This window comes from Urocampus carinirostris, chromosome 3 (genome assembly GCF_059441175.1).
Source record: "Urocampus carinirostris isolate Australia breed hairy pipefish chromosome 3, RoL_Ucar_1.0, whole genome shotgun sequence".
In the NCBI taxonomy this organism is placed as follows: Eukaryota; Metazoa; Chordata; class Actinopteri; order Syngnathiformes; family Syngnathidae; genus Urocampus; species Urocampus carinirostris.
The window spans coordinates 48892208-49036386 of record NC_142351.1 but is presented as its reverse complement, the minus strand read 5'-3'; the positions used below and the strand labels follow the sequence as shown (position 1 = coordinate 49036386).

The window sequence follows — 144179 nt, the reverse complement described above, 5'->3', positions numbered from 1 at the left end:
ATAAAAAGGCAATAGACAAATTTTGTTCCTTTATCATTTTACTTAAATACAATAAGAAGTAAATGCTTTTAACAAGTCAATTGTTTTATTTTGCAGTGTTTTACAAGCTATGTTGTATTTTTGCTTGTTAATTTTTTTTTCTTCTGCAGTTTGATGCTAATGGGTCTCTATAATGCCAGTATCAATGTAAAAGGGCTCAAGCACATGATTGAGAACCCAGCACTATTGCCTCTTATTCAGACTCTACTTGAAGGTAAGTAGTTTAATGAAGGAAATCTTAAGCTCAGCCTGATATACAAAATGAAAAACGGTCTAGTATTAGTTTGCAACATGCAGAGCTCTAATTAAATGTTTATACACTTTTCATGGGTTTTCCTCATTCAATACGTTTTTTAATCCTTGGATGCATGACCAACCAGAACATACATTCTTTCATGTGTGGGTTAATAATTAATTGGAAAAATAATAATAATACAAATGGCATCATGTCATAAACATGGTTTATGGGGAATACCTGGAATATGACAATATCATTACTTTTTAATCTTTAAAAATTTCAAAGAATAACAACATGGAGTAATTTTTGACCCCACTTATGCATCTAATGGTTAAAAGAAAATGTAAGCCGCTGGCTGGCACTGTCACCTTAACGCCAACTGAACAAGTTGCTTATCCATTCATCCTTACATCAATCTTTTATTCTGCTATAAAAATGTATGTGGAGCCTTGAATTTCAACGACAAACCATTTACATAGATTTCTCTATGGAATAGACAGATCGTGGGAAGTGTGCCTTCACTCCCTGCGCCTCCTGCAGTCAGTGCTACTGGAAGATGTAGCAGTGCAGCGCCTGAGTTCTGGTCTACAAGATTCAGACCTACAGGCCCGAATCAGTAAATTTACTTCCAGTGATAAGCCCAGCTTGAAAGTGTTAGCTCAGCAGACATTGGCAGACCTCAAGGTGAACATGCAGGTAACAAATTCAAAAGTGGTGTGATTGGGGGTGATTGATGGCAGAGGAGGTGATGATTGTGATCAAAGAAAGATTTGAAAAGTAAATGTTAAGAAAAAAAATAGTGCAAAATGGAATTTGGTAATTTAGCCATTGCAATGCAGGGCAAAATGGAATAAGGATAATGATCTAAGTCTACGTTTAATAATGTTGAAATCTGATAACCAGTGACAGCATTAAAGTAAATCCATGTAAAACAACTTATTTGTGTGTTTCCAGGTTCAAAGATGTAAACAGAGCCAACAGTGACATAACTTTCAGGGTTTTCTTTGTCCTGTTAACCTATTATCATCTGCATTTGGTTTCCCGTGTTGTTGTTGATTAGAACTGTGAATTGGTTATTGCAATACAGCTATTTTTGGATATTCACGCATTTATATTGCAGTTGTGTGAAAAGAAAATTAAAAAGTTGTTTTAATACAACAAGTGCACAGCAGTTAAATACTTGAAACAAATTCATGACTCATGAGTTGCAACTTGTGTTAATTTTGCAGCTTTATTATGGATACTTTTGCATGGACTTCTCAGTATAGAGTCATCCACTTAACAAGGCATAGACTTAAAGACGGGATATGGAAACAAAAGTGAAAGGTTCAAATGGTCTGAGCAGGACTGGAAGCAGTCTTGGTTTTAATAATTTTGGAGAGATATTTGACGCCAAACAAGGAGAAGGACCTCCATTTTGGCATCGTCAATGGGACATTTTTGTTAAAACCTTACGACGAATAATGCTCTAGGAGGATGTTAAGAATGAATTAGAGAAAGAAGAAATTAAGCAGGAAGCTCTAATGTGTCCTCTATAAGATAAAGAAAAGAAAAAGTGAGGCTCCTGTTCCATTTGGTCAATGCCCACCACTTGAGCCTTTAGGAAGAAGCAGCAGCATTGGGCTTGTCATCACGAGTGACCGGAATGTTACGTTCATTACGGCCAGATTCATTCCCTCCGCCAAGCTTTGGGCCGGTCAGTGTTAGCAGGCCGTCAGCAGAGAGGGTGCAGGTGATGGCGGATTGGTCCACGCTGGATGGGAGGCGGTAGCGGCGGTGAAACTCACGGGAAATGTAACCGTGGTCATCCTAAAATGTAGATGAGGAATTGGAACCAGGCGAGTTTGCAGAAAGATACTAAAACATGAATGGCTGTTTCCTACCTGTCGTTCTCCATGCTTGCCCTGAATCTCCACATAATCATTGGTGATCTTCACAGTCAGCTCATCAGGAGAAAAGTGTTTAACGTCCAGGTAGACTGTGAACTTTTCCCTGTCATACCTCACCTTGGGAATGTAGTAAAACAGATGTATAAGTGAATTGAGACAGATAATTGCATCATGCACTTCTAGCTAGATTTCTTACCTCTGAAGTTCCAGAGTTGGAAGAATCCAAAAAGCTACGGAATACTGATTGCCTGTAATAGGGGCTGATAGTTGAGGCAGTGTAGGGGTAGAGGTCATAATCGAACATGCCCTCGCCAAAGAACTGGTCAAAGAGTCGAGCTGGGTAAATGGAGCCCAGGGCGCGTCTGAACCAGGGGTGCTGGATTGCAATATCCATTTTGACTGCGGAGAGGTTGCAGACTGGTACAGCTTGGCTTGACTGAAGTGTTCAAATCTGTCCGCTCGGCTTAGGGTCCGGCAGGTAAAAAAACAATGTTGAACACAGCAACTCAACAGGAGTGACCGGGACGTTTTCTGCTCAACGGCTGGATCCTCTTTATATACCAAAGAAACAGAAAGAGGGGCTTTAGATGCGATCCCTCTGGTATGGCATTATGTCATGTTGAGTTTAGCACACTCAGCAGAATCCTAGTTGAGGACAGACTGGGTGGGGATAGGCGGTGTTTCAGGGCCCAGGGGCAGGGGTGTGTGTCTCTGTGCCACCTACAAACCAGACACCCGGGCCTGCCAATACAAACTGTTCTTGATGTGGAAGCCACAGCCAATACAATAAGACCAGGAAGCTCTTTGCTGTGCTGTTTTGTTCCACATGGGTGCCCGTGCCAAGAGTAGATTTAGAGACATAGTAGGGCAGAGTAAATAAAGGTACAATAAGGATGAGCTAGAAGAAATGAATGTAAATATTTTATCTACATGTAACATTATGATAAAAAAAAAATGCTAATCTTGTTTATGTCCATCAATTTATCTAAAATTACTTTGAATTAATCTATTTTTTCAATAAAGTTGCTTCAAATCCAGCTCATGTTAAATACAATTTGATCAAAAGAAGAGTGGGATATCTTAATTATTCATTTATGTTGTCTAATCATATTGAGTTTGAACCAACTTTTGAGTTAAAGTAATAAACCCAATACAGACATTCAAATCACATAAATTAACTTCCAAGATTTTTCATCATACTTGATAAGTTTGTAGTTTAGTAAATACTCAAAATAAGGAGAGATGAATTCAATGGATTTCTAACTTGCTCGGAGAACAGGAGAGGACCCAATTCTGCAAAAATGAATTCCAACCTGTTCTTAAAGCCATCCCCTTAGCCCATCCCCTTAGCACTTACTTATTATCATATCTTCTAAATTACAAAAAGCGTATCCACCCTCATGGGTTTAGGAATCAAAGCGTGGCAACAATTTTGGCCGACAATGACAATGATGCAAACAGTGCATGAAAGTCAAAATAAACAACAGAGAACAATAATAGTCAAACTAATGAACTGGCATCCTAGCAATCTCCTTTGAGGGTGATTTTTTTTTAAAACAGAGTAAACCTATCAATAGTGAAACTAGCACAAAATCCGAGGATTTTTTTTTTATTCCGATTTTGAATTTATCATTGGCATTAGCACACAATTATTACATCTTCATTCGAGCCAATCACATCTCTTAGAAGGTATTTCAGTGTCTTGGTAAAATCCATCACATCATAGACCACATATGTCAAAGTCAAGACCTGCAGGAACTAACCAGCCCCTAAGAAGGATTTCTTAGGGCCCTTGGATGATCTTGATTCATTATTGTATCAGACACCAGGAATAGTTGTGTATTTGTTTTCACTATATGTTCTGTATGTACTTTTCCTTGCACTTTATTTTATTGTAGTTAAGTGAGTGATAGAAAATTGCAATTATTTTTTCTTTTAAGTTATTTTAGTGAAGTTTTTCTAAAATATATGCTACAGATTGTGCCTAAATAATACTGGTATATTTTATTTAATGTTCTAGTAATACAGATTTTAGATCAAGGATTTTTTATTTAGATGGCATTTTAAAATTGAATGTTAATGACGCAGCCATTCGAAAATATTGCTTTATTTATCTGATCATATTGGAATATATTTGTTCGCTTCTCAGTTGGTTCAATTACGTTCACTAGACTATATATAGTCCGGCCCTCGTCTTTGAGCTTCATTCTATATTTGTCCCTTTCTTTCGTTTTTGACTTTGGGTCCCCTGTCATAGACTTAAAGTAGTAAAGGTTAAGAACTACCAAACATTCTAAAACTCGGCACGGCATCAAATAAGAGGGGTCTTCTCAAAGATTTTATCTCCATTTATAATCAATATCAAACTGAAAATTAAATATTGAATGCATGTCCACACCACCAGAACCAGCAAGGTTTCAAAGCCTATACAGCTCTTCTGAACACAAAGCCATTGTCTGTTCCATTGATTAAAATGTCAGAGTGCTGACTCTGGTGATCTGGGGTCAGTCTAATCAACGTCTGTGTCTGGTCGGTCGCAGCCAGCTGACCCCGAAATTTGGACAACCTCTACCGCCCTAACAAACCGATGCGACTCACCGGCTCAGTTGCCCTTGGCCCACGACTACATGGAAAGACTAAGCCCTCGTGTTAGCAGTCCAAAGCCTAGCAGGATTAGCCCAATATCACTGTTGGTGGAGCAAGCATGGGAAATAAATGTTTTTTTAAGGTGACACATTGTAGTGATATTGAAATAGCTTACTGCCCATACAGTGCTGTGAAAAAGTATTTGCCCCCTTCCAGATGTCTGTGTTTTTGCATACTTATCACTCACAAAGGTTTCAGATCCTCAAACCAATTTTAATATCACACAGAGACGACACAAGAAAATACAAAATACACTTTTGAATGTTGTTTCCATTTATTAAGGCACAAAAAAAAATCAAAACCTATCTGGCCCCTTGTGAAAAAGTATTTGCCCCCCACAATTATTAGCGAGTCCGGCCACCTTTGGCAGCAATAACATAAATCAAACGTTTATGATAATTAATAATGGGTGTTTACAATGCAGTGAAGGAAATTTGGCTATGTCTGTAAGGTCACACAATAAATCTGGACTTTAACTTGGCCAATCCAGAACCTTCATTTTTGTTTTTGAACAATTAGGAGGTGGACTTGCCGGTGCATTTTGGATCATTGTCCTGCTGCATCAGCGAGCGTCTGTCAATGGCGGTGCGCTTGACATCGGGGAACTTTTTTTTTTCCACAATAAAGTGCAATTGCACCTCCAGTACACTAGGGGAGCAGTGGTGTCTCTTGGCAGAGTGTTTTGTTTACATTTGGCCTCATTATGGCATATAGCACAGAGTAAAAGCATTGATCGAGACCGGGTGGGGACATGTGTTGGCCTAGGGAGGAATGGGCACCACCAGGCTGTACTTGCCCAAGACACACCCCAGGAAATGGTGCCCCTACAACCCTATAGTGGTTAAGGGATCCAACCAACCAAGAGGTGTTTACACAAAGACAAGTGATTTATTGAAAAAATATGTAACACGGACGAGAGACAAATGGAGAGAGATGGGTTGAAGAGACAAACAAAAGTTTTCTCCTGACGCCTTAAGCTAAGATAAGAAAGTTTGGCGAAGCGCACCACTGCGACCACAGAGGGAGACGAACAAAGACCGGCGTTCTTGCTATTTTAAAACTGTTGTCAACTCACAGAGCAAACCAAATCAATTATGCTGTTACTTCAAGACACCCCAATCAGGCTTGAATTTTTTTCAGCAAAGTGTACCGAAAGGAAGAGATTTGCCATGGACAGACGGAGTGTTCCCACCAATATCCAGCAATCATTGTTTTGTAGCCACCAATATTTGATTAATTTAAAAATGATCAATCAAAGCAGCTCAGAAAGGGTTAAATCACATTCCCTCATAAAGCGCTAACACATAGGACAAACATATTGGCGGAGCCTTCTCCCTCTTTCACATGAGACTTATGTTTTGTTATGATTTGGACCTCACTAATGCCAAGCATCATATAATTGAGCAGAAGCGGAAGTGCTTGTTTTTGCTTCAAAAAGCTGGATATTGCAAAACGTGCTGATTCATTTATATCGATTTAGATTATTTTTTTTGAATCTGCACAAATTATTTTATATATTTTTGTTTTGCAGGTTTTTTTAAAAAAAATATTGTGCTCTTGATTTAATCTTGCTGATCTGTTTGAATGCAATAATACTTATTTATTTTATGTCATTTATTTTTTAGTACATGGTTTGACGTGGTTAGATAGATAGATAGATACTTTATTCATCCCCGCAGGAAAATTCATTTCCAGCAGCATCCCTTCGCTGAGAACAATACAATAATAAGCAAAAGGAATACAATATACTAATACCCAATGTGACGTGCTAATACCCACTGTAGCGTGTTGTATAGAGTATTTAAATAGTGCTAAATAAAATACACACTGCAATAAAAGTACGGTAGTATGCAATGTAGGGGTTGTGGTTTAATGTGGGCCTTTACTCCGCAGGTTGGAGTTAAAGAGCCTCATGATATGAGGAAGAAAAGATTTATTCAGTCTGTCCGTGGTACAAGACAGTGACAGCAGTCTGTCGCTGAAGCTGCTTTTCTATCTGGATATAATGCTGTGTAGTGGATGTGATAAATTGTCCATGATTGACCGCAGCTTTTTCAGTGCCCTTCTCTCGGCTACTGTTGTCTGGCTGTTGTGGGCACAGAGCTCGCTTTCCTCGACAGTTTATTGAGACGAGAGGCATCCTTCTTCATGACGCTGCCTCCCCAACACGCTGCCGCATAGAAGAGGGCGCTTGCCACAACTGTCTCGTAGAATATTTTCAGGAGCTTCTTGCAGATGTTGAAGGAGGCCAGCCTTCTGAGGAAGTATAGTCGGCTTTGATCTTTCCTACATAGAGCTTCTGTGTTGGCAGTCCAGTCCAGTTTGTTGTTCAGCTGCACACCCAGGTATCTGTAGGTCTGGACAAATTCTACACCTTCTCCTTTGATGGTTACAGGAACCGGGTGAGTTTTAGTTCTCCTGAAGTCCACCACCATCTCTCTGGTCTTGGTGGTGTTCAGGTGCAGGTGGTTTGCATTGCTCCATTTGACAAAGTCCTGAATCAATTTCCTGTACTCCTCCTCCTGCCCACTTCTGATACATCCCACGATCGCAGTGTCATCAGCAAACTTCAGTTAGTCAGAAATGTTTATAGTTTAAGGATTTTTATTTTGTTTTTGAATTTCAAATTAACTTCAAATCTTCTCTGTTACAGTTAATAAAACAATGTTGTAAGTTGTTCCATATTTCTTACTTTTTAAATTCTCTTATGCGTGAATCAGGATACAGTATTATGCAATGCACACGTATAAAATTGTGTCCTATATAGTGGACTAAACCCTTCAGGCAGTCATTATTTTCTCGTCTTTGCGCGTGTGATTAGATCTGCACGAAATTTAGCAATAGATTCTTGCGCAAAATCCATTTTATCTCCGAGCCATATGTTCTTGTGAAAACAGCCATACATGGCTCGCAAGCCATAGGTTCCTGACCCCTGTGCTATACTGTATGCTCCAAATGCCTGACCTTTTGTAGCAAGAGGAATTCTTGCAGTATTCAGGCCAAACATCCTCCAGAAAGATACTCCTTTGGAAAATAGAAATTCTTTTTATTGTGCCACATCTAATCTCATTGTATACAATGCACACTATGTTGTTTTCAATGAAAATCAAGTCTATTTTATTCAATACTATTCTATCTAGTTTGAATGGAGGTGTATGCATGACTGCTTTGATATCAAACCAGAGCCTTATTCAGTTTATTTAACCGTTATCCACACTGTGTTCACTGAAATAATTGTATACTTGGACACACAAGGGCTGAATGAAAAAGGGCACCAGACGGTGAGGAAAAGACAAATATTTTTCTGGTGAGGTTTTGATAATGAAGACGGATGACTTTGACATTACTTAGACATGGTTCCTCGTGTCATAAATGTAATGACCCCTTGAAAAGGTCTTCCTTTGTGACCTTTTGGTTTGTTTTTCATCAATATGCAATGGAGCATCTCCAATTGAGAAGATCCAAGGGGTCAGAAAAGTACGAGTATGTGTTCAAGTTGGATAGATGAAATTAATCGGGGATGTATCACTTTCCAATTCACTTCTAATTTAAATTAATCCCTCCAAAAATGTGAACCATATAATTGCCAGACAGAATTTATTTTTGGCACAGTACTTGTTATTGTGTTTTTATGTGTGTGGATAAAAAGAGTTTTGCCGCCCTCTTCTGGACATACGATGGCTACACAATTTGCTCCATCGTAATTGTAACCCAAAGTTAAGAAATCAATCAGCTACTCCCTGTCCAAATAATGGTCACGGTGACGAGCTGTTCTGTATTACCTGTAGTTGGGATAACAAACAAACACACGAAATAGACAAAAACAAATCTGAATACCTCACACTAAACATCAGCTACTGTCTTTTCTTCAATCAATGTTTTTTCTATCAATTCTTTATTTCATAAAAATGTTGAGGTCTTGTTCACAATCTTCCACCACGGGGCGCCTAATGAGTTTGGAATTGGGACACCAAACACCTGTCCGTATATATATAAAACATATATAATATATTCTCTCTCTCTCTCTCTCTCTCTCTCTCTCTCTCTCTCTCTCTCTCTCTCTCTCTCTCTCTCTCTCTCTCTCTCTCTCTCTCTCTCTCTCTCTCTCTCTCTCTCTCTCTATCCATAAATATTGAAATAATTTTAAAATACCGGTAATTATTAAACATCCATCCATCCATTATCTGCACCGCTTATCCTAAGTAGGGTCGCGGGGGTGCTGGTGCCCATCCCAGCTATCTTCGGGCAGTGGGCAGGGGACACCCTGAACTAGTTGCCAACCAGTTGCTGGGCACACAGAGACAGACAATTCACTCGCTCACTCATACCTAGGAACAATTTGGACCGGCCAATTGACCTAACATGCATGTTTTTGGCATGTGGGAGGAAACCGGAGTGCCCGGAGGAAACCTACGCAAAAACCGGGAGAACATGCAAACTCCACACAGAAGGTTCGATCTCGTGACCTCAGAACTGTGCCGCACACGCGCTAACCACTGCACTGCCGTGCTGCCCATATATATATATATATATATATATATATATATATATATATATATATATATATATATATATATATATATATATATATATATATATATATATATATATATATATATATATATATATATATATATTATGTGTGTGTGTGTGTGTGTAACCGCTGTGTACCTGTCCCACCAAAGAACCACATTCACGCTGGACTGGATGATGAGGTTTTTATTACAGTTGCTGCAAATGAATGAGTCACACACAATAAGTGGTTAGCTCCTTCTGCTGGCTTTCAACACGTTAGCAGCGCGCTGTAGACTGCCCAAAGCGTTTTCTTTACAGTTTAGATAAAATACATTTTAGAATATCAACCATCACAATACATTTTTACATCCATTTTAACAAGATACTTTTAACAAGAGATCGTATAGTGGTTTTTGAACGTTTACAATGAATTCAACATATTTTTCTTTAAACTGAATTTTAACCAACGTCATCCTTTTTATATATATGAGGAAATAGAAATAATAACAATAACGGGTATTGAAACGGTTACAATTTACCTGCAAATGAGTCACACACGTGGTTAGCTCATCTGCTGGCTTTCAACACTATAAGGGGAATTAGCATTTTAGCAGAACATGCAAAGTCCGGCAAAACTAACATAAATGGTGACAGAACAAAACGAAAATAAATCCAAACAGCTTGACAACATTTGGCTGGCAACCAGTTCAGGGTGTCCCCTGCCCACTGCCTGGAGATGGCTGGGATGGGCTCCAGCCCCCCCGCGGCCCTAATGAGGATAAGCGGTACGGCTAATGAGATGAGATGAGATGAGAGATGAGCTTGACAACATCAATCACATTTCTGTGCATGTTGAGAGATTTGTCAGCTGTGGTTTTAATGTTTAAAATTAACTTTTTGCCCGTTAGCAGCGCCAACGGCATCCGCCTTCCGGTCACAAGATCAAAAGCCAAACCAAACCTTACCCCATACCAGCAGGTGGCACTGTTGGACTCATCATTGCAGGACACTTACACAAAAACTATACAACATATTTCAGCAGGAATTTCAACAAAACAAAAGTTATTATTACACCCGTTACATATATATATATATATATATATATATATATATATATATATATATATATATATATGTAACGGGTGTAATAATAACTTTTATTTTATTGAAATTCCTGCTAAAATATGTGTATAGTTTTTGGTAAATGTCCTGCAATGCTGAGTCCAACAGTGCCATCTGCTGGTATGGGGTGGGGTTTGGTTTTGGCTTCTAACATGTGACCAGGAGGCGGGGTTTTGTCAGTTTAACCAGAGTACTACAAAGGTAAGACATATCTTTTGGTGCTCCACAAAATAAGTTAATTTTAAACATTATAACCCCAGCTGACAAATCTCTCACCATGCACAGTAATGTGATTGATATTGTCAAGCTGTTTTGATTTATTTTCGTTTTGTTTCTGTTTTACTAAATATTAACTCCCCTTGTAGAGATCAAAGAGATCAAACCCAGCAGAAAAAGCTAATGTTGTGACTCATCCATTTGCAGGTAAATTGTACCCATTTTTATACTCATTATTGTTTTTATTCCTATTTTTTCATATACATTAAAAAAGGATGATGTTGGTTAAAATTCAGAGTAAAGAAAAACATGTTGAATTCATTGTAAACGTTAAAAATCCACTATACGATCTCTTGTTAAAAGTATCTTGTTAAAATGCAAAGATTTATAAATGTATTGTGATATTCTAAAATGTATTTTCTGTAAAGTGAAAAGACAGCTCTTTGATATGCTTTGTTGTCAGTTTAACCAGAGTACTACAAAGAGATCAAAGAGATCAAACCCAGCAGAAAAAGCTAATGTTGTGACTCATCCATTTGCAGAACTGTAATAATAAAAACCTCATCATCCAGTCCAGCGTGAATGTGGATCTTTGGTGGGACACGTACAACGCGGTTACATTGGTGCCGTGACCCGTGACTTCTATCAAACTCGCCGAACCGAGGACTGTCCTACCTGCCACATGAGCTCACAGTATTTGAAATTTTAGTTACATGAGCGATATTGTTTAGCTCATTACAGTGCAGTGTCACAGTGATACGAAGGCTGCTGATTTATTTTGTGATTTTGACTTATTTACATTTTTTTCTGTTAATCTTTGAAACATGTTTAATCAGAGCAATGTGTTAGCTCCACAATTTGACACACCTATTCACTTTGGCAGGGGCAGGGGCATGTTTACCCCCATCCCCTCTGATAATAGTTCTACCCCAGGTGGTGCGACACATAGAGTAGAGGCAAGTTCCAGTGTGAGCACCCATAATGCAGCTGACCAACATGCTAGCCTACCTTCACCTCAGGTCAGACCCACATCTACGCCAAATTCCGCGAGTGAAATTTCTGAGGGTTTAGCTGATCACATGACAAATATTATTCAGGAGATAGGACATAAATTGGCTGATAGCATATTCTCAAATATACAGTCACATAATATAGTAGCTCCTAACGCTGCTGCCACACAAGATGAAGCAAACAGATTGAGTCAGGTGGTAACGCAGAGAAAGGTTAAGGAACCGCCGTCATTTATTGGGGATGGCTCAGACTCAATAACAATACATGAGTGGGAAGATCTAATGAGGACATTTATAAAAAGGAGTGATGTGAAACTTGAAGAGCAAGCAGAGGAAATCCTTATACATTTGAGAGGAAAAGCTAAAGATGTAGTTAGGTTTAGCATTAGAAACAGTAATATAGACGTCTATACCCGCCCTGACATGATTTATAGTCTTCTCAGGAAATACTTTAGCTGTACCAAGTACTCTGCTGTCCCTTTAGCTGACTTTTATTCAACTTTGCCCAAAGACCAGGAAGACCCCTATGACTACTGGCTGAGACTAAACAGAGCAGCTGACCTTGCCTCTGAGTGCTTGAGAGAGCAGGGCAAAACATTTGACAACCCTGAAATAGAGGTTACTCGCATATTTATTAGGAACTGCCCATGCAAGGAACTAGCACTCACTTACAGATCAAAAACCATCGAAAAGTGGTCAGCATGTGAGGTACTAGAGGTGCTGAATGAATACCACGCTGAGAAGAGCTACAAAGCAGATTCCCTACAACAACCTGCGAATAGAGCGGAAATTGCCGTACACAAAGCTGAGGTGAACCATGGTCCAACCCTCGTGCACGAGCCACCTCAGACTTCGAGCCCACAGTATGTCTCTCTAACGGACGTTATTAGTATGTTGGAGAAAGTTCTGATACGTGTTACCTCGAACCAGTTTCAAGAGAGAGGGGGAGCTCCAACCAGGCGACCTGGAGCCAGAATAAATGGTTTCACTGCCAAGCCATGTATCATTTGCAAAGAAGTCGAACACAGTGCTCTCTCTCATTGCCGAGACAAAAACCTTTGCTTTCACTGCCATGCCCCAGGGCATTCTCGACGTGATTGTCCAGTGACGAAAGTTGTCCCGCTGCCTCAGGGAAACTAACTGATCTGCGCTTAGGGGAGAACAGTGCAGATCAACTGAGTATACCTCCCACCACTAATGTGAAGCCTGACATGCAAGACAATAAATCAATTTATGAGTTGTATAGCAACAAGATACCTCCATCGAAGAAGCTGATCTTTCAGGGGTTTCAGAGAATAGCGGAGACTGACGAACTGTTTTACACACCTGTACTTGTGCAAGAAGGCCCCACTTTCAGAGCGCTGTTGGACAGCGGGTCGATGGCTTGTACAGTAAGTGAGGACACAGCTAAGAACCTCCTGCAGCAATTCCCTGATATGATGAGTTACACGGCCGATGATTATGTCATTGTAGGCTGCGGTGGACACCAAGTTTCTCCCAGAGATATGTACGACATTCACGTCACAGTTTACGGGTGCCAAATGATAATACCAGTAATGGTGGTGCCAGGCCAGACAGAACAGATGATCCTTGGCAGCAATGCCATCAAATATATTTTGACTCAATTGAAAAGTACTGATGGCTATTGGAGATTAGTTTCCACTCCTGACAACGGTCTGTCCGATAACCACAGTCAATTCCTGTCAATGCTTTCCAACACAGAGAGATGGAGAGGTGATTGCATTCCAGACAAGGTAGGGACAGTAAAGATCAAGAGTTGCGTGACGCTGAATCCACGGACCGAGTACGTTATTTGGGGCAAGTTACCTGAGTTGGCCGGGGCATCAGCGGGCAGCACAGTGGTCGTTGAGCCAACCCAATCTAAGGCTGCGCCCAGACAAGTCCTTGTCGGACGAGTTGTTACTCCACTCTGGGGAGATGGATGGGTGCCTGTTAAAGTCTTTAATCCCACGGACAGAGTTGTGGTGCTGAGAAGAAACAGGAAAATTGCAGATGTGTCTCCTTGTATCGCAGCGGAAGACCTGCCCAATGCAGAGGAGGTCAAGTGCAACGTGCAGAGTGTACAGAGCAAAGAGGTCCGACCCAGGTCAGAAGAGGACATGATGCGTGCATTGGAAGCTCTGGGACTGCAAGACATTGACCTGAAGTCATGTGAGGTTTCGCTGCAGTGTAAAGACAAGCTCCTTCATATCATCGAACAATTCGAGTCAATCTTTTCTCGCCATAAGATGGACTGTGGAGAGGCCAAAGAGTTTGTACATCGTATCCACCTTGTTGATGATAAGCCGTTCCGTCTACCCTACAGACGTATACCACCAAGTCAGTATGAAAAACTGAGGACGACTCTGAACGAGATGGAAGAGAAAGGAATTATTCAGAAGTCGACTAGCGACTATGCATCTGCGCTTGTTCTCATATGGAAGCGGAATGGAGAACTAAGGGTATGTACTGATTTCAGAAGGCTTAATGCAAGAACCATAAAGGATGCCTACCCACTACCGCATCAAGCTGATGCTTTGGCCGCACTTGGGGGAAATGCCTTTTTCTCCACAATGGATCTGACGTCAGGCTACTACAATGTCCCCTTGCACCCTGACGACAAAAAGTACACGGCATTCTCCTCACCATTCGGCCTTCACGAGTACAACCGGCTCCCTCAGGGACTTTGCAACAGCCCAGCAACATTTATGAGGATGATGATGTCAATATTTGGTGATCAGAATTTCATGAGCCTATTATGTTACCTCGACGATCTGATGGTGTTTGCCCCCACAGAGGAAGTTGCACTCCAACGCCTGCAGATGGTGTTTACTCGCCTTAAGGAACACAACCTCAAGCTCGCACCCAAAAAGTGTTTTTTCCTCAGACGGACTGTGAAATTTCTTGGGCATGTCATCAGTGAGGATGGAATTCGGACTGACCCCGAGAAAGTGAGAGCGATAAATGACGTACAAGTCACTGATCTAATGGAGTCGGATGGCAAGACGCCATGCCCTAGTAAAATCAGATCTTTTCTAGGCATGGTGATGTATTTCCAAAGCTTCATTGAAGCATGTTCTGCGAAGGCAAAACCTATGTTCAGGCTCACATCTGAATCTGGTGACAAGCATAAGCGCAAGAGAGCCCGCAAGAAAGGTCAAGTGAAGCTGACGCCTGCAGATTGGTCCGATGCATGCCAGAACGCCTTTGAAACACTGAAGCACGACCTCGTGACAGGTGTCACTCTGGCCCACCCAGATTTTGATGCGCCGTTTATTCTGGCTGTCGACGCATCCTTTGATGGGATTGGAGCAGTCCTGTCACAGCTGCCACCTGGTGGAAAAGTAGCCAGACCAGTCGCCTTTGCAAGTAAGACGCTCTCTCGCTCCCAGCTCAACTACCCTGCACACAGGCTCGAATTTCTTGCCTTGAAATGGGCGGTATGTGATAAATTCAGCCATTGGTTGAAAGGAAGACACTTTACCACGTGGACCGACAATAACCCACTTACATACATTTTGACCAAACCAAGACTTGATGCGTGTGAACAGCGGTGGGTAGCGAAGCTAGCTGCATACAATTTTGACCTGAAGTACATTCCCGGACCAAAGAACATCGTAGCCGACGCTCTGAGCCGTGAGCCATTTGTACGGTCATGTGTGGGTCATCGCCTTGTTACCGAGCCCTATACTTCGCTCTTGGACCAAGTCAACAGGGTAAACAACAGTACTGTGCAAGAGGTGTTCAGAGTATCCAACAATTGTCACGCTGTTGTAGACGAGAGTGCTGGGACATCAGACGAGTCAGTAAAAAGGGCAATTCCATCAGGCTCCAATGGTTCTGTGACATCAGAAGAGGTTGCTGCTGTCTTCAGTGCTCAGTCCACTGGTGGCGTGGGTCAAGTGATGGGAACAGACGCCAACTTCAATCTTCTGCAGAAGGGAGATCAGTCAACGGCACTCCCACAGAGTCAGCTTGTTGGTTTACAAGAACAGGACAACACAATAAGCAGGACCATGTACTTTGTGCATAGACACAAGAGACCTACCAGGCGTGAGAGAGCTGTCGAGTCGCCTAGTGTGATGAAACTACTGAAGCATTGGAGCAGACTCACCATACAGAATGGCATGCTCTACAAAATAAGGAAAGATCCTCACATGGCCAAGAAAATCTTCCAGTTTGTGGTGCCTGATTCATTGAAACAGAAAGTCCTTCAAGGTTTACATGACTCAGCAGGTCACCAAGGCCAGAACCGTACTTTGTCTCTGGTGAGGCAACGATTCTTCTGGAATGGCATGGAACGTGATGTTGTGAATTATGTCAAATCCTGTCAGCGCTGTGTAGTAGGGAAAACACCGGAACCACACAACCGTGCACCACTCAAGAACATAGTCACCTCTGAGCCTATGGAGTTGGTCTGTATAGACTTTTGGACTGCTGAGCAAGAGAACAAGTCTGTAGATGTCCTGGTCGTAACTGATCATTTCTCCAAGATGGCGCACGCCTTCCCTTGCAGAAATCAAACCGCCAAACAAGTTGCTCGCCGTCTGTGGCAGGATTTCTTCCTTGTCTATGGTTTCCCACGGCGTATCCACTCTGATCAGGGAGCTAATTTTGAGAGCAAACTGATCAAAGAGCTTCTAGAGATGGCAGGGGTGCAGAAATCCCATACCACTCCGTACCACCCCATGGGAAATGGCATCGCAGAACGATTCAACCGAACATTGGGAGATATGATCAGAACCCTTCCCCCTCAGCCCAAAGCAAAGTGGCCACAAATGCTGCAGCAGCTCACATTCTGCTATAACTGCACAGAGCATGAGACAACAGGGTTTGCACCGTTTTACCTAGTGTTTGGTAGGATCCCTCGTCTCCCTGTCGATGTCATGTTTCAACATGCTAATACCAATGATGCTGTTGTCAGCTACTCTGACTTTGTACGCCATCTGAAGAAAGATCTACATGAAGCTGCTCAAATTGTACAGAGGAATACTCTCAGAGAACAGACTCGTCATGCCAAGCTGTACAACCGTAGCGCCAAAGGATCACCTCTCGTCGTGGGAGACCGGGTGTTGATCGCCAACAGAGGTGTCCCGGGGAAACGCAAAGTTGCAGATAAGTGGGAGTCAACCCCGTATGAAGTCATATCAGTCAAGCCTGATCTCAATGTCTACAGAGTCAAGGATTGTCTGACGGGCAAAGAGAAGGTAGTTCACAGGAATTTGCTGCTCTCTGTTAGCTTCTTGCCCTGTGAGGATGATCTGGCCAGCGAATCTGAACACTCAGAGTCTGACGCTGCTATGCATGGAAGTGATGTATGCCCTGATTTACCTGACGCGGTTGAAGACAGTGATGTCCGTACAGTAAACTGGGTGATACAGGCAGGTGAAGAGCAAGTTCATCCAGAGGTAGAGGATAACTCACTAGACAGCAGATCTGATGCCCAGTCCGACTCTCGCAGTGTTGATACATCCAGCCGAGGAAGTCAGCACATCCCCGAACAAGATGTTGACCATACTTCAAGTGACAATACGGAAAGCCCATCACAGTGCTCTGAAAACATGATCCCTTTGGGTATGGGTCTCCCAGACGAGACCCCATTGAACACTGACCATCTGGACGCAGACTCCCCTGATACTGACTGTTTAGACTTGACTGCCCCAGACCTTCAAGCTCAGGTTATTTGTGCTCAACCTAACCGTTATGGTCTTAGGGTCCGCCAGTCCATCAGGCCTCCTAGTCGTCTTATTTGTCAGATGAATGACCATGTGGTAGGTGACAATCATCTGTCCGCAATATCTGCAAGTTCCTAGTTTAAGTTCAGTAGAGATGCACTTTCAGTTTGAGTAACAAAGCTTGAGTAAGAAACAAGAATTGTGCCTATGTGAGCACTTACAACTACAGGAACAATGTTTGATATTTCAGAGATGTAACAGGCATCTTTGAGTCTGTGCTTAGTTAGGAGTTTGATCGCCTCCTTTCTTTTCACACTCCTTTTTGGGAGAGTTTTAGAACTGACATGCACTTCAGTTTGTTCCTTGTAATACTGTACCAGTTTTCGTGTCCTCTTTTTCATCAGTATTTGCCTTTTTGGCATGTGATTTTTTTTCTGTTTAGTGTAGCACACCCATATTTAGCAGAATTTCAGGGGGGTGTATGTAACGGGTGTAATAATAACTTTTATTTTATTGAAATTCCTGCTAAAATATGTGTATAGTTTTTGGTAAATGTCCTGCAATGCTGAGTCCAACAGTGCCATCTGCTGGTATGGGGTGGGGTTTGGTTTTGGCTTCTAACATGTGACCAGGAGGCGGGGTTTTGTCAGTTTAACCAGAGTACTACAAAGGTAAGACATATCTTTTGGTGCTCCACAAAATAAGTTAATTTTAAACATTATAACCCCAGCTGACAAATCTCTCACCATGCATAGTAATGTGATTGATATTGTCAAGCTGTTTTGATTTATTTTCGTTTTGTTTCTGTTTTACTAAATATTAACTCCCCTTGTAGAGATCAAAGAGATCAAACCCAGCAGAAAAAGCTAATGTTGTGACTCATCCATTTGCAGGTAAATTGTACCCATTTTTATACTCATTATTGTTTTTATTCCTATTTTTTCATATACATTAAAAAAGGATGATGTTGGTTAAAATTCAGAGTAAAGAAAAACATGTTGAATTCATTGTAAACGTTAAAAATCCACTATACGATCTCTTGTTAAAAGTATCTTGTTAAAATGCAAAGATTTATAAATGTATTGTGATATTCTAAAATGTATTTTCTGTAAAGTGAAAAGACAGCTCTTTGATATGCTTTGTTGTCAGTTTAACCAGAGTACTACAAAGAGATCAAAGAGATCAAACCCAGCAGAAAAAGCTAATGTTGTGACTCATCCATTTGCAGAACTGTAATAATAAAAACCTCATCATCCAGTCCAGCGTGAATGTGGATCTTTGGTGGGACACGTACAACGCGGTTACATATATATATATATATATATATATATATATATATATATATATATATGTAATATTTATATTATATCTTTATATATGTACTGTATATCCATCCATTATCTGCACCACTTATCCTCAGCAGTGGGGTCGCGGGGGTGCTGTCTTCGGGCAGCGGGCAGGGGACACCCTGAACTGGTTGCCAGCAGGGCACACTGAGACAGACAACTCGTTCGCTCATTCACACTTAGGGACAATTTGGAACGGCCAATTAACCTGACAAGCATGCTTTTGGAATGTGGGAGGAAACCGGAGTGCCTGGAGGAAACCTACGCAAGCACGGGGAGAACATGCAAACTCCACACAGGAAGGTTCGATCTCATGACCACGTGCTAACCAATGCGCCTCGTGGCATGTTTTATTTTATTGTCCTGTTGTTTAAATTTGTCTATTTTGGTAGTTTGGTTTGTTGTACAGTTTGAATGTACTGTTTACGCAACACTGTGGTAAACTGTTTGTTTGACAATGTATTTGCGAATGTTCAGTAAAGCAAAATGTAGAAAAAGATGTGCGATAGGACTTCCTGCAACATTACGCGTGACGTCATAGTATCAGACAGACGTAAGCGACAGCGCTGTGCTATGCCTTTCATTGAGCGCTTGTCGGTAGCTCGATAACAATGGCACAGTTTGCCCACACACGACAACAAACTCCTTTCCTTCGCCAACAAGTAAAAACACGAAATTGATAAAAAGAAGACCAGGAAGCGCCTGAGTGTTTAAGCGTGACTGTCTGGCATCATCGCAGAAGAGAGAAGAGCGATTTCCACCTTCGGCTCGGAAATGTTGAAGGTCTCTCCGAGGAACTCGAGGTCTTCTGTGCCTCCAGTGCTGGAGAGACCCGAAGTGGAAGACGCAGCGGGAGAAGAGGACGTTTTCGGCGAAGAGGAATGTGGGAGTCACCCCCGAGTGAGTTTGTGCGCGTGTGAGGGGGTCTCTCTCGCTTTCGTTCTGTTACACTTTATTGCCGTTTCAAATCAAACTATCATACATTTATTTTATCATTGACACAAATACTTCTCGGGTCATCTGGCTGCAACATGCTATTAACTTCTTGAAGCTGTTTGCAAGTGGGATGTTGAATATTACTCAAGGCTCCCAAAATAACAACAAAACCAATATTGTGTGCAATTGAACAATATATTTGTGTGATTGATCAAATCAAATTTATTTGTAAAGCACTTTTCTGGCAAAAATATGCCAATCAACGTGCTGTATAAAAAAGTGCTGTATAAAAAAACATGTGAGTAATTACAGCAGCATAATTATTTGTTTAAATACACTAATCCCTCGTTTTTTTTCGCAGGGTTTGCATTTAAAAAGGGTCCCGCGTTAGTCAAAACCTGCAAAGTAGAATTTGTCTGTCCGTCCGTCCGTCCGTCTGTCTGTCCACCCATCTATTAAATATTCTATTATACATTGAAATCAAAGAACAAACCCAATTCACAGGCTCAAGCTTTTGTTTGAAAACTAAAATAGAAAATAGATAGTTATTTTCATTAGGGGAAGCAAACCCAAACACCCCAAAAACAGCCTGAAGAGGAATGGGCGCCCCAGTCTGTATTTGCCCAAGGCACACCATAGGAGGTGGTGCCCCTACGACCTTAGCGGTTAAGGGATCGGTGAACCCTGAACTTTATAAATGTTTTTTTTTTTTAACTACAAATCATTTTTGTACTGTCTCAAATTATAACTTTAAAAATAATTTTACTCCACTAACGGGCAAAAATGATTCAGTTTTTTTACACTTTTTTAATTTCAGTGGCTATTTTCTCACTATCACTAGAACATTATGGAAAACTGCTTTTACCTACATTAAGTAGGGGTCAGCAACCCAAAATGTTAAAAAAGCTATATCGGACCATAAACACCCCACAAAAACCTGTCTGGAACGGCAAAAAATTAAAACCCTTGCATAAACCTTATAAGAGAGGAAACATATACTGTATCTTTCTATATTTATGGGAAACAATAAGAATGTTCGTGTCCTGTTGTCCTTCAGAAACCATATATTTTTCCTTGATCAACCATTTTAAAAAAAGTGCCAGGAAGCCATTAGGTAGTGCCAAAGAACAGCATATGGCTCCAGAGCAAGTTTAACTGGTGAAGGAGTCCCTCTTTGTTGGCCATAGAATCCATCTTCCTCTGCCTTTCGGGCCTAGCGGTGATTCTGTCGGTCCAGAGGGTTTTCTTAAGATGGCTTTTAGAGAAACTTGAAATTTAAAATGATTCGCATGTATGTATTGTTGGTTTATCCAGCTTTTTTACGTATGTTTCAGTGAGGTTTGTGTTTGGTAGGCACATATGGATTTACAAATAAATTAACCTATATCTTAGTCTCAAAATAAAATGATGATTAAGAAAGCAATATTTAAACTGTTACATAGTAATAAAATCATCAATGGATAGGTACATTATAAAAACGTGTCAATGCAATGAGAAAAATACAATTTTGGATGGTTTGACTTGCGATTCGTTTGCTAAAACTATCACTAATTCTATTGTTTGTGGCTGAGTTGTGCGCTAAATCATAATCATTAGTCTCATGATTGTATTCTGCTGTGAGACAAGAAAAAATGCGTGCCCCACTCGCATCTGCAGACTCTCAGCACAGTAATATGTTTTCTACTAATTGCATTAATTGTTATCATAAAATATTGTAAACAAATCTGAAATTTTGAAAAACAAAATCCAAAAAGTGTGAAGTGTGAAAGAACTTTAACACTGAATAAACCTAACCATTTAGTATATCTTTAATTATATATTCCCATGATGCCACGTAGGGAACAGCCTCACTTGCCTCCCCTGACTGCATGTCACTGCAGCAAATAAGGATGCTTAAAATCTGAGGCTTCTCAACTCACAGATATGAGGGAGGATCAAAATTTGAGTTGAAGCGCAGATGTTCCTAATGACGCAGAGTACTTATAACATAAAAACAGGATCTACATTATTATAACAGGAATTTTAACCCGCTTTGTTTGTTTAGATGGCAGGACTGAAGGAGGAGGTGGAGACAGAGGACACTGATTTAACTTCTCAAATAGAATCAGAATTTATGCAGCTGACGTTCAGGAAGCAGGTGTCTTACAGGTAAGAATGAGATTTTTTGTATTTTGTTTTTTCAACAAAGAGAAAAGGAAAGTGGTATGTGCTTCTTTGCTAACCTGTTCAACCTGAAAGTGATATGCGTATCCTTCCTTCTGGGCCGCTTGTGTGTTTGTTTAGGTTTACTACAAACCTCTGCTAATTATACCCTTTTAGTCATTCAGTATTCTAAAAATATACTATGACTTGACAGTTTTAAAACAACAGGAAAAGGATTACAAAAACACATATTAAATAAACGATTCAGCCCGAACTCGATTATTTAGCCTTTTCTTACTCGTTTTAGTACATTACTCAAATTTTTCCCAAACAGTAAGATATGATGTTCATCTTTCAAAAATAATAATGTCAGAGAATATCTGAATGACAAGCCTTTACATACTTTAAACAAAAGTATACATGAAGATAGAACATTGTCTTTTGGAAAAAAATATACATGCAGTATTGTTGAAATTACATGGCCCAATAATAGGAAAAAACTGTTTTTCCAACATAAACCTTTATTAACGTGACATTTGTTTAGAACAGTGAAACACGTTAGATCTATTTAAATGCACCAGTTGTTGACTTTTGTTAAAAAATAAAAAGCAAATTTCCATGGGGGGAGGCAATAAAAGAGTACAATATAAACTTGTGACGTGATCATTTTTTTAACCAATAAGCATGCAGAGTTATACAAAAGCAGCGTAAACTGTATATGCATGTTTTTGCAGTTATTTTTTTACCGCAGCACATGATACTCTTTATCAAACATTTATATACAACATTTGGTTATGTGGCATACATCTAACGCTTTTTATGTACGGTACTTATTTCATAATTTCGCTGGATTTGTTACAGTGTTAATGTTACTGTGTACCTGACTTGTTAACCTGACTGCCCATTTTGCGCATCTGGTTAGCTACTCTTCTTGCACTATCGGAACTATGGTAAAATACTATACGTAGCCAAAATACAATACAACATTATTTATATCTGTACATTCAAGGAAACTGTGGGGGTCAGATGCATCGACATTTCGTTCTGTATACACGTGTACTAGAATGACAATAAAGTAGATCTGAATCTGAATCTGGAATCTGAAAAACGTAAACATTAAGTAAGGTAACAGTACAAACTACAAATAATCCTGACCAATAATCTCCAGAGACAAGCCAACTACCCTGAAGTCATTTGACTAAATAGACCATGTGGTTAAGGAATCTAAACAATCAAAAAGCACCCGGATCGACAAACAGAGAAACCCTGGCAATAAAAGCAATATCCAAATTTTCAATATAGTTTTTTGTTTCTTCGTTTATAATGTCCACAAGTGTCCGTTCTTCTCTTTTCTTCGTGAAAAGTAATAACTGTTTTGGAACCCCTTTGTGACATTTTGCAACCATCTTCTGTCCTATTGTAACCGTGATTTAAATAAAAAGCCATTCAATCCAAAAACCTATAGACCTTTGCTGCAAAATCAGACACCGGCTTAATGGGGAGCTAGGTCATAGTATGTGCGAAGAGCAATGACAAGGGACACTTTGTGGGAGCATCTCTGAATCGTACGGATCGACAGAGCCATATTATGTAATGTTATAAGTCATAAACCACGAGCTGTTCAAATCACAACCCATCCTCCTGTCTTACTGAAGCTCCATAAATAAACATGAAGCTTAGTCTCATCATCATGTTGGAGAAATCAGTATTACAGGATACGTGTGAAGGAGAGGTGGGGCTGGGAGGGTGCAGGGTCATGGCCGGCTAGCTGCCTGCTGTTAATACTGACACGACTGAGTTATGTAAGTGTCAGTGTTTTTTTGGGGCATGTGCAGTGAAATCTCTCCCCGGTGGGAGATTTTGGATAATATATTTATTGCAACATTAGAGATCCCAGATTTGAAAAAAAAACATGTTTAAGGTCTTCTTTCCGTATTTGAAATCCTGCTCTCCTGTAACGATGGATCTTGACCACCTTTCATAATTCTTTTCTGTCATCTTTGTGTACACGGGTCTTAAATTTCAGGCAGTACTTCTTTGTGTGTCAATTCTTGTTTCAGCAAGGGAAGCGCATGTCATGTGTTGTTTTATTAAAGATAATAAACATCAACAAGAACCAGACATTAAGCTCCCCTTTCCTGGATATAATTCATTTATTCTCTGTAATTAGATCTGGAGTTCAAAGGATCTGTTGGTTTAAATGAGTCAGACCAGATGAATATCAAGCAACATGGTGGATTTGGTACATCTCACCAACAATTCTGAGGTTGGGCGCTCAGATCAGTATATATATATATATATATATATATATATATATATATATATATATATATATATATATATATATATATATAGATAGATAGATAGATAGATAGATAGATAGATAGATAGATAGATATAAACCAGGAACATAAGAGAAGAAATCAAGACTCAGGGGAATAATATAAACTAAAAAAAATGTGATTCAAAGTATTGTAACAAAAAATTAAAAGCAATTGCCTGGACACATACACACAAAGCGACTAACATTGTTTAGAAACCCAAGAACTTATCTGACTGAGACAGAAAACAAGCAAGGAATTAAATCCAAGTAAACTGACCAGATTATTAGAAACCTTAAGTACCTACAGAAGTGTCTCCCAAACTTTCAAAGTGTGTAATAATAGTTTAATAGCTTTATTTCTCAAAAAGCACAATGTTTTGTTCTGGGATGGGGATAATCAACATAATACTCATTATAAAGATTATTTGATCTGATTTATTAAATTATGAAGCTTCAGTTATATTTTTGACAGAAAACAATAAGAAATTTAGAAGACAAGACCGGAATTTTGTACGACCATTTCATTTGACCTCATTCGCATATAGTTTAGAATATCATAAATAATATTTATTGTCATTATATTATGTTTTCAACTTCTTTTGAGTTCAAACAGAGAATTTGGTGGGCAGTTATTTTCAAATTAGCTCATATTTATCTTATGTGAGTAAAAAAAGCATCCTAAAATGAGCAGAATGATCTGCTATATTAGGTAAAGCTGAGAATTAAAGTATTTTTTTTTCATCCTACCAGAAGAAAATGTTAAAATCACATCAAAATTACTCATTAAACCTTTAGGTAGATATTATATATTTATTTATTTTGACGAGCATCTATTGTAGTTCAAAGGTCGTTGTGAAAATTTGTCCTGAAAACATAAATTATAAACTTATTTTAAAATGAAAATTGTTGCGAAAATATAGCATTCATTTAACACTTTACATTTACATTTCTCAGACACTATTTAATAGTTGGCGGCACGGCGGATACGTGGTTAGCGTGCAGCCCCACGGTGCAGAGGTTCAGGGTTCAAGTCCAGCTTCACCGCAGTCTTCCCGTGTGGAGTTTGCATGCTCTTACCGTGGGTTTCCTCCGGGCAACTTCCAAAAACATGCATGTCAGGTTAATTGGCCGGTCCAAATTATCCCTAGGTGTGAATAAGGGAGTGAGTTGTCTATCTCTGTGTGCCCTGTGACTGGCTGGCAATCAGTTTAGGGTGTTCCTTGCCCACTGCCCAAGCATAGCTGTGATGGGCTCCAGCACCCCCACAACCCTACTGAGAATAAGCGGTGCAGATAATGGATGGATGGAGATTTAATAATTACGGGTATTTTAGAATGATTTCAATATTTATGCCTGATTTTTATAGTCATTTTACAATCTAATGGACTCCTTTGAGTTTCTTCACCTTCTAGGGAGTACGTGGTACCCAACCGCACAGTGTCCATGCATTCACAATTCGAGTATTTGTATTACCATTTTCATCATAGGTTACATTTGCCACCCACATACATAATCAAGTTCCAAAGGGAAAATAATTTTGGGGTGTGAACCAACACAAATTAACACATCACATGCTTTAACAGCATGGAGTCCATTAGACACACTTTAGGTTAAAATATCACAATCATGACAACAATCACACTGTCCATCACCAACAAGGGACCATGGACAACACAACATAGGGAGCCCTCCAAAGCTCCATGCATCTGAGGCACACATTAAGCTGAAGGAAGGGCATGCAAATGCCATAATGATAGAACTCATAAAATGCTCACCACTCGTGGCTCATGTCCAACAACAGCAATAATACACATGGCCCCTGACTGACCCTCTGGTAATATTGTCTCCTTAAGCTGTACGAAGTTCACTCGGAGTTCATTGATAATGTTGCCATGCAAACTCACAAGTACATTTGGTTATTTTGACTCACTCTGGCAGTCAGCACTGGTGAAATGGAAAAATACTATCTCTCAGAGTAGAAATAGGTGTACTTAACTTCTACAGTGCTTTCTACAACACATGGTGGTGTTCAAAGTGCTTGACAAAGTGTCACGTTCACTCATCCACACATAAATTCATTCACTGGTGTTTAGCTGCTGCCATGCCTTGCAAAACGCGGTCCCATTTTAGTAAATGAGAGCACAGTGTGTGTCACTAAGACACTTCTGTCATAGTCTCAATAGACAAAACACAGACACGAGAACAGATAGATACACAAAATGGAGAAAGACGACACAAAAAGAGACAAAGGGAAAACATGGCAGAAAAGAAGTTAAGAATTGGCCATGGAGGTATACTCTAGGTCAGGGGTCTCCAACCTTTTTCAAGCCAAGAGCAACTTTTTGTTACTAATTAGCACAGGGGGTTATGATATGCATTTCTAAAATAACAAATAATCATGTTTAGGGCTGCAACAACTAATCAATTAAACCGATTGGTAAAAGTGTTGGCAACTAATTAGATCATCGATTCGTTGTACCACCTGCTTTATGACCCACTAAGTACGTTAAATCAATGCAAATAAGAGTGCACACAATTACGTTGTGACACTGAGAGTTGTATTCCCACTTTAGTCTTTCAGAGGGTGCCAATTCAAAAGTTATCTTGTATTTCTTAAAATCTTTTTTTATTAAACATTGCAACATTCCAAACAAAATTTGCATTAAAGGTTCAACTTTGTAGTGTTTGAATGTTTCATCATAAAACAAAGTTAACAATTTTCAAGGGAACAGAAAGTGCTTCAAAGGGAAAGAGAAACAAATCTGAAAATAAGTAAATAAAATTAGTAAAGTAAAAAGAAAAATAATAATAATGACACAACGCAAAGGGCAGATCCCTGAGCACATTATATTTCATTTTCATATCGGGAAGATTTATCATATTCAAATATTTAACCCCCCAAAAATAAATTTGTTGACAAAAGGTTTACATTTTTGATATAATTTTTGAATATATATATATATATATATATATATATATATATATATATATATATATATATATATATATATATATATATATATATATATATATATATATATATATATATTTTTTTTTTTTTTTTTTTACTTTTTGCTACACATAAAATATAATGTATTGCTCTTACTTTTTTGCTTTGTGTGAAATGTGAATTTCCCTTCGGGGATGAACAAAGTATCTATCTATCTATCTATCTATCTATCTATCTATCTATCTAAATCCAAATATAATATGATCTTTTAAAGAGGTGGTAGGAAAAGAGTATCATTCATTTGCAGCCCTAATCCTTATTACTATGTTATTACCAGGTTAACTATTGTGAGTAAGGTTGAATAGACTCAGTCAACCACACACACACAAAAAAATAAAAAAAATAAAATCAAAAATACAATGACAGTGGTGAGCTATTTTCAGAATGGCTGCGCAGGCAGCTCAGCTTCCCTTAGGGGGCACCCTGGTGCCTGCAGGCACCACATTGGCGACCCCCTTTTACTAGGTTTAGGAGAATCTCCGAACATCCTATTTGTTTAAATCACTGAAATATTCTCCATACGGGTGGTTTTGAATGTTGCTTTTTTACAATTGCTTCCAAGAGATTTTTTAGTGCTTTTAAAAAAAGTGTGTTCGTAGATAATTTTTTAAAATTAAAACATGATTTATTGTCACAGTGACAAATTTAGGAACAAAGAAACAAACTAACTAACAAGAAACCAACACAATCATAAACCTATAACTTCTCTATTATAAGTCTGGTCGTTATGTGGTTGTTCATGGAAAGCTTAAAAACGTTCAAGGGAGATTCTTGGTGTAAAATTTAGTGACCGCTTTTCCGGAAGTGGTACAGAAATTAATTTGATGCAGGATAATGTTTCCCACATAACAAAATGGAATCATCTCCCTCAAACTTAGAATGTGGACAACATGCAGTATGATGGGCGGCAGTAGCTCAGGAGGTAGAGCCTTCGTCTTGGGATCAGGGGATCCCAGTTCGAATCCCGGCTTGCCCGTGTTACATGTTGAAGTGTCCTTGGGTAAGACACTGAACCCCCAATACCCCCAATAAGCACGTTAGCGCCTTACATGGCTGCAAGGCCGCTATTGGGAAATGTGGAGCACATTGTAAAGCGCTTTAGGAAGTCTCATCTCATCTCATTAGCCGTACCGCTTATCCTCATTAGGGTCGCGGGGGGCTGGAGCCCATCCCAGCCATCTCCGGGCAGTGGGCAGGGGACACCCTGAACTGGTTGCCAGCCAATCGCAGGGCACACGGGGACAGACAACTCATTCGCTCATTCACACCTATGGACAATTTGGACCGACCAATTCACCTGAAATGCATGTTTTTGGAACGTGGGAGGAAACCGGAGTGCCCGGAGGAAACCCACGCAAGCACGGGGAGAACATACAAACTCCGCACAGGAAGTCTGGAGCTGGATTTGAACCCACGACAGGTTCCCATGACATGAACTGTGCCGCACAAGCGCTAACCACTGCGCCGCCGTGCTGCCCGCTTTAGGAAGTCATTGACTTGAAAAGCGCTATATAAATGCAGATCATTTCATTTCATTTCATGACACACATCAAATCACAGAAATGCTTGATGGATTTATTTTACATAACATGCGCATGACACAATACAGCGACATCTAGAGGTCAAATAAAATACACGGTCCCTTTAAAAGCTCTGAAAATGACTGTGATTCAAAATTATATAAATTCAACACTCAGAAACAAATGAAGACATATACATATGAATATTAAGAAGCTGATCACCGTGTCCTTCATTTTTTATAAATGCACAATAATAATTGTCCTTTTTTTAAAAGTGTTTATTGTATGTACTATGTTGAAACATAATGGCAATTGTTATTTGCATATTTTTTTAACATAGTTTTTAATTGTACCACTCTTAAAATATGACTCCTAGTAACTGCTTTTCTTTGATTTTTGATTCAATATTTATTTAACTTTTTAATTGTTTAAACCTTGTTTAGCTGTATTCAAGCTCAGATTGCTCCCTCAAGCAAGATCAAACTGTACCGGTCCAATTAAACTTGTGATGATTATTGACAAGTGTTTATTTGTCAAGCAGTTGATGGAGTGGGAGATGAGAAATACAGAACTCCTTGCCTCGAGCCAGAAGCTTGTAAAAGATAACACCACAGCGTGTACTACAAGAATGGACAACAGCTCAGTAGACACAAAAAAGTAGCGGTGGCTCAGTCTGGTCTCCACTTCCGTCTTACAACCACTTTCTCTCACATTCTGTTATTTTCTTTTAATCATTCCCAAGTTTTCTAATATAGTATATGTATTTAAACTACAGTATACAACACTGAGATGAGTTCCAGTATAATGCATGCATTGCATACTTAAGCTTTTGACATAATAATATATTTATTATTATATGATCCATCCATCCATTTTCTTGCGCTCATCCGGGGTTGGGTTGCGGGAGCAGCAGCCTCAGCAGGGAAACCGAGACATCCATATCCCCAGCCACTTCATCCAGCTCATTCAATGGGATCCCGAGGCGTTCTCAGGCCAGCCTAGAGAAATAGTCTCTCCAGCGTGTCCTGGGTTGTCCCCGAGCCCGCCTGCCGCTGGGACATGCCCGGATCACCTCTCGAGGGAAGCGTCCAGGAGGCATCCTTATCAGATGCCCGAACCCCATCAACTGGCCCCTCTCAATGCGGAGGAGCAGCGGCTCACGGATAACCAAGCTTCTCATCTTATCTCTAAGGGATAACCCTGTGGAGGAAACTCATTTCAGCAGCTTGTTCGGGATCTTGTTCATTCAGTCATGACCCACAGTTCATGACCATAAGTGAGGGTAATAACGTAGATTGACTGCCAAATCCTCTTCACCACGACGGAACATTACAGGGTCTGCAGGACGACCGACACAGCACCGATCGGTAAATGGTAAATGGTCTGCATTTATATAGCGCTTTTCATGTCAATGAAGACCTCCCAAAGCGCTTTACAATGTGCTTCACACTTACCCATTCACACACACACTCACACCAAAAGCAGCCATGCAGCCATGGAAGGCGCCTACCTGCTTATTGGGGGCATTAGAGACTCAGTGTCTTGCCCAAGGACACTTAGACATATAACACGGAGGTGCCGGGAATCGAACCTGCCATCTCTTGATCCCAAGACGAGCGCTCTACCTCCTGATCTAATGCATCTGTTGATCTCCCGTTCCATCCTACCCTCACTCGTGAAGAAGACCCAGAGATACTTGAACTCCTCCACTTGGAGCAGGATCTTATCCCCAACCCAAAAATAGCATGCCCCCCTTTTCCGGCTGAGAACCATGACCTCAGACTTGGAGGTGCTGATCTTCATCCCGGCCGCTTCACACTCTGCTGCGAACCGCTCCAGTGAGAGCTGAAGATCATGGCTTCAGGAAGTCAATAGCATCATATCATCTGCAAAAAGCAGAGATGCAATGCTGAGGCTTACAAACCAGACCCCCTTCCCCACCAAGGCTGCGCCCAAAATTTCTGTCCATAAAAGTTATGAACAGAATCGGTGACAAAGAGCAGCCCTGGCGAAGTCCAACTCCCACTGGAAACAAATCCGACTTATTGCCGGCAATGCCGACCAAACTCTGGCATTGGGCATACAGAGACCGCACAGCCTGGATAAGACCTCGCGGTAACTCGTACTCCTGAAGAACCCCGAACAGGGCTTCCCAAGGAACACAGTCGAATGCCTTCTCTAAGTCCCCAAAACACATGTAGACCGGTTAGGCAAAGTCCCATGCATCTTCGAGGACCCTGCAGCGTGTGTAGAGCTGGTCCACTGTTCGACGGCCCGGACAAGAATCACATTGCTTCTCTTGAATCAGAGGTTTGACTTCCTGACAGACTGTCCTCTCCAGTACCTTTGAACAGACCTCATCAGGGAGGCTGAGAAGCGTGATACCCCCATAGTTGGAACACACTCTCCGGACCCCCTTCTTTAAAAGGGGTACCACCACCCCAGTCTGCCAGTCCAGCGGTACTGTCCCTGCTGTCCGCATGATGTTGCAAAGGCGTGTCAACCACAGGCATCCCTCACCGCCTGTGACTACTGACGGGTTTGGGGTTTGCCGGCCAGGCACCAACTACCTTATTGCCACAGCTCTGGTCAGCCGCCTCGACAATGTAGGCACATGGTCAACTGTGATCCGCCTCCCTCAGGACATGCGCAAAGTTCTGATCGAGATGTGAAGTGAGATTTTCTGACAGGAGACGTTCCCAACAGACCCTCACAAGACGCTTGGGTCTGACAGATTGGAGCCAACTTACCACCAGGTGGTGACAGTTGACAACTCCGCTCCTCTCTTGACTCGAGTATTCAAACCTTGCGGCTGCAGGTCTGATTAAATGAATAGAAAGTCGATCATCGAACTGATAAATGTTATCGCATTTCTTTTTATTGCACTATTGTTACGATGCACCATTTGTTTTGTGGAAATATTATTATAACTCAGGCCAGTCTCTAAGCACTTTTTTGTAAATATTTTTGCCTATTTATCTTGACAGACTTTTATCGTTTTTTATTTAAAGTCTTTATAACATGTTTACCCTGGATTGCCATTTCTAATCTCATTGCATCCAATGTTTCACAATGTCGATATCAATGACAGTAAAGAAAATTCAATTCAAATATTATGGAAACAAATCAATCAGTGATCAATTAGTTAATCATTGAAATGGGTAACACAATGAAAGCCCTCAAACTATCATCCAACTGATTGTAATTGGCCCGCACACCCGGAGTTGAAAAACTGTCTATTAAGATAACCTTTTTTTCTGTAGTATCTCTTTCTGTCTTTTGCTTTTTTGGTCTTTCTTTCTTGCATGGCATAGAAAACCCTTCATATTAACATACTTCAAATAAGTAAACCACCAATTGTGCTATGGACAGGTTTCCTTTTATGTTTACCTTTAAAAATTCACCATTATAACCCATTCTTAAATTACCGGTAATGTTTGAAATGTCGCAAAAAGGCTGGAGACCTACTTAGTAATGAAATACCAAGGGATTGTGTTCGGGGTTACTGATGACAAACTCGCAGTTATAGTCCTTTGCTGGAGAGAAACTGAGAAAGGGAGAAAATGGGTCAGTGGTGGGTGTTGAAAGGATCTCTTGGAAAATGGTGTCACGGTTCTTTCGCTGAGTGTCAGTTTATTTGTTATGGAAATGCAAAGTGGACTATGGACAAAACATGAAGTGAGCAGGTGTGTGGAATTGTGACTATCCGAGTGTGTGCTTCTGTGCCCTTGCGTGTTCATGTACATGTGTGTAAGCGGGTGAATGCATGTCTACATTGGTAGGAAATATATTATGGCCACTCCCAAATTCTTAAACATAAAAATGAGAAGAAATAGTTCTTGTTTTTTTGCATGAAATGCGTATCCATTTCATCCGTGTATTCCAATTATCAATTATTTACAGAGATAATGCATTTTGAAGGCAGCATGGCATGTCTTTGTCATCCTGAGCTGTGATGTCATCGGAAAAACACTAGCACCCAATCTTAGAAGTCAGTTGCCATAGTGTATTAGGTGTTAATTAATCAAAGGGTTTACTAGTGTTTTAAGTGAATATTTCGTTGTTATTGTGAAGAAGGCCTAGCCGTTCTGTCGCAACTGGATGCAGTCATGGTACAACAAAGAGAGAGCAGCCAAAAAGGGGCTAAACTGGCAACGATAACAAGGGTTCGGAAGATTACTGCATAAATATAATCCGATACAGTTACTAGTTGTTAGAACCCGTACAGACGGAGGACCCAGACACGTAACGTTTTCACACAAGCTTTATTTTACGGGAATGGGGCAGTCATGCGCGTGAACACAAGAGCCAGGGATGCAGCGATCGCTGTGCGGAAGAAGTGAGACAGAGGCCGGACAGAACAGATGGGATCGATACAGGACACACGGGCAGATACCGGACGGGATCGATACTGGATACTGGAGCAAGATACCGGACAGGATGAGACAAACGGGATCGATATCGGATACCGAAGACTGGAGCAAAATACCGGACAGGATGAGACCGACAGGATCGATACCGGATATTGGAGCAAGATACCGGACATGACGAGACAGGCGGGATTGATATTGGATACTGGAGACTGGTGCAAGATACTGGACAGGACAAGACAGTCGGAGTCGATATCGGATACTGGAGACTGGAGCAGAATACCGGGCAGGAGGAGACAGAGGAGATCGATATCGGATACTGGAGACTGGCGCAAGATACCGGACAGGAGGAGACAAACGGGACTGATACCGGATACTGGAGCAAGATACCGGACAGCACGAGACAGGCGGCATTGATATCGGATACTGGATACTGGCGCAAGATACCGGACAGCACGAGACAGGCGGGATTGATATTGGATACTGGAGACTGGTGCAAAATACTGGACAGGACAAGACAGGCGGAGTCGATATCGGATACTGGAGACTGGGGCAGGATATTGGGCAGGAGGAGACAGACGGGATTGATGCCGGATACTGGAGACAGGAGGAGGATCCCAGACAGGACGAGACAGACGGGGTCAAAACCGGACACTGGAGCAAGATATCGGACAGGACGAGACAGGCTGGATCGATATCAGATACTGGATACATGAGCAGGATACCGGACAGAGTCAAAAGACAAGTTTTGCAAGTGCAGAGGTTCGTTGACGGACTGGACTGACAAGGAGTGAATGAGAGCACTGAGTTAAATAGGAGGAAAGCCAATCAGGCAACGAGCAGCCAGCTGGCGTCAAACGGGCGGGGCCAAGTGAGGATAATGGGCAACCGTGACTACTATTTATCAGTAACGTAATCCAAATACTACGATATTGAAGTAATGTAACTGGATTACTTTCAACTACTTTTGTATTACTCCAATACCAAATATGCTAATAAAAGACAAAAAAGATATAAATTAAACTGTTGCTAACATAAAAGAATGACGTAACCTTAAAAAAGAATTGGAGGAAACCTAGGTTAGGCAGTTGCTTGTAGTCCTACAAGAATGCTTATATTTTAACCGTGTAGTAGTTTAGTAGGAAACAATAAATGATTCTCTTTCACATAGCAGTCAAGATCTGTTTTAAGTCATATTAAGAGGACATTTTTTCTAAGTCATTGATTGTTCATTTTCTAAATTTCCAATTCACTTTTTACTTTGAAATGGGGATGCCAAACCTCCTGGAAGTATGCAAATTTACTAGGCTAAGTTAATCATTCTCACTACATGACAATACGGTGATCAAATAGTGGATTTTGAACAACTATTAACTGCAAAATTCATATTTCAAATTTAGATTTCAAATTCACTAAATGTCCCTGAACGCATCACTAGAGAGTTACTTCGCTGTCTGATACCCAATACGTAAACGTTAGCGGCCTCTAGAAACTGCGAAACAGCTCACGCCAATTTAACAAAATGAGTGCTATATTGATGAAGAAATAAAATAAAGACAAAAAGAAAACTGCATTTACCTGCAACACACTCTGACAAGCATGCATTTGTGGGTAAGGTGCCCCTGCAAGTGCTCGTAGCCCCTACAAGTGTGTAAACCTAATTTCTCTCTGTCTCGTGTCAATGAATTAAATTATGACGTAACTTGTCAATCAGTGCATTATGTATACAAAATATAGTTTTAATATAGTTTCGCAGGGGCAGCAGCCTTAAAAGGGAAGCCCAGACGTCCCTATCCCCAGCCACCTCCTCCAGCTCATCCCACGGGATCCCGAGGCGTTCCCAAGCCAGGCGAGAGACATAGTCTCCCCAGCGTGTCCTGGGTCGCCCTCGGGGCCTCCTGCCTGTAGGACATGCCCGGAACACCTCCCGAGGGAGGCGTCCAGGAGGCATCCTTATCAGATGCCCGAGCCACCTCAACTGGCTCCTCTCAATGCGGAGGAGCAGTGGCTTTACACAGGTTTTTTTTTATTATTATTGTTATTGCCAGGTTAGTCGATCAAAAAACATGCAGTGAGTAGCCAGGCTTACCGGGAATCAACAAAAGAGTGGCTACGGCGAGGAAAGCGAAGCTGCCTTGGAATAAACCAAGGTAAACTGAAAAAAAAAAACTGCGCTAACGCTAGGCTAGCCGGCCAAACAACAAACATTGGGTAGTTAGCGAGCGCCAAGTGGGAGCAGACATAACTGAAAAGCCCTCGGCTAACGGACGCTATCAAGACAAAATAATACCAACCACGATGCACACGGCGAAAGACACAGACGAAAAGCGAGAATCGCCTACCTAAAAGGAGGCGAAGGCAAACAGGGAACGCAAGCCGTTATGGCGACAGGTAAACACACAGCCTTTGGAGGTTGAAGCACGTAACTTGGACAAAACAGTCACAGGGCCCCCAATGACAGGGAAAGCAAAAATCCAATTCCTCCAGGCAGAAATGAGCGGTACCTAATCGCTGTTCACTACAATCGCTGTTTTGGAGCTCGCCGCTTATGTTGTGTAAATGTGATCCTGTGAGTACGTTACGCTATTGGGTTCTCATTCCTGTTTCCTGCCCTGGTTCGTGACAGATCAACCATTTATAAGTTGTTGTGTTCTTTCAACCACGTCACAACTGTACCTCAACAAATCCGAATGGTCAACTTTAAGACTAAATTTCTCGAGTTCCCCGGCGCCCGGAATATTTTGCAAAACATTTGGCATAATTATGGGAAGGATCCTTACACGTTCTGCGTCTAATTTAAAAATTAAAATTATGTTAGGAAATACCTTTAAGCACAGCTATCATAGCACAGACAAAAAGTTACATTTGTTGAACGTTTAGAATATGAAGCCAAATTGATCTTAGCAGCAGTAGTATTGTTTTTCTGATGATTCAAAAAATTGAAGTATTTGAGTTTCAATCTTGGGCAGCACGGCGAAGATAGCTGGGATGTGCTCCAGCACCCCCGCGACCCTACCGAGGATAAGCGGTGCAGATAATGGATGGATGGAGTTTCGATCTCTTTTCATTTTTATTCAGACTTCTTTGACATTCGCTTTTTCCTGCTAGAAGTTGAAATGTTGCCTCATTCTAACAAAAAAAACAAAGAGCTTGAGGCGCTGTAGATTTTTAGATGACTTAGTTGAAATTGACACTGGTGCTATTTTTAGGAACTTGTTGTATTGTATTTCAGTATCAAAGCTCGACACTGGTATCCAATTAACTTAAGCGTGTAGAACGTATTACTGGAACCACTACATTGTGTTTGTATACATTTGATAATTTGGCACGGATTTGTTAGTTTTTTTCATTAACAATGTTATGATACTGGTACAATTGGATATTTAGATATGATAAAAAAGTTCTGACTGATAAAACCTGGAGGCTTTCAGTCTGGGACAAGGAGCAATGGACAAACTGGCACAAATATTTTCTTAAATTTGCAATGGTCAAATAAGGCAATGTTTTGAAAATATCAATCAATAAAGCTAATTTGCACTAAATAGATTTGTTTCAATCACTTTTTTTTGTATTGTCCCATCCTATGCAAAGGTTGAAAATAATAGTCTAAGTTAAAAAGTACGGACAACTGTTTAAGAATGCAGGGGAAGAAGTCTTAAATTTAAAAACAAAAATAAACACTATTCAGGACAAATATGGGAGGATAAGTAACCTCAGAAAATAACTTAACAAATAACAGCAATTACTTTTCTGTTTTTTTCCTCTCTCGTTTCTTTTCTTTCTCTCCTCTTTATCATTTCTCTCTCTTTCTCCTCTCTCCACTTCTCTCTCTAATTCTCTTCTCTTTTTTATTTCTCCTCTCTTGCTCTGTCTCCCTCTCCACACTTTTCTTTCTTCTCTCTGCTTTTCTCTCTCTCATTCTCCTTTCTCTCTTTCTCTCCCTTTTCCTAATCCTCTCTCTCTCTCTTTCTCTCTCACACACACACACATTCTTTTCTCACTCTCTCTTGCTCTCTCTTTTGCCTCTTTCCACTTATCTCTCGAATTCTCCTCTCTTTTTTATTTCTCCTCTCTTGCTCTGTCTCCCTCTCCACACTTATCTTTCTTCTCTCCACTTTTCTCTCTCTCATTCTCCTTTCTCTCTTTCTCTTTTTCTAACTACCTCTTTTTCTTTCTCTCTCTCTCACACACACACACAGATTCTTTTCTCACTCTCTCTTGCTTTTTCTTTCTTCTCTCTCCACTTTTCCCTTTCTCACATTATCCTCTCTCTCTCCACCTTTATCTTTATCTCTCTCTCACTTCTCTCCCCCCTCTCTCTCCTTCCACTTTTCTCTCTCTCTCCTTCCATTTTCTCTTTCTCTCTCCCTCTCTCATTTTCTTCTCTTTCTTCCTCTACACTTTTCTTTCCTTACCCACCCCTTTCTTCTCACTCTCTCCGTCTCTCTGTTTCTCTTCGTTTGTCTTTCTCTTTCTTTTGAACCTGCTCGTGACTGACCTACTGAGTCCACTGTAAATTGAAACAATTAGGGATATTATAACAAAGAGGCATAATATATGCTCAAACCGAATCAATATAATGCATAATGTTTGTATATTATTGGTGTTGTATTATTTCACAAAATCTGAAAACCGTTGGGGAGCCGAAAAAGCCGGTTTTGTAAAAACAGCCGAAATTTCCATTACTATTGTTCAGGCATGTGGTAGGGCAACTAACAGCGAGGACTTGATCGAATGATTGTTGTCATGAGCCGCTTCCGGGTTTCGAGAACCGGACGGGGGTGACAATCACGGCAGTTGCGTGAAAGTTTAGTGAGCGTTTGTATGAGCGCCTGCGCATATTATTGTGTGAGTTTCTCGGGCAAAACGTACTCATTCGTGTCCATTTTTTCGATAATGAAATCCAACTTAAATAAACAACGAGGATGAAGGCGGGAATACATATGTGAACTTCTAGAAGAGAAATGACATGGAGGGCGAAGAAGCCTCTTAGCAAAACAAATGGAGACCGAGAAGCGAGATTTGAAGTGAGACGATCTACAATAAACTACAGTGTTGGAGAGGAATGCATCCAAGGATTAGGTCAACACTAATCTCTTTACATACACGCTCACACACCTTGTGTGCCTTCTTTAAAGACCTTTGGTCTGTGGATTATTGACTTTGCAGCATTTGAAGGGTAGCCATATTTGAAATATTTATGGCACTTGAACTAAAGCATTGCGATGTGCTTATCTTCATATTTACATTATGGCGAATACGATGTTAGGGCGAAATTGCTTGCAACGTACCAGTTAATGTCTGGATCTAGCAGATTGTGTATCATTTATACTTCGTAGTCATTGAGCTTTCAGCTGTCAAACATTTTGTGTGACACTTGAAGTTTCTATACGTCGTTAATTTCAAATGAGCATGCACGATCAATAACATTCCACATGTGCCTATGAGTCAGACATAAACTTTAATGCTTAATATTTCCGAAAATTGGCCGTGATAGCTTCACGGATCAGGTTTTAAAGCGAGGGATGAACCAACACAATTGCTCCAAGAAGGAAAATGCAGACGACGGAGAGGAATTCAATAGAACAGACTTTCAAGACGTAGGATTTAGTTCCAGCTCGTCGACTTCTTCACTAGGCTCTTGTTCGCCTGTCCCACACTCAACTCTCACTTTCCCTCCAAACTGTATGGAAGAAGAGAAAGAGATGCTTTTCGGTTGCTCAAAATCATTTACTGGACTAAAGCTTTTCGCAAAAAGGTAAGCGCCAACCTCAACGCAAGTGTAATAAACGTAAAGTAACTGCAGGGGGCGTCATGAGTTCAACGTTTTCTTCAACAAGTGGGCAGGACCAGGAATTGAATTCAGTTTTATTTATAGTCGTCAATTTAGTCATCATTGTATGTAACGAGATTAGACATGACACTCCAGGTTACACATATAATACAGACTTTTAAAACGAACTAAAAGATAAATGGCTAACAGGATGAAAGGCAGAGAAAGATGTTACTTCATAGTGCTTGGAGAATGGCCTAAATTATTACAACTGCAATGTTTGTGATTGAAAAAGGATAGGGCATCGAAAAGAAGTGCAATAACATTTAGCAGCAACAACCCCCACAAAATAAGTCACAAGGTATTATTTTCACACTTTCATGCAATAACATTAAGCAGAAAATAAACCCAATATCAAAGAGGGTCACATGATATGTTTTCATAGTTGTGTGCGCTCGTTTAGGGTGGTGTTAGCCTTGGGGGAGAAGCTGTCAATGAGCCCTTTTGTCCTTGTTTAGAGGGACCTGTAATACGAGAGCCTTTGTCCCATATTAACAAATAATAAAAAAAAAAAACACATATTGTCTCCCTCCTACATCTACTTAAGATTGTTAAGGCTTAGTTTGGCTGTCATTTTTGACGTAAAATGGGTTCAAAAGTGTTTTCTTTTGTAAAAATGTGACAAAATACTGTGAATGAGCCCATCCCAGCCATCCTCAGGCAGTGGGCAGGGGACACCCTGAACTGGTTGCCAGCCAATCGCAGGGCACACAGATAGTGAGTGGACTACTAATCAACAACATCAGCGACCACCTACTCATTTTTACAGTCTATGGCAGGAAACGCAAGAAAATAAAGACAAATGAGGACAGATTAACACATTTAGGAAAGACTTGCTAGCACAAAGCTGGGAAACTGTATAGAACACATGAAGTTGACGATGCAGACAGGCATTTTATTGTAATACATATGGCTGCAACTAACAATCATTTTAATCATCGATGAATCAGTCGATTATTTTTTTTTTCAATTAATCGAATCAGATTTCTTCAATACATTTTTAATTGAATCCTCTTTATTCAAACATTGATATTTTAGACGGATAGAGGATTAGTGCACAAAACAACAGAATGTTCTATAAGATAAAATAAAGAAATCCAGGTGTTTGTCAATTAACAAAATAGGAATGAGTAGAGAGGTGATGTAAAAGGATAGTGGGATTTTTGGACACGTTTCAAGGGATGGGCAGGGCACCTGTATGATGCGGCAGGGGTAAACCAGTGAAAGTTGTCGGGCCCTGCTGTTGAACAGAAGAGTGTGTTGTGTCACCCTGACCCGAGTGACATGGCCGCTTTCTTGTGTCCCGTTCCATCTGGAGGGACGAAAGCATGACCAACTTAGGTGCCGAGGTGCCTAACTTTTTTGGGTGTTTAGGCATTTGGGTTGGCCATGGTCCAAAAATGTTTGTGTATGTTTTTTGCTATATTTTCCTTTTTTTTCATTTTCTTTGTTATCGTATGTGTTTGTCTTGCTGTTGTCACCCCTCTTGAGGGATATGACCAAGGTAGATAGATACTCATACAAATTTATGCTAAACACCTGCAAATATGTAAGATACTCTTTTTTTTCTTTGTCTGTAATGATGCAATGAATGGTCTGTCGGACCAAAGTAGTACTACAACTCTCAGCATCCCAACAAAAGTGTGCACTCTTATTTGCATTGATTTACCGTACTTAATAGCTCATAAATCATGTGATACAATGAATCAATGAGTTGCCAACACATTTATTTATCTATTTTAATTGATGTAATAGATTAGTTGCTGCAGCCCTAGTAACATGGAACCTATTAGAAATGGGAGTTCCGGCTCTTTCATCTCAGCTCCCAAAAGGCTTTTCAAATGTTTGTTGCTTAAACCGATATGCTACCAATGATAATGTACAATTATACATGAAATGAATAACAAATGTATTATCTTCTAAATTATGCTATCCATTATTTTTTTCACTCTACAGTGAACTTAACTCATTTAAACTTTTTTATTCTAACCAACTTTAAAGTCATGCAACACAGAATCCTGAAAAAAGCCACACAACAAAATTAATAAAAATATGAACTCTATGGTGCTATAAAAAAACTTTTAAATACAAGAACTTTTAACTACTGTATTTTCCGCACAAAAAGGCGCACCTATAAGCCTTTATTTTTTTCAAAAGCTGACCATGCGCCTTATAATAGTGCGCCTTATTTATGGATCAATTTTAAAATTGCAAAGTTTTCCAACTAACTTGCAGCTGCCGACTAGATTTTCCCCCGAACGCCAAGTAGTACGCGGTGTATGCTGGGATTTATTTACCGGCGTTTCATTGGCTAACCAATGTGTCAATCATCATTTGAATCGATCACTATTGGCTAAAGTTATTAGGAGGTCAAGGGGCGGATCCTTTTTATCATTTACAGGCTGGCATTGGCTTAAACGGCAAAACAAAGCCTGCAATTGGCCGAAAAAGATGTGTCAATCATCAGTTGAATCGATCACTATTGGCTAAAGTTATTCGGAGGTCAAGGGGCGGATCCTTTTTATCATTTACAGGCTGGCATTGGCTTAAATGGCGAAACAAAGCCTGCAATTGGCCGAAAAAGATGCATGTGTATAGCACGTGGCTGACGGCATAGAGAAAGCATTTTTTTCTATTCTGTATTTGTAAATATTTTATTCTCCTGGATTTACTACCCTCACGGATATAAGAGGACATTGGCTGCACATTATTATGATCACAACGACTTCGGTAAGCTACTCCGGGTTTTATATTGTCCCTGTATCTTGTTTCAGACTGAACTCGATGTTTCTGTGATAAGCGGTGCAGATAATGGATGGAATGGTGTGTCTATTTTTAAATAAACTCAATTCCAAGTGTTTATTGTCATATGCACAGTAAAGTTGCGAGCGAAAAAGAAAATAGATACTAAGGAATGGTTGGCATTTCTTGAATCCCAAGATTTTAACCTTCCGAATGATGGAACGATGCATTTGAGTGACATTGTACGGACACCGCATCCGCACGTGTTCTCGACACGTATTTGCGTCTTTGCAAGCTTTCGGAATGTTAAGGGGGTAATAAGTTGGACTGAACTATCTGACTGTTTTGTCGACGTTCCCATTGTAGCGCCTTTTAATCCGGTGCGTCTTATGTATGTCAAAAATAGGACCAAAAACTATTTTTTCGGGGTGCGCCCTATAACCAGGTGCGCCTTATAGTAAATACGGTATTTACAATTCAACTTCCAACAAATATAGATTGAAACAACACAGAACTTCTGAAAAACACACAAAAATATAAACTAAAATGTGTATAACAAAAACACACATATAATTTATCTACTGAATATTGCCATTTATTTTCTTTGTTATTGTGTGTGTTTGTCCTGCTGTCAGTCACCCCTCTTGAGGGATATGACCAAGGTAGATAGATAGAAACCATCAATATCATAAAAAGAGTCAAAATAGGGATCAGTTTCTTGTTTTGGCTCATTTTTTCAAATTTTCTTTCCTTGATTTTGTCTTCGGTATTGCAGTCTCTTTCTCCTGCTGAAGCGTACATCTGCCCCAACCAACCCCTCCCTCCCCTTCTTAGTGAACATAAACATGCTTATTCGCCAATCTACCAAACAACCCAAAAGCGAGTAAGAGGAATCGTGCATGTCCATCCATGCATTATCTGCAACGCTTTTCCTTAGTAGGGTCACTGAGGTGCTGGAGCCCATCCCAGTCATCTTCGGGCAGTGGGTAGGGGTCAGAGGAAACCCTGAACTGGTTGCCAGCCAGTCGCAGGACACACAGAGACAGACAACACACTCGCTCATTCACACTTACGGACAATTCAGACTGGTCAATTAACCTGACATGCATGTTTTTGGAATGTGGGAGGAAACCAGAGTGCCCGGAGGAAACGGGTAGAACATGCAAACTCCACACAGGAAGGTTCAATCCCATGACCTCAGAACTGTGCCGCACACGCGTTAACCACTTGCATGTCGTTTTATATTAAGGTTATTTTGATTAACTTTACATATATATATATATATATATATATATATATATATATATGTTTATATATATATATATATGTTTATAAACATGAGTATATTTTTTAATAATAAAAGATCACAAAACCCTGGCGGGGACCAATTAAACCCTGGTGGCCAGCCAGAGATTTTATATGGTATGGGAAACACTTAAGTATTAAACACAAACGAAATTAGAGGAATATGGGATGTCTTGATAGTGATATTAAACGTGGTTCAAGACAGCAAAGTTACCCTCAATAGTTCATTGATAACAATATTAAGGACAACATGTATGATGTAGCTAAACGTTTTAATAATTTCTTTGTTGATGTTGGACCCAACCTGGCAGAAAAAATCCCAAATACTGAGTGGTCTGATGATTAGATTGGTAACTTTATAAATAAGAATACCAGCTCAATGTTCCTTACAGCCGTAGAATAAAAATATATAATTTATGTGTTAAATATGTGTAAATATAAAATATTGAGAGATTTAATTGATAATAAAATTGATAGGACAATTTTTAAAATCGTCATAGGTGGGATTTCAAATCTACTAACATATTTGTAATTCAGCTTTCCAAACTGGAACATTTCCACACAAAATGGAATAGCAAAAGTACAAAACTGGAGATAAACACCACTTCACGAATTACAAGCTTAACCCATTATTTCCACTGTTTTCCAAGTCAATGACAGATTAAAAAAAATGGTTATAAACATTACTTAATCCTGACAGTCAATGCAGATTTAGATCCAACAGGTCAACATCACTAGCTTCGATCGAATCAATTAAGGACATTGATAATGCAATAGACCACAAGAAAACTATGAAGTCGGAAAATTCATAGATCCTAGAAAAGCTTTTGACACAATCAATCATATTTTTTTTTTGCAATAAACTGGAAAGTTTAGATTATTGGGATCAGGGGGCTAGTATTTCAGTGGGTGAAGAGAGATATTTAGGGGACCAGAAACGTTATGAAGTTGGGAGACTATACATTGTAATGCTTGAACATTGCTTGTGGCGTCCCCCAGTGATCAGTACTTTGTCCAAAACTGTTTAACCTTTATAAAAAACCCCATCTGTCAGGAATCAAATACATTAAAATTAGTATTGTTTGCCAATGGCAAATATTTTTTGCTCAGGGAGGATTTAACTGAACTACTAGAGTCTGTCACTCTGAATTATACAAGTTAAAGAGATGGTTTAATCGGAACAAGTTATAATTAAATTTAGTCATGGTATTTGGTTATGTAAATGGGGACACTCTAGTGCAGGGGTGGCGAACACGTTTAACACAAAGAGCCGAAATTTTTAATTGTGAGAGTCAAAGAGCCACACCACGCACTGACCTGCCATGACAGACACACACACACAAACACACACAATTAAAACCATATCATATCCCATAACACACATAACATAACACATAACACTATTTCCGTTTTGCTTTGCATTTTGCCATTTTGACCATGAGGGTAACAGTCTGCACGCTCATGAAATGTTTACTTAATTTCCCGACATTAGACGTAACCTACGCAGATGATTGGCAGTCAGTTATGTGTCCGGAGCAGCATAAAAACAACAAATCTGCCAAATTAATTTCAAAATATTATTTATTATTTGTTATTAACGCTGATGGATTCAAGTGTGTTTTGAGAGGGGGAAAAACTAAGCATGAAACGAGGCCAAAAGCCACAATTCAGTATATAGAAAATACGATGAGGCGAAGAGCCGCATTCTGATTGGCCAAGAGCCGCGTCTTCGCCACCCCTGCTCTAGTGCATGTGGAAGTAGAAGGTGTGGATATTGAAAGAGTACAGTAATGAAGTTTCTTGGTGTAATAATAGATGACATATAAAACGTGAAATCTCCCTCAAGTCATGAACAGAACTAACAGTCAAGAAGCATCTCAGTACTCTGCATGGCAAAACATATTTCTGGACCATAAACGCTGCATTCTTTACAACATACTGTTTTATTATTATTATATATTATCATTATTTCCCAATGCTCTTGTAATCTGAACCTATGTAAATATGTATATTCATGAGGCGGTTGGTATATGTAAATTCACAAGAGATTTATGCGAGACACATCTAGTAAAAAAGTCGAAGGGGTAGGATTAAATAAGCATAAGCTTCTTCCTATTCCTATTCCTTTTCAGACATGTTACGTTAACATTGTTTTTTGACTTCTTATTTTGTTTTCCCTCGTTTTCGAAATAATTTTTTTCATTCATTCATTCATTCAAATTTACAGTAATCAGCATGGGGAATACACTTTGTTGTCGTACACTAGAGGTGTCACATTCATTAAGGTAGAAAAAATATTCTCACAAGGGCTGGACAAGTAAATTAACTGTGCCTTAGCTGGAGTCTTTTTGGAGGCTCACAACTAGATTATGATTCAGGAACGTACGACTTGATTAAAAAATTATCTATTTTTTGGGCTAAGCCCTTCACAAAGTTTTGTTTTATGGGGTACCCATAGCAGCAAAATAGCGGACTATCAAGTCAGCTCCCGCTATGAGAGCCATATGTTATGTAAAATAAATCCAAATTTCTCAACCTACAAATATTAAAAAAAAAAAAAAAAAAACTTTTCTAAGATAGTTCATGTATTTTTACTTATTATTCAATGGACTCCAGCACTTGCGGGCCTCATGAGGATAAACAGATGGAAGAGGTATGGTAAGATATTTTTTTGCATTAATTTTCTAATTTCAAGACAGATATTTACATATGGGCAGCACGGCGGCGTAGTGGTTAAATGCGTTCATTGTTTCCTCTGTCCTCATTCGTCTTTATTTCTCTTGTACTTCCTGCCATAGACTGTAAAAATGAGTAGGTGGTCGCTAATGTTGTTGATTAGTAGTTCACTCACTATCTTGTTGTCAATGTCATTAGTGGATATATTAACAACTAGGGTTGCACAATGGGATGTGTTTCCCCTTGGCCTGGTTATTTTTAGATATGAACCCAAACTACATATTGTATTAATGAATTCATCAGTGATTTTGTTCTTGTTTGGATTTAGCAGATTAACAATAATATCACTGCAGAATTTTTTTTATATGTTTTTAAAAAAATTTCATCTATTCAGTTTGTGACTGATTTAATGGTTGAGCCAGATGTTCTATAGACACAGTAGATTTAATTTTGTTTTTTTTGGGGGGGAAAATATCTGTTTCTATGTACTTTAACAAATTGTTATTTCAGTTTGACTTAGGCAGAACCCCTCAAAACGCATGCTATCAGTGCTCACTAGCTCTCGACATCAGTGTTTTTTTTTTAATTGCATCCTGTTGCACTACACTTATTTTTCTTTTGTAAATGTTCTTAGTGGGTTTCTTATTGACTCTGTACGATTTGGATAAGTGTTGGTGAATTTCTTAGACACAGCGTATCAAGGAAGTACATGCTGGTTTATTTTTGTCTCGAGTTAAGGCTCTCATGCTGTTTCACATACACACCCTTTTCTCTCTCCATTCCCTCCACCCTCTTCAGTTAACGTCTCTCTCTCTCTCACCCTCTCTCTCTGTCTCATTCTCTCTCTCTCTCCAACCTCTCCCCCCTCTATCTCTCTCTCGCTGCAAGCTGCACTTCTGGTTCCGTGTCACTATTGTTATAAAGGAAGACTTAGTGAGAGCTAATGGCAGAGGAATCATGGTTGGATAGTTAACTACGGACTTTACAGGTTTGTTTACCCTGCTTTTGTTTTCGATGATTAATATGATACATGAGATAGTTGTAGCACCATTCATTTGGTGCGATTCAGTGATATTTGGGCAGATGCAGTGCTGTGAAGTTTAAATAGTTACTTTGCTTAATGTTTTTAAGTTTTTCCACGAAGGCTTTTCTGGTAATAAAAACACAATACCATATCAAAGAATACTGATTAAATTAACAGTGTGTTCATGTTAATATCTTATGATAATGCTTATTAAACCCATTTTCTGATTTTTCACTAGACAATGAAAAAATTTAGATGCAAAATTCGAAGATAAAAACAATACTTTATTTTCCGCACTTTAAGGCGCACCTGGCGCATCGGATTATAAGGCGCCATAATTTGAGACTACATTTAGAGCTACCATACTTATTTGTGTATAACCGTTCGGCTTTTTATACACTTGCGACATGTAGTAGTGCAATTATTAATCAGTAGATAAGTATTGCTGACTGAAATCGCAAAATATTGTTAGATGGCGATGTTAAAATCAATGACACTTTACCACTCATTCATCAATGACCTCTTGGTTTAATATGCATATGTACGTAAAAAATCTTGTATTGTATTTGTGAAATAATTTCACTTTTCTGTTTCTGTCTTTTGCAAGCAAAATGATGCACAGGTCAAAAAGTGGAGAGACTGTCTGGAGGATGATATTATGTAGACATGAGTGAAATGATGCCTCGGTACTATAGTCAGCATCGAAGATATTTTGAACCAATGAATTAGTCATTTCAAATACTTACTTGTCTCGCTAGAGGTGCTGTGAGAGTGTTTAGTGGTTGTCATGGAACACTTTTAGTGTATTTGCATTCTGTACTGCTAATTTTTCCGTAAATATTTAACCCAACAGTAGTGCTGGAAAGTCTAACAGAAACTTTCTTGTTTAACTCCAACCTTTTCCATGAGGTAGTTCTTCTGTTGGTTGCTCAGTAGACAGATATGTTGGAAATATGCAGTCATCAACTCCTTTGAATACTGTGATGTTTTTGCGGTTATTTTCAGAATGAGGAACACGACTAGATGTCAGCATTACTTTAGGTTCACTTTCACTAAGTAGTACCATTGTTACCTATTTATTCTTGTGGATGAAATGAAATACAATCCAGTAGTCCATTCTTTAGCTTGCTTGTATTAGATGAGTCTGAACTAAGCCTCTTGAATTTCTGTCAAATGCTGTTTTGAGCATTCCGGATTTTGCTGAGTGTGAAGAGTCTTCACTCAGTTGAGGAGAGGGCCAAATTTACGCTGAGCTTACCTGGAAAGAGGCCATAAAACTCATAAAAACGAACCAGAAAGGGTCAAGTCTAGTCAGAGCGTAAGATTTAATTTGTGGAAATATTTCAAATTAATATGATTCTCCAAACTTAAAGGTGAGGTGTCGTTTGAGGCGTCTTTAAAATGTCGAAAATTAAATATTTTCTCTACGAAGTATATCAATGCCAAAGTTCAAAGAGCCCTTATGCATTTTCTTCCTGTTGCAGCTATCTGGTTTTATCTTTTAGCAAAGCTGTCTGGGGCAGAACACATTAAGTAGGGAGTGATAGGAGTGCTGGATGGTGACCTAATGCTCAGACTTGTAGGTTTTTGTTAGTTTCTGTTCCTTAGTGTAGCATGAAAATGGTAAAGGTAAATAAGGGCCTGCTTCAATTAGAGTCCAAATGTTAACCTAAAGAAGAAATAAAAGTTTTTTTCGAGATTGTCCAATACATGCACGTGCCTCATTGATGAGCTTACAGAGGCGGCGATGATTACACAATCCAGGCAATGGCGGTAGTGGGTAAAAAAGATCCGACTTTCGCACATCTCCTTTAAGTGTGTACATTTTAAATACTAAAAAGGGTATATCCATTAGTAAAACTGTTTGAATGAGGACATCCACAAAATTTCATATTTTATCTGAAAACACGTAATTGAATATGTGTCCAAAATCACTCCCAAGTTTGTGGGGATTTTTTTTTTCTTCTGAATATCACTATTATTCTGTGTAAAATGATAATTGCAAAATACCCAGATTATTTAACCCCTAAATAAGAACAATTGAAATTTGCCCCAAATGTTAAAGTTGTTGAGGAATTGTTTTATAAATGGATATGTCACATTTAATTATGTTAGTTTAGGCGATAACAATTCAAAGTTAAGGGTCATATAACATACAGTCTAACATTAGATTTTAGTTCATACCTATTTTTTGTTAAAGATCATCTACCTGTCAAGTCAGTCCATAGTGTGAAGCTCAAGGAAACTTATGACTACAGTCGGTGAGATATAAAAAAAAAATATTCATAGAGGAATCTGTTGTAAAATAACTGACATTGACCCAGGAGGCGATATTGTCTTCTTGTTTGAACACCAAGATGTGTTGGAGTAACATTTCAGGTGGATAACACATTTAAGCGTACGACGTTGCATCTGGAATCTCCCTCTCTCATGTCCTATCACGGAAGGGGATTATAACTCTCTGGAAGCAGATGTTACATAATGGCAAAAGACACACTAAAATAACACACAAGATTCCCACAACCGCTCACATGAGAATGATCAGGAGTCAGAAGATGAACAAGGGATTGCCTGCCAATATCAATATTTGAACTTAACCCAAAAATATTTATCAGTGCCCATCTGTTGTTCTGACGTCAATCCGTAACAGATGTATTGTCCCAACAACAGCTCTAGTTTTGGAAATATATTTACAGTTATAACACACACATATGCATAACTTCCTGAACTGACATAGTCCCTTATAAAAAGCAACACAATTTACCAAAAAGGCCTTAAACTTTCACCTCTTAAACTTTAGAACATAACATTGCAATGCTGATGCTCTTTAAACTATTTTTCTTGTATTGTATTTGTTTTATTCAGCCAGTATAAACCATAAACATGATATATACAAGAAATCATTTGGTACGCGAACACTCAATAATGATAAAATAATTGATTTAAAAGAATAAAAAGAATAGAGTGAAAAAGATATTGTAGTGTATAATACAATGTAATTATAGAGAATAGTTTAAAAAGAAAGAATATGTAAATAACAAGACTAGAGTAGAATAGGTCGGAGGAACGCCGTTGGCATAATACTATACATAATAACCTAAATAAGCACCTTTCATCATAGTCATGGGAATTTGATCCCTAAATGAGCTAATATATTTCCTACGTATACCTTTTTCAATTTAGACTATTACGGTTTCTCATCTGAAAATGTTGGATAGAGTCTGAGCAACAGTATTAGTTTCCATTGAGAATATGCAGCTTGAACCCTGAGGGAGTGTTTTTTGCTCATTCTGTGAAAGTGTAAACAACATAAAGAAGATAACTGTTAAATACCAAATGTATTTCAACCAAGGAAGTGTATTGGTCCCCCTTCAGACTCTGAACAACTGTTTTAAACCATTCTATTCAGGTGTTTGTGAGACTTCAGCTGTCCAAAATCCAGAAATAATGAAATTTGCTCTATACATTTTACAAACAAATACAATAAATTAACATTTTGTGAGTAGGGCAGGCTTACCTATGATCACACCTCTACTGCCTCTGTGTTGTATTGAGAGAGATGCAGTCTTATAAAAACGTTTGGACACTCCTGAGAGTTGTCAAGATTTTGGTTTATAAATCATAGGTTGTTTGGATTAGCAATGTCAGGTTAATATTTCCTATGGCAGACACTTACAGTAATATTTGAGAAGTGAGATTTATTTTATTGGGTTTACAGAATGTCTGCAATAATTACTAAACAAAAGAAGCCAGGGGTAAATTTGGGCACCCCAACAGAAACATTACATCGACATTTAGTAGATAGCAGTTCCCTAAAAACTTCCTATACCTTCCGAAGATGGCCTGGATTCTGGTTGAAGGTATTTTTGACCATTCTTCTTTACAAAACATCTCTAGTTCAGTTAGGTTTGATGTTTCTGAGCATGGACAGTTCAATTCATATCACACTGCAGATTTTCAATAATATTCAGGAGTAACGACTGAAATGGCCAATCCAAAATGCTGTACTTTTTCTGCTACCTGAATAAAATTTGAGGCAGTGTTTAGGATCATAGGGCGCAACTTCAAATTAGTCACTTTTTCTTGAACATTGTCAGTATCTGTTGATAAAAACTGGAGTCCGTGCGACCTTTAACTTGAACGAAACTGCCAGTACATGCACCGCCAACGCAACCCCAAAGGATGATGGAACCGCCATCAAATTTTACTGTGGGTAGCAAGTGTTTGCCTCGGAGTACTATGTTCTTCTTCCACTATGCATACCAGCCATGGTCATGTGCAAATAACTATATTTTAACTTATTCAGTACACAGCACCTTATTCCAAAATGAACCTTGCTTGTCCAAATGTGCTTTAGCATAACACAATCAGAATTTTTGTTTTGTACTCGTAGCTTTTAGACCCATAGGTTTTCCCGTAGGTTTTCGATTTGTACATGTAGCTCCAGGACATGTTTACGGAAAGATGATCACAATCTAGCTGTGGGAACAATGAAAGTAATATTTACTACATTCACAATACAACTTTCAAATAAAATAAAGTTTTAATTGTGTCACAAAAGTTTTGTGCTTTATCTTCCACTAATGAGCAAACCAGAAAATGATCAGATCCAAGAAAAATTTAAACCTGCGTTCTCTTTTTCTTTTGCCACCGTACTGGCTGAATGCAAAGTAGAGCTTCATTACTGTCGTTCCAGTTTAACAAAAGACACAACCTCTCAGGTTGCCATGACATCGTGCGTCCAGAAGCTGCGAAAGAAAGGAACATAATCAATACATCATGAATCACACTTTGAACCACAGCCCTGCATCATAAACCCGTTTGTTTAAATATTTTTTAATTTGCTAATTGCATATTAAACTTAGCATTTGACACATTAAATGGTGAAATTTTTAGAATGAATTCACAGCGGAGGCTGGATCTTATGACTAATATTTGTTAACATAATGAAGCCCTTTGAAGTCATCCATGCAAATTTACAGAGATGTTTAATTTGCAGAGCAGCCTGTGTGCCCTGGAGATGGACCATTGAGTGAACATCTTCCTTCATTGGCTCTGGTTGTATTTTATGCTATATTAGTTGACCTTTGGGCTTACTCAAACCAGAAAAGACACTGCTATGTACAAGTCCGTCGTAGCTTTCAACCAAGATGGATTTTTTCTTCCAGCGTCGTTTCCAACGCTGGCACAAGAGACAAAAGTACCCTGCTAATGTATGTCAACCTGGTCCTGCAGTCCTGGTCAGCAAAGCACGGAGGCGTTCCAGTGTTGGTCAGCCCTCAGCAGCACTACTAGAAAGCAGACGCTCCTCGTTTGGTTTGCCACTTCTTCCTTATCAGCGGCGCCCCAGCATTGGTGTTTTGGTGGCCAGTGGGCATAGGCGACAATCCGTTCGGGATGTGACTTTTGGTAACTCAAGCGGATCATCTGAAGAAAGTGAACTGGATGGACCTGATATATCAATCCAAAAGGAACAGAAACTATCACAGTACAAAAAGTCTGCTCAACGCTCTTCCTCTGCTTTCTCTGGCAGGCATCGAAGAATGGCAGTGAGATACTGCCAGCCTTCAATGAAAAAATCTATTGAGTCTCATTTACTTGGTCCTTCCATGTTACTTGCAAGTGTTGTCCAGATGGGAAGTGATGTGAAAGAGAAGCCAGCGGAAGAATCCACAGTTTCACTTAGTTTTTGTGCTGGATCGGATGTTGAAGAAGCCAGCGTCCACCAAGTGGGGTCAAAAGAGGCCACCCGAAAAGAAATTGACCGGTTGTGCCCCGCATCTGGAATGGGAGCCACCCAAAACGTTGTGAAGAAACGCAGAAAACCCCAACCCTTTCTCCGACCCCCTCGTTGTCTAAGACGGAACTCTTCCCATCTCCTCCCTGCAGATTCTATCTATAGGAACAGCGAAATGCGTTATGGACTTTATGGTCGCTATTGCAATCGAAGGTTGAGTCAAGGTCTTCAATCTCCAAATACAATGTTTCAAAATTTCACCAGCAGCTGCAGTCGGAGGCAGTGGCCTTTAGAAGATCTGGATCCCGATCTTGAGCCACTTTCCAGTGAAAACTGCTCTTCAACTCCTGCTGGATCCGAGGAAGTGACATACTATGATCCATATCTGGAAACATGGGAGAACTTTCTATCGTATGTAATAAACTCCTGCAATACACAAATTTAGATGCACTGTGATACATTACTGGTATGTCTTTTGTGAAATAGCTTGTATACCCAAGCATCTGTTTTTTTTTCGTTTCTTTTTCGGGAGGGTCTTGGTTCTTAGGTGAGAACTTTGAGGTTGTTATTCTGTGCATGTACTCAACCTAATTCCTCCACCCTGAACCTTGCACCATAGAGAGAAGTGAGGCATAATTAATTTAAAATAAAAATATGGTTTCTCTTAAGCTTCGCTCTTACTAGTTATTTCTCTCGCCTTTCAGCGCTGTCGACTCATTGACTATTAAGGGGTAGTGAGAACGTCTCCGCACAATCTACACAAAACCTTTTAACTGTTAAAAACATGCATAGTAAAATCTTATTTATGATATTGCATTGTCCCAACAGTGTTTATGGTCATGTTTGAATTCTCACCTCTGTTTTACCTTTCTAGAAAAGCAATAGCAAAATCTGGCCTGCGACACCTACCCTGTCAGCCCAGTACATCATCTTTGAACAGAACAGAACCAGAAGCCATTATCCGCAGTACTGTTGACTGGACAGTAAGTATAAGTATAGACTTGTGTCGTTTATAGGACTATTTACAGTTGTTTTAAAAATGCTACAAGAGAAATCCACAAACTATGTACCAACTTACAAATAATTCTTTGTAAAGCTAATATGAGAAATCTCAGAAATCTAGTTCTTTGTAAACATTATTCCTACCCATTGAATGCAAGTTTAAAATGAAAAAAGTTGAATACTGAGCTGCTGATTACAGCATGTGTTCACACCAAAATCTGGCAGCTATCTTATCCTTACTAATTGAGTTGGTTTGTCTGGACAGGAGTCTGCACAGTATGGAGATCATATCTGGTTTGAAACAAATGTGTCTGGAGACTACTGCTACGTGGGAGAACAACACTGTATTGCCAAAGCACCGGTTAGTTTTTCTATGTAAGAATATGGTGGTTTCCCATCTTTACCAGCTCTGTCTTGACCATAGCTCTGTTTCTTTTTGTTAAGCCCCAAAGTTTTGTGTTTCTCTGTTTGTCTCCAGCGCCAATCCCTCCTTTTGCTCCATATATGTGGTTTATGTGGTGAAAATAAATTCCAACTCATATACACTACCTTTAAACGATTTAGAAAAGGTGAAGCCTGTACCTTTATCCTTGCTGCAGAATTTATATTTTTAGGGTGTACAGTTTAAAACGTGGTGGTATAATGAGGTCATTGTAGACCAGTGTACTCTGTTAGCCGGATCTGTACTAAATATATTGATGCGCCACAATGAATAAAAGCTAACTTGAATTTTAGTTTTGAGTTTATGCTGTACTTGAGTTGAAATCATGTATACTGTAGATGACAACAGTGCAAAAGTGCAAATAGACCTGCACAGATTTGCATGAACTTAATGGCGGTAACACATTACATCCTGGGCATTGTGTTTGTACCAGTTATATGTAGACTAACAATAAACACTTATAACTTATGAACTAAGCCCATATGTCTGGTAAAACATTGGACTCACGTATTCTTTTAATTGAAATATTACTTTACTCCCCTGCTTCTTCTTACTGAAACATTTGTTTGCTCACTTTTACATTTCTTTTGGGCAGGATTATACTGTAGATAAAGATTTATCATTGGCCAAAGTTATGATTCTTTGTCCTTAATCAGTGGAGGATTAAGATTAATTATACGAAAATTTCTGGAAAATAAGTTACCATTGTGTTGTGAAATTTAAATTATTTCTGAGGTTGGAAAAAATACAACTTATTGCAATTTATTGTTTTTACAGCAAAAGTCAGTCACCAGGAAAAAATGTGCTGCCTGCAAAATAGTAGTCCACACAGTTTGCATAGAACAACTGAAAAAGGTAATATGATTTTGAATATTTTCATCCAGAATTTTTCTGAGTGGAGGATATAATGCCTTTGTTTGGGCTAGGGATTATATATATATTACTCATACACAATTGGCACAATTACTGATAATTATTTTCTCATTAGTTTTAGATCGCTAAGTTTTTCCTCTTGTGAAAGTATTGTGACAACATTTTATAGCTCATGAATCATGACAGTCGGTGCCATACACATAGGTTACTCTGATGTCATTGCTGACTTTAAATGACAGTAGGTGGCTATGACAGTGCAGAGATATAGGTGAGTGATTTCTTTTTCTCAATTATTAGGTAATTAATAGTCCAATGGCCAGATCAGGAGGCTTAGCCTGCTATGGTAACCATGGAAATTAGTACTGTCTGTTTCATGTGGCTGAGCTAACCCCGAACCCCCCAAAAAATGGTCTGGAGAATGATGGGTGGTGCCAGGCGGTACTTGCCCAAGACACACTACATGATAGACAACAACAACTCTTTTTATACCAGCTCGGTCGTTGCCAGGGTTGAAATAGGACTGCGCCTTCCGCGAACTACGAGGTTGGAGATGATAAGTGTGCGATTGGTAGAAAGACACACAGGTACACCTTTACCACTGCCACACGCACCGCCCACCCCTTGAAACAGTAAGGAAAGTTGAAAGAACTTATCTACACGATGGAAAAGATACCCTTGGGATCGCTTGGGGCTATATGACACCAGATGGAAAAACGTTGCAGAGATGACAACTGATGAGGCCCACGTTTTTTACTATATTTGAAAAGCTCACAAGCATATATATGGTGTGGGATTCTTGGTGCACAAAAACCTCAAGGCCTTTGTATTAAAATGTTGCCCAATCTCAAACAGACTCGTCATGATACGCCACAGTGGCTCGCCGTTCAAAATCACAGTCATGCAGGCCTATGCACCAACATTAAAACACAGTGACAAAAATACTCAGGACTTTCATGTCCTGCCTTAAGACATCAATGACAAAGCCACGGTGATGTAATGCTACAGGAAACTTGGGAGCATCGGCTACATACCCCATGTGTCAAGCGAAACCATACGCAACACCATCAGAGGGCACATTGGACCCTACGAAGGACTGTTGTCAACTGTGCGCAGAAGAAAAACTTCAGTGGTTTGGTCACGTCACAAGATCATCAGGACTGGCCAAGATAATTCTCCAGTGAACACAGTCCAATGGAGCAGGAGGAGAGGAAGACTGAAAAAGAACTGGGCCGATAACATTAAGAAATTGACTCGTGCCAACTTTTCTACGACCCAAAACAGGCTAGGAACTGTCAACAGTAAAAACAGTGAAAGCTCTCCAGAGTTGCGTCCTCATTGTTGCCCAGTCGCTTAAGAGATCCGTGAATTATTAGTCCAAACATTTATTATTAATCAGATAATTGTGCAAAGACAAGTTGGGATTTTTTTTTCTATTTCAAACCTTGATTTTCTGTACTGACTATTATTCTTTTACCTGATGGGGCATTCTAAATATGTGTATAGGCAAAGATACAATCATGCAGATGTGAAATACATTCTCAAAATCAAGTGTTGAGGAGAAGGCCAAGATAATTCTGGATAAATAATTTATTTTGGTATTTTGCTTAAGAGGAGGTCATACAAAGGTAGATAGGGATCACTTTAAACCCTCACACCATCCTGGCAGCTTGCCAATATTTTTTCTCACAGAACATTACCATGATGTTAAAATGTAATTGAATACTCTAATCGTTATTGTCATTGATTAAAAACTCAGTGAATATTGCGATCAGACATGGCACTCCAGAATAAACAAAATCAAATCAGACAGAAAAGAGAGAAATAAGACAATATTTAAGGGTGGTGCTTGGAGCCTGGACTAAGATGTGAGTACAATTTCCTTCTTTAATAGTAGTTCAATATTATGAATACTGTCTACATATCAGTAGCCTTTTAAAATTAAGCTATTTAATATTCGAATACCACTCAAACAATAGTCATTAATTACTATTAATAATGCATGAAAAAATGTTTGGTTTTCATGACATCACCCACTTACGACACTTCTTTATTTTCTCTGTAATGGCTTTAGATAAGATAATGCATATAGCCTCAAAAGCTTGATTGCTGTTTTGAATCCCAAATTTTAAAAACAATTGTGGGCATTCCAACCACGTTGTGAAAGAGATACCCAAATTTCCTAACCATACAAAATGAGAGAAAATGGTACATGTTCTCTTGCTTAATATATATTTAAATTTCTTCAGTATATTCTAATTATTTTCCAAGATTGACTTCCTAAGCTCTGATGTCATGTGAAGAACACTAGCACCCCAGGAAGCCGGTCATCATATTGGTTTACATGTTAATTAGTTGAAGAGGTTTTAAATGTGTTCTGAATTTTTGAATTTTGTGGAGAATCCCAAGGAGTTGTGTCACAGTTGGATGCGGCATTGGTTCAACAAATGGCAAGCTGCCAAAATGGGGCAAACTGGCAAAGATAACACACAGAGCTAAGAGGGGCTAAAACAGCTGGGATACGGCAGGCTAGCCGGCCACTAAAAAGGGTTTACTGGGACCAATTGGCGGAAAAACGGGAGCCTTGCCGACCAAAAGCATGCAGAAAGCAGCCAGGATAACTGGGGGCTAGCAACAAAAAACTGCAGGCTACCCGGGAGCTAAAAAGATCTAATCACAACTGATCGGCAGAAAAACGGGAGGTTGGTTGACCGAAAACATGCAGCAAGCAGCCAGGCCACCCGGGGAGCTACAAAAACGGCCACGGCAACGAACAGCTGGGGGGAAAAAACAATGAGCAGGCTAGACGTGAAAGTCAGAAGTCCCCTAGCGACACAGTAACCAAAGTCCAAATCTCTCAAAGCAGAAATTAACGGTTTGCAACAATTGCTGTCTGTTTTTCAACAGTACCCGCCATTGTTAAGAGTCTTTATTTTCATCTGGTGACGTCACAGCTCTAGAGGGTATCAGGTGAATCTGTCACCTTAAGTCTCAAAGTTCCCCCCAGGGCGTGGGATATCCGTCCATCCATTATCTGCACCGCTTATCCTCAGTAGGGTCACGGGGGTGCTGGAACCCACCTCAGCTATCTTTTGGCAGTGGGCAGGGGACCCCCTGAACCGGTTGCCAGCTAGTTGCATGGCACACAGACAGACAACTCACTCGCTCTGCGCGTGGAATATTTTGCAACAGATCTGCATTTGTCGGGAGTAAACACTACATGCACTGTGCGTAATTAAAAAAAAAGTTTTTCTATAACCCCTTTAACAATTATTTATTAAAAAAAAGTTGGAAGCTTTGTTTTTTTTTTTTACTATTCATTAAGCACATTAGATTAATTTATTAGTTTGGAACTTTACACTATATTTTGGTGTTGTGATAGGACTTAATAACTCTACGACACACGGGAAAATGTTCACGCATGTAATGAACAGCATCCAAATCCCATCCCTGCTGTTAGAACCAAAACAATTAAAAGATGTCAAAAATATACATTTTTTCAACAATTGCTGGTTAATCATTCATGTACAATTTCAACCTTTACACAGTGCAGGAAATTAAGTTAAACACATTTGCTTGGTTGCTTTTTATAAAGAAAAGTATAATATCAAGTAGTTAATTTGCGTTTTTGTAACCATACACAGTGTCATTCTAAATGTACGCTGTGGGCTACTAGAACATTTTTGTTAGGCCACAAATCGCCCTTGGGTAACAGTTTAGACTCCCTTGGCCTGGTCTAAATGTTTTAAAAGAAAGCAGAACAATTACTTTTTTATTTGTTCACATTTGTACTTTTCCTTTACTCTACTCTACTAGATTAACAGATGTAAGCCATCTTTCAGGGATTCGAGTTTCAAAAACATTCGAGAGGTGGGTTCTGAAATATTGTTCTGTAGTGCTAATGGAGATTAGAGATACAATAAGAATTGTGAGCTAACAGCTAACCAGGTTCTTTTGTTAACCAGTCCAACATTGTTCGTCATCATTGGGTGCATCGGAGAAGACAAGAGGGAAAGTGTAAACATTGCAATAAGGTAGGTGGTCCTTTGGTTGATATACTTTCATTTTGTTACATTTGTTTTGTATTTGTTAAGAAGTATTTCTTGTCCTCTAGGGCTTCCAGCAGAAGTTTTCTTTCCACAGTAAAGAAATTGTTGCCATTAGCTGTTCCTGGTGCAAACAGGCGGTGAGCAATGATTGTATTAAAACCTAATAATTTAAATAATACATTTTTAATCTTGAACATAAAATGTAAATTCCTGTTTTAGTTTCACAACAAGGTGTCCTGTTTCATGTTGCACCGACTAAAAGAGGTTTGTCCAATGGGAGCGCACGCTGCCCTGATTGTTCCACCCTCATGGATTATTCGAGTCCGACGTTGCCAGGTAGCAGTATTTTATGTTTACAGCGTGTGGGGTATTATGTGTCAAATGCTGCTTGCAAAAAGGAAAAATTGACTGTATCTGTATACTTCAGTCATCTCCAAGTGATGTGCGTCCTGACCTCAAACAATCATGAATCAATGGTATACTTATATTGTGTATACTAATATATTCTAAAAAATAAAAAATCCTCGCTATGTCAACTTTAAGTAGCACTTAATCAGGACAGCACTTTAAATGTTAAAAATTCTCAGCTGGCAAAAGATTAAATAACCATGAGTAACGTTGATACACTAGTGAGCAACATAACATCCTTGCTTATAGAAAGGTTTTTATTTACAGTAAACCTTGGTTCACAATGTGCTCATATTTGTTATAATAATAACTCAGTGATATTGCCTTTTGTCTGACATCTTTTCAAAAACAAAGTTAGAAATATATTAAATTAATTACTCCCCATGGAATATAAATAAAGCTTTGATTGCCATAGAAATAAAATGTATACTTATTTCAAGATTTGTGTGTTATATTAGTAGTTTCACCTATGTACATATTTCCCACAATTATAAACTATTGAATAGCTTATTGAATTTAGTGAAAATTTTTTCAGAAGACAAACATTTTACACATCATTCTCGATTTACTATATTTGCTTTTTAACAGGCATCTATGAAGTTGAATAAGAAGAAAAAAAGGACATCCTTCAAGAAGAAAAGCATTAAAAAAGGAGCTGAGGTACGTTAGCAGCATTTTTGATCCTTGACAATTGCACATTAAAACATTTTCTGCCTGATAACACAAATAGTTTCCATCTCAAAATGTATTTTTCCACTCTTAAATTGCTAATACAAATCAGAGGTAGACATTAATTTTTCCAAATGTTGAAAATTTGAAAAGTGCACATTTGCTTTGAGTACAGGTGCTCATGTAATACAGAATTCAGTTTTCACGAATTGTTTGGACACTGATTTGGTCATCCACATTTTTGCTTTTATTCTTTTCACTTTTTATTATTACTCCTTCAACTATTTCTGAGGGATTTGTTATTTTTAGATACTAGGAAGAGTAAAAGGTTTAGAAAATTAATAAATATCAAAAATGTTTTGCTCAGGATGTACAGCAGTCGAAACCTTTCATTATCCGGCCCATTCCTTCCCCATTGATGAAACCTTTGCTGGTGTTTGTCAACCCTAAAAGCGGAGGAAACCAGGTAGAGACCAAAACCTTTCAGAGATTCACAAACTGAATGATCTATGAGTCTGATGATGTTTATTTCCTTTTTAACATGATCTTAAAAGGGCACAAAAATCCTTCAATCCTTAATGTGGTATTTGAACCCAAGGCAGGTCTTTGACTTAAACCAGGGTGGACCCAAAGAAGGGTAAATATTTACAGAATTTTTTTAATATGCACCTATGATTTGCCTCTAACAATGTTTGAAAACACCTAGTTTGGAGCTCTACCGAAAAGTTCATAATCTGAGAATTCTGGCCTGTGGAGGAGATGGAACGGTGAGTATTTTTAGATGGTGCTTTACACACACACCACTTTATTATCCCCCAAAATATGCACACAGGTTTTGGCAGAATTATGGCAAGGTGTTCTGTGGCATAGCTAATTTCAGCTGTATCAGACATAATAATAATAATACAAAGATATATCTGGGATTTATTTTTTTAAAACAAAGGGGGGGGGGGGTAGCAGTGCTTTCTTGATATATACAGGACTGTCTCAGAAAATTAGAATATTGTGATAAAGTTCTTTATTTTCTGTAATGCAATTAAAAAAACCAAAATGTCATACATTCTGGATTCATTACACATCAACTGAACTATTTCAAGCCTTTTATTATTTTAATATTGCTGAATTTGGCTTACAGCTTAAGAAAACTCAAAAATCCTATCTCAAAATATTAGAATATCATGAAAAAGTATACAAGTAGGCTATTCAACTAATCACCTGAATCATCTAATTAACTCGAAACACCTTGCGAGGATTTCCTGAGCCTTAAAAACACTCAGCTTGGTTCAGTAAACTAAATCACAGGTATGGGGAAGACTGCTGATCTGACTGCTGTCCAGAGGACCATCATTGATACCCTCCATCAGGAGGGTAAGACACAAAAAGAAATTTCTCAAAGAGCAGGCTGTTCACAGAGTGCAGTTTCAAAGCATATCCACAAAAAGTCTGTCGGAAGGGAAAAATGTGGCCGGAAACGCTGCACAACCAAGAGAGATGACCGCAGCCTTAACAAAATTGTGAAGAAGAGCCGCTTCCAGAATTTGGGGGAGCTTCAAAGACAGTGGGCTGAAGCTGGAGTCCAGGTATCAAAAGCCACAGCTCACAGACGTGTCCGGGAAATGGGCTACAATAGCCGTATTCCCATGGTCAAGCCACTTCTGAACTCAAGACAACGGAAGAAGCGTCTGACTTGGGCTATGGAGAAGAAGCACTGGACTGTTGCAGAGTGGTCCAAAGTCCTCTTTTCAGACGAAAGCAAGTTTTGCATTTCATTTGGAAGTCAAGGCGCCAGAGTCTGGAGAAAGGCTGGAGAGGAGCAAAATCCAAGTTGCTTGAAATCCAGTGTGAAGTTCCCACAGTCAGCAATGGTTTGGGGAGCCATGTCAGCTGCTGGTGTTGGTCCACTGTGTTTCGTCAAGTCCAGAGTAAATGCAACTGTGTACCAAGAGATTTTAGAGCACTACATGCTTCCATCTGCTGAAAAGCTCTATGGAGATGAGGATTTCATTTTCCAGCATGATCTGGCACCTGCCCACAGTGCCAAAACCACCAGTAACTGGTGCACTGACCATGGCATCACTGTCCTTGATTGGCCTGCTCCCCTGACCTGAACCCCATCGAGAATTTGTGGGGTATAGTTAAGAAGAAGATGAAAGACACCAGACCTACAAATGCAAATGAGCTGAAGGCCGCTATCGAAGCATCCTGGGCATCAATAACACCTCAGCAATGCCACAGGCTGATTGCCTCCATGCCACGCCGGATTGATGCAGTAATCCGTGCAAAAGGATTCTCAACCAAGTACTGAGTGCATCAATGGACATTTTCAAATGTTTGATTTAGTTTTGCTGTTATAAAATTAGTTTTTTACTTGGTCTGAGGAAGTATTCTAATATTTTGAGATAGGATTTTTGAGTTTTTTTCAGCTGTAAGCCAAAATCAGCAATATTCAAATAATAAAAGGCTTGAAATAGTTCAGTTGATGTGTAATGAATCCAGAATGTATGACATTTTTGTTTTTTTAATTGCATTACAGAAAATAAAGAACTTTATCACAATATTCTAATTTTCTGAGACAGTCCTGTAAGCACATCAGAGGTACTACAACAGTATCCTACACAGAATTTTTTACTACAACAGGTTTTGAGTGTGTCCTGGTTTTGTGGTTTTAAACAATAAGGGTGATTATGACCCAGTATCTTGAACGGTTTTATTAAACTGTGCTTCATTTTTATCACAAGTTTTTGCCCATGTGTATGTGCCTTGTAAAACTAGGTGGGGTGGATCCTGTCCTGCCTTGATGAACTTGGATTTAATCCTCAACCTCCAGTTGCAGTCTTACCACTTGGAACCGGAAATGACCTTGCAAGGACTCTTAACTGGGGAGGGGTGAGTTAAAACGGCAGACATGATTAAAATAGTCAAACATTATGTATTTATACAAAGGTACATAGTTAAATAATAAGGGCTGCAACATCTTAATCGATCAATTAGTCGATTATTTGTTAATTTTTACGATTAATTAGATTTCTCAGATATAATTTTAATTTCTTCCTCTTTATTCAAATTATGATGTTTTGGACGTATGGGAAATAAGTGCAAAAACAACAGAATATTTATAATCTAAAACAATAAAAAAATCCAAGTGTTTGTCAAATAACAAAAATTCATGCAAATATATTCTTTGCACCTGCAAATATGTGAGATTCTTTTTTTCCTTCCACATTTTCCCAAGATAATTTTATATTTGGACTGATAGTCACAGTTGACCCTTAACCTCCTAAGTCTCCAGTGCACCACTGAGGATGCAACTCTAGATCGCTTTTGCCAATGACCTGAGTTTGGGTTGTGGCAAAGTTGGCACTGGTTCATTCTTTTGTATGGCGTTTTCCCGTTCTATTTCACTCTTCCTCTCCTCCTGCTCCCTTTGACTGTACCCTGAAGAATTATCTTAGCCAGTCCTAATGATCTTGTGATGTGACCATACCACTGAAGTTTTCGTTTGTGCACAGTTGACATTAATTTTTGTAGGGTCCAATGTGCCCTGTGATGGTGTTGCGCACCGGTTCGTTTGTCACATGGGCTAAGTAGTAGATGCCTAGAAGTTTCCTGTAGCGTTGCAACTCCATGGCTTTGTCAATGATGTCTTGAGCCTGGACATAAAAAAAAAATTTTTTGTCTCTGTTCTAAAGTTGGTGCCTTCTGCCGGACCAAAGTGATACTACAACGTTCAGCTTCAACAGAATTTTGTGCATTCTTATTTGCATTGATTTAATGTAGCCCATAAATCATGTGATACAATTAATCAATGATCTAATTAATTGCCAACGCTTTTGATATACGACTTTATTGATTAGTTGTTGCAGCCCTGGGGTAAAGTACTACAATGCTTGTGTTTTTAAGGTGGGTATAAGACAATAAGTATGCTTTGCAATCTGTATTATTATTGTATGGTAACTGCTCCGTCTCTTACGTCATGCAATCAATCAACTTCTAGGCTGGCCAATTACCCTGCCTCAGTTTCACTTTCTCTGTGTGTCTCAGTAATTACTTTATTTTTGTGGGATTTTTCTGGTTTTAAAGTGCCAGGACCAATTTGCATAATATAAAATTTTGAAACATGTAGTGTAAATAAGAAGGAAATCTAAATGAAACTCTCAAAAACATGACTTTAAAAAAGTGACATTTGTGTTGTCCGCTATGTCCTCATACTGCCAGATAGACAACTCAAAATGAATCCATACAGTTTTCATGGGGTTTATATCATGGTTTGTTCTCCTGCTTGAAATCTTTAAAAATGCTCGAATTTTAAAGTTGTGTTTTTCATGTATTGAAAAGTGCTTGAATTTCAGGTGAAGTGCTTGTAAATGCTTAAAATCAATGCCAGGCTCCTTAAGTCTTCTTAAAAATGACAACGACACTGCTTTCTGGTCGCTTCAATTTGTCATTGCATTTCTTTTTCCCATGTGATAAACTGCAGCTGCTTTGAATTGTATGTCATTGTCATATGAAACGTCACTGCCCCCGATAGGTTCCGCCTAAGAGGACAGGTCCATGCTACACCTAAAGAGGGTTCTATGAAATGTGTATTAGTGAAACCATTATGTATCAATTATGGACATTTATTATGGGTCATACAAAAAAATTAAGATAGCGTTTCCTAGTGCTAAATTGTAATGGGGAAAAACCTCCTGGAACCTAAATTAAAAGTTAGATATTACTGACTTTTTTTTACCCAACACCTACATAGGAAGAGAATTGTCTCAAAAATATTTTCAAACACGTTTTTCGGGTACAAGTACATGGGCAATTTACGCAACATTTTCAAAATCATATGCCTTGATAAATGCTCATGCAAAATTTGAAATATCGTATGTAAATCTTAGATATATTTGTGGCTCTGCAAAATGCATGATTCACACCGGCTTTCTTTTAATGGTAATGTAGAAAATCGAAAAGTTGGCTTTGAGTGCTTAAGAATGTGCTCGAATTTTGCGTTGAAAAATGTCTACGTACCCTGTATTTTACACGTTTTCATGCACAGGGTTATACAGATGAACCTCTGTCCAAGATCCTGCCTCATGTGGAGGATGGGACTGTGGTTCAGCTTGATAGGTGGAATCTACGAGTTGAAGCCAACCCCAGTGCAGCGGCTGAGGTGGATGAGCAGCAAAGCGATAAGGTATTGGTGTAAAATCTCTGCCACCATTTTTTTATTTGGTTATTGTACGACAGTGATTGCTGAAGCTAGTCATAAGTTCAATATTGCAAGAAAAGCGACCACTTTTCAGAATGATGCGTCTATTTTTAACAACACATGCTTAAAGATGTTGAAATACATATTCACAGTTTAACAGTCTCAATAAAACCAAACCTGTTCCACATCTAGTCCCATCGGATATGTTTCCCTGCTACGTTTTCCCAAACCATTTTTGTTGTGTTCCATATTCTTTCTGAAATGTTTGCAGTATTTATAACATTTTTGCCTCAATTTGTTTTTTTTTGTGGCTTTTTATTTAGATATAGCATAAACAAATCAATCATTACTGTACAAAAGGAAACCTTAAACTATTTGCACAAAGATAGCTGTTTAATACAATTACCGGTATAAAATACTGGACATAAAAAATGTGTCCAAAGGTATTTGGCTGAAGCAGAGGTTTTTAGCGCCTATCCCTATTCTGTTTTTTTCCCTGCTGGGAAGAGATATTCAAAATTTAAAAAAAAAACGGCATCGCCCCCCACAAAGGAAAAAAGAAAAACAAAGAAGTTACGTTTTGAACTTATAATAGTATCACTGGTGACTCTTATGGAACAGTATCCAAATAAACTCTATATAATCTTCTTTTGGATATTTTTGTAAAAAATGTGTGGTATATGATTTTTAATTGATGTAAAATAGGGATGTTTTTATCGTCATCATCTTAATTGTTACCTTAAAGAATACTTTTTCAGGTGTCACGACGGCTTTTCAATGTTGTGTGGTATATAGCTGGTTGTCTATTTTTTGCATTCAATAAATGCCGGAGCCAAAGACTGTTTTGCTGAAGCCATCCTGAATGTCATTTAGTAATTTATACTTTTTAATGAAGCTTTTCAAACGTGTAACAAATAACTTCTCCTGACCTTTTGGTAGCTGAGGAAGTATTGATATCGGTGGGTAATTTGTTAACTGTCTCCAATTTCTGTCGTATTATAAATTTGCTCACTTGTAAATAGTCTGCTTCTCTGGAACTGAAATGTGACTTATACTGAGGCTCTATTTGAGTTGATTGTTGCCTTGAACGTGAATACACGATTACAAACTCAGTTTTTCATTTTGTTTTATTGAATATTGTGCAATAACAGTAAATATCATTACTCTGCTTTACTGTTTCTTTGGTCCCTTAGCTTCCCCTGGACGTGTTCAACAATTACTTCAGCCTTGGCTTTGATGCACATGTCACCCTTGAGTTTCATGAATCAAGAGGTTTGTTGCCAAATGAGAAATTTACTTTTTTATGAATGGCCACAAAACAGTCTTAAACTTATTAAATGAGAATTGTTTGTGTCACTACCTACCATGTCCTACAAAAATGCCATTGTTTGATAAATTCAAGTTCCCACTGCACTGCATATATGTGCATGTGTGTTTTGGTTGCTGTTATAGATTGAAACATGCCCAGTGGAATAATTACCATACTGCTGGGGTAATTGTTTTTTTTGTTTTGTTTTTTATTTATAAGGCCGCTGCACCTTAAGCCCGCTACCTATCTTCTGTATTTATCCCATTTTGGAAATATGTTTGCTTATTTATTTTGCTTTTTGATTGCTGGCTCGAAGTGGTGTATTACATCTGTTTCAATATTAGTATTTTTTGTTATTGTCATTGACGCAGAAGCCAACCCTGAGAAGTTTAACAGCCGTTTCAGGAATAAGATGTTCTATGCTGGGGTGAGTCTCTTCTTTCTGTCAAATTAGTTGAGAGATTTGGAAATTAAACAGTTTAAATATTTTGTTATTGGTAACATGTCATCGCAATATGTGACACACTCTGGCAGACAGGTACTCATGTCGAAAGTTACAATTTGCATCATGGGCCAAATTGGAGCAGGATGTCCAAAATAACCGATTTAACAAATCCATCCATCCATCCATCCATTATCTGCACCACTTATCCTTAGTAGGGTTGCGGGGGTGCAGGAGCCCATCCCAGCCAATCCCCAAACTAAGGATTCCGACTAAAATGTTTTTGGAATGCTATGACATACTTTAAAGTTTTGGCATACCTCCATGCATGCACCACTTGGAATAAAACAAAATGAAGAAATTAAATATATAAAAGTTGTCCACCCGAAGCCCTTTTTTGCCACAGCCTACTTGAGCTATTTTATACTGCTACACTCGACAAGTTTAGACTACACTAGCACTCTGCTATAAGCTTACATTCAGAATACATATTTATAGGAGGCCTATTTGACTTTTCCCAGTCCATATTCAATAGACAAAAAGTCCTTAGTACCATAAAACAACATTTTACTTCGGGATTTTTTTATTTTTGGTGGCATAGATAATCCCAGCGACATTCAAACATGTGACTCAACTCTCCAGTCAAATGCTGCATGGCATACACGATAAACATTAAGACGAGGTAAAAGTCGAAGCTTAACTTAGTAATAATGTGAGTCATCGAGGATCTGCAGAGCTCAAACAACTCGTGTTTTGGACAGTTTCTTATGCGCATTGTTGCTCCACGTGGTGAACATCGCTTAGACACCTCAGGTATTTTGTGTTATCTATAGTTTTTTTTTAACTTTTAATTGTAAAACATTTTGTGTTCTACCAGGATTGCAAATACACTAAATGTTAAAACAAAAACAGTGAGAGAATCCTGGTTTCCAAGGTTGTCTTTCATTCAGGGTTTTTCTACACAAACAATTTGACTGATACATTTCTGTGATACCTTACAGACGGCATTCTCAGATTTTCTTATGGGAAGCTCCAAAGACCTGTCAAAACACATTCGAGTCGTGGTGAGTAGCTGTCAATCAAGCTGGATCTCTGTTGTAAAAGCTCTACCACTCAAAATGTGCGTGTGTGTTTTTGCATGCTTGTCTACAGTGTGATGGGACAGATTTAACAACAAAGGTTCAGGATCTAAAGCTCCAATGTCTGGTCTTTCTCAACATTCCCAGGTTTGTCACAATAGTTCCTATTATTGAAAGAACATAATTTCCATCTTTTCTATATAGACCCTTTGCACATACATGAACATAACCACGTTTCAAAGGTGCTAACGCCATGAAGGAAGGCAGTAAACCGTAGTAAACAGTACTCCCTGTTGGTGAGGCTTGTAAACAGTAGACAACAAAAACAAAATGCTACACTATTCAACACCATTCACAAAGACTATTCAAACAAATATTTTGCAGCTGTTGGATGAGGTAGTTCAGCTTGTCAGAAATAACAAAGAGCGGTATTCAGAGAAACTGAGGATAGCTTTAGGAGTGCAAGCTACCGACCCATACCATTTTCCTCGTGACATAGTCACAAATCTAACCAAATCGTCCAGTCTGCCCATTTTTACTCAACACGATATGTACCATTATACTGTAAATGGAGTGTCCCCATTGACCGGTGCTGATCTAAGAGCTTTTAAAAGACTGGATGCCTACCAGTTCTTTGTATCTGGTTGGGTTCCCGGTGCGTGTTGCTGCGCTTACAGGGGGAGGTGCCTCTTCATGGCAAAGGTAAGAGACTAACATTAGCTGTGTATGCTAATATTTTTGATCCAAGGTGTCATCAAATCTCAAATCAATTATAACCAAAAGATTATTTATCCTTTTTATTTTAGCTACAGAAGCAATATCTTGCTTATTGGTAGCTACATTGTCTTTGACGTGACTCGTACACACTTAACATAAAACGAGCAGTACGAGAAATACATACAATGTATCTTGTAAAACTGCTCACTGAAAATCCTGGAGTACATTAAGGACTGCAAGTCCCTACAATTGATTACAGATATCCACCAGCATCTTCGGTCTTCATCAAAACGGATACAATAAAATGACAAATTCGGCTTAGAACCTTTCCAGCAAGAAATCTCCACCGTAAAAAGTTGTGGTTATAGTCTTCTGTCCCCCTTTTTGATATTTGTTTCAACTCAACTGCTTATTCTACTCCTTTATTCAAATGCCGTCTGCTCAGTTGTTTTCTGTCAGTCATGGCACTTATGATTTTGGTGAATGCAACGTGACGTCACGTGCAGAGGGTCAATAGCAGGGGTCGTGAACCTTTTTGACCCAATGAGCTATAGGAGAATTTTATTTTTTAAATATTGAAAGCTACACCATACATTTTAGGAGAAAATTCAACGAAACCGCCAAACGCACTGTCCAGACAAAAGCAAATTCTTTAGCGCATTATATCTAACTCTGTGACGTTTGATGATTTGAAAAAAATCTATGAAATAATATTTGAGCCTGTGTCCCATATCAATATAAATATACCGCTTGAAATGCGTCTCCCCCCGCAGTTACTTAAGACTGTTTTTTTGTCAAAAAGAATGGTTTCAAAACAAATTGCAAGCAATACTTTTGTAAAAATGTCACTAAATACTGCTATTAATGATACCAACGTGGTTGCATTCAATGCAGACGGCACTGGGCAAGGAGTGCACATGTTGTCCTGTGTATAGCTCCGCCCATTCCAACCCCTCACCCAATCAAATTGCTCTAGATGCCTTGCCAGAGCTTCTGGGTATTTAAAATGTGTTGTGTGGCTTTTCATTATAAAGTGTCTAAACAATGAGCATAGAATGCTTAATGAGCTTCCATATACAGGATTATTTATTGAGGGATTTACAGCCTAAGCGAGGTCTGTTGGTGTGTCACCTTGACTGTAAACTGTAGTCAGAATTGTTTCTTATTTTACTGACATCTATATTATTCATTCCTTCAAATTACAATTGGTAAAGTAATTATTTCACATTTAACAAATGGTTTAATGTGTGTCTCTACCATAATTTTTTAAGCCATCTCTAATTCATCTCCGCGCCATATATACTTATGAGAAGAGCCACAGGTTCCTGATCACTGGTATATAACATTGCAGTGTTGAAAACAAAAAATGCAAGGGCTAAATAGCATTAAACAGAAAACTAGTGACGTTTTGGGGTGATGAAATTTTCAAAAGCCTTGCTTCATCACAGACGCACCATTTGTAGTCCAAACAGCTCTTAAGTCTTTTTCATTCTCTTAATCATAACCCGACCACACTGTAAGCAGGCTGAACAACATAAAAAGATAATGTGGGAAAATATGGTTAATTACTTTTGAAGATTCTTTTTACTGGTCCACAGGACGTCCTTGACTGTTATGTGTAGTTTATTGCTCTATTCCAATCACAAGCATACAATTGAAATTGCAGGGTATGTTATTTACGGTTTAATTATCAAAAAAGACTCGGGTCTTATTTCAATGCTCTGAATATCTTTTCTAGAATCTGGCTGGCAAGTGAAAGTTTACACCTCTAGTGAATAGTTTAATCAAATCAAAATTAATTTTATAGCTTTTTTTTGTAATGATTCTTATGTTACATATTATCTAAATAATTGACTTCATCTTTCAAAATGAATTGCTCTCATGTGTTTTCAGAAAAAATATCCTGAGATACATTTTCTCCATTTATGAAGCTCTTTGTGTTTTTATACCCAAAATATGATATGTACTAAAGGTTTTGTACTTGTGTAATTTTTTGCCTTTGTCGATTTTCAGGTACTGTGCAGGAACAACACCTTGGGGACACCCAAGTGAACATCATGACTTTGAACCTCAGCGCCATGACGATGGGTATATTGAGGTCATTGGGTTCACCATGACATCTTTGGTACGGAAATGAGGTTTGAATGTGTTGAAATAGATTTGATTTCTTGCGTATGATTTTTCAAATGTACTCTTGTTAAATTAAGCAAAATCAAAAGGACCTCCAACTTTGACCATATTGTGTTTTTTGTGTGCAGGCTACTCTTCAGGTTGGAGGCCATGGTGAGAGGTTGAATCAGTGTCGCGAAGTAACACTCACCACCACAAAAGCACTTCCTGTTCAGGTTCAGTATCCCACTCGCTCACTTTTTCCCTCTGGTGTCACATAAAGTGAATAATGTAAAAGCCACTTTGATTATGTTTTTTTTTCCTATTTTTAACTAGTTTTGCCGGAATACTTAAATTAGCTTCTCTAAATGAAAAAAAAACAATTTCCACAGGGTTTTACAATGTCTTTACTATTTGTAACTACCCTATTTTTGGACTGCAAGGTGCACCTAAATAGTTTATGGACTGCATTTATTTAGCCCTTTACCAGTCACTGAGGACCTCCAAAACACTTTAAAATAAACGGCACACTTTTTACACACACAAACACACACACAAACTCACACCAATAGCAGAGGTGAAGTGAAGAGGTGGCGACTGTTTAACCTATCAAAATGTACTTTTCAAATCAGTGTTTTTGGCATGGTGAGTAAAAATAGTGTGATAATAAGATTAGATCTAGTGCCTTTTCTTATGCCATACTCACCACTGGTGGCCTAGTGGGAGATTGTAGGCGGTCTTATTGTCACCGCTTCGGTTAGATTCCCGTCAGATACAATGTTTTGCTAATTACGTCAACAACACTTTTTGCATCAATGCATACCGTGAGTGTATAAAGAGCCTAGTTGTTATACACAAATAGACATGGTAGCTCTTAGTGTAGTCTCAATTTAATGTGCCTTATTGTCTGGTGCGCCGTATAGTGTGGAAAATACGGCGCATTAGAATTAAGAGTGGGAAATGAATCAACGTGTTTTCTTTGTCAGTAAAAATATTTCAAGTTAATAACTTCAACAGACAGCCTCATTTTTTTAATGAATAATTATATGGATTGTTCATATTCAGGTGGATGGCGAGCCTTGTAGACTCGCTCCCTCTATAATCAACATCAGCCTTCGAAACCAGGCCAACATGGTCCAGAAAACCAAGAGGCGCACATCCTTGCCACACCTCAATGAGTGAGTCATGCACTGTAGCTTTTAAGTAGTCCTTTATTTTTACCCACTCTTACAACAGTCATAAAATTAAATCACTTTCATTAAAACGGTTATGTTTCTTTGTGTCTCAGCCAACAACCGGTTCCAGACAGGCTGAGGCTTCGAGTCAGCAGAATCAGCATGAGTGACTATAATGCTCTGAACTACGACAAAGACAAATTGCGACAAGCATGTAAGGAAACACACCAACAAATCATTGGCACCACTGTAGATGTAGATTCAACAAGTTTAAAGAACCCAGTTTATTTGTGTTTTATGTTTTACCAAACTTGGCCAATTAAAGATTAAACACTTTTTTTTAAATAGTTGTCTTTGATAAAGTGGATTTATGAAAGGTAATTCCTAACTCTTAAACGTGCAAAATGTGTGAAAAAGTACATAATTTTTTGCTTTAAATCAATATATATTTCATTGATTCCATCTATTTACCTTCGTCATATCCCTCAAGAGGGCTGAGCGACAGCAAGACAAACACATACAATAACAAAGAAAATAACAGGGAAAAAATAGCACAAAACAATTATTTTCTGAAATAATGCATTTTGAAGGCAGAATAGCTTGTCATTGTCATCCCGAGCTTTAAAGTCATCAGATGAACACCAGCACCCTAGCAGGCCAGTCGCCATATAGTTTTACATGTTAATTAGTCGTAGAGGTTATGCATGTTCCAAGCTTTTGAAGATTTTATGGAGAGTACTAAGGTGTTGTGTCGCAGGCGGCAATGGTAGAAAAAAGCGAGAGAAGCCAAAAAGGTGCTAACTGGCAAAAATATCACATGGAGGGCCGCCAGGTGGCTAACTGGCAGATACTGCTGCAGCCTCAGCGGAAAAACGCAATCCTGGCCGACCATAAAACACGCAGTGAGCAGCTAGGTTAACTGGGTAAAACATGAAGCTGGTCCGGGAATAAACATACCAAGGAATACAGCAAAACTGTCACTTTTACTAGACCAGCTGGCCAAACAACACACGATGGGCAGCCAACAAATGCCATCCCAGAGAAAACAAAACAGGATTGCCATTGGCGTCCTGACGCTAACGGGGAGCTAGCTGGACAAAATTATACCAACCGTGCCAACTGCGGCAAAAAACACAAACGAAAATCCACAATCGCCTACTTCCAAGCAGAAATGAGCGTTATGCTCGCGCTGATTTCTACAATCCGTGTCGGTTTCGGAGCTCGCCTCTTATGTTGTGTTAATGGGATTCGCCATTTTGAAAGTGACATAAACTTTCAATGATGTCTCCGTGCTACAGCAAACAAACCTGGTGGGTTAACTTTGAGACTACATTTTTTGAGGGTCCTGGCGCGTGGAATGGTTTTCATCATATATGCATAATTGTGGGGAAGAACACTACATTCTGTGCCTAAGGATAACAAAGTCTGTTTGGGAATACCTTCAAGCACGGCATTGCATTGTGTCTTATTAATGGAACAAGAATAGAATGTTGTTGCTATGGTAATCATCCCAGGAGGGTCAGGCAGAATAGGTAATGAGTGTTTGTAGTATTTTATGTTAAGGTCTGAATTGGGATTAAATCTGCCTTGTGATTGCTGAGAGCTCTAAACAGGAAGTCAACAAGCTCATTTTCATTTAGGTCCACCAAGCCTCTTGTACCTTGATCAAGTGTGCCCAGAGTATAGATGCATTGGATTTATTGGTCACTGCTATTGATGCTTAAAATAAAAATAAAAAGCTGAATGTCAAGTGTATTCGGTCCTTTATTTATTTACTACCAAATGGAGTTCTGGGTGCTGCCACGAGATGGTGATGTGACACCACAAACATTTGACAATAGAAGTGTTGTTTCTGTGCTTTGCATATCATTTATATGTGTAGCATAGTGCCTGGAGATTAATCTATTGTGAATAATATGCATAGGTGTTGAGGACCCATATGGTAGTGATAGGCTATTGCAGTATTGAATTACAAGAGGGACTCTTATGTTCTCTGTTCCAGTGCACTCATTTATTTTTTTCATTTTTTCTGAAATACCTTAAGTTTACCTTTTTATTTTGGCCCTCCACATATTGAGTGTTGCAAAATCTCTTTTTAGTGATTATATGCATTATAAAAACAAAATAAATCATCATTTTAGTCAATTTATTGAATAAAGGAATTCACTCTACAGTGCGTTTATTCTCTACTTTGGGGTGCTCTAGTGATTTTTTTTTTTTTTTTTTCCACTATTTGAAACTAGTTACCGGTCGTATTGTCTCGAGATTCAGATCGTGTGATAACTGTGAGCAAAGATGTCACAGTATCCCTGGTGTACTGGTGTCCCTATTTTTCAGATTATCATGATAATTATTTTATTTGTAATTGTATACCAGTTTTTTTATTTTTAGTTATTAATTATTCCCAAATATTCTCAGAAAAATCAAAACTTAATTTTGAGAAATATGTGTTTTGTATTTGTTTATCATACTTATTTGAATATCACAAGCTTTTTGGCTTAGGAGTATTTGTTTGACAACAAAAAAAGTACTGACCTGCACTAGAAAACCTTGTTTTTGAGGGACAATGCGACTGCAAGCTAAACTGTGCGTTTTTTAATGTCCCATAAGCCCCCTTATCTTATTCTCTGTGTCATTGCATGCTATGTGAGTAAAAAAAAGTCAATTGGAAGCAATTGTCATCAAAGAAGCTGGTGAACAGCTCATTATTTCACTCTGCAAAGGGGAAAATGGTGCAAACATTTCCAATTCCCACTGTATGAAGAAAAGATGGTGCTCATTCATTACCCGTGGCAGACAGTATTAGCAGTAATTGAATTCATGGCTTTTGAAGGTAAAACGTGAAACCGGTAATCTGTATACTTGTATTCCTGCAACTGAAATCAATCAGTCAAATTGAACTGTTCCTGGGGCTATCCTTTGGAAATTAGTGTACTTGAGTTTGTGGCAGAGTTCTTTAATGATGGACATCAGCTTTAAGTTTGGTTTCATTAAGACAGAAAACTGCCTTTTTTCCCGTTGTTCTTGAAGTGTTGGTCTTTTCATCCCACTGCTATAGTTTAGACATGTGAACACGGGAGACTTTTGTCTCATATACTAAGTAGCTATTATTTGTAAGTAGTGGGAGATCTAATCACAAATCTAAATGGGCAATCACCAGTTAATCAGACAGTGTACGTACTACCAGGAACGAGTAATACATTTGTGTCTGTTTGTCCTCAGCGATTCCACTAGGACTTATTGTGGTTCCTGGAGACAGTGACTTGGAGACATGCAGAGAACATATCCAGCGTCTACAAGAGGTAAAACCAAATGGGAATTTGAGTTTGCGTTTTTGTTCCTATGAGTGACTGATTCTTGAGTTTCATGTTAAAGACTAAGATTAATGTCTGAGCTATTTTGTCTTCTTTCTTTTTACCTCTTACAATATCTTCAGGACTTCTCCTTTGTCCATGCTCCTTTGAGATGTGTGGGAAATCAGGTTGGTTGGGGCGCTGTTGTGTGTGTTAATTTGAGATTTGTGTTGTACTGGAACTCATTTTTTCACGATTTTGTGTTTGTTGATAACCATTCTGTTCTGTCCGGAGGTTTTCTTCATGATCATCTGAAAACTAGACCAATAAGATTTAGTCAGACCCCTAGACATGTTCATTGTATCCTTTTAGGATTTATGTTGAATAGCAGGGAAATGAGGCTACATGGAAATACAAAGAGCAGTTTTAAAAAGATGATTTCTTGTATTAAGGTACAAAAAATCTTGACCTGTCTGGCCCCATGTGAAAAAGTAATTGCCCTTTGTTGTTAAATCACAAGGTTACTGACTAACCACAGTTTTGGGAAAGGCTCTGCTGACCTTGCTGGCCTCAGATAAGGTAATTGTTCATGAATCAGGTGAAGAATGTCATCAATGGGAGTGTTCACAGGCAAAAACACTGCTCTCACAAAAGAACACTAAGAGTTGTCTCACATTGGCCAAAAAGCATCTTGATTTTCAGGATTTTTGGAGAAAAAATATGTGGCCTGATGAATCAAAAAAAAAATCATTTTTTAGGTTATGTGCGGCCCATTACATCCGGCGTGAAAATGGCACAGCATTTGACAAAAGCAACATGCCTACAATAAAACATGGTGGTGGCATTGGTCTAGGGCTGCTTTGCTGCCTCCAGAACAGGACAACTTGCCGTGGTTGATAGAATAATGAATTCTGGTGCTTACCAGAAGATCCTGAGGGAGAATATCTGGCCATCAGTTCCTTCCCCTAAACTCAAGCTCTCTTGGATCATGCAGCAGGGTAACGAACCAAAACACACCACCAAATCCACCTCTGAATGGCTCAAAAAAAAAACTAAATGAAGGTTCTGGAGTGGCCAGGTCAAAGTCCGTGTTTAAATACAATTGAGATGCTGTGGTGTGACCTTTAATGGGCAGTTCATGCTAGAAAACCCTTAAATATAGCAGGTTTGAAATAAGTTTTTAAAGAGGAGTGCACCAAAACTCCTCCACAGCATTGTAAAGACTCATTACAAATTATCATAAACGTTTGATTTCTGTTATTGCTGCCAAAGGTGGCTCAACTTTCTATAGGTTCAATTACCTTTTCAGATAGGTTTTGATTTTTTTTTGTGCTTTTATAAAATCAAATAAGAATTTCAAAACTGCATTTGTATTTCCTTGGGTTGTCGCTGTGTGATATTAAAATTGGTTTTATGATCTGAAACCTTTTTGAGAACACAGAAATCTGGAATGGAGCAAATCATTTTTTCACAGCAACTCGGTATAATATATATGAAAAATGGTGAATGGTCTGCATTTATATTGCGCTTTTCAAGTCACTGAAGACCTCCCAAAGCGCTTTACAATATGCTTTACACGTACCCATTCACACACACACACACATCGAAAGATGTGACGCTTCAAGAGCTACAGAAAGTGTCTCTTTACACTTTATACTATAGCAACATCACCATCCATTTTGAAAAATGCAACATCGCAGTTCAGTCTTCATTTACTGTAGTATGAATTTGTAATGTAAAAAAAAATATATATACATATATATATATATATATATATATATATATATATATATAATTTTTATTTTAATATATCTATCTATCCATCCATCCATTATCTGCACTGCTTATCCTCAGTAGGGTCGCGGGGGTGCTGGAGCCCATCCCAGCTTTCTTCGGGCAGTGAGCAGGGGAATCCCTAAACTGGTTGGCAGCCAGTTGCAAGGCACACAAAGACAGACAACTCACTCGCTCATCCACACCTAGGGACAATTTGGACTGGCCAATTAGTCTAAAATGCATGTTTTTGGAGGGTGGGAGGAAACCGGAGTGCCCGGAGGAAACCCGCGCAAGCACGGGGAGAACATGCAAACTCCGCACAGGAAGGCTGGTAGCTGGATTTGATACCATGACCTCACACATGCTAACCGCTCAGCAGCCATGCCGCTCATATAAAAAAATATTTTATATATATACATATATATATATATATATATGTATATATATATAAAATATATAAATGAGTGACACAGCGGGTAAGTGGCTAGTGTGTCCGCGACACAGTTCTGAGGTCTTGGGAGTTTGCATGCTATCCGGTTTCCTCCCACATTCCCAAAACATGCATGTCAGGTTAACTAACCGGTCCAAATCATCCCTAAGTGTAAATGAGTGAGTGAGTTCTGTGTTAGGGCAGCTGGGATGGGCTCCAGCACCCCTGCAACGTTATATTTATACACATATATATATATATATATATATATATATATATATATATTTGAGAGAGAGAGAGAGAGAGAGAGATAATTTTAGTTATTGTTTCTACTCATCAACTTTTTCTTCTCCTTTCACCTTGCCATTTCATCATTCTGGATCTTGTCCCAATTTAGTCTTTGATCAGAAGAGCCAAAATAACATAAAACATCTAACAAAATAAAAAAAAAAAAAGATTTTCATCTGATTAAACCAGTCGAGCTGATCGGTTATTTCGTGGTTTCCATTTTGAGGTTGGCAACCTCGGACTTGTTGTCAAACTTGTTGTAGATGTCTGCTTTCAGCCTGATCACTACTTTCTCGCGTGTGGTTGTCTGTTCAGCGAGACTGTTGTTTTCACTTGAAATGACTGCCGCATTGCAATATATTCTGTTCCCAGTTCCATTCATACCTTTTATCCCTCTCTTTGTCATCACTCATATAATAAGAAATAGAGATAAAGAGATAGATACGTTATCTATCCCCATAGGGAAATTCACAGATTGAAACATTATTTAAATGAGATATGCTAACAATCATTAAAATTTGCTTTTTTGGTCTTGGTACATTATTGCGGTTAAACCGACCAAGTTTTGATCATCTCCTCTGCTACTCTGAACCCCGAGAGTGTATATGCGCACAGCCTCTTTTTGAGTTAATTAATTTTCCTGGGCTTCTCTATCAGCCAAAGGAACAATATGTCTCTTGCATTAGCAGAATCTGAGGTTCCAGTCCATACATAAAACAGCAATTACGGTTCTCCTGGAGACAGCTAATTAAGCTTCACCGGCTGCCTGTTATTTTAGTGATTTTTACCGTCAGATACGGAATGGGACTTTCAGAGGTTAACAAGTATTGCACCAATTAAAAAAGAAGAGCAATTACAAAGTAGCAGACTGCTCTTCCAATTCAAGTTTTTTTCAGATTTCTGTCTGATTGTAGTGTATTGCATTGTGCTTTTTATAAAGAGTCCTAGCAATAATACAAAAAACAGTTTTCACTCTAAAGGTGAAAAAGGTCGTGAAAAACATCACTTCCGCAGTAACTGTTCAATGACCGGAGGCAAATTATTGACTGCTGATGTTTCCAACATGAGATCATCATTTGCTTCCTTTTTGAAATCCTGCTTGTTATTCTTGAAATGCACACATCAAAACGACAGTGCAATCAACAAACACCCACACAGAAAATATGAAAAGGTTTTACACTCGAGGGCTTTGGTTGCACAACACAAAAAGCAAACATTACATACAACATTTAGTCAAAATTGTCCTTTAACTAAAGGAATATACAACTCAGAACCCGACAATCCACATTGCCAGTATTTGGGGTGCTCTGAGAAATGATTGTAAATACCCTGAATTTGATAATTTTTTGTAATTCTTTGAAATACGGTATATTTTTGTTATCTTTCGTGTCTAAAATCCTGTCATGAAAACGTGTTTTGGTATTATCTTACGTTAATGGCACTTAGTAGGCGCGCTATAGCTCAAAGGGATTGAAACTCAATCAAAGAGAAAATTGTGCTGCTTGTTCAGATGGGTAAGATATTGCTTTACAGGCAAGATAATGACCTTATAAGAATGTGTGGCAACGATTTAAATTGGCCAATTAGATTGCTCTGAAGCTATTCCCATGCTCCTTGTAGCTCCAAGAGGGCACATTTGCACATTGTCAAGGCTGCTGTGATATATTATTATAGATCTATTTTGTTTTTCTCATCAAAGTGGCTGATTAAAGCTGTTCTTGGTTGTCAAAACATGCTTCTTGAAATGACTATCAGTATAATGCACATGTGTCATCAAAGTATTAACATTTTAAATGTATTATTGTTACCAATGTGTGCTGTGCTGTGTCAGTTGCTCTGGTAAGTGTTGCCTACTCCGCAATTTGCCAACTTCCTGTGTCTAACTCGGAGTTGGACACTTTTCGTAATACTTAGTTTGGTCCTTTGCCATCCTTTTTTGTTTTAACAAACAAGCAGTTTTATGGTTATTGGGAACTTATGGAGAATCAATAAAGATGATAAAAATTACTTCATACTTTAGGTAACTAAACACGACTTGGTCACAGCATGAATGTACATTAGAATATTAGCAATTGGAGCCTTTAAAGGTACAATGTGTAATGTTTGAACACTTGGTATCGCTGTGTTATTACGTGAAACAGAAAACGAATGTTAAAAAGCACATGAAAGAATAAAAACCACGGAGAATTAAGTGACTAAATCGCACTATTTTTCCTTTTTCTACCAAGCCTCTTGCAAGATTTCTGTTTTTCGGGTAACTAGCAGCAAGATGGCGCGTACTGTTCTGTCAGCTACTTTAGGCCTAACGTATGTAAAATAAAGACATATTTCTCGACCAATGAGTATTTAAAATAATCCACATGTATAAAATAGTTCATGTATTTTTGGTTATTATTTAAATCTGTATTGCTTTTTTTTTTTGGTTATGTTTTTAATCACCACTAAGAGGGCCTAAAATTTAGGCCCTCTTAGTGTAGTATTTATGGCCTAGTAGTATTTAGGGCCTAGTAGTATTTAGGGCCTAGTATTTAGGCCCTAAATACTACATACTTTAAAGGAAAGTGCATGCAGCTGCGTTCGCAACCTGGATTTATACCATGCATTTGCAGCCTAAATTGTTAAACCTTTGTCTGCCAATAGTCTGGTGCCCTAAAAAATAAACAAATAATGGTCTGGCAGTTAATTTTTTTTCAATTGTGCGAAAATAAATCTCACGAAAATTCTTTAATTCTGAAATTAAAAAAACATAATTTACATTAATATTTATAATATTAAAATTATATTTAAACGAATATAAATTTCAAATAAAAATTTAAAAATTGCGACATACAACATATCTAGTCAAATGCATATGTGTTAACCAAGATATTATAGTAAATCCGCCAATTAAACTACAATTGGAAGTGGTTTAAATGCTGCAACAGTAGAATGCATACATTTCTGAATGCAAATTATGAGATTGATGCAAAAAAGCATATATCTTATTGATGTTTATCTATTCCTGCCTAAAATTGGATTTCGTTACAGAAAGAGACGTGTCGAGTCTGTTGACTCATTTAGGAATCACAACAAGAAATAAACAGGGTTTGTATGGGTGCTTGAAATCCTTGAAAATGCTCGAATTTTAATCTTAGGTTTTCAAGGATTGACAATTGGTTGAATTTTGAGTGAAGCGCTTGTCAATGCTTGAAATTGTTGCCACATTTTTTTAAACACGTAGTTATCATTGATGCCGACAGTTGGCTTCGCTTTGCCATTGCATTTCTTCTTCGCTCCTGAGTAACTGCTGGTGACATTAGTTTTTCATGCCATTGTCCTATGAAGAGTCACCGCCCCCCTCATTAAGCGAGGTGCATGCTACACTTAAAGAGAGAACTATATAATGTGCATTAGTGCAAGAAATACGTATCAAATATGTAGTCAAATATATATTTTTTACGGCCCTGCTAATGAGGATACTACAATCGGAATGATTTATTTGCTGCAGAAGAAACATGTATATGTTTGTGAATAAAATTATGGGATTGATGCAAAAAAAATCTATTTCATCTAGGTTTAATTTTATCTATTCTCCATCTAAAAATGTGATTTACATTTACATGAAGACACTTGTTATTTGGAAATCAGACTGAGGTTTAAACATCTCTGGACAAATTGGAACTGGTGATCTTTATTCTAATAATCAAATCCACTTTTAAAGTCTAACAAAAACATTTTTGTTAGTCATACAATATGTATGCACACCAGCTTCTCTGAGGGACCCCTATTGAAGTAAAGTAACGCTTTAAGACGTTAACTCTGCAGAGAGCTCTCCTCAACCTTCCTCCATTTGTGTCCCCCTCGCTCCTGCTTGCCTTTATCCCTTACTATATTTTTTTTCTGTCTTTCATCTTTGCGGCCAGGGGGGCTCTTGCCTATGGGATTGGTGTGATGCTGTCATACTCTGTCACAGTGACTCCTGTGAAGTAGGGAACGTAGTCGTTGTGCTTTTGACGGCATGCTGGCCCATTGCCACTTCAATTTTGTATAGAAATCAAGCAGAGCCATCGTCCGTTGCTGTTTCTCTGCCACCTGAGCAGAACGACTTAAAAAAAAAATCTTGTGTTCAATCAGTGTAGCTTTTTGAGATGTTTTGAACTGTAAGTCAAAATTTAATTAAGTGCATTGAATTTTCACTTTGAAGCTGTCTTTTATTTTAGCTTGATTTTTGTCGCTACATGAATAAACCTTGAGGGTTCAGATAATAGATGGATAGGGCAATTAATCCCTGTGTCGCTGTGTTGCATAGCAACCAGAGGGATGCAGCGCTGTTTCATCTCCTGCTGACTGGTGACTGATGATGCTCGTTGGTTGCGTTTACTTTTGGAAAGTATGGTTTCAACTGGCAGAACAATGCAACCAGGCATGTTAGCGGGCTGGGTTAAGGCTTGAGAGAATTGTACCTAATCTAATGCTTGTTGAGCACAAACATTAAGTACAGTGGGGCAAAACGATATGTAGTCAACCACTGATTGTGAAAGTTTTTCTACTTAAAAAAAATAATTTTGAGGCCTGTACATATCAACATGGGTAAACCTCAACCATGAGAGACAGAATGTGGAAAAAATGAATCAGATGACCGGTTTGCTTGATTTTTAAATAATCTATTTCCAAATTTGAGTGGAAAATAATTATTTGGTCACATACAAACGGGGGTCTATCGAAGTCTATCAAGGCTCCACTCGTTACATGTATCCTGGCACCTGTTTTAACTATATCGGCATAAAAGACACATGTCCACAACCTCTGTCAGTCACAACTAAAATTCTACGAATTGCTGTTGAAGGGCACCAGGGACAAAATTGTAGACCTGCACCTGGCTGGGAAGACTGCAATAAGTGAATCACTTGATGTAAAGGATTTAATTGTGGGAGCAATTTTTAAAAAAATGGAAGACAAGACCACTGATAATCTCCCTAGATCTGGGGCACTATGCAAGATCTCACCAAGTGGTGTCAAAATAATAACAAGAACGGTGAGCAAAAATCCCAAAACCGCAATAGTGGGAGCCATTGACTTACCGACAGAGATCTGGGACCACAGCAACAAAGGCCATCATAGGTAACACCATGCTGCCAGGAATTCAAATCCTGCGCTGCCAGATGTGTGTCCCCCTTGCTGAAGCAAGTATGCATCCCGGCCTGTCTGCGGTTCGCTAGATAGCATTTAGATTATCCAAAAGTGGACTGGAAGAATGTGTTATGGTCAGATGAAACTAAAGTTGAACTTTTTGGTAGAAACACAGGTTCTCCTGTTTGGAGGAGAAAAAAATACTGAATTGCTTCCAAAGAACACCCTACCCACTGTGAAGCATTAGGGTGGAAACGTCATGTTTTGGGCTGTTTTTCTGCAAAGGGACCAGGACAACCGATCTGTGCAAAGAGAACAATGAATGCTGTTATGTACGAAATTATTTTGAGTGAAAATCTTCTTTCATCAGCACTGGCATTGTCGATGAAAGGTAAATGGGTCTTTCAGCTTTACAATAATCCCAGACACACAGCCAGGAGTGATTTTGTAAGAAGCATTTCAAGGTCCTGGAGTGGCCTAACCAGTCTCCAGACCTTAATCCCTTATACAATCTGTAGAGGGAGTGAAACTCCCAATGTCAGCCCCCAAACATCACTACTCAAGAGGAGATCTGCAAGTAGGAATGGGCCAAAATACCAGCAACAGTGTGCGAAAAGCTTGTAAAGAGTTACAGAAAATGTTGTGCCTGTTCTTGCAAACAAAAGGCACATAAGGGTAAAAAGGATTTTGAGATTACCTTTTGGTATTGACTCAATACTTATTTTCCACCATGATTTGCAAATATTTGTTTATAAAAAACAGTGTGATTTTCTGTTTTCTTCACATTGTGTCTCTCATGGTTGATGTTTTAAACATGTAATTACAAGCCTCTCTAATATTCTCAAGTTTGAAAACTTGAACAATTGGTGGTTGACTCAATACCTATTCACCCCACTGTAATTGGTAAGTAATGGTCACTTTGATTTAAAATACCATCTTTTCCAATTTGTAAAGCGCACCTAACAGCCCAAATTTGGCCAGAAACTTGAAAGTGTGGTGGACAAGGTTGGGAGTGCATAGTTATTACAGGTATATTGTAAATGCTTTCACTAATTATTGGCTTGCGTTGTTATACAAGTTTTTACGGTAACCGTATTTGAGCAACGATTGATGAAATCGATAAACATTGCTGACCTAAATTGCAAAACATTTGTGTGCAGCGGGAATTAAACCCAAGTAGTGGCGGTGAGAATACTGACACTAGACGAGACAACCGGTGGTACAAATGACAAGACAAGGCACAGTGCCAGGAACACTGATTTGCCTAGTGCATTCTGATAGCTTTGACAGTCTCTCTTCTTCACCACTAAATGTTTGAGAATGGTATTTTATTGTTTTTGCTCTTGAATAATGGTCTAGTGTGTATTTCCTTGGTGTCTGTAGATTGTAAAAAGGTTATTTCTAGGTATGACTTTCATGTAAAACATGGTGGTGGCATTGTGATCGTCTAGGGCTGCTTTGCTGTCTCCGGAACAGGACAACTTGCTGTGGTTGACGGAAAAATTAATTCTGCAGTATGTAAATTACTTGTATTTACCTCAAAGATTAATTGCAGCTCTGAGTATGATTTGTTTTGCTACGTTTAAAAAATTGCAACTGTCCCATTCTCTGAGAATGTTCTGTTAGGCATCAATCATTCTGGGATTAGTGCCTCAAAGTGAGTCTTTCTGCAGGTCACAAAGTGGTAACTCCAAATGTCTGTGACTTCATTATGCGGATAAAGCAGCCGTTGGTGTACCAAGGCTTTAACTTGGTTGAGCTTGCTCTGACTGAATGAAATCCTCGAAAAGTAACGAGTTTATTGTTGGCCTTCACCAGGAGAGTGATTTCTTTTTCTTTATCAAACCATGAGGATTGTGTAACAACTAAATACACTTGAAATGAGGGACAGTAATTAACATTGTTCCAACTCTCATCATGTGTGAAATAAAATAAAATACACATTTTAAATGAAACGATGACTCCTCTAACCTCATGACTAATTTGGGATTTTTTATCCCTTTAAGTAGTTTTGAATCATTTTGGGGGGTATAAAGCAAGTGGGATCAACTGTTTACGGTGCTATGGAAAAGTGTTTTCCCCCCTTCCTAAATTCTGCAGTTTTGTCTCACAAAGGTTTCAGATCATCAAACCAATTTTATATTTCACAAAGAGACAACACAAGGAAATAGAAAACGCTGTTCTGAAATGTCTGTTTGCATTTATTAAGGCACAAAAAATGTAGGCCTATCTTCGCCTATGTGAAAAAATAAATACCCCCCGCGTTAAATCACAAAGTAAGTGTGACAAACCACAGCTTTGGGAAAGCTGAGTCCAATTCCACATGCCTCAACCAAAATTGATTGCCACCACCTGCGTTGAATCAAGAAATCACTTGAATTATCAAATTAGAAAGAGTGAAGTAGGCTTTGAAAAAAAAGGGATTCATATTTATCGTTCAGTAAAAGGTCACAATGCCATTTCCAAGCTTGTAGGGCTCTAGCAAACCACTGTCAGAGCCATTATGCACAGATGACCAAAACTCTGAGCAGTGGCAAACCTTCCTAGGAGTGGTCAACCAACTAAGATTACTCCAAGAGCGCGACAACGGCTCTTTTAGGAGGTTACAGAAGAACCGCGTAAGACATTCAGTAAACTACAAAGGCCTCACTGGCCTCAATTAAGGTCAGGGTTCATGACTGCACTATAAGAAAGACACTGGCCAAAAATGGCATCCATCGGAGAGTTCCTTGGCAAAAAACATTGCTCTTACAAAAAAACACGCAGCGTCATCTCACATTTGCCAAAAGCATCTTGATTATCCTAAAGACTTTGAGAAACATTCTGTAGACTGATTAGTCAAGAATGGAACTCTTTTGAAAGTTTTTAGCCCTTTACATCTGGCGTAAAAATGGCACAGCATTTGACAAAAAGAACATGTCAATAGTCAATCATGATGGTGGCAGTGTGATGTTTTGAAGCTGTTTTGCTGCATCAGGACCAGGACAACTTGTTTTGTTTGACAGAATGTTTACCAGATGAGCTTGAAGTATAACGGCCATCAGTTCGTGCCTTCAAACTCGAGCGCTCCTGGATTTTGCAACACGACAACGATCCGGAACACACAAGCAGGTCCACTTGTCAAAAAACAAAAAATGAAGGTTCTGGTCAAAGTTTGCATTTGAATCCAATCGAGATGCTTTGGTGTGACCTTATACGGGCAGTTCATGCTGGAAATCCTTCCAATATGGCAGATTTGAAACAATTTTGCAAAGAAGAGTGGGCTAAAATTAATCATTTATCACAACCAAAGATTGCTCAACTTGCTCTCACCGTCAGGTGGAAATTACTTTTTCGCGTTCGGCTAGGTAGGTTTTGATTATTTGTGCCTTTAAAAATTGAATCAACTTGTCAAAACTGCATTTTGTTTTTCTTTGGGTTGTCAGTGTGATATTAAAAGTGGTTTTATGATCTGAAACATTTGTGAGTAATACATGCAAAAAAAAAACAGGAAGGGGAAAATAATTTTTGATGGCACAGTATGTATACAATTTGTTGGCCATTCATTAATTAATGATCAGTGGTGTAGGATGAAGGCACGAGCTTTTTATTCAAGGTCAAATATGTGTGTCCGGGCTATGGCTAGTTAAGTTCTTCTGAATCATGTCAACCGTCAACGCTTTAATGGACCTTGCTTTATGCACTGGAGAAAAGTCTTGCTAGAAACAAAGAACCTTCAAATACCCTTGACAGTACATAATTAGAAGCTGAAACAGAAAGTATATATTTGCACATCTGTTTTTATTGTGTATTGTACTGCAAATTAAGAAAGGGTGCTTTTTTTGTCTTTAGATATGTTTTTGTCACTTTGTATTGTGATTTTATGATCATACATATGTTCTATGTATAAGCCTTTGTACCCCTTTTGGGATATTTTCTATTGTGAGCTGTTTTTCTCGTATCCGTATCGAAGTAAAATTATGCCCCTGCTTTTTCCAACATACTGTCAATGTTTGTCTGTCCTTGGTCATTTACAAACTGTCATTGACTAAATAAATGGCCAATTTGCAATAAGAACATTTCTCAGGAAAAACTAAGCAGACTGTGTGTGTTTTTTTGACATTTCTATTTACTTGTTTGAATTCACACTCACAATCTATTCAAGGTGACGTCTCTTTTGAAAAGTTCCAGAAAATTACCTCCGTTAGACTAGCTTTTTATTTTCACCCGTCTTATGACTATCTTTTGCCAGTGCCGCTTTGATTCACCCCTTTTTGGATGTGTTATAACAAGGCAACTTCAGGGTCAAGGAAGCAGGATATTTTTGTTTTTAAGAACTTTGGTTTTGGGGAAGGAGTTAAAGTTGGTTCATTGTTGATAAAAAAACAAAAGTGACCAGTGTCATTAAAGGAACACATAGTTAAAGTTTTTCTTTTTTCTAGCTCAAAGAATTTTATGTGACAGACCAAGAGTGACAATTACTCAATGTGGAATTTAGTGAGCTCCCATTGGAATGTTTTTGATTTACATATTCCTCGAACTATAGCTTAATACCATCTAACTTTATGTTAAATATGTATGTTTTTTTTGGAGTCGTTTAATTAAGCTTTAGAAGTTATCTAAACTTGTGTTGTTGGTCAGCAATATAAATCAGGTCTTAAAACTTAAAAAAAAAGTCTCAAATTTTATTACTGCATATTTAAGCTTGGTAGAGGTTTTAAGTTTTGTTTACAAATCTTAAATTTAACTCTCAAATGTTTTAATTGTCCCTGTCTTGTCTGCGTGATAGAGCCAATAACACATTTCTGCATTTTCGAAAATGCAGAATTCGTTGGACCTTTACTTACAGTCAGTCTCCACCCAGCTGTTGTCGTCGGGGTAACTCTGGGATGGAAATTGTAGGTTTAACCCGCTGTGGTTGAATGATATAAAGTAAAACTGGGTTCTGGCTGTACCACCGAATGAGTGGGCGTGGTCATCCCGCTGATGCCCAAACGTGTTATGCCGGGGTGCTACTCCGTTACCCCAGACCGTTCCAGTTTGCCCCCACATAGCCCACCCGTTGCCTGTGTCAGGGCGGTCGGTCGCTGGCCTTGCAAACCCAACCTCAGCCGCCAAGTATGCTATTCTTTTGGTGCAGGGCTTTCAAGTACCTGCCGTCGCGGCAGGGTGGCGTCAGGCCCCTGGGTCTGTCATGACTCTGCGCCTAAATAGGTGCAAGATTAGTCTTGAATTTCATTGGATGTGGTCTTGAAAAGGTCTTAAAAAGTCTTAAATTTGAATTGAAAAATCCTGGGAGACCCTGTGAATGAACTGAGACAAACTGCAGAAGTGGTTGGTTGCACCTGTGCTTTCATGCATCTGCTCAGGCTAAAAGGAGCCGAAATAGTCCTGAGGAAGTAGGCAAATGCTTTTGGGTTGATTGCGTTATGCAGATGCTGCATAATTTTGACAAACTGAAGGATAAAATATAAGACAATCTGTTTTGTCTTGTCATTAAATGTTCAAGTATGTAGCTTCAGAGTCCAATTGTTTCTTTTCCCCATCTTTAACTTCAAGGTTTCTATTTTAATTGTTCTTGTTTTTGTTGTAGGATGAAGCTACAAAGACAAAGAATGTTTCCACACAGCGATTATCACCTAAATGGTGTTTCCTTGATTGTAAGTAATATAGTTTTGATCTTTTCCGTTATTGCTGTGGATTTTTTTAATTAATGGTGAAATAAATTGTGGGAATTAAAAGATATTTCTCCTTATCATTTGCATGATGTTTAAAAAAATCCACAGGCTTACTCCAAAATTGCTTTCAGTGTAGTCCAATCATACTCTAAAACAAAATGATGAAGATAAAAATGAGAACACGATTGTTCTGATTTTAAACGGCATTTTTGAATGGGTAGATTTTTTTTCTTTTTTTTTTCAAAACCTCGTCTGGAGACGGATAGAATTGTACAGATAAACTTTGCCTACATTGCCTTAAGTTTCATGTTTTCAGCCGCTCAGATGGCTGCCCGAGAGAGAACCCACACAGTTCATTATTTTCACTTCTTAACAGCTTTTGCTTTATCTGCCAACATGGGCTTCTGGGAAACGTGTGCCTTCTGATATGGATAAACACTGGTGTTATGCTTAACACTGTTAAACATATTGGACTTTAGTCAAAGTTGTTACTGCTACAGTTTGAGCTTACTTGTTTGAAACGGCAACACAATATGATAACATATAATTCCCCTTGCTTGCTTAGTTTTATGATGGGTACACAAGCTTCCTTTCACAATCCACAAAGATTCATGTAAAAATAATAAAACATTTATTCACAAATAATCAAACATTTATTCACAAACAATGGCAATTAACATTTTCTCTGGCATTGAATGCGTTAACTCGTTTATTTTAGCAGTTAAGTGAATGCAGTTTTACACCTGAATCAACTCACTACGGTATACAAACTCAAATGGGAAAACAAAAATTATTTTTGCCTGAATTCTCATTCTGATTTGTAATGGATGAAAAAGGAATACAAAAGACAAGTTTTAGCAGTGCATAGGGAATAACAAAAGACTACATCAAATCGAACTACAAGGCTTGGCCTACTAAAGTGATTACTGCCATCTACTGACAAGAGGGAGCGTTTGGTTTGCATTTATTTTAAAAATCACAACTTTTGATAGAAATGACTTAGACTTGCTTCTTATATTGAATCACTCAGAAATGTATGGTGGGCTGGAGTAAATCATCCACGGATCCAGGCCATTGGCCGTACATTTTAAATCCATGTATTAATGTGAGTGTGATGGTTGTCTGTGCTTGGAGATATGCTGGCCAACAGTCAACACTGTACTGCTTGCTCAAAGTCAACTGGGAAAGGCTCAGACCTAACTGCAACCCTAATGAGGCTGATCTGGCGGTGTTAAAAACAGGATAGTTTAAAACATGGCATCACAGTGGAACATATATATATACAGTGTGACCTCGCTACTTCGCAGTTCGACGTTCGTGGATTCAAAGCTTTTTTTTTTTTTTTTTTTGAAGGGACGTCGCTACTTTGCAGATGTTCACTTTTTGCGGGTGGTTTTGTTCCCCATTAACCGGGTCTAATAAATAATAAAAAAAAATAAAAAAAAAAATGGTTCAAACTCCCAAATAACCAATGATGTAAATTATATTTACCGTTGGATATGATAAACATGATCAAACTTTTGATAAGTCTCGTGTAAACGAAATCAGAAAAACCCCGGGGTATTGAACACATTAAGAATTCCTAAGAAGCTCATGGAATCTTTGCGGAGTTTGACCCCAAAAAAAGATGCACTAAAGATGGAAACACTGGGAAGACAATGTAGATTCAGTGTAGTAAAAATAAATACAGTGAAAGAAAACTTAATGCAACAGACTTGCTTATGTTTTTGACTAAATCCAGTACTTTTTCTGCTATTGTTTTAACACACCTGATTTAAATGCAACTAAGAGGGAACCAATACTAATCACACAAAATTTGAATGAGAAATAGAGTCAATGAGATGTACACAGTATTTGATATCAGGTTTTTTTTCAAAGTGAAGGTTGATTTGAATCCAGAATTGTTTATAAATTTGTTGAAGACTAAAATGAAGTATCTTCCCAATCTGTATTTTCCTCCACAGCTACAACAGCTGATCGTTTTTATAGAATAGACCGAGGACAGGTAGGTTCCTATTCTTATTGTAAACCCCAATGCGATGACCATGAAGGGCCTTAAATCACTTCAATAAATGTCTTTTCAGGAACATCTCAACTATGTCTCTGAAATCTCCCATGAGGAGCTCTTTATCCTCGACCCAGAACTGATAGTTACAATGACAGTTGCCACCTCTCCTACGGCCATGCCTTATCTGGTTCATCCTTCTTCAAGCTTGGCCAACAACGGGTAGGTCTGAATATCCCTGTGTGTGTCAAGATTTAACCCACAGAGATGTTAATGGCACTTTTACACTGAACTCTGTTTGAATGGAGGAACTTTATTGTCTTTATTGTGTATTATTCAAGTGTAACGGAATTGGAGGGCTTCTTTCAGTGCAAGTAAAACAAATTAAAAAGGTAAACATTTGCGAAAGGATAAAAAGTGTTAAATACGATACAATAATGATATAGAATATGTGCATATTTACAGTGAAATTTGTACAGAACAGTATGCTCATAAAAAATGTAGATGGGAGTTGAGGGTGGTAATGGCTTTTGGGAGAAAACCAATCCTTAATCTGTTAGTTCATGCTCTGATGCACCTGTAAGTCTTCCAAGGGGCAGTAGGTCAAAGATCTGGACGCCTAGATATAACCTGTCCATGATGATGTTTTGGGCTGAAGCAGGAGTGGAGTAGATGTCCATTAGGGAGGGGAACGGGCTGGCAATGATGAACTGTGCTCCTTTTACTCTTTGCTGCAACCTCCCTCTGTCCACTTCATTACAGCTCCCATACCATGTGGAAAAGCAGTAGGTCAGCAGGCCTTTGACGGATGAGAGCCTGCTGACCAATCGACTTTGTGTATATTTTTGCAATCAGTTGTCTATTTCTAATCATCAATGAATTGTTGTTATTTAATTCAATATATATATATATATATATATATATATATATATATGCACATATGTATGTATGTATGTATGTATGTGTATATATGTATATATATATATATATATATATATATATGTATGTATAATTTTTTTTTCTTCTCACATTTAGTGAAAGCGGCTTAAATGAGGACCCAGATGATCTGTTTGTGTTCCCAGTGGCTGGCTGCCTTTCTCCATCCTCACCTTCTTACAAGTAAGGATACACTTTCTCCCAAAATCAACTTTTTAAAATTGTGTTTAATATCTACATGACAATATCTGATCAATTTTATACAGTGGCAGTTCTGGTTTCAGTTGTGGCTAAATAAAGCGTTTTTTTAACAAGTGGGTAGGCTCACTACAATGAATAGACATGTTTTGTGATTTTAAATAATATTGAAACCATCGCTATTAATGTGCTACAGCCTATTTCATACATTGTAAAAGTGCCTTGTATGCTTTATCTCGCTTGTAGCAAGCTCTATCAAATTGATATTGATCTGCCCCACTTTGAGCCATTTAATGATTTAGCAGTTGGGATTAACTCTTAATATAAACACGTGATGAGAATAATTCTGTTGTATGCTTAATCAGAATTGTTTTTATTGTCATTGATATCAACGTTGTAAAACATTCTATGCAACGAGATTTGACATGGCACTCCAACCGTTTAAATAATGGGGATATCAAATGTAATCAATATTATCGAGATAATTGGGTCTCTGGTTATTGGATTAATAACGGCAACGTAGGATGTCTAAATTCAGCCTGCCATCTTGTGGTAATTTATCATACTGAAATCATTCCCCGAGGCGTGATACTTAATGATCAGCCTTCCTCAAAGCCTTTAGAATAGTCCACACTGCATAAGAAAAAGTAAATCTGAAAACACAAGCTTAGAGCACGAAGCATATTAGAGGTTATACAAATTGGTTACATGATGACATCCACACGCAGAAGGTGGTGTAGTAGGTGCTCTGGGATTAGATTGGCTGGCTCACTGTGAATGGGGCTATTGGGAATGCCGAGCCTGTTAGATGGCAAAGCCTGCGTGAAGTAGGCAAGAGCAGGCCTGTTTGTGTCGATGCCTGGGTGTAAGCATACACTATTTCCGTGTAGGAGTATACTGTACTCATGAATATTAATGTTTTCACATTTCCTCACTCTGCTGTGACAAATGCTGCTAAATGAAATCCAAACGTTTATGTGGGTGCACGGATTTAAACTTGCACTGCCTCCACCAGAAGATTTTAGATTTTGCTGTTTATGCTTAATGTTTTGATTTAGTGCATATTTGTTACTTTAATTAATGAAAAATTAATTGACAAAAAAACCCTTGTCTTGGGGTCAGCAACTAAAAATGTTGAAAGAGCCTTAACATCCTAAAGTAAATGAAATATCTGGAGCGGCGAAAAAATGAAAAATAGACAAAAACATTTAGACGTATTAAAATAAAAAAAAGAGTCAAATTCAGTTATACTTTATTGTCATTCTGGTACACGTGTATATGGAACAAAATACATTTGATTCCGTTTTTGCAAATTTAAAATAAATCTTAAATAATGGATGTGCAATAGTGGATGAATCATTTTGGCTATATAAAATAAATAAAAATAATATTAATAACCATTAAAAATATTTATACATCAAATATCCTTGTTTAACTCATTCAATGCTAGATGTTTCTCAAATGGGAAGTGCAGGTGCAATGCATGGATGCATTTCAAGCAGAACTTTCACTAAGGTTGTTTATTTATTTTTTGTTTTTGCATTTCTGATACCTCAAATATCAAAACAATTCTTTCAATTAAACCTATGGGCACTTTGCTTGCAAAATAACATTTTATTGCAAGAACTCTAAACTCGCGCATGAATGACTCGTGTTTCAGTCATTCACTGGCCGGCCACACACTCCCAATCGCTGTTAAGAGTAAGCAAAACCAGGAAGTGGGGGCTCCTCAATGTGTAGACAAAGGTCTGATCAAAGCCATTCCTGCCATTTAGTGGTTATTTATCATACTGAAATCATTCCGAGAGGCTTGATACTTACTGGTCAGCCTTTATCAAAGCCTTTTAGAATATTTTTAAAAAAAAATAAAAAGACATACTTTTATGTTTTGGCACTCAGTGACAATACTCTTGTAAACATATTCAAATGTTATGGCACTAAATGACCTGCTATTTTTTAAACATACAGCCTTGAAAATTGTTAGGAATGTTTGCTCCTCAGAGCCAGTGCTAGAGCTGCAGGTTGCTGACATCGACACTAGTCTAACAGAATCCTTGTAATTGCTAGATAAGGAGTTCTGGTCTCGAATATCGCACAAATTTCTAGGTAGCAACTTACTTAGATGGTGGTTAAGTACTCTGATCTGAGAAGTTGACATCCAGGACGACGTGTTATTTTGTGAAATATATTGGCTCGTGGCAAGTGTGTACATGTGTTTGTGTTGGCAGTCTGATTTGCAATCCTGAGTGGATTAAGTGGGCAGATGAGGTGCAGAGATGAGAGGCATTTGTGCACTTTGGAGAGAGACCTAGGGAGGGATGGAGAGAGAGATTGTAAAGCAAAAAAAGTTGATGGAGAAAAGAAATGAAATTGCACGTCAGAGCTCTTGAATCACCTCGTTTTCCAGTATTTCGATGCCTGTGCACGCACACACAAACACATGCGCATTCTCACACACAGATGAGAGCCGCGGAGCAATTTGCCTACGCTCGGCCAGAGGTGAACAATATCCCTCCCACGATAATTACATCCCCCTCTTAGCTTCTCTCCATCACCTGGTCTCTGACAAACACCTACACACAAAACACAATTTTTTTTTCCTTTCTTACGAATTTTCCTCTAGGGTTGAAAGGTTAACATTTTTAAAAAAACAAAAGCTCAACATGAAAAAAAAGAACCTAGACAGTTTGTTATAAATCGTAAATGGTCTGCATTTATATAGCGGTTTTTCAAGTCAATGATAACGGAAAATGCTGAGGATTTGGATGAGGCGACTGATGCCTTATATTTCACTCACTCTATGCCATATTGTATAAATATGTTGTCAGAAACATATTCCCCGAGTGCCAAAATGTAAAAATACATTTTTCTTGTTTTATTGAGAAACTTAGCAATGTTCAACTCTTGTTTACTATACATTGTAAAAGCTGGAAGCATTTTCTTTCCTAAAAAAAGGCATGGGTTAAAGCTTTTTTTAGTACTATGCATTTATAGCGAAGAGCCCAATTTTCTCTAGGCCTTCAAAAATCAGTCAAAATGGCAAAAGTTGACTGGCACCAGCACTTCCTTTTCGAGAAAAAATCGTCTGGCACTTATTAAGTTTTTAAAAATATTAGAGTAAAGGGTTTGCAGCTGCTTATCAATAAGGATCAAGCCCTTGTTAATGATTTCAGTTTGATAAATTCCCATTAGTGATTGGCTTTGATCAGGTCTTTGACCACATCTAGGAAGCCCTCACCTCCCTTTTCTGGGGAATGAGTGTGTAGGCGGCCCTACGTAGCAAGTAAACGTACTGAAGCAGTGAAGTGAGACTCCTAACACATGAATAAATGGGCAACAGAGCTTTAAAGGAACCTTTCTTTTCAAAATAGATGACAAAGTCCCATCGTCATTGTCTCGTCAGAGAGAGATGAAGTTTCGTGCATGACCCTAAGGAACCCGATCGCCATGGTGACTGAAATCATGTTAACGCTTCACTGGAAAAATCGGATGTTGGAAAGTTTTTTCAAAGTTCATGCATCGCTCATTCATAATTCATGCATACGTGCCTTTGGGCTTTTTGGAAAGCATTAGATATTGATTAAAAAAAAGCACCCTGGATGAAATGCGTTCTTTCACCAAAAGCTGTTTGTCTCAGAAGTATTTCTTTAAAATAAGTAATTTCAATAAACTTGGCATTGTTCAACTAATAATCAATGGTCAAAGTTAGAAACATCCTTTTTCTTATGAAAGTAAAGTTCAGGCTTTCTGTTGATATGTCCTATGCCAATAAAGCCAAGGAACTAAAATTTCTGTAGGCCTTCAAAAACTAGTTAAAATGGCAAAAATTGTTTGGCACCATTTGAGATAAACGTCTGGTATTTATGTAGGCAGGATCATTATTTCCTCGAAAAAATGTTTGTCAATTCTTAATTGGGCACGGCGCTAATTAAGCATCCTTGTACCCCCTGTTGAAAATAACTTTTGAGTACCGTAACTTGCTACTTTTTTCTGACTTTCATGCTAGCGAAAAAATGTCTCTTATCTTGCAGTTGCGGGTGAATGATTTCAATACAGGACACCCAAATGTAGGTCTATTTGTGCTTGGAGCAATGTATTCTCTCTCATCAAAAGTACTTTCTTTTTAGGTACATTCACCTTCTTATTCAGGCATATAAAATGTTGATGTGACCAAGGTTTGAAAAAGAATGACTAAAGAAATCGTGAATACAGAAGTGTCTCTGTAAAGATGTGCAATGTTTATACCACTTAGTGTCTGTGTTATAGCTAATCAGGTGGTTGAGCTTTAAACCTTTCAAATGGAGTGAATGAATGATTTCTCTGACCTCTTTGTTTACTTTATTCTTCAATTGTGGTTTTGCCTAAAAAACGTATACCCTTTTTGTAAATAACCACCTTCATTAAAGCCCTCATAGGATTAAACTTACCTCAACATGACGCCATTACCGACTGGGAGTATAATACTTTAACACATTAACAACAATATATCTACAAATAATAACACACAACACTTAATGGCAGTTGAATAGATGGTTTTATTGTCATTAATCAAAAGTAAAACAACATTTTAGAGCTTCTCCTTTCAGATTAAGAAAACAATTTAGAGAGCGGCTGGCCAGCTGCGCAGTAGCATTGGGTGTCCACGGTTTGAGCCAAGTTTCCACGATGATTAAATTCAAAAAGTCCCAAATGTAGCGGATTCTCACAAGTTGCAGCCCCAGGTCATTTATTTCATGGTTAATGGATCTAGAGTTGCTGAAATACAGGCTCTGGAGGGATAGGTTGTGAGGGTTGTTAGTTCAGCTGTAGCATTAGGCCAGCCCTTCAGCCTCCGTATTGCTTTTTCTCCCAACACCGCCTCAGTCGATTTGCCGGACGCGATAACAATCTATGGAGCACCTGTCAAATCAGCATTTCTTTCTCTAGCATGACTTTCTTCATAGTCGGATTCAAATTTAGAATTTCTTTTCAATGTAACGAGCTGCTAAAAGCTAGCGGTCGCTATCCTTTCTATCTTTGCCATCTCGTTTTGATTCAGAGACATAGATTGCGCATGCCCACCCCGGCTGTTAGCTTGACAGCATACACCAGCCTATTACAGTCACACCCACCAAATACACACACACACAATCTGCCACGTGCAGCACTTGATATGAGCTCTCCCTGATCAAAAACGAATGATACGTTGATATTGAAGGTAAGATTTGGCCTAAAAAATCCAGTGTGACCCGACCTGGCCAGCAAGTATTGACACCCGATATTACCTGAACTGGCTAATTTACTTGGTTGACATGACCGCGCCCGAAAACCCCCCAGAAAATTTATATTTTATTTGTGAAGACTCAGGATGTACAAGTTTCAACACTTTTCTTTATGAAACTGTCATGGCCTACAATTTTTAATGTCACTTCATCCCCATGTGTTTTGGGCAGAAAAAAATGAAGATTTCTTAACGTGAAAATAATGTACATGTATATATGAATGTTATGATTGCATTTGACCCCTCTAGAAGCAAATGCCATGCTGTTCAAATTGATAGCAGTGCATTGTGACTACCCAGAATATATAGAATAGGTTTTTAGTATATTTTATCAAGTTATCAGTAGGTGCAGTAGCTAAAGAGGACATGCATGAAAAGGGTGTTTCAACAAGACAATGACACCAAACACACCAGTACACAAGCAAAGTCTTGTTTCCACACCCATCCATCCATTATCTGCACCGCTTATCCTCAGTAGGGTCGCGGGTTTGCTGGAGCCCATCCCAGCTATCTTCGGGCAGTGGGCAGGGGACATATATACTTCCGGCGCCGTCACGAATGGCAGCCACTCCAGCAGCTCCCGTGTTATTTTCGCTACTTTTGTGATTTACTTATTTATTTATTTATTTTGCTTACTTTATCAGTGCCTTGCAACACTTGGATTACTTTCTATCCTATGGATATGGGTTTCAACTCGCAAAAATACGTATATTCAAGAAACCTACTCCTCGACCTGAAGAACTCTCGAGCCGGCACGGTCCCCCTTTTACCTAACGAGGTGAGGCGACCCTACCGGGGTTGCAGAGCCGGTGCTAAGGTAAAGGCTAAGCGGCTAGCGGCGAAGTGGCGATATAAGCCCACGGTACCGTCCATAATCATGGGGAATGTCAACTCCCTACCGAATAAGATCGACGAACTGACTGTGCTTGTGAAAGACATCAAAGCATACAGGGAGTGCAGCTTGCTTTGCTTTACAGAAACGTGGCTTACGTCTAGCATCACGGACGCTAAAATCGCGCTAAACGGCTTCTGCGCTGTTCGGGCTGACAGAGGGACAAAAGTCAGTGGGAAGCGCAAAGGAGGGGGACTGGCTATCTACGTGAACACGAGGTGGTGTAACCCCGGGCATGTAAAAACAAAGATTTCTATCTGCTGCCGTGATGTCGAACTTTTGGCTGTAAGTCTTCGTCCCTATTACATGCCCAGAGAGTTCGGACACGCCATTGCTGTCATTGTTTACATCCCACCGCGCGCTGATGCGGAAGTAGCGTGTGACGTCATCCACTCCGCGGTGGCAAAACTTCAGACACAACACCCGGAGGCTGCAATGTTAATCTCTGGGGACTTCAACCACGTGACTCTTGATAAGACACTGCCCTCTTTCGTCCAGTATGTGAACTGCAAGACCAGGGGAAATAGGACTATTGACCTTCTGTATGCGAATATAAAAAATGCATACAGCGCTAAACCACTGCCTGCCCTTGGAAAAGGAGACCACAACCTCATTCTGCTTAAACCACAGTACAAACCAAAAGTGAGGAGGCTACCAACAAACACACGCTCATTCAGAAAATGGTCCACCGAGGCAGAGCAGGCTCTGAGAGACTGCTTTGGATGTACGGACTGGGATGTCCTGCTAGGGTCCAGCAGTGGGGACATTGAGGAGATGGCAAACTGCACTACTGACTACATTAAGTTCTGCATGGACAATGTTGTTCCTATAAAGACTGTACGCTGCTATGCCAACAACAAGCCCTGGATCACGAGCGACATCAAGTGCCTTCTGAACCAAAAGAAGAGGGCCTTTAAAAATGGTGATCATCAGGAGCTAAAACGAGTACAGAAGGAGCTCAAAGTCCAGCTCCGGAAAGGAAAGGAGCAGTACAGGAGGAAGTTGGAGAAAAAGCTGCAGAACAACAACATGAAGGAGGTGTGGGAAGGGATGAAAACAATTACTGGCTGCAGCACCAAGCAGGGTGTGGATGTGGATATAGATGTGGGGCAAGTCAACCAGTTGAACAACTTTTTCAACAGGTTTGACCACTCCGCCTCATCCTCACCCCTGAGTAATGCAGCTGTCCTTCCCCCTCCCCCTCTGGACACTAGCATGGAAGACATCCCCCCACTAAAAATAACTTCAGCCCAGGTGTGTGGAGAGCTGAGAAGGCTACGAACCAGCAAGGCAGCTGGTCCGGATGGAGTATCCCCCCGACTGCTGAAAGCCTGTGCGTCTGAGCTGGGAGACCCTCTACAGCGCATCTTCAACCTGAGCCTTGAACAGGGGAGGGTCCCTCAGCTGTGGAAAACATCCTGCATCATCCCAGTCCCAAAGAAATCAAGACCTGAGGAACTCAACGACTTCAGGCCGGTCGCCCTGACATCACATGTGATGAAGACCATGGAGCGGCTGCTGCTGCACCACCTGAGGCTACAGGTCCGTCTCGCCATCGACCCATTGCAATTTGCTTACCAGGAGAAGGTGGGAGTGGAGGATGCTATAGTATACATGTTACACCGATCCCTCTCTCACCTGGATAGGGCGAAGGGGGCTGTGAGGATTACATTTTTGGACTTCTCCAGTGCCTTCAATACCATACAGCCTCTGCTACTGAGTAGGAAACTTACAGAGATGGGAGTTAGCTCACACCTTGTAGAATGGATTACTGACTACCTGACAGGCAGACCCCAGTATGTGAAACAGGGGGGCTGTACATCGGACACTGTGGTTAGCAGCACAGGATCTCCGCAGGGGACCGTTCTCTCTCCGTTCCTATTCACTCTATATACATCGGACTTTAAGTACAACTCTGAGTCCTGCCATGTGCAAAAGTTTGCCGACGACACTGCGATCGTGGGATGTATCAGAAACGGGCAGGAGGAGGAGTACAGGACATTGATTCAGGACTTTGTCCGATGGAGCGACGCAAACCACCTGCACCTAAACACCACCAAGACCAGAGAGATGGTGGTGGACTTCAGGAGAACCAGAACTCACCCAGTTCCTGTAACCATCAAGGGAGAATGTGTAGAATTTGTCCAGACCTACAAATACCTGGGTGTGCAGCTGGACAACAAACTGGACTGGACTGCCAACACAGAAGCTCTATGTAGGAAAGGGCAAAGCCGACTTTACTTCCTCAGAAGGCTGGCCTCCTTCAACATCTGCAAAAAGCTCCTGAAAATATTCTGAGACAGTAGTGGCAAGCGCCCTCTTCTATGCGGCAGCGTGTTGGGGAGGCAGCGTCAAGAAGAAGGATGCCTCTCGTCTCAACAAACTGGCTAGGAAAGCGAGCTCTGTTGTGGGCAAAGAGCTGGACAGCCTAACAACAGTAGCTGAGAGACGAGCACTGAAAAAGCTGAGGTCAATCATGGACAATCCATCGCATCCACTACACCTCATTATCTCCAGACAGAAGAGCAGTTTCAGCGACAGACTGCTGTCACTGTCTTGTACTACGGACAGACTGAAGAGATCTTTTCTTCCTCATGCCATGAGGCTCTTTAACTCCACCCGGCAGAGTAAAGGCCCACATTAAACCACACCACCTACATTGGATATTACCGAATCTTACTGCACTATGTATTCTGTGTAGCACTATTTAGTTACTCTATATAACACGCTACAGTGGGCATTTGCACGTCACACTGGGTATTTGTATATTGTATTCTTTTGGCTTTATTATTGTACTGTTCTCAGCTCAGGGATGCTGCTGGAAATGTGAATTTCCCTGCGGGGATGAATAAAGTATCTATCTATCTCTATCTATCTATCTAAACTGGTTGCCAGCCAGTTGCAGGGCACACAGGGACAAGCTCGCTTATTCACACCTAGAGACAATTTGGACTGGCCAATTAACCTGACATGCATGTTTTTGGGATGTGGGAGGAAACCGGAGTGCCCGGAGGAAACCAACGCAAGCACGGGGAGAACATGCAAACTCCACACAGAAGGTTCAATCTCATGACCTCAGAACTGTGACGCACACACGCTAACCACTGCGCCGCCGTGCTGCCCGGGGGGAAATATATATATTTTTTTATTTTTATTGTGTTCCCTTAGTAATATGAGGGGGACTTTTTTAAGGTCGCCCGTCTGGTTGACAGGTTCACCTCTGGTTGAAATTAAATTGCGCCATCACCCACAGCAGCAATACGTTCCTAAGAGAGCGGAGTAGAGGGTTTAAGATCTTACCCCTGGTTTTATATCAACGACTGTTCAATTAGAAATCCACAAAGGAGTGAACCAGCGATACCTGAAGCGTGAAGTAGTGATGGGTTTCTGTATATCCTTTTGTACTCTTTCTAGTTGATTTGATTTAACGAGATTGCCCTCTGTGGCCTATTGTTTTTGTTTAAAATGTTACAAAAAATACCCGCTAAAGCCTTTGAAAATCAGTTAAACTTTATATTGGTATAATTGCATTAGTAAGAGGAAACTACAAAAGGGTGCAAAAATAAAAACAACCCCATTATCCAATTTGTTTCTTAACCTCCTTTCATTAATATGTCCTTTGCCCACTTGACTGTTTAGTTAGTGATAAAATATTGAAATATGTGTATTTGTCTATGGTAGACATGGTATGTAACGTTTGCGTTTTACTCAAAGTGTATGCCTTGTGCAGCGATAATCCTAAATTGTACTAGGATGTTATATTTTATTCTTGTTTTGCTTAACGAGAGAATCTTCAATTTGTTTCCTCTTGATAAGCTCAGTCAGTTGCTTTTCAATGATTTACCAAATTCAGTAATCATAAAATGCAAATTTTAGGAAGCAGCATAAGTTTCTTTTCTGTTTCATATACTGTATAGCAGTTTTAGGTTGTGTCAGAAGTTCAAGATCATCCCTTGAGAGTTGTTGCTGTCCAATAAGTTCATACACTTGGTGGAGAATCCTGACATGGCTTTATGAATCTTTGTCCTGCTCTACTGAACCGTACTATTTTATAGCCTCCGCAACCTAGTTCTATCAAAGTGACACAGTAGTGGGACTTAATCCTTTTTTTTTTTAAATTGAACGCCCAGGCTTAACTTATTGCTTTTCTAGTTACAACTTTAAAAATTCTGTCTTTGCGTCTGAATCAACCTACCCGTTTCAGACTGTGCAGTCTCTCAATTTCATGAAACTAAAAACTTTGTTGTGTAGAATCGACTTTTCAAATGAGGAATTGCTTCGTATTTATGAGAGACCTTTTAAAAAGACAGAACTCCTATCCACTATCCCAATAGCCTTTTTAAGCACACACGCACAAAAGTAATTTAATGGTTGAATATGTAAGCAAGCAGACTTTATCATCTATCCATCAATCCATCTATCGATCTGTCTGTAAATATGTTTGTCTGTATATCTGTATATCTATCTATTTATCTATCTAGTTATGAAGGTCACAGATGCCTGATGAAATAATGGTTTAATTAGAATAAATGATCCACTTTTTGGGTCAGCACCGCGTCGCAGTGGTTAGCGCGTGTGCGGCACAGTTCTAAGGTCTTGGGAAACTCCTGTGTGGGTTCAAATCCAGCTACCGGACTTACTGTGCGGAGTTTGAATGTTCTCCCGTGCTTGCGTGGGTTTCCTGCGGGCACTCCGGTTTCCTCCCACATTCCAAAGACATGCATTTCAGGTGGATTGGCCGCTCCAAATTGTCCCTAGGTGTGAATGAGCGAGCGAGTTGTCTGTCCCTGTGTGCCCCGCGATTGGCTGGCAACCAGTTCAGGGTGCCCACTGCCCGATGATTGCTGGGATGGGCTCCAGCACACCCGCGACCCTACTGAGGATAAGCGGTGCAGCTAATGAGATGAGATCCACTTTTTGTTCATTTTAAGTATTATTTATGTTACGCTACTTAACACGTTTCTTAACACTTTATCCAGTCTAATTGAATTAATTATTTCATTAAACTTCTTTATTAATCCCAATTGGTGTATGCTAGTTTGTGCTCTGAAAGTGCTAAACCGATTGTCGTAATGTATTACAGAGATGTACTTCAGGCCTCTGCAAGTGTCTTTAGCTAGGTTCAATGTGAAGGCACCCCTAATAACTTACAACAAAATTCATAAACATTTGCTAATCGTTTGGTCATATTTCGTGAAGTCCATACCGCCCTCTGGCAGGCAAATTGGGAACTGCAGCTCCCCACTAACAACCCCTCTAAGCAAAAAATACCAATCTTCTATCGGCCTGGCAACGCCAAGCCATTTTTCCATATTAAAAAAATTATCAAATAAGATTACTTTTGAAAATATATTATGAATAAAAATAATTACATAACCTATTATCTTTAAAATGTACTTGAAGCATCAGGATGGCACTTTTTAGTTTCATTGTGCATTTTAAATCTTACATTGATAATTTCCATTCTATTCTACAATATTTAAATAAAAAAAGGAGCAAATTATCGGCTGTCTGCCTTATTGGATCATTTTTTTCAAGTGGGATTTTTTGTTTGTTTTTAAATTTTCTTTTTCTTGTTTTTGCCCATTTAAAAAAAAAATACTTGTTCTAAATATTTATTTTTTTACTTTGTAATTTATTTATTGAACGTTTTTTTTTTTTTGCAAAATGAGAAAAATAACGTACAATACTTGGTATTAATTTTCTCACCATACATTTTGCAGTGCAAACTAAAAAGTTGATTTTGAATGTACTCGGTTATATTTTCCCAAGTGATTGCACCTCAATTATTTAAATGAATGTGATAGCTATACAACATATCTACTTAATGTTTTCAGAGTATTGTGTGCAAACACTTAGAAAAAAAATTTATTGAACAGAATAATCTCAAACCCATAATGAATGGCCTTCATAAGTCCAAGCCTTTCAACACAGGGAATTCCTAGAATGTAGCCTTTTTGTTTAACAAAAGACTGCTGTTTAAATAAACATGACTTGACTCAACTTGTATCAGTGTTGTTGTCGCAATGTAAAACCAATACGTGCCCCTATGTTGGGTGTGGTGGTCCACTTTAAACTGCATTCACGCTCACAACCCCCAAGTTAGTTGCTGGCATGGGAATGCACACTAAATAAAAAATGATTCGACAGTCACTTAGGTTTATATCTGGGTATACTGGTATGAGTCTAAAAAGTGTGTGGAGGATTTCCGTTTCCCTTTTTTAAGACGAGATCAGAAAATTTCCACTTTTTGTTTTCCTTTAATAGCAGTGTGTCACAACCTTTCATTGTGTACGTAGACCTGGTCCGGTCAAGCACATAGTGTGCTTTCTTTCAGGATGAATAGTGACAGCACTGCCTCAGCGCCGAGTTCAGCACCTGAGGTCGGAAAGCTACGAAGGTTAGTCAACAGTTGCGTAACGTTATACAAGCGCTCACCTTCTTTTCTACTCTTGAGACATGGTGTCAATGCTTTGTGGTTTATAGGAAATGCTGCATCCAGCGCTCCAACAACACTAATGAAGAGCTCAAACCTATAAGGTCAGTTCTCCCACGGATAAAAACACTCAAAATCAAATGGATCAAAATTGTTTGACTACAAATGACTATTTTTACCCTTATTGCTTGGAGTAACCGTTCAATGACATTTGTACTTAATTATGCCTGCTTACATTAGCTCTTCTCCCTACTATTATGAGTTCTGTAGGTATACAGTATTGACAGTACATTCAAAAAAAGCTAACGTTTGAGCCAAGAAAATGTTTGAACTGATTTTTAATAACTTTGTTTTTCTTTTCCATTAACATTTGTATATGGTACCATGGTTAAAAATAGTTTCATCATGAGATAAGAGACATTGCCTTTTCCTTTATCATCTATGTTCCTAGTGGCCCTTTTTCAAGATTCAACGCTCTTACTGTCGCTATCTGGGTTCGATCCCCGTTGCCACCGTTGTTATGCGTTTTTGGTCAGCGCTAAAAATCTACTGATTAAAAATGGCACAAATACGACAATACACTGCTATGCATTCACAATTGTTTTCATACATAAGCTGCACCAGATTAATTTGTGGACAATTTGGGTTTTTGGGTTTGCCTTATAGAGCGGAGAATACGTTAATCTGAAAAAATGGCTAAAGTGTACATTAAAAATAGTTGTTTGATTAATTACGAATCTTATCAATCACCAAATTGAATAACATTAACGTCGAGGATCATTTCACCTTTTCTAATTTGAGACACAAGATTGAATTCATGAAAGCACTGTTGTTCATAATTGAATAGACCTCACATGAAGCAGGATTTCATTGCATTATTTGTATTTGTTCAAATGCTTAAAGTATTTATTTTATTCTCATATTCCTCTTGCTAACATGCAACGTGACAGAATGAAATGAAAAATGAAATATATGTCAGCATGAAAAAGCCCGCAAGCAGTGTAACAAAATGATTGTGACCACTAAAATGGAATATTGAATCGCTTTGTGTTATGCGCTGCATATTCCTTTTTAAATGTAAACTTCAATTCATTTCGTCCATCCTTAGGGGCTTTTCTTAGTAAGGATGCCTATTGATTTTGGTGTGAAAAAACAGAGACCATGACTAACCTGCATATGTTTATTTGTGATGGTCTTCCTCCAGACACGAAACTGGTCAGAAGTCAAGTAATGCAGGAGAAGAAGAGAAAAGTAATGCACACACGCAGACACACACACACACACACACACACACACACACACAGACACACGCTGTGGTTCATTTACGTTGCACTTGACATGCAAGTTTGCAGCTTGACCGCTTCCCTGTCTCAAAGCGGATTAAAATAAGGAGCAAGGCAGGTTCTGCGATCAGATTCTCTGCCCTTGCCCACTCTTTCTCTCATTTTAAATATGATTTGTTTTCCTGGTAGTTTTTTTTACCTTGGAATTATCCTGTGTAATTATTGTCCTGGACTTTATCCGTTTCTCAATTGCCATACTATTTGTACAGTATATGAAATAGTTGCCAGTTTGTTTTTTAATTCGTTCAATGCCATAATGCATAGAGTATGTTTTCAGAAGCATCGTTCCTGAGTGCCAAAACATAAAAGTACTTTTTGGGGTGGGGGTTTTTTTCCAACTTAAAAAAAAAAAATTAAAACTGCGCCAAATCCTTTATAATAGTTTATCAGTAAGTATCAAACCTCTGGGAATGATTTAAATATACTAAACGTCACTGGAAACATCGGGTGCTGAAAAGTTCTTGCAAATTTCATGCATCGTTCATGCAGAAGTTCCATGTTCTTGCAATAAAATGTTATTTTGCAGGCAAAGTAGCCTTTTATTTATGGAAAGCACTGTTTAGATATTGGAAGTATCACAAATGCAATGAATTTCAAAAGCAAATTTGAAAAAAACATGCCAAGTGCTTTGTCAGTAGATCTGGAAACATCCTATCAAATAATAGTGAGGCACCTAATATGATGCTTTCAGTAGCTCTGCGTTTCTAATCCCTAATTCATTAAAGATGCTATCTGAGTCAATTGCAACTTCAGGTAAGCTAAATTGCATCTTCGAAAAGCCTCTCCGCTGGTTGACAATTTGTATGCAGCGCACGTTGGCTTTTTGAGCCTTCTCATGTTTGCTAGTTTTTGACACACACTGACAGATCCCATAAGGTCAGGTAGGTTGCATCAAACAGAATAGCTCAGCGGAGCGTTTGACGTCTGAATGTTTGTGAGGATGCGGGTGTACGCTTGCAAGGATCTTCTATTCCCAGTTTATCTTCCGGGTTATGGCTTAAAAGGACCTGTGAGAGGCGAGAATCAACTATGCAGGGACAATGAAATTTAAAACTTCACAAACCTGTGTTTTATCAACCTTTTTAACTCCTAACACACCGAGAGAAACAACTGCTGTTTAAATGAATTACACTACAAACAGTTATACACTCACTCATGACACTCATGAAACTAACTCAGATATAGGATTACAATTTTCAAACTATGCATGATGTCAGATTATGTTTTGGTTGTTTTTGTATGCAGCCAATGTAAGACTCAGTTCAACCACACATGCATTCAAACACTCACACGATGCACATGGTAAAAGTGTAAGCGCTGCGCATAGCTCTTTCATTCTCCAATGCACTGTGAGACTTTGATGCAATTACTGGCTCTTTTCTTGGTGAAACACAAGTAATATCGTCTACCTAAGTGAATAAGTGCTGAGGAAAATATTTGTGCAGCTGTACTTGCCATTCTTACTTGCCAAGTAAGAATGCAGAGCAAATATGCACCTACACTTTGCTTGGTTTCTTTACTTTGCATTATTAATTATATATGGCAGTAGTTGTGGGAATTATGCCAATGAAAAAAAAAACAAGTTGATTAAGTTGTACAGATTTTTAACTGTTCGATTTTGCAACCACTAAAAGTTACTTTAAAAAATATCTAAGCTTTTTTTCCCATGATGGCCAATGACTGAATGAGGAACTTTAGTTTTTTAAAGGAAACCTAACTTCGTATTTTAGCCATTTTAACAGTTAAAAGCATCAGCTAATAAAATTTTACTCTAACACGATGGTGATGATAAAAGTTATTTGAGGGAGATGACACACGGTTTACAAAAAAACACTATTTTCCAGGGCAATCAAAATTGATGTGTTCCACCTTGAACACATTCTATTTTTTTTTTAATCTCTGCAGTTTCTTAAGTGTCTGTGTGTTTTATTTAGTGCATTTAGTGGTTAAAAAATGTAATCTATTGAGAAATCAAAGATTGAAATGATAAGAAAAATACATTAACTATCATATAAACGTTTCTTTTTTTAATACTTGTAGGTGGAGAAATTAGTATTTATTTGACATAACATGAGCCTGATCTATAAGGAACTGACATTTAATTATCCACCATTTTGCCTCTATGTATCCCATTAAACCAAATCCCCGTGAAAGGCTGAGCAAAAAAAATGAAAAGAAAAATGGTGCAGGTTGCTCACGTTGAGTCCGTAATTTCAGGGTTTGTACAGGTGCTTGAAATCCTTGAAAAGACTTGAATTTTACTGTGTTTTCCAGGATTACAGCATGCTTGAATTTTATTTGAATTACTTGTAAATGCTTGAACTTGTTGCCATGCTTCTCAACAAGTCTGCTTAAAAATGACGCCTACACTCCTCTCTGGTGATTTCGCTTTTCTATTGCATTTCTTCCCTCATGATCAACAGCAGCTGGAATTAGTTTGTTTGTCTTTGTTTAAAAAGACAGGCGCATGCTACACAGAAACCGGGCACTAATAAACGTGTATTAATGCTCGGATTACTTATCAATTATGCACAATCATTATAGCCCATGCAAAAAAAAATGAAGGTAGCATTTCCCAGTGGTAATTTATTATAACTGTAAATTACATGTCACTGCCATTTTTAACCCAACACCTAAATGGGGAAGAGATTTTTCCCAAAAATATTTACACATGTATTGTTCACATCCTCAAATATATTCACGATTTATTCAAGAACACAGGTTAGGGTTTCATGTCTTGGACATGCATGAATAAAATTGCATATGTAAATCACATATATTTGTGGCTCTGCTAAATACATGATTCACACCAGATTTCTTCTTTTAATGGTACTGGAGGAATAGGAAAATAATCTTTGAATGTTCTGAAAAAGGGCTTAAATTTGTCCAAGAAAAATGTATGCGAACCCTTCCTTGTGCTTTTTAGCACTTGTTTTCAGTTGCACGACACGATACAGCGACATCTAGTGGTCCAAAATACACACTGTCCCTTAACTTTATGAGAACCGCGGACGAGTCTCGTCACGTGACAATCGGAAGTTGCCACCATGTTTTTTGTTTTTGGCTTTCTAAGAATGGTTGGATCAAAGGAAAAGAAAACACAATTTTTTCACGTGTTGTGGAAGAAGACTGTTAAATATATTTAAATTGTCACTGATCAAAAAATATTGGTTTGAAAGTCACTGTTCTGCAGAAAATATTAAAAAAAATTGTTTTCTCCTTATTTTGTCCAAAGGTCTTGATTTATGGCATACCAAGCCATTTTCAAACGATAACCCCCCCCCCAAAAAAACAGAATAAGGTAGATCCACACTTGTTTCAATGAAAGAGCAGACCCCAATCTTTTAAACAGTACCCCACCATGTCACCCATTACAAATCTGTTGGGATTCTAGGGGTTCTCTTTTAAGACGGTACTTGGTAGTGAAAGAGTTTCGTATGATACCGTAATGACTGTTGAACATGTTTTAAATGAATGGAAATATGTTTTTTTCCCCCAACTTTTGCTTGTTTCATTTCCTAATTCAAGCATCTAACCCATTGTGACATACATTTGTGAATCTGAAATATCTTTAGAGAACTTTTTTGTATGGTGCGTTTGTTATTTATATTTTATTCGCCGCATCCTCGCCAGTGTAATTGCTTACAAACGAATCCACACTTCCTCACATCAATAACAAGGGAATCATGAACTCCATCTTAATGAGTCCATTTTAGGAAAGTCAAGGTTCTTGCTCTCTGCTCTGTGATGCGGTGTAGAATTGTTTTTGTAGGTCTTGACCTACATTTACACAAACTATTTGGGTGAGGTTATTGCTGCTAGATTAGGTGATTGAATGCAAACGCTCACTAAAACATGAAGTCTTGTTGTCATTTTTTGTATAGTATTAGTTTTTAAAGATGATCAACCCATGTAGAAATCCAAGTAATGCTGTTTTCTTTTCTTTTTTATTTGAGTCTGTATGTGTTTTGTTGATCTGCCTGTTGGCTAGTAAGGCTCTTAACGATTTTTGGGTTACCTCTCTTGCTCTGTTTTACTGTTGTCTCTTGCTCTCTCTCTTTCTCTGTTGTCTCTATCGGTCTTTCTGTTTCTGGCATACTCATTTTCCCTCCCTGTCTCTCTTTCTCTGCCTCACATAAGTGGATTAGGTCTGCGCTTTTAAGAGTGAGGGGCGGTGAGAGCAAGGATTGAGGTCAACCTAATGAACATTCATCTCAGTGCTTTGCTTCGGCTCTACACAGACAAAACTGTTGTCAGTGTTTTTTTCCCACTTTGAATTAAATTAGACAGACCCCATAACTATTGGACAACGTTTTTCTATTCTATTTCCATAAACCTCACTCAAACACAGAAACGACGAACTGTTTCCTGCACTAAAACGGCAGACATGATGGCTTGTTTTAATAAGGCATCTGGTGATGCTCTTGGGGTATTAGAACCTGGATCCCGTTGATAATTTTCCTTTAATGTGAGCAGTGCTTGACAATGCAAATGAAATGTGTCACCCAAGTGCAGTAACGGATAACAACTTATTGTTTTAATTAGGTGGTTCTCAAATTGGGGTACTTCAAGGGGTACTTTTTAAAAGATATCTTCAATCCAAAATCACAGCTTTGCTTACATTGTATCGCATTTTAAGAATTAGGAAAAATAATCCTCAAAAGGATTGTAACTGAAAAGTTTATAGTTTAGTAGACACTCAAGATGAGTACAGATTAATTAATTTTGAACATGCAGGAGAACAGGAGAGGACTGAACAAAAAACCCTCACCGTGCAAAATTTCCAATCTGTTCTAAAACCCCTCCCATGAGCCCTTTCTTATTTTTTACTCATTCACTGCGGCAGTAGCTCAGGAGGTAGAGCGCTCGTCTTGGGATCAAGGGATCCCAGTTCGAATCCCGGCTCATCCGTGTTACATGTCGAAGTGTCCTTGGGTAAGACACTGAACCCCTAATACCCCCAATAAGCAGGTTAGCGCCTTACATGGCTGCAAGGCCGCTATTGGGAAATGTGAAGCACATTGTAAAGCGCTTTGGGAAGTCATTGACTTGAAAAAGCGCTATATAAATGCAGATCATTTCATTTTCATTTCATTTACTGATGACGAATAAATTCACCAAAGAAAAAGTTCTGAATTTAAGGCCATTGACTGATTAAGACGTCAATTCCTGTATAGGCTAGTTAAAAGGGAACTGTGCATTGATGTCAACGAGTTATGGGAGGTTTAGTTTTCACATTTGTTTGACTAACTCATTTAATCCCATTGACGGGTAAAGATGTCAAAAATGTGTTCTGAATGTGTTTGCTTTGCATTTTCAATTTAAATAGGTTGGATAAAGGCTTTTCGTGGCACCATCCCATTGGTAGTTGTCCAATATTAAAAACTGAAAACATAAGGAAAACTAATAATCATTAACGCAAAATAAAACTGTATAACAGATTTTTTTTCTTGGGTGCTCTTTGACAAATGTCCTCTGTGAAGCACCGTTTTTTTTTTTGTATTTTGTATAATTTGTGTAACTGAATAATAGCTAAAATGTGGAACCATTTATGCTTAAGGTCACATTTTTCAGAGTTGCTTAATGGTCTTTGGTGTCTTTTCAGAACTGTTATTTCACTGTGTACAGAACAACAATCTAACAAAGGTGAGAGTGTCAAAGACAAGTTGATGTTCTTCATTTGAAATTAAATATGTTTGGTACTGTGGAACCCAATTAAATAAGTACTTTTATATGTATGGCTTAGCTGCAAGAGCTGCATGGGAAAGGATGCGATCTCACATGTATCGACCAATCAGGCTGCAGCTTGCTGCACCATGCCGTCAGTGCGGGAAGTAAAGAAATGGTCCGCTTCATCCTCGACAACGGTAAACGTGGGCCTCCATCAAGTCAAATGACAGCATAAACTTAGTTTTATCTTTGATTTCTTTGGTTTTACAGCTCCAATCGACCTCATTGATATTACAGAGCACATAAAGTAAGTGTTTGATTTACATACTATTAATTTTCTGAAATATGTGGTCTCTCGATTTGTAATGTTTACTCACGCTAGCAAGAAAACTGAGGCCTTTACATCGTGTTTGAGCATAAAAGCTCAAGTTCCACCTCAACAACAACTTGAGGAGCTACAAAAATGTTGGGTTAAAAAATCAGGGCACTGCTGCATAGCTGTTTTGACTGCCATGTTGACCAAAGTATTAATTATCTGAAATTCAAAATTCAAGCTGATTTTCGTTTTCCACAGCGGCGAAACAGTTCTTCATCGGGCTGCATCGCTGTGTCACAGAACCATCTGCCATTACCTGGTTGAAGCGGGAGCCTCGCTCATGAAAACCGACCTCCAGGTTGGTTAGAATTAATAATAGTAATCATATAAAACAATTTTATTTGAAAAAAAATGTTCAGTTAAACTAGGGGTTGTCAAACTTTTTGATCCGCGGGCAACATTGGTTTATCAAAATCTGCTTAGGGGCCGGGCCAGAGAAGGAAAAATAGTTGATTCATGCAATAAATATTTTGTATATGCAGATAGAGAGTCTGAAAATCCCATACCTCGGCAATACATGAAGAAATTGATAACATAAGCCAAGCCATTCTTTCTCAACTGCATTTACAGTGAAATCTCGGTTCTTGACCATAATCCGTTCCAGAACCCTGTTCGAGAACCCATTTGTTCAATCACCGAAATCGATTTTCCCATTAAAAATAATGTAAATCGTTTTAATCCGTTCCAACACCCTGAATGTTTACCATGAATGTTTAACGTAAACGTGAAGCTAACCCAGGCTAATCGTACGTTCGCATTAGCGTAATCTTCCGTACGAAAGATTACGCTAACATGAACGTGTAAAAATAAAAAAATCAGGTCGTTTACAAGTCACTTAGCACCACAAGTGGCTAGCGCTTCATTGGAAAGGGGGCTCCGTTCCAACACCCTGAATTTTGGGCTCAGTTCCAACACCCTGAATGTTTACTTCGAATCATAAAGCTAACCCAGGCTAATCGGACGTTCGCGTTATCGTAATCTTCCGTACAAAAGATTACGCTAACACGAACGTGTAAAAAAAAAAAAAGATAAAGAAAAGAATTATGAATAGGATTTCTTACCTTTATGGTGGTCAGCAGAAGGCGCATGCTGTATTCCCTTAGCAAGATCGGAAACTCGCACAACTCTTTCATATTTAGCTATTATGTCTTTCTTAAAGGCAATAGTTGTACTAACAACTTTTCTTTTTTCACCTGTCCTGCTTGCACCGACCTTCTTCGGAGGCATAGTTAGGGGCTAAAACACTTTGTTCACCGATATTAAAAGCGAAAGCAAAAAGAGGCAAGCGCGCACGTGATAACGGTTGGTCACGAGGGGTGGGGGCGATCTACACGATCTACACCCCTTACGCCGCTCAGCATCGCACTCTAGCGTACGCACTCACGCATTACCGGCGTTCGAACTCCGAATTTTTGACCGAACAGCGAAGCAAGAATTTCTCGAAATTTTTGGTCAAACACCGATTTGTTCCAACTGAGAGGCGTTCGAAAACCGAGGTTCCACTGTACCTGCAAAAGTTGTGTTTCAGTCACTTCCTGTAGATAGAGTCAGCTGGCGGCATTTGTCCTACAAGTTCCTTTTCGATTTGTTTATCAAAAGACCATTTCAACATATGGAGCAGCTATACATACAATCTTAGTATATACCATTACAAAGGCATGTAAATCACTGAATAATACTGGAGTTCCTAAAGAACCTTCTTTGCCTAAAGAACTATTTTTGGTTATAACTTGACAAATGATGGACTTTTTTAGATCAATTTATGTCAAACTCGAGGCCTGCACTTGGATCAGGTGCAAAACTTCACAGCTAATGATGACAAAATCTATTAAAATAGCAGTGAAACAAGTGATTTTAAAGCTTTTACTCCAGAGTTACTTCAGCATTGAAGCAGATTTAAATGTTTCTTTCAGATTTAAAGCTAAGCTTTTTGATAGTTTTAACTCTCATGTTTTAGCAGCATCAAAGCAGCTTTAACACTAAGAGTTACAGCAGTTGTAAAAATTAAACTCCAGCATAATAATAGCTTTAAATCCATCCTAACAATAGCCTAAAGGTTTGACTCCAAATTTAATTTTATCCCTAATGTCTAGCAGGGTCAAAGTTTTAGTTATAGCACTGTTAAAGCTTTGAATAGCATTTAAAATTTGACATTATAGTAAGCTTAAGCGTCAAAGCCCCATTGAACTCCAGATTTATGGCACTTTTAAAGATTCAATACCGTATTTATGTTTGACCATGAAATTCTAGCAGCTGTAAAGCTTTAACTCTTGAAGCTGTTTTTATTTGTTTTTTAAATAGAGGTAAAACTGCTTTAAAGCTTTATACATACATTCAGTATTAACGTCACTAAATGAAACATATTTGAATACATTAATCCAAAGCTATAGTTTTCAGATTGATTCATAGCCCTATACAGATGATGATAATGTATTTTTCTGACCAACCGGAATTACTCTTGATGTCGAATCTGATCAAATCCCACAATATTTTTCATGCATGCCTGCATGTCACTTTGGATTTTTTTCTCTCTAGTGTAACGCTCGCTGCTTCAGAATCTAAAATGGAGACAGGTTGAGTTTCGGAGCAACGAATATACTTGAGACAAGTTGAAAGTACTTTATCCAGGCACTAAAGACAAGTTGTTATGAAGTTAAGTGAACTTTAAACAAAAGGATGAATTCAAACATAAAACATGACACGACTAAAGCGATCAGAAAATGTAACCAAAAAAAAATGATGAAATAACGGTTTTTAATCTGATTTACATCTCATGTTAAATTAAGAAGATTTGAGGACGTCGCACAATATGTTTGCAATATTGGTGCGCTGTGATCCACTTTCCTGTTACCGGTAGGAAATCCAGTTCATCGTACCGTTGGATTCAGTTTTTTCAAGTTCTAAAAAAATATCAATATATATCGGTATATTTTAAGAAAATGATTTAACAAAATCACCATACCTGCTCCATACCACTCCAGACAAAAACTACTTCTTCAGCGCATTTTATTACACGTTCGATGATTTGATAAAATCTATGAAAAATGCCCTAGCCTGTGTCCCATATCAAAAGATATACCACTTAAAATATGTCTCCCTCCAGCAGTTACCTAAGATAAGATTGTAGAGGCTCATTTTGACTATTCTGTCATAAAAAAATAGTTTTAAAACAAGGTGCGAGCAAAGATTTTTTGTTAGAATGTCATAAAATACTGCAAACAAGAAGGATATATTTACTTTCAGCTTATGTGACGTGGTCACAGTTGTAGCATTTCATAGGCGGAAATAAAGAGAGGGAAGTGCTCTATGCGTGCAGAGATCCGCCCACCCCTACTTCTCACCCAACCAGATTGCTCTGGGTGCTTAACTGGTGTTTTCAGGTGTTTACAGTTTGTTCTGTGGGTTTTCATCTTAAAGTGTCTCTACGTTGAACATACATTGTTTAAAAAGCTTCCACATACAGCCAAAACGGGATCTGTTGGTGTAACAACATGACTGTAAACCTTAATTGGAACTTTTCGCTATGTACAGTGCTTAGCGAAAGTTTTGCCCTGGGCAAGACACCGAATCCCTAATGCCCCCGATAGCAGGTAGTAGTTACCTTGCATGGCTGACGCTGCTACCGGTTAGTTAATTAGTGTATAAAAGTGTGAAACACATTGTAAAGCGCTTTGGGAGGTCTCATAGACTTGAAAAGCGCTATATAAATGCATTTACATTACATTACATCTCAAGGAACTTGAGTTTTGTAAGGAAGAATGGGGCAAATACTTATTTTTAATAAGTGCAAAACTTAAGAGGCACACCCAAAAAGACCTTTGAAGGTTGTACAAAGTATTAAGTCAAAGGAAGCAAATATTTTTGCAACACGAAATTTCAATGTTTTATTTGGTAACACAACACTAATGATAGATAGATAGATAGATAGATACTTTATAGATTTGGTTTATTTTCACGTTTGTGTCCCACATGTTGTTGATTCTTAAAAAATATGTTGACTTTTTGGATTCTATTTTAAAGTTTAAAGCCTGAAATATGACAATGTGTCAAAAAGTTCTTAGGTGGCCCAGTACTTTCGCACTGTATAGACGCCGCCCTACTTACGAACGAGATCCGGACGATCCTTCATAAGTTGAATTTGTTCGCAAGTCGCTTCAGTGCTATATTTTGTATGTTTATGGTTTCTATAAGTATGTTTAAGGCTTGTATAAGTAACCTGTATTGTTTTGTACTTAAAAATAAACATTTCATAAAATAATATGCTCTATAAATATAAAAAAAGTGAAGTTTAACTTACTTGTGGGCTTCAAGCTCCTCCGTGGTAAAAAGTGGCCGAAAAAAAGCGTTACGACCATTGTCTCTACCGCATCAAGCTTCCTAATTCCACTTTCATTTCCAAAGAAATGACTCGCCTCTTCTTTACACTTTACACCAACCTCATTGAATGGAGGCACGAGATATTAAACAATAAAAACGTCAAAGTTCTTAGCGTTCTGGAGATTCGGAACAGTATGTTTACACAAACTAGGAGGTAGAAGCCGGATTTCTTCTACAGGGTGGATGCTGGGTAACCTATCACAGCGCCACACGTTGGTAGCGGCGGAAAGAAGCACTATAGCAATGTCCTGTATTTGGAAAAAGGTGCACACAATACAAAATCCAACTTACAGCAATGTCTGGATTTTTTTGGACATCCCACAAAATGTTATCGTATCTACCGTTTTACGTAAGTCGAGAGGTCGTAAGTAGGGGAGCGTCTGTATACATTCTGGAGCAAAACAAGAGAATATCTCGTTGCTTCGGCTTTGCATTTACATATGCTGGAACGTTTTTCGGGGGATTTTGCATATGTACTCATGGAAGAGCCATACCTGGCCCATGAGCCGTACATTGCCGAGCCCTGGTTTGGGTTGAAGGGTACGCAAAGTCTCAATACAAATGTGCACAAACCGGAATGACCTGGGTCTCTCACTAGGGTGACACCCCGAAAAACCGGGCTGAGAAAGCTCAGGATATGGACCTGGCAGCTTATCTGGAGAACCGGCAGCACTACCAGATGATCCAGAGGGAGGATCAAGAAACGGCCGTATAAGCCTCTCTGCAACCCAAAGTCGGTCAGCCGAACTGTGCCAAACGTCACCCCCAGGAAGAAGTCGCGATCATGCCCATTCATCAAGAAGCAACTCAGGACGTTCCATTTCTGATTGTCATTTGAGAAAAATATCCGAGATCTGACTATTGTTGTTTTTCTTTTGTTTTAATTCAATTTCGACTTTCCAATATAAGCTTTGCCATGAAGGGGGCCATTCATGTAAATGTTTGGATGTTTGGGGCTTGGGACCCAAATTTTCCTCCGTGTGACTGACTAAGCGCAAACAAACTAGAAGCTGTTAGTGTGTTGCAATTGTAGTTGCATTTTGGTTGCCTTTTTGTATTCAAGTGTGCATAGTAAATTATTTTCTAAGTTGCTTGCACAGAAAGCTAGCCAAATATTCGCATACCAAAAAGAAACCATCGCATATTTTGTTAGAAGCTTCAGCAATTTATGTTCTTATCTTTATTTTACAGGATATTTGACTTTTATTTATACTTGCCTATCTTATCTTTCAGGTTGAAACACTGGTTGTGATATATTTCATGTGTGTTGTTTTCTTGTATTTGATATAGTTTTTAAAAATGCACATCATGAGGTAATAAACTAAATTCCAGTGGTTCTAGATGACTTTCACACCACCAAATGATATATTTCAAGCGAATAACACATATTTTGATACAGTGGTATCAAACATGCGGCCCGCAGCGAGAGAAGCGCAAGAGAAAAACAAGCTGCAGTTTTAATGATCTCCACTTGATGTCACCAAAGCGCTGTATCTCTTTTTCTTTTCTTCCTCTCTTTCTCTCCCTCAATTTTTTTCTCTTTCTTACCTCTCTCACACCCTGTCTCTCTCTTTTCCCTCTATCTGTTTTTCACTCTGTTTTTTTCTCTCTCTTTTTTTCTTTCGGTTTTGGTCTTTTTCTAACCTTTTTTTCGTATGCCTTCTTTCTCTTTCATTCTCTATCTTTGTCAGCTCATTTTTCGCTTTCTCATCTCTCAATTTCTCTTTTTTGCTCTTTCTGTTTTTCTTTCTCTTTTTTTCTCTCTTTTTCTCCCTCACTTTATTTTTTTTCCCCCTTTCTCCCTTTCTTTTTTTCGTTTCTCTCTGTATTTATCTCTCTCTCCCTCTCTCCTACCCCTTACCCCCAATCTTTTAGTACTGAGAGAGTTTTTTTCTTCCTACCTTGTGCCCCATAATCTATCATTAATTTGACACCCCTGTTTTAATATGTGTTTTAACTTGGCAAATTTGCTGCATTGTCAGAATCATTTGTCTTTGTATCTTGACAGGAATTGTGTTAATGATTTCAATTTCCTTTTCTTTTTAATCACTCTATAAAAGAAATCTGCTACTGAGGAGTTAGTTTACTTTGTGTACCTCAAAACTTTCAAAACATTGATTAATAGGAAGTGAGTTTGCAAGGTGTGTTACATTCCATTACTATTTCAAGTCGTATCTGCAGATAAAAGTCTGTCAAGACCAAGAAGTATTGAGTTGGCATTTGCATCTGAGAACAATTGAATGACATTTATTGTTTTCATTCTGAAATAAGAAATTAGCTTGACGTCAATAAAAAGGGAGTTTGGAGAGAACTGCATGTGCAATTCAAGGCGGAGGTCTCACAATAGAGGCTACATTCTCATGGAAATTGGTAAAATAGCTCGAGACACGTGGAAGAAAAAAACAGACAACTATTAAAATGGACCGGAGAATAACCAGAATGGCAAAGGCTCAGCCAATGATCAGCTCCAGGACGATCAAACAGTCTGCAGTTACCTGTGAATGCTGTGACAGAAGACTTCTGCGTGAAGAAAACGTATTTTCAAGAATCCCACTCAAAGTCCCTCTGTTAAATAAAGGCATGTGCAGAAGAGGTTAAATTTCGCTGAAGTACACATCAACTGGCCTGGAGGAACATTTTGTGGACTGACAAAAGTGAAATTGTCCTTTCTGGGTCCAGGGGCCAAAGACCGTGTGTGAGACGACCCCCGAACTATGAATTCAAACCTCAATACAAATTGAAGACAGTAAAGCATGGTGGTGTAAGTATCATGTTCTAGCCATGTTTCTCCTACTCTGGTGTTGGGCCCATTTATCACATACCAAGGATCATGAAGTGTTTCGACAAGAGAATGACCCCAAACACACCAGTAGACAAGCAAAGTCTCGGTTCCAAACCAATCAATTTAATGGTTTGGAATGGCCAGCCCAACCCTCAGATCTCAATCCAATTGAGAACTTTTTGGGTCATATCAAAAATGCTGTTTGTGAAACAAAATCAATAATTGTAAATGAAGTGTGGCCTGTTGTTAAGCAATCGTGGAGTAAAATAACACAAGTTGGTTGACTTTATGCCACCCAGAGGTGACGCGGTCATGCAACTAAATACAGCATTAGGATTGCTTTTTTGGAATGACCAAATAGTTTTGAGTTTGTACAGTCAACAGCAGACACTGCTATGAACTATTTGCCCAATTGCACCGCCTCCGAAGCGTGCCTATTATGCACTGTTATTTTTTTTTTGAACAGCATTGCATATTCATTTTCAATTAAAACAAAATGACCCACTTTTGGGGTGCGTTTTTTTTTCTTTTCCAAACAAATGTACTGTATTGTGTGTGTATTGGTTCAATTAAAATATCCACATATTCATGGGTAGTTATTTGCAATGACACATTTTGGTAGGAGGGTAGGTTGTTTTGTATAATACACCAAATCTTAATCAACAAACGACCTGATTTTTTTGGGGTGGGTCTGAAAGAATATGAGCCTATCTTTTTTTATTTTTAACAAAGGCCTCAATAATTTGTAGTTCTGAAACACAATAGTTGTGTATTTTAAGTGGAGTAACCTATTTGACTCTATCTTGGGGAGAAAGAGGCTGCTTTCTTTAAAACTCTATCAAATTTTACTTGACTTTCCATGGACTACAAATCCCCAATTGTGTGATTTTGCAGATCAACCCGGAGATATATCAAAATAACAAAAATATTATTTACCAAATCCATTGTTTTTTGTTTGTTTGTTTTTTTTCCCAAATTGGGTTATCATTTACCCACCTGTTTAAGAGGTAATGTCAAGTGTATAATGTTTATATCATGTACGTTTTGTAAGATTCTGTAACTTGACCCACAAACACAAGTAGATACTTTAATCAATTTATCTGAACTCACATGTTGTGTTAATGGGATTCACCATTTTTAAAGTGTGGTGTTCCTTCAATGACGTCACAGCTGTAGAGAAAATAACCCAGATGGATCAACTTTGAGACTGAATTCCTCGAGTCCCCCAGAACATGCACTATTTCCCACGTTAATTGTGATAAGGAATACTACACGTACTGTACCTAATTTAGAAAAACAAAAACCTTTAGCTCATTTAATGCGAGATGTTTCCCTCAAATAGGGAGAGTCAGGGCCAGCCATTTCTTGCTATTTTGACTCATTTTTAAAGGCCTACAGTACATTTACTTTTGTACCTACATAGTACATATCTAGAAGACTTCATCTTACATATTTAATTAAATTGTGCATAGAAGTGTTTTTTTTTTTTTTTTGCTTTCACCTTTGTTCAGTAAATTATAGTTGAACTTTGGTAAGTCTCTTGAAAATTCTTGTTTCCAAGATAAATTCTGAGAAAAAGATGCAGAAAGGATGCATTTTAAGCACAACTTTCACCTGGGTGTTTTTTGCATTTGTGATACTTCCAATATTTAAAGAATGCTTTCCATAAACACATGGGCACTTTGCTTATTAAAAAAAAAACATTTTATTGCAAAAACACTGAACATATGCATGAACTTTGCAAGGACTCTTTTAGCGCCTGAATATCACACTATTTGGGTCACCATGGCACTTGCGTTCCCTCGGGCGACAGGGTTCTTGCGGACGTGCACCAAAAGTCATCCCTCTCTGACAAAAGGATTAAGCTCTGCTGAAGAATTAACTGTCTATTACTATTTGTCCATATCTCAAGACTTTCGCCACACTGCCTCACAACGCCTTCTCGACATATAGGGCCGCCTACACACACACATTTGCCAGGAAGTGGGGGCTCCCTTGATGTGTGAAGAAAGATCTGATCAAAGCTACTTCTGCTGTCTAATGGTGATTTCATCAAACTGAAATCTTGCCTAAGGCGCTTGATACTTACCAATGAGCAGTGCCAAACCTTTTATGATTTTAAGAACAACGTATTTTTAAATTTTAGCACTGGCGGGGGAAGCTTTTAAAAATGTATTTATACCCTATGGCATTGAATTAGTTAAGTGTTTTGCAAGCCATTAATTTTATTTAGTTTTACTGGCAGCTGGATTGTAGAGAAGAAGCATACACATTTGCACAAAGCAAGGTTGCACTTGAAGGCCTTCTCGTTGGACTTTAGAGTAACTCGGATTTAGTGTTTTTGCAGGGTGGGCGAACGGGGGGTCCCAATGGAGCTAATGCAACCAGAATGAACTGGTTTGCTAGACAAAGGCAAAAGGGGGTCACCTCGGGGGGTAAGGGAGGCAAATGTTTTTGGGGGCAGGAGGAGGAGTTGGTCATGCCCGCACACACAAACAACTCTGCAAGGAACTTGACGCCTGCAAACTCCACTTGAGTCTGAGCAGCTCCACAAGTAAGTCCTTTTTTAGTCTCTTTGTAATGGAGTGAGATGTGAGAGCATGAAAGTTGAAATTGTGATTTTTATTAACTGAATGGATACTCATTGATGAATGCGAGAGAGGTGAATTGAGTCAAGTTTCATCTTTTCGCTTTTGTCAACAATCTGGGCACATCATCGACGCAATGGGGCGGATGTGCAGGGATGTACCCAAAATGTGCAAGTTACAGGTGTGTCGTTCGCGGACGAAGTGACTCTTTGAACCGACTCTTTAAAGTGAACGCCGCGAGTCGGCTCCCCGTTAATAAATCGGAAAATTCTCTATCTCTTTAGTTCTCACTCTCCCTTCCTCTCTCTTGATATCCTATGACTCTATCTTTCTTGCTATCTTTTTCTCTTCTGTAAAGTATCTCAATCTCTCAGTCTAGATCTATCTAGCTCGTCATTTCTTCTGTGTTCTTTCTCTCTTTTTTTCTCACTCTTCCTTTATCTCTCTTGCTTTTGCTCTTCCTCTCTGTTTCTCTTTTTGTGTTCTCTGTCGGTTTCTCGCTCTTTCTTACTCTATTTTTATTTTCCCTTTGTTGCTCTCTTCCTATATCTCTTTGCTACTTTATCTCCTTTTCTCTGCCTCCTTTTATCTCTATATATCTCTTTCTCCTCTCTAGGTCTTTCTTTTTTTCTCTTAATCTCACTCTCTTTCTCTGTTTACCTCTCATGCTTTATCTTCCTATTTAATTCTGTCTTCCTCTGTGATTTTTCTCCTTTTTTTCTCTTTATCTTTCTCGCTCTCTTTAACAATCTCTTTCTCTCTTGCTCTCGATCACCTTCTCTGAGCTCTCTATTTCTTGCTTTCGCTCTTACTCTTTTTTTCATTCTCTTTTCTTAGTCTTTCTCGCTCTCTTATCCTCTTTCAATTTCTTTCTTTCTTGCTCTGTCTCTTTCTCTCTTACGCTCTTTTCCACCCTTTCTTGCCCTCTCTTCCTTTTTCTCCTTTTTGTGTTTGTTATACGGACTCTCTTCTATTTATCCTGGTCTCTCTCTCACTCTTATTCTAATTTCCTTCTCGCTCTTTTTTTACTCTCTCACCCTCTCCATTTCTTTATGTTTAATTGAGTTTAATTAACTCTGAGCATAATGTTTCCATATCATTGGTAATACATCATCAAAAACAAAAAACTACACCGGTTCTCTAAAAAGAGCAGGATTTCCCATCAGTGGTGCAAATGTCCTTGACACTGCTCATTCATTTTATATATTGTTTACAATTATCTAACTGGGTGGAGTCAAATACAGTGGAACCTCGGTTCTGGACCATAATCCGTTCCAGAACCCTGTTCGAAAACCGATTTGTTCGATAACCGAAATCATTTTTCCCATTAAAAATAATGTAAATTGTTTTAATCCGTTCCAACACCCTTAATGTTTACCTTGAATGTTTAACGTAAAGCTAACCCAGGCTAATCGTACGTTCGCGTTATCGTAATCTTCCGTCTGAAAGATTACGCTAACATGAATGTGTAAAAATAAAAAAAAGGATAAAGAATTATGAATAGGATTTCTTACCTTTGTGGTGGTCAGCAGAAGGCGCAGGTGGACGGTCGGGAGAGGAAAATCATCAAAAGTTTTTCAACCTCTTCCAAAACTTGCGGCCGTTGCTTGCTTATAGCACTCACTCCCTTAGCCACATGATTAGATTTCACAGCCTCCTTATTCTTTAGTATCGTAAAATTCTGAACCTTGTATTATCTTTGATTTTTGCAATCCGGAGATGGAATAAGAGCTTGCTCTGTCTACTCCACGCATCGGCCCGGTATTGCAGTACCTCCGGGAACTGTGCATTCGCAATGATCGCAGCAAGGCTTTAGGGCTAGGACCTTAGCTTGGCCTTTTGGCTGAGAGTAAGTGTCCTGGCTCCTAGGCTTTGTAGCGTATTATGAACTGACCGATAACGGATAATGGATAATGAATAACGAAGATAGAACAATAACCCTTAAAAAGACCCCACTGATCGTAGATTTAGCCATGCTGTATTCCCTAGCAAGATCAGACACTCGCACACATCCTTCATATTTTGCTACTATTTCTTTCTTAAATGCAATAGTTGTACGCACTACTCTTCTTTTTTCACCTGTAGCAACTTTGCCGCTTGCACTGACTTTCTTTGGAGGCATAATGAGGGGCTAAAACTCCCGTACGCCGCTCAGCATCGCACCCTAGCGTACGCACTCACGCATTACGGGCGTTCGAACTCCGATTTTTTGACCGTATAGCGAAGCAAGAATTTCTCGAAATTTTTGGTCGGACTCTGATTTGTTCAAACTGAGAGGTGTTCGAAAACCGAGGTTTCACTGTACTGTACTCCACGTGTGAGTTTTACATTTACATTTGTGGGTTTGGTAGTAATACTGTAGTAGTTCTATATAATATTTCTGCTCTATTTTTTTCTTTTCAGAGGGGAAATGATATTAATGATGATAATATTAATAAATACTATCTTGGATCCCTGTTTTGTAAGCAGTAAGTTTCATACTACATTGTACTAATATTGTAGTATATTTGTATTATTCCTGTGTAGAATTTCTAATATTACTGTCGTAGTTTTTGCAGTCAATAATTTTCTCCTTTTCAGACTGAACGCAAAATAATACATCTGTTTTCAAGCAGTGAATTTTGTTTTGTAGTATTTCTGCACTATGATTTTTGAAGTATTTCTGTAATGATATTTTTGTATAATTTTCATAGTAGTATTGTACTATTTTTGTATTATTACAATAATTATATTTTTGTAGCTGTATTACTATAGTAGTATTATAGTATTACCGTAGTATTGTATTTTTTCAAAATGAAAACATGATACTTGAGATCCTTGTTTTCAAGCAGTAAGTTTGATGTTTTGATTTGCAGTAACATTTGAGTATTTCTGTAGTACTATTTCTATAGTAGACAAACAAATAACGAAGAGAAAGTTGTCACTAATAGCTTTTTTCTATTGGTGATACTTTATATATAACATATTTTTGAACATTTTTTGTTCAGCGGGCCGGATTAAAAGGCCTGCATGTGGCTGGCGGGCCGCAGTTTTCCCACCCCTGCTCTGAAAAGTATGCATTCAGTCTCCTTCTGCAACTGGTCGATAATGGCTGTTGTTTAATGATAATTCCCCCGCCTCCCCTACAATAGAATAGCGTAGTCCTGGCTCGATGTGTCCGCGTAACCACGGAAACCATTATAAGTCATGCAACGTTTTGAAGATGCATTCAATGGCAACACAAAGGCGGCGGAACGCTTCGTCTTCTTTTACAGTCCAAACCAAAGTTTACGTAGGGGGCACGCTCCAAGGATCTTGTGATCAAGCCACTTGTTAATAAAACACAAATCTAGAAAGAGAACCAAGAAATGTATTTTGCGGCATACAAGCAAAGAAAATCTAAACGCTTGACACACTCACTTTTCTGCAGGAAGAACGCTATTCACCAACTTTTTCCCTTTCAATCTTTTCAAAAGTAATTGCTCTTTGTACATGAACTTGTTCAACGCACTTTGAGGAATTCCATTTCATTCACTATGTGAATTTGTATAAGTTTAGTGCCTGGCTGCTTGACTTTATGGAAGACGACTAAGAACCTTTTAGCCTATGTATTGCCTTAAAATCAGCAATGCAGGCTTAAAGATGGGGTGTGTCATTTGAGGTGTGCTTAAAAAAGATGAAAGTTCATATTTTCTCTACTAAGTATGTGTTTACAATGCCTGCCTGAGTTCAAAAAGCCCTTACGGTTCATTTTCCACAGCGCCTATCTGCTTTTGTCTCATTTTTAGCAAAGCTGTTTGGGGCGCAATACATTAGGTAGGGGGGATCAGGGTTGTAGGGGTGCTGGAGAGTGATGTCATTCTGGTACCGTGAGTTTTTTTTCAAGTTTAGTCCAAACTAGAGGTAAGGTCGGGCCTAAAAAAATTGAGGCTGAGACCTACTAATTAACTTGATTCAAGGGACGGAGCCCATTGAAAACCTGAATTTTTGTGGGTTTGGCTTCTTTTTCGCTGACTTTTTTTTATTTTGAATGATCAACCATTCATTGTTATTTGTTTCTTTTTCCTTGTGTGGCTTGGTGGAGGACACACACACACACACACACACATATATATATATATATATATATATATATATATATATATATATACATACATACTCAGGACATATATTTACCTTACCTTGGCAAGTGCTACTCTCATGCCATTTTCGCAGCCCTGTCTGTTACGTTTCTTTGTTTTTAGTGTTTTTCCCAACATCTTTGAAATAGATTGTTTGCAAATATACAGTGAAGAAAATAAGTATTTGAACACCATGCTATTTTGGCATTTCTTCCACTTGGAAATCATGGAGGGGTCTGAAATTTCCATCGTAGGTGCATGTCCACTGTGAGAGACATAAACTAAAAAGAAAAATCCAGAAATAACAATGCATGTTTTCTAAAGATTTATTTGTGTGATCCAGATGAAAATAAGTACTTGAACACCTGTGTATCATTTAGAATTCTGACCCTGGAAGACCTGTTAGTCCACCCATTAGAAGTCCACCTGCACTCCATGTATCATCCTGAATCAGATGCACCTGTTCCATGTGGTTAGCTGCATAAAGACACCTGTCCACTCCAAACAATCAGTAAGACTTGAACTTGTAACATGGCGAAGACCAAGAACTGTCCAAAGACACCAGAGACAAAACTGTCCACCTCAGCAAGGCTGGAAAGGACTAAGGGGCAATTACCAAGCAGCACGGTGAAAAAAGGTCCACTGTTGGAGCAATCATTGGAAATCATTAGAAAATGGAAGAAGCCAAACATGACAGTCAATCTCAATCGGAGTGGAGACCCATGCAAGACATCACCTCGTTGGGTCTCAAATAATTCTAAGAAAGGTAAAGAACGAGCCCGAAACTTCACGACAGGAGTTGGTCAATGACCTGAAAAGAGCTCTATTCTAGGAGTGGGACAAGATCCCTCCGGCAGTGTGTGCAAACCCTGTGAAAGACTACAGGAAACGTTCGACCTCTGTAATAGCAAACAAAGTCTACTGTACCAAATATTAACATTTATTTTAGCCGGTGTTTAAATACTTATTTGCAGCTATAAGACACAGATAAATCATTGCATTGTGATTTCTGCATTTTTCTTTTTAGTTTGTCCGTCACAGTGGACATGCAGCTACGATGAAAATTTCAGACCTCTCCGTGATTTCTAAGTGGTGTAAATGTCAAAATAGCAAGGTGTTCAAATACTTATTTTCTACATTGTGACATACTGTAAATGTGGCACAGACGATGTGGATAGTGAATTTGATCTTTTTTGGGAAATATTCAGTATATAGGACATATTAATATTAACAATAACTCGCGTTTATACAATACTGGCAAGAAGGAAAAACAAATTGTATAGAAAAAAATGATACATTTTATGTTGACAATATAAGGGGATGGTGTCATGATAGTATGTAGTTTGCAATAGTCTTTGATCTATGCAGCCCTTTGAGACTCTTTGTGATTAAGGGGTATACAAATAAACATGACTTTATACATATATATATATATATATATATATATATATATATATATGTATCTATGTATATATATATATATGTATGTATATTTAAAATACTTATAGACCAACCAACCATTTAATATGTATATTTGTTTTGATCTCTTAACCCCTAGGGTTGTAGGGCACCATTTCCTATGGTGTGTCTTGGGCAAGTACAGCCTTCTAATTTGTTGCCATCTACTCAACTGATCACTGGAATAAATAAATAATAATTGAACAATGGTAGGATTTTTTGCAAAGATAAAATTAGGATATTTCCCTCAGCACGCTAGACAAAGTCTTACAGGACAATCGTAGAAAAACAAAGGCATACAGTAGATTTCTGCTAGCTCCAGCCACGTCCACCCCCCCCCCCCCCCTTATTGTGTTTAGGTCGCAGGTAAACATTATGGTCTATTACACACACTGGTCTCATAAAGCACCAAAATAAGCTTCAGTGTTCAGGAATTGCTAAAAATGTTTCTCATTATTCTATTTGTCCAGCGTTTTTACACATAAATGGTCCTGGCATGAAAAGTCACTTTGAAGGCTTGTACAAAGTACAGTGGAACTACCTGCTGACAGAGCAGCTAGCTCGGGTCCGCTCAATTCCCGCAACGACTGCTCCATTTGTAGCTAATGTTAAAACCATGTGGATAAAATCTCTGCCTTGTGTCGGGGAATCTAATGACACAACACGCAGGTTCGCGTCTTCGCCTTGTGGATACATGACCAGTTTGACCCTAAACCCTAAGGATATTTGTCAGCATTGACATATCCAGAACATTATTTTTCTCTTGTTTGACGTTCCATGAGTTTATTCACTTTGGCAAAGTGAAGTCACCAAAGAGCAGTGTCGGGGTCATTTTTTAAGCAAACTCGTTTTATTTTTCCTCATTTAATGTGTGGTCTATTGAGTCAGACTGCTGAGAAACAATGTAACAATTTTAAGCATTTACAAGCCCTCCTCCCAAACCTCCAGCACTTTCTCAAACCTTGAAACCTCAAAATTAAAGCATTTTTAAGGATTTCAAGCACCTATATAAACCCCGCACAGGGTAGTATTGTCCGACATGTCACAGACCAGAAACGGACACAGGACCCAATAGCGTTCGTTTTCTCAGTTTTTATTAATAAAGAGGGAGAGCAGGGCTTTATTCCACGATCCGATGGTTGACAGACAAGAGGAGCAGTAGATGCGGAAGTGGCACTTCCGTGTCTAGCGAGGAGGGTCGAAGACAGGCGGGACTTACAAGTCGCTAGCCGGGACTGGAGAGCAAGGGCGGTGTCAAGTTCGGGAATGAGGTCGGCAACAGGAGGCAGGCAGGTAACAGGGCAAAACAGATCGGATAACAGGCAGACAGAACGGGGCAGAGTCAGGTCCGGAAACAGGTTGGAAACGAGGATCAGGCAGAGAAAAGCAGGGCAGGAACAGAGTCTGACGTGAGAGTTTAGCGAGCTGGGGGCAACGGTTCGCATAACGATCTGACAGAGATCTCTTGGAAGTCGGGGCTTTAAATGGAGTACATTAGCCAATCAGCTGTCCGGGCTGTTTGCACCAATTAAGCAGTCACAGGTGTTCTGAATCGGCAATCATGACACAACATTGATATGATACAGATGCTTTCTGCTTGGATATATTCATATATATATATATATATATATATATATATATATATATATATATATATACGTATATATATATATCATAATATTTTCTAATTTAATCCACAACTTAATCTATTATATCTATAAACACAGCACAAAGATTTTAGGCAATATGTTTTTATTAAATAACTACAAAAATCATAAAAAAATACAAATATAAGAATGTCAACATGACAACTAAAGTATATTAGCTGTATTAGGCATCTATCAAAATGACTAAGTTAGATGGAATGCATCCTGTGGGGAATGGTGCACCACGTGACTACTCGGTTGCAGGATACCACCTCAAGTTTAACTTCATTACAATACTAATTAATTACAGCATGTTTTTATTGTTCTTATCATCAAAAGAAATGAAATAAAGAAATCCAATTTTGATGTTATTTTGATTTTGTGGATGTGAAAAATAAAATGGAACGTGCATAACGTGCCCCTTAACCAGGCAACAAAACAATCGCAATAAAATATAGCATGTGTTTATAAAGATAGAATAATTTCCCTTTGAAAAGGTAAAGTAAATAAAATCACCTTTATACAGTTTGTATGATTTCTGTGCAGTTATTTTTCTCTTTTTATCTTGGGGCTCCATGGCCAATCACACATCCGGCAGTTTGTTTGAAACGGCAACCTACCTGGCTTGTGACACTGCCCCTTTAAAAGGCCGGAGCTTATGCCCGCACGGCTCAGCTTTAACACAGGGGAAAGTGAAGGAAGTGGAAAACAAGCGGACGAGAGATGTGCCAGAGTTTTGCATTGCAGCCTAGTTCTCCACCCTGGAGTTCAAACCCGAGAGCCACAACTTCCTGCCACATAATATGAATCTGGTGCGTTCGAAAAGAGAACATGTATCCTGTCTTTGTTCAACCCGATACAAGAGATTGTCACTTCGCACCAGCGAACTCGTACATGCTGATTTTCGCTCTGGTTTCATAGTTCTATAATTAAACCTTTAGTTGAAATGTAGCATTGATTCTACACATTTTTCAGCATTGGAAAACGCTACACGTGTTTGTGTCATGTTTGTTCTTCCACAGATACCATATTTAATCAAAAATATATCAGCCTAGAAGTCACATACAACCACACACATACACATGAATCTTGATTTACAAAATAGTTTCGATTTGTACCTATATTTTTTAAATTAAAAATTTGCTCAACCCATCTTAATCTATTTTCTGCGAATCCAAAGATGTGTTTGTATTTAGGTGGCCAACAAAGTCATATTATTTATCTGTCAAAGAATTTAGTTTTAAAGGACATTGGTTTTCTGCATATGTCTTGTCCTTACAATTTAACTTTTGCTTTGGATCAATTTTTATTGTCACTATTACTGTAAGGTTTTCCCAATTAGGTAAAATTCCTTTAACATAGATTTTTACGAACATAAACACCCATATACACGTATTTTTTTACTAAGGACATTCTCGTCCTTTACAAACATATAAAGGACCTACTCGCCCTATATCTCAGGGACTCCATACTCTCGTAAACAGGACCTACTTCCCATTCGCAGGTACCCGTCCTCATATACAGGACCCATTCTCAGTTTGATACCCTCCTCTCAAACATTTCTAACTCAGTTTTTGAGGCTCCTCTGCCTATTTCTGCAATGATGTGTACCCAGTGTCCCTTGCCCCTATATTTTATAAGACCAGAGACTCGCATCCATCAATGTTTTAAACAGCGGTCACCCTAGACAGCCAAATCACACGACCAATGTGTATTGTTTGCGAGTTTCCCCACTGACCAAAACCGTCTGCCTCTTCAGATTTCCATCAACCTTTGGCTTCCAGAAACTGAGTCAAGATCCAGTCCCAGAAAGTCGTCTCAGTTGTTTGTGGCCCGGGTCTTTCCCCGGATGTTAGCTCTGTTTCTGAAAACGTCAAGTATATTAGAATCCGGCTCGAAGGAACAATTAAATGTCAGGTTCATTAAGACATTTGTATCCAAAAATACTCAAAAGAAAAGGTGAAGATGCTTAATTCTTGTCCATCTTGGAGAAGGCTGAGGTACAACCGCACATAGGCGCTTGCTCATCAGCTTCTGGTGCCCCTCAGCTTCCCCAAACGCTTTATATCACATGGGAGGCCTCGAGTTGGGGTGGCATTGGCTCAGGAGGTAGAGCGCTCGTCTTGGGATCAAGAGATCACAGGTTCGATTTCCAGCTCCTCCGTGTTATATGGCAAAGTGTACTTGGGCAATACACTGAATCCCTAATGCCCCCGATAGCAGGTAGTTGCCTTGCATGGCTGACGCTGCTATCGGTTAGCTTGTGTGTAAAAGGGGAAAAAGTATGAAGTACATTGTAAAGCGTTTATTGACTTGAAAAGCGCTATATGAATACAGACCATTTACAGGGAGTGCAGAATTATTAGGCAAGTTGTATTTTTGAGGATTAATTTTATTATTGAACAACAAGCATGTTCTTAATGAACCCAAAAGTCTCATTAATATCAAAGCTGAATATTTTGGAAGTTGGAGTGGGGCTTTTTTAGTTTTAGCTATTTTAGGAGGATATCTGTGTGTGCAGGTGACTATTACTGTGCATAATTATTAGGCAACTTAACAAAAAACAAATGTATACCCATTTCAATTATTTATTTTCATCAGGGAAACCAATATAACAGCTCAACATTCACAAATATACATTTCTGACATTCAAAAACAAAACAAAAACAAATCAGTGACCAATATAGCCACCTTTCTTTGCAAGGACACTCAAAAGCCTGCCATCCATGGATTCTGTCAGTGCTTTGATCTGTTCACGATCAACATTGCGTGCAGCAGCAACCACAGCCTCCCAGACACTGTTCAGAGAGGTGTACTGTTTTCCCTCCTTGTAAATCTCACATTTGATGAGGGACCACAGGTTCTCTATGGGGTTCAGATCAGGTGAACAAGGAGGCCATGTCATTAGTTTTTCTTCTTTTAGACCCTTTCTTGCCAGCCACGCTGTGGAGTACTTGGATGCGTGTGATGGAGCGTTGTCCTGCATGAAAATCATGTTTTTCTTGAAGGATGCGGACTTCTTCCTGTACCACTGCTTGAAGAAGGTGTCTTCCAGAAACTGGCAGTAGGACTGGGAGTTGAGCTTGAGTCCATCCTCAACCCGAAAAGGCCCCACAAGCTCATCTTTGATGATACCAGCCCATACCAGTACCCCACCTCCACCTTGCTGGCGTCTGAGGCGGACTGGAGCTCTCTGCCCTTTACCGATCCAGCCACGGGCCCATCCATCTGGCCCATCAAGACTCACTCTCATTTCATCAGTCCATAAAACCTTAGAAAAATCCGTCTTGAGATTTTTCTTGGCCCAGTCTTGACGTTTCAGCGGGTGTGTCTTGTTCAGTGGTGGTCGTTTTTCAGCCTTTCTTACCTTGGCCATGTCTCTGAGTATTGCACACCTTGTGCTTTTGGGCACTCCAGTGATGTTGCAGCTCTAAAATATGGCAAAACTGGTGGCAAGTGGCATCTTGGCAGTTGTACGCTTGACTTTTCTCAGTTCACGGGCAGTATTTTGCGCCTTGGTTTTTCTACACGCTTCTTGCGACCCTGTTGACTATTTTGAATGTAACGCTTGATTGTTCGATGATCACGCTTCAGAAGCTTGGCAATTTTAAGAGTGCTGCATCCCTCTGCAAGATATCTCACTATTTTTGACTTTTCAGAGCCTGTCAAGTCCCTCTTCTGACCCATTTTGCCAAAGGAAAGGAAGTTGCCTAATAATTATGCACACCTGATATAGGGTGTTGATGTCATTAGACCACACCCCTTCTCATTACAGAGATGCACATCACCTGATATGCTTAATTGGTAGTAGGCCTTCGAGCCTATACAGCTTGGAGTAAGACAACATGCATAAAGAGGATGATGCGGTCAAAATACTCATTTGCCTAATAATTCTGCACTCCCTGTACATTGGTTTCTTCTAGATAAGGGAGATAAGATATATGAATGTAAGTAATAGACAAACATAACTATCTGATAATTATTTTTACATTCTCCCCCAATTTTTTTTCTATTTGTAAACATTTTTTGAAAAAGTGCTGAGGAGCCTCTCAGCAGCACCAAAGAGCCGCACGCGGCTTCTGAGCTGCGGATTGCCAACCCCCAGTATAGTGCATAACTGGCGTCTTACCCAGGTCAACTGGGATGGACATCAGCACAGTCGGAACCCTGACAGAGATAGAAAATGGATGCACACATTTATGTCCATTTGCAACACCTGAGAGGATTTATCATGCCTAGACCACAAATCAAACACTTCAAACTGGTTATTTCCCATGCAGTTCAATTTGAAATCGAGCCGACATCAATAAATGGATGAGGAATCCGTTATCAATGTTTTAGATAAAGGGAATGAATATTTTTATGTTTTATCCGACAGTGCCTGGACCTCTTCCCACTCTGGTTTTGATGAATATTTAACCTTTCCGTCATCGGCAGGGGCTACACTTTCATGTTTTGCATCACACATTTTGGGATTAAACGTGGACTTTCAAACATTGTCATGTCCTATTTATGCGTTATCTTTCTCATGCTGTTTTACGGTGTTGAGATTCCCTCATGGACCCTCAAAGATTAACAGGTGCCAGTTTCTGTGCAAACGTAGCGGTTACAAAGACAGCTCTTGGTATTCGTAACGTAACAGTGGGGGCCCGTTCTGGAGTTTCATCCCGAACGCGCCCCCACTCTTACGTTCTTGTTATGGTTTTGTTGCGGGGTTTACAAAACACTATATGTGAATTTATTGTCACGTACACGTGTCAGTTTCATGATCTCCACCTTTGGCGCCAAGTTTAGTGACCAACATGTGATCTCTTCTACAACAGACTAAGAGTAAGGAAATGCTGAAGAAAATGCTCATATATTTTCAATTTTGTTTATTTTGCGTCACTTTGGATTATCAATCCATTTTCTGCGCTGCTTACCCTGACTAGGGTGTTGGGAATTAAACTATGAAAAATGTAGCGTTTACCAAATTATTCGAATTAGTTATCTGACTCCATTAACCAAACCTAACCTTCATTCACCCAACAATGCATGCTCTTTTCTTTTTGGGAAAATATGGGCAAGAGACCGGCATTTCCACACGGGGGCAGATTTAGTATTTAACTAACTGAATTCTTTGAATTAGCCGAATTATTGTCGAATTAGTCGAATTAGTCTTTGTCGAGCCTCCCTCTCGATTGTCCCTCTCACGATCAATCTTCCTTTCTCCCTGCCCAAGCCTTTTTCCCAAGCGGGCGTGTCGGCTACCCCCATGGGCGGGCCAGGAACGCCCATGTGGGCTCCGCCTAGTCGCCACCTCGTCTGGAGAAACTCAAAACAACACCAAGCGCTTCCACGTCATCAGGGCCTTGTTCTCCAAACATCGCCCGCCACCTGCGTCAGAACAATGTTATCAACAGAACTAAACTAAACATTTGCATTTGGAACGGCGCGACCTGTCATTGACCCTAAGCCTTCTCTGTGAAAAATCTTCATTGCATTCAATAAATTGTAGAAAATCCCTTATAGTCAAATAAATAAAATCCTTCAAGGGTCACGTGGGTTCTGGAGTCCATTCCAGCCATCTTTGGGCAGTGGGTAGGGGACACTCTGCCTGCAGGGCACACGTATACATGCAATCATTCACACGCTTATTTCCACCTAGGGAGAATTTGGACCGACCAACTAACCTGACATATATATAAGTACTTTGTTTTGTATACTTTTTTTGTTTTACGAATAACTTCTGTACCGACACATTAAAATTTGAAAATAATCTCGCTTATATATAGCACTATTGATTTAAAAAAGGTTTGGAAATTACACTACACACTTTTTTTCAGATTATGTTTTGTCGACATCATGTGGACGTTATTGGAAAACAAAATCTGGCTTAAAGGGACAGTGCGTAATACGTATTGCCTCTTAGTGGTACAAAAAACTTTTATTCAGTAAAAAAGAAAAAAATGCTTTAAAATACATGAACTATTTTCATTAAAAAATTCTATTTCGTTTACATAATGGAATTTCTACTTAGGTCGCCGCCAGGGTTTGTCTGCAGTCTTTTTGCTTGCTGTGACATTGATTTTCGTTTGCATTAGTAAACAGTGCCATCTAGTGGCTTTAAAATGCTTTTACCTTCCTTTAACATGTCAAGAAGTCCAACTTTGATAGAAAGCGTCTTTCTTTTGTTTCTTTTATAAACGCTGTACAAGAAAATTCAATTGACATTTATGTTAGGGACAATATACTGTAGACAATTTGGAATCTCGAATCTTCCTCTTCCTCTTCCTCTCCCTTCGTGCCCAGACGCAATTTGTCCATAGCATTTTGTTGACATGAAGGCTTTTACAGAAACCGAAAGTTGAAAAAGATTTACGCATTCCTAACGTAGGTTCGGGAAGAATGCTTTACGCTACTGCAACGATACTGGCGCACAGGGAGACACAGGCAGAAAAAGGATGGGGTGACCTTTTAGCCAATCAGAATGCATAACACAATGCTCAATGAAAATCCGTAAAGTAGCGAAACCAGGAAAAGTGAACCTTGATACAGCAAGGGATTACTTTATTCTAACAGGTCGAATTTGAAAATAATGTTCGACTGGAGTCTTTGGTGCCCACAAAATCAAATGTATCATCTACCAATGTATCTAAAAAGAAAATACATAAATAATATACGCCCCCCCACCACCTATTTTTTTTCTTTCTTTTTTTTTTTTTTTTTTTTAAACCAAAACTTGATCAAAATGAACAGCATGTTGATGTGGACTTTCTGACCAGGCCTGCTGTGTGTTTGAATAGGATGAAGGCCTCGCTGCTGCTGATCTTTGCCGCTCTCATCACAATCAAAGCCGTTGCCGGAGGGAAAAACAACAAAGGTACCTGTTTCTCTTCAGGGTTCTTATCTATGCTCGTGTCTAAAATGTATTTTTCAAACACAATGAAAAGTCAAACTTTAGACATAATGTGTTTTTTTCCTCAGTGAGACCATTTTTTACATTTGTTCTGTGGCGGAAATCAGCCCGTTTGTAAGGGCAATCTCGTGTCATACATACTGTAAGCGTATGGATTTCTGTTGCCATAGCAACTTGTAGTGGGGACTTGAACTGGAACGAGCAAACTCTATAGTGCAAGCGTTGAATGAAAGCGTACATTCATAAATATGTTGGTAGCATTTTCACTGTAAAAGGCAGCTGTTTACACAACACATAACAGTTTTCGGAAAAAGGCGAATACAAAAGTTTAATCTTTGATGGTGATGTTACGTGTTAAGTAACAAGAGACTGTGCTTGAGCAGATGTTCACGGTTCACCGATCCCTTAACCGCCTGGGTGGTCGAGGTACCATCTCTTGTGGTGCGTCTTGGGCAGGTACAGCCTGGCGGCGCCCAACCTTCTTCAGGCCCGGATAGTACCGGCTTCGATGGTTATCAGTAACAGGAAAAGCCTCCTGATCGGACTCAGTCACAGCACCTTCATCATCTGGTTGCCGTTTTTCAGTGTAAAGCAGCATCCTAATCTTCAGAGATGAGCCAGACCTCATTATTGATGGTGGCGGTGTGTGACTCGAACTGATATGGGGGGAAAAACTCTTTGGTCCTGAAATAATGAGTATCACATCGCACAGTACACACTGAATGACTTGGTGCTCCCATTTTGTTGAAAAACAACTTTGTGGTGATTATATTACGTCCTTTGCTTTTGTGACATATTACTTGGCGGTGCTAAATAACACACAATGTCCATCGTCATATATTAAGCTGACATTAGCTATTGTTGAAGGACATTATTTTTCCTGTCTTGTCCTTTGTGTGTTTGTAGAATTTTGTGTGAAGACAAGTTTTTTAATGGCAGAATTTTTGGGACACCACTGTGATATAGAAAAATGCAACATTCTAGCAACAGTGTGCAAGTGGCATTTGAAGCAAACTTTTTTATACTTTTTCCGAGATGTCGCAAAACCGCTGTTGAAGTTCTGGATGGTTTTTCATCATTTATCAATATCCTGCTATCAGCTATGTTGACAGCTGGCCCCTTTGCAGCTGTGGTCTAGTGGACGTTGGACCTATTGATGTGAGGTGATCTTTCGGTTAGCACAACACTATGAGTTTACGACTAAAGTTGAAACACTATTGTATAGTAAAGTCTTCACTAGTGAGTAATAGCAAAGAAACCCAGACTTAAGTGCCTGTGTGTAAAATGGATTCGGTGTTAAACGTCGAATCACAAACCCTTCTTTTCTCCTCCAAGTCCTTGACAAACACAAAAAATACACAAATGTAAAATAAGACATCTCAAAACTCAGGCACAGCCATTCCTAGAGAATAATGCATCACTGATGAGGCACTACTACATCAAATACATTACTGCAGCTATGTCAGTAAAACGAGTCAATTGTAATATAGTATTACTGTAACAGCAAATATTTGAGTTTTGAAGTACATTTTTGTGAGCTTTTAATCAGTTGGTCGCTAAAAAATGGTGTTGAATTAATCCTCTCAAGCAAGATCATTGCTAATTTTGTATCAGCTGTGAATTTTATGAGCTCCCGTCACTGTTTTCCAGTGGTGGACTGTGCATTGCACACCTAGGTTTTCAGTAGTGCTACATTTGAATCAACCCTACCCTCAATAACTATCTCATGACTATGAAATGTTTACAACGAGATGTGAGACATACAAAAAGCATTAATAATAACCTTAAAATGGCAGTGTTATTTATGAATATACGACTTTTACTTTTTTATTTGTGCACAAAATCCATATGTAAAGTTATTTTCTGTCGCAATCAAAGCTAATGCCGTTGTATTCCATTTAGGGCTTAAAGTGTCAGTTTGACAGAAGGACACGATCTTTTTCTTCAGCTTTTCGTTACCGCCACCTAGCTAATCATAGTTTGTGAGACTGCTGGCATTTCCTAAGGCCTTCTAGGCATTAGCTCCGCTGACCTGATATTAGATTGGCTGATTGAACAGGGCCCCAGGGCCTGAAGTACTGATTCTGAAGTCCTCCGGGTAGATTTCCGACCCTGGCAACAAGTAATGTCTGAAATATGTTTGGTTAAATGCTTAAATATGAAAGCACACATCATAGCAACCAGGCAAAAAGCAAGGAAAGGAAGCTGACAATTTCAAATTATTTGACAAGTATGCATGGACAATATATAATCAACATTACATGATTCAGGTATTTTTTTAGTCCAGCAGAGAAGGTCTTGCACTGCTGTTTGCTAAATTTTGCTCATCTTGTGTGCCACTACGAAAAGTAACAGTACTTGTGTTTTTTTTTCTAACCTCTCTTTATAAAATGAACTAACCCCAGCGCCCCTGAGTTCAAAGAACCTTTTGTCGTAAATGCCCTACCTGTTAACCAAGTTTTTCCACAATCCACAGAGAAGATCAAACCTTCCCCGTCTGGGTCAGATTGCACTGACTGGCGCTATGGAAACTGTGTCCCTAGCAACGGAGACTGCGGTGCAGGGTTTAGAGAGGGAATCTGTAATCAGCAGACCAAAAAAATGAAATGCAAAGTTCCCTGCAACTGGAAAAAGAACTTTGGAGGTATCACCCTTAGACCCGCACTAATTTAAACGATTCCCAAACGTGTAGTTTTTAAAATCCTTGTCTTCAATGTTCAGCTGACTGCAAGTACAGGTTTGGAAGTTGGGGGGAGTGTGACCCAGACTCTGGCGTCCAGAGTAGGAGCGGGACCTTGAAGAAGGCGCTGTACAATGCTGAGTGCCAGCAGACCATTTCTGTCACCAAACCCTGCCTTGGCAAAACTAAGACAAAGAGCAAAGGTTAGGCTGACCTCAGAGTACACACAAGTTGCATGTTGTGTTCAACTGAGAAAAAAACATCAAACACGCGTTTAACATAATTTTCTGGTTCTCACTGTTTTCACTAATAATTGTTGTTTTCAGGAAAGAAGAAAAAAGGTACCGGGCAATGAAAGCAAGAGAAGAATTTCTTTGGGCAAACAAGACAAGGTTCTTTATCAATAATTTGAGGCGCAACTCACCTCTGACTTTTGTAAAGTGGCACTGACGCATATAGAAGTAAACTCGCCTTGATCATAGACTTTTTCAAACGCAAACTAATTTTAAAGTAGAAAGTAGAAAGCACTCCATTGTGAATCTTTTCTGAAAATGACATCGCCAACATGGTCACAGGACCTCCCTGCTAGTGATTATATGCTAATATCGGTTTTATAAATGCAGTAGAATTCCATAGTGTGTATATTCAATAATGACGTCATTTACTTTTGATAATAGAAATCAAGATGAAATTCCAATAATTTTTTTGTCTATTCCTCAATTGTTTTTACATGTGGTGCTGTAAATCTTCATTCATAAAACCATTGTATATTATTTTAATACCCATCATGTATGTGAAAATTTAACATGTAGACTCAAATTATGTTGATGAAAAAGTAACATTCCTATAACTCGACATTGAAGATAAGTAGCATGATTTATTTACTAATAAATGAACTACATTTCCCTTCATGCGTCTCAAGTAGTTTTTATTTCTTTCTTTTTTCGTTTAAAACGTTTCTGATTACACGCACAATTAAATAAGCTTATTTTCCGATCTGTGTGACAAAGAAAACATGAGTCAGCACAATCCAAAAAAGGTTCTTCGACAAGTGATCACTAATTGTGACGGCGTGCTGACATGACCAAGGAACACCAGTTTTTTACGGTAAGTTATGGTAATTTACTCTCTATGATAAGCAAGTAAGCCCTCTGAATTTGCGGACATGTTTATTATTTTAATAATAAATACATTCTTTTCTGATTTTCTTACAACCGTGCCAGTTTAAGACTCTTTTGCAGTCAAGACAAAGTCACCGTTAATTGCTGCCATTGAAAACTTGAAAAAAAAAACGTATTGCATAAACGGAAAGTAACCATACGGACATAAAAGTCTGGATTCCCCCAAAGTAAACTGTGGAAAAAATACATTTTATTTGAAAGCTTTGACTAGCTGGGAACGAGAAGAGAAGGTAGGGATGGACTATGTTCACACAGATTGTCTGGCCGACTTTTCACAATCCACAACATGCCTGAACTCACCACTGATCAATCGGACTTTGGCAACAATATCCAAAAACTGGACTTCAATTATCCTTCAGCTCCTCAAGAATATCCAAGTATCAGAACAAGCTCAGACTAACAGCCAATTTTTGACACCTCCATGTATATTCTCCCACAATTCAAACCCGGAAGGTTTGCGGATGTATTTTGTCAACTATTGTGTCTTTAATGCGGGAGTATTTCTGAAGTAAAAGTTCATGGAATGGGGAGAAAAGATTAGTTTGCTTTGCTAATACTATCACTAATTCTATTGTTTGCGGTGAAGGTGTGCGCTAAATCAGAATCCTTGGTATCACTATCGCCCTGTGAGATGAGGCAAGAAAATTGCATGCCTCACTATGCATCTGCAGACACTGAGTACAGTAATATGTTACACACTAATGTTATTAATAATATTTATAACATGATGTTAATATTTAGTTTTATAAGTTATGACATTTCAAACCCCAAATGGATTAATCAGAAGAAGAGCCCAAACCCTCAAAAATACATCAACACTCCTAAAACAATTGACGAACAGCTTTAATCGCCGTGTAAATGCAAAAACATGTGGTGTTTTTTGTTTATTCAGTTTCACCTTTGATGACAAGCCATTTCTGTTTGATGGTAGATCTTTTTTTTAATCCATCATAAATTAGTACAAATTTGACTTCATTGTTGTCAAAAAGGTCCTGAAAGAAACTTAAAATAAAATAGAAAGTGGGCCTGACCTAAAAGTGTCAGTATTTTGTTAGATGGTATTTTTTTCAGTGGGCAATTCATACTCACCTGGAGCGCTCATCCCACCCCCCATTTTTTTTTTCATTTTTCTTCTGAGCTTTGAGGCTTAAAGTGTCACCGCCACAGCAATGAGAAGATGTGTTTCGGTGAACATGGATTTTGCAATCATTGTCAATCATCAGTGAACCCACCACCTACACTTGGGATTTAGTGATCAGGTGATTGACCAGATGATTCACTAACCTGATGGTTGCTGGTTCAAATTCAGATTTTCCTCCAAGTAATTACAGTACCTTGCAAAAGCACTTCACATACCTTTCCTCCAGCACCATTCACACTGTTGCATGAAAGGTGCAAATGTCTGGTGGCAGTTGTAGAGGCCGTTGGGGCAAAATGCTAGTCACACTATTGCCAGTTTGCACCAGGGCAGCTGTTCCTTCTATGTACAGTATCGAGCTTATGGAATTTTGACCATGTGAGTTAATTCATTGGGCATCCATTGAGCATTGACTTTCTAAAAATCGCAATACAAATAAAATACATTATTATTATCACCTAAATCCTGTACCCATCCGTTAACAAGCTATATTCCAAAATCATGGATTGAAAAAATGTATGTCGAATGTCTCTTGCAGACATTTTTTTTCAGTGGATTTTTGCTTGCCCATGTTTTTTCGTATCTCCGTTGAAATCAGTCATACACACTAAATCTCCAACAGCTTTAAACGCTTGTATCCTGGGGGAGCCTAATTAAATGGAAAGTACTTAAGAAGGTTGTTCTACATCATTAAGTAAGTCACTGTTTTGATGCACAATGTGGGAATACGAAGCCTCTTTCTGTTGCTTAAACCGGAATAAATCACGAATGGCCTTCAAAAAGAATTACAAGAACGGCTCTTTAAAAAGAGTCAAGGCTGGTCTGCGATAACAACGACTGAAGAAATATTTCTATGATGTGCAAAGGTTGTTTTAGGAAAGCAGATGCTGATGAGCCCTAAGAATTTCTGGTCTAAGGTGCCTCCAAACGCTTGATGTCATGCACAATTCTTAAAGCAAAAATATGTCGTGGGCCCAGAAATTGAAATAACCATCACCCATCATCACCCGAATCAGCTTTTTCGCAAGAAAACCTCGGATAAAAACATTCCACTGTTCTCAAATATTTAGAAAAAGTTACACAAAACAACATCTAAAAATAAAAAAGTTTCAAGAATAAATATAAAATGAATCTATCATTAATAAGTTAAACCACCATTTGCATGGGCTTTACTTACATTAAAGTAATAGCCATTACAATATCGCATTAAAGGAACACTGTGCATTATTTGACCACTTGATGTGGCTGATAATTCACACAGTTCCTTAGTTTAATACTTATATGTATGTTTATTGTATATTTCATATTAAGGCTGGGGCCTAAAACTATCCTCTTGCGGGCTGCAATTGTCTCCCGAGCTGTGAGTGTGAGACACCTGCTTTGCCAGCATCTATGAACTAAAATTATTTATGCCTGAGGGCTCAACAGGAGAGCAAAATGACCACATTCTAAAGATACATTAAAAGAGCCAGATTTGAATTATTATTATCTGAATTATTGTATTGTAAAATATTTTCTTTCCATTCTCAGGGCAACCCTCTATTTGATACATCAAATGTAAAGAAATAGGGCCGCGGTCCCTATGTTTCCCGTGTGGGAGTGGGATTTCGCCCGCATCCATTCTGAACTTGTGTGCAGGGAAAGAACACTTTGTACAAATTGATTAGCGAATGAGGCCCCACAAGTGAGAGTCTTCCTTCTTCTTTTTGCTCTCCCAGCAGGAACTTCCTCACTCACTTTGAGCCCCATGCTGCGACTTTGATTTCTTTCTTCTCACTTGTTTCAAAGCGATCCTTCCTGCTAGCAAAAAACATAATTGAAGACATTAACAACCCTACACGCTAGTCTTAGGCTGCAGTTGAGTTCGGACCGCAAGCGTTATGACCTCTTTCAATACTGTGCTAATAAGTCAAATAGAAATCAAACAAGCCCAAAACCTATACCTTCCCATAGCCACATGGGATGAAATGCATATTGTACAACGTGATAGTCATTTCTCGTTTTCCCGGAGCAAAATAGTTTTCCCCCCTAGTAGTATTTTCACATGCCGCTGCCCCTCAATGCTGGGGTAGAGCTTATCTATGAAGAGTGGTATGACGCTTTATGCCGGAAAACAACTGTGACAGGATAATGAAGGTGCCGCATCTGATTCAGGAGGCTTCTTCTGCTAAGGTATCCATGGACACCAGTGCATTCTGTTTCATGTACGGGAGCAAACCATTTCCCAATAAATACTGGCCTGGAAAGGGATAGAAGCCGCCAAGCTGTACTTACCAAAGACACACCACAGGAAGTGGTGCCCCTACGACCTTAACGGTTAAGTGACCCCTCAACTGTGAATTTTGGTATTATAGGATGCACCTGACTATAAGATACATCCGATACACTGTTTAAAGCTGGTGTGTCAAACATATGGCCAGATCTGGCCAGTTAGATAATTTAATCTGCCCGTAGGAAATGTTTGAGTATGGGGTTGTTGATTTCATCTTAAAATTATCAACCTGCCTAACAGTTTTAAGTTGTTGTGATTATTTGGGGTCACCTTTGCTCAGGAGGTAATCCAGGTTATTCATTATGGTTAATAATATTCCAACAAATTTGGATTTTGTATAAACTACTACTAATTTGCTTTATTTTTATCTTGTTTTACGAGAAAAATATGATACTTAAAATGAGCAAAGATGATCTACCAGTGGAACAAAAAAATGTTTTGCTACGTTGTAACTTCTTTCTGTTTTTTTTATATTTTCTTGTCACTTTTAAAAAAAGAAAATAATTAAAATCAGAAAAGTATTGAGAGTTTTAACTCATTTGATTTATTTTATGATATTTCCAGTGCAATTCTAAACAGCTCCATCAAACAAAATAAGTTATCAAAGATTACTCCCTGTACTACCTGGTATCTAAAAAGAAAACATTTTCAATCTGCTGCCACCTACTGATATAGATGGGTGTCACAGATATTCAGCTGATCTCTGGAAGAAAGCAAAAGATAATGACAAATGGCATGCTTTTTTGCAAAGATAAAATTGTGCAATTTGCTGCGGCACTCAAGACAAGTTGAAAAACATTAGTCTAGGGAGTGATTATTATGAATTACCTGTTTGATTCAAGAAGACACCATGTACCCTAAAAGTGGGATTTATTTTTTGCAATACACAATGCCTGAAGAAAAACAGAAATCGTCTTGGACAAGTACCCAGAAATGAAGAAGGAAATATTTGAGTGGTTTGGAGCCCAGCAACAAAATTGATTAGGAGTGTCTCAGCAAAGTGTTTGTTTACTACCTCTTAAGATTGCACAATACAAGAAATATAAAGGGTTCAGTGATTCCACAGGTTAGTGTACCCGTTTTTTTTTATTTCTTTCGTTATATTTTTAAAGCGGTTTTAGGAAATCGGCTTCTATGCGAGCATTTAAATTAATGAATGATTTTCATATTTCGCCCAATACTGTAATAAGCTAATTAAGTGTATGTTTGTTCCTGTATGTGAACAGAGATTGTTTTTGTTTCACTCCAGTGCTATACAAACCGACCGTTATTGGTTTTTAAAAAAATGTTTTCGATATATTATTTACAGGCCATGCTGCCCATCAGAAATGAATAATAGAGTGATACACGCAAATCATCAGAAAACAGATCCATATGCTTCTTTCTGACTCCCAATGTAGGTCGGCTGTGATGTTCTGACTCTTTCCTCTCTGGATCGAACCCAGAAAGTGTGTAGCTTATATTGGCATCACCATGGTTACCACAAGGGCTTACATTAAAGCACGAGCGGGGGAGAAGTCACCAGGCAACATGCACTGTACAGTTGTGCAACAAAGAGTATTTAATACCGATGTGATGTTGTTTCTTATGTACGCTTATATCTAGGTCACA

General features: G+C 38.8%; 4 protein-coding genes and 1 pseudogene across 8 annotated transcripts in view; 4 read left to right on the top strand and 1 right to left on the bottom strand.

Annotated features, from left to right (window-relative positions):
• The window catches only part of hsf2bp (heat shock transcription factor 2 binding protein), an 8019-nt gene extending 6634 nt beyond the window's left edge, over window positions 1–1385 (top strand). For 2 of the 3 annotated variants that reach the window (XM_088332182.1, XM_088332184.1), the window contains 3 exons: window positions 150–253; window positions 774–973; window positions 1232–1385. In XM_088332182.1, coding sequence (XP_088188308.1) covers window positions 150–253; window positions 774–973; window positions 1232–1261 — 334 coding nt within the window. In that variant the 3' untranslated portion in view covers window positions 1262–1385. The remainder of the gene's footprint in view (window positions 1–149; window positions 254–773; window positions 974–1231) is intronic. The other variant, XM_088332183.1, reaches the window with a different exon arrangement.
• A 104-nt stretch (window positions 1386–1489) lies between these two features.
• Window positions 1490–2715, bottom strand: cryaa (crystallin, alpha A). The gene is made up of 3 exons (XM_088332187.1): window positions 2363–2715; window positions 2161–2283; window positions 1490–2086 (listed from the first exon to the last, which is right to left on the bottom strand). The coding sequence occupies exons 1-3, from the start codon at window positions 2558–2560 to the stop codon at window positions 1877–1879; spliced, it is 531 nt and encodes a 176-aa protein (XP_088188313.1). The 5' UTR covers window positions 2561–2715; the 3' UTR covers window positions 1490–1876.
• A 48732-nt stretch (window positions 2716–51447) lies between these two features.
• On the top strand, window positions 51448–117899 carry LOC148369932 (diacylglycerol kinase zeta-like). Of its 3 annotated transcripts, XM_088332179.1 has the most exons (36): window positions 51450–52725; window positions 53189–53297; window positions 53582–53677; window positions 54536–54613; window positions 58445–58498; window positions 58594–58662; window positions 58743–58814; window positions 58897–59013; window positions 59674–59745; window positions 60122–60220; window positions 60309–60391; window positions 60461–60521; window positions 62527–62640; window positions 64796–64933; window positions 66142–66220; window positions 66629–66684; window positions 67701–67763; window positions 67852–67925; window positions 70509–70620; window positions 70754–70840; window positions 71670–71782; window positions 71893–71993; window positions 75002–75081; window positions 75216–75260; window positions 88248–88314; window positions 90297–90337; window positions 90417–90559; window positions 91373–91456; window positions 103961–104023; window positions 104110–104163; window positions 105264–105310; window positions 111008–111048; window positions 111149–111269; window positions 111343–111379; window positions 111647–111746; window positions 116424–117899. In XM_088332179.1, exons 1-36 carry the CDS (start codon window positions 51728–51730, stop codon window positions 116538–116540), a joined length of 3885 nt encoding a protein of 1294 aa, XP_088188305.1. In that variant the 5' UTR covers window positions 51450–51727; the 3' UTR covers window positions 116541–117899. The 3 variants fall into 3 exon arrangements, with proteins under 3 accessions (XP_088188307.1, XP_088188305.1, XP_088188306.1); XM_088332180.1 differs by lacking the exon at window positions 75216–75260 and having other exon boundaries at window positions 51451–52725; XM_088332181.1 differs by lacking the exons at window positions 103961–104023; window positions 104110–104163; window positions 105264–105310; ... (3 more) ...; window positions 111647–111746; window positions 116424–117899 and adding an exon at window positions 94843–97178 and having other exon boundaries at window positions 51448–52725.
• Window positions 117900–121064: 3165 nt separating this feature from the next.
• LOC148369930 (midkine-B-like) lies at window positions 121065–138888 on the top strand. Its single transcript, XM_088332178.1, has 5 exons — window positions 121065–121161; window positions 135185–135261; window positions 137774–137941; window positions 138019–138180; window positions 138304–138888. The coding sequence occupies exons 2-5, from the start codon at window positions 135186–135188 to the stop codon at window positions 138330–138332; spliced, it is 435 nt and encodes a 144-aa protein (XP_088188304.1). The 5' UTR covers window positions 121065–121161; window position 135185; the 3' UTR covers window positions 138333–138888.
• On the top strand, window positions 122845–122990 carry LOC148369931 (U2 spliceosomal RNA; annotated as a pseudogene).
• Window positions 138889–144179: the final 5291 nt, after the last annotated feature.

Bases quoted from the DNA above. Each gene is read 5' to 3' on its own strand.
- LOC148369930 (XM_088332178.1), top strand. From the start codon at position 135,186: ATGAAGGCCTCGCTGCTGCTGATCTTTGCCGCTCTCATCACAATCAAA. The intron at 135,262-137,773 runs GTACCTGTTTCT...CACAATCCACAG, and splicing joins CGGAGGGAAAAACAACAAAG to AGAAGATCAAACCTTCCCCG. The intron at 137,942-138,018 runs GTATCACCCTTA...TTCAATGTTCAG, and splicing joins CTGGAAAAAGAACTTTGGAG to CTGACTGCAAGTACAGGTTT.
- LOC148369932 (XM_088332179.1), top strand. From the start codon at position 51,728: ATGGATTTTTTCTTCCAGCGTCGTTTCCAACGCTGGCACAAGAGACAA. The intron at 58,663-58,742 runs GTAGGTGGTCCT...CTTGTCCTCTAG, and splicing joins AGTGTAAACATTGCAATAAG to GGCTTCCAGCAGAAGTTTTC. The intron at 64,934-66,141 runs GTATTGGTGTAA...TTGGTCCCTTAG, and splicing joins ATGAGCAGCAAAGCGATAAG to CTTCCCCTGGACGTGTTCAA.
- cryaa (XM_088332187.1), bottom strand. From the start codon at position 2,560: ATGGATATTGCAATCCAGCACCCCTGGTTCAGACGCGCCCTGGGCTCC. The intron at 2,284-2,362 runs GTAAGAAATCTA...TACATTCCCAAG, and splicing joins CCAACTCTGGAACTTCAGAG to GTGAGGTATGACAGGGAAAA. The intron at 2,087-2,160 runs GTAGGAAACAGC...TCTACATTTTAG, and splicing joins GCAAGCATGGAGAACGACAG to GATGACCACGGTTACATTTC.